This window comes from Neoarius graeffei, chromosome 1 (genome assembly GCF_027579695.1).
Source record: "Neoarius graeffei isolate fNeoGra1 chromosome 1, fNeoGra1.pri, whole genome shotgun sequence".
Taxonomy (NCBI): Eukaryota; Metazoa; Chordata; class Actinopteri; order Siluriformes; family Ariidae; genus Neoarius; species Neoarius graeffei.
Genome location: NC_083569.1, coordinates 85,097,082 through 85,241,260, shown reverse-complemented (window position 1 = coordinate 85,241,260; position 144,179 = coordinate 85,097,082). Strand labels below are relative to the sequence as shown.

General features: G+C 42.1%; 1 protein-coding gene across 1 annotated transcript; it reads left to right on the top strand.

The window, feature by feature from the left end:
- The first annotated feature begins 35,729 nt into the window (after positions 1 to 35,729).
- On the top strand, positions 35,730 to 135,267 carry LOC132900841 (butyrophilin subfamily 1 member A1-like). The gene is made up of 9 exons (XM_060943203.1): positions 35,730 to 35,812; positions 35,930 to 35,983; positions 57,746 to 58,096; positions 61,601 to 61,951; positions 69,068 to 69,346; positions 78,038 to 78,139; positions 87,810 to 87,857; positions 90,911 to 90,943; positions 134,447 to 135,267. Exons 1-9 carry the CDS (start codon positions 35,809 to 35,811, stop codon positions 134,992 to 134,994), a joined length of 1,770 nt encoding a protein of 589 aa, XP_060799186.1. The 5' UTR covers positions 35,730 to 35,808; the 3' UTR covers positions 134,995 to 135,267.
- The last annotated feature ends 8,912 nt before the right edge of the window (positions 135,268 to 144,179 follow it).

Below are 144,179 nucleotides of genomic sequence, written 5' to 3'. Positions count from 1 at the left end.
ACCATCGATATACGTCAAGGGTAAACGACTAGAAGTCGTAGACACATTTGCGTACCTCGGTAGCACATTATCTAGATCCAACACACTTGATGAAGAGATCTCTTATAGACTCTCGAAGGCATGCGATGCATTTGGTAAACTGGAATCAAGGCTCTGGTCACAATCAGACATCAAAGTAGCAACAAAAGTTGATGTGTATCATGCATGTGTGTTAACAACCATGCTGTACGGCTGTGAGACATGGACAACTTACCGCAGGCATATACAATGTCTTGAGCGTTTTCATCAGCGTTGTCTGTGTAATATTCTAAAGATCTCATGGTGATCTCATATGCCTGATACAAGAGTGCTGCAGTTGGCAAATACAACAAATATTGAGTCCATGGTTATGAAACATCAACTTAGATGGTCTGGTCACCTTGTCCGCCTAGAAGACACTCGCATGCCTAAGCAGGTTATGTTTGGTGAGTTAGCACAAGGAAAATGACCGCAGTGCAAGCCCCACAGGCAGTTTAAAGACAATCTCAAAGACACACTCAATAAGACACATATCGATGTAGACACCTGGGAAGACCTTGCATCAGATTGGCAGGTGTGGAGAAATCTCATTGCTACTGGTGTCAAAGATTTCAAGAACAACAGAGTAGAGTATGCACAACAAAAACGTGTAGGCAGATATATGAGAGCAGGGCTCTACACTAACTTTTTTTTTCAGGAGCACACGTGCTCCTAAGTTAAAAATTTTAGGAGCACAGGGAAAAAAATGGGGGCACAAGCACAAGTAGGTTTTCATTTTAAAGGTTTATTGCAGCACAAACCTTAGCCACACCAACACATAAAACGCAAAATTCAATTGAGAATGAATGAACGAATGAATGAATGAATGAACAAATAAATGAATAACGAACAACTGAATGAATGAACAAACAGTAGCTAAACAGAGAGCAGAGCTCAGCAGAGCTAACAACATCATCAAGGACAGCTCCCACCCTGGCTCTGAGTTCTTTGACTTGCTGCCCTCAGGCAGGCGTTACAGGTGCATCAAAGCAAGGACCAACAGACTCAAAAACAGTTTTTTCCCATAGGCCATAACCACCTTGAACAATTAGCCTTTTTCACATTACGTCACTTGCAGGGGAACTCATATCCGTTTTCAGCCTTTTGAATGGAAGAAGAGGTATATGGCGGCAACATATGTTAACAAAACTGTGTCATTCACAGATAAGATTGATAATAATATTGCGCATTGTTGTTTATCATTACGTATTGTTAGCGACCATTCCGGTCACCTATCTGCCTTGTTTTGGAAAGGAAGTGTGGCAGTGGGGGCATGGTCTAGCATCGGTCTGTGACAGGAGGGCGGAGTCAGGTAAGGTAAGTGGCAGAATCACTACACCTGTGGTTAATTAATGTGTTTGTGTGTCTATCCCAGTGACCGCGCCCTATTTAAGGAGAGAGAGCGAGAGCAGAGGGAGCTCTCTCCACAACCAGATGGCTGATGTGTGTGCGTGTGTCTGAGTGTGTGGGAATAGATATAAACGCTGAAAAGCTGAATAAAAGAGAGTTTTGTGAAATCAGTTCTGTCCTGCCGTCCTTCTGTGCTCCACCCACCTACATGAACTGCTACAGTGGTGCCAAAACCCGGGCAAGAGCACAGAAGACAACAGCCCCATGGAGTCCTCCACCTTCGCCGACCTGATCCATGCCCTCGCCACGGCCCAACAGAGCCAGCACCAGGCGCTGCTCGCCCTCCGAAAGGAGCAAGAACAACGGTTCGAGGCCCTGGTGCTGGCGCAACAGGAAGATCGTCGGGCGTTCCGGCACCTCCTCACGTCGGCAGGGTCCACCATCTCCACCGCCGCGGGCCCTTCCCCCTCACCCTCACGAAGATGGGCCCACAGGACAACCCCGAGGCATTCTTCACGCTCTTTGAGCAGGTAGCAGAGACCTCGGGGTGGCCGGTGGAACAGCGCGTGGCGCGCCTCCTCCCCCTGCTAATGGGAGAGGTGCAGCTGGCCGCGCTACAGCTCCCCGCCGACCGCCGGTTGGCCTACGCGGACCTTCGCCGGGCCGTCCTCCAGCGGGTGGGACGCACCCCGGAGCAACAACATCAGCATTTCTGTGCTCTGCGCTTGGAGGAAGTCGGCCGGCCGTTCGCGTTTGGCCAGCAAGATGGAACTCAATACTAAGGCAAATGAAGGCAGTTCTCCAGTGCAATCATCTAAAGCTCTGTGCTGTTCTAGAAAAGGCTGGGCACAGGGAGTTGTCATTCACAGCACAGGAGTGGAATCTGTTGAAGGAGTTGGTGGACATCTTGAAGCCATTTGGAGAAGCAACTGATTTGACATGGGGGAGAAGGTCATCACAATCAGTGCTGTTGTTCCATCCATCTTGTCCCTCAGCCACCACCTTGAGAAGCTGAAGCGTCAAGTCTGTTTCCTGAGCAGCCTGGTCAGAAGTCTCCAGGCATCCCTGAACAGAAGATTTCTTGGAATCTTCATCAACATGAAAATGGCCAGGACACAAGACGGGGTCACTGCTCCCTTTTCAGATCCAATCTACCTCAAAGCAGCTGCCTTGGATCCAGCCTTTTCTCTGTTGTGGGTGGAGCCCCATGTGCTGGTCAATCGTGACGTCAAGGCAGAGGTGGCATGACAAGTTAAAGGTAAATGTTACTGAGTCTAATGTAACTTTTTCCCTCATAATCTGATCTAATTGACTGCAACAATGATTAAGTGTTCTGTAGTATTTCAGTCTAACACACTGCATCACCAACACAAATGGTAATAAGGACTCTATTGTTACTGCTATTGTTTTTACATGTTTTGCCAGAATTGATCCTGCAAGATGCTGCAGAGACTGAGCAACCTGTGCCTTTTGTTGATGAAGAAGAGCAAGAGGACCTCAGAGAAGGAGAAGGGCTGTTTGCTGCATACCATAAGAGGCAGAAGAAGGATGTTGGGACTACTCCATCACTACATCTAAGTCACTACCTTGACATAGCCGAAGGACAGAACGCCCTTTTGTTCTGGGCATTGAACATGAAGACTCTTCCTTCACTGTTCCGAGTGGCCATCAGAGTCTTGGCAGTGCCTGCCTCCAGTGCTCCAGTGGAGCGAGTTTTCAGCCATGGTGGCATCATACTACGTCCCCATCGTGCACAAATGACTGACAGACTTTTGGCCAATTTGGTCTTTTGCAAATGCAATGCAGCATAGGGCTCTGACATATAAAAAGCACAACCCTGTTCATTGTTATGTTCATGTATTTATGTTTCTCACATGTACACACACACACACACACACACAGACAATATGAGATGAGATAAGTACAGGCAGGACAGGACAAACTGCTGTGGAACTAGTTGAAATGCAATATGCCATGGAAATACAATGTTAGCACTTTTGTACAAATAATTACAGTTGCACTTGTTTTTTCAAATGTGTTTATTCTGTAAAGGAGTGGTTTAAAAGGAAGAATATTCTTACAAAATATGAGTTAAATGTTAAAAATGACTGGTTAATAGTGCAATGTCAGCACTATTTTTTTCTGCAATTTCAATTGCACTTGTTTTAATAAATAAATACAGATTTTAAAAGCACACATGATCTGTGTAAATATATTATTACTCTGTGGTTAAAAGGACTCGAAACTCAAACTGCAGGACTTAGGACTTGACTTGAGACTTGTCAGTCTTGACTTTGACTTGGGACTTGCCTGTCTTGACTCGGGACTTGACTCGGGACTTGAGGGCAAAGACTTGAGACTTACTTGTGACTTGCAAAGCAATGACTTGGTCCCACCTCTGCCAGCCACTACACCGTCAACAAACTCGAGTGAGCAAGCGAGTGGGGGACTGACAGCATCCATACATCCCAGTTTACCAAAACACTCTATGTCTGAGGACCCTCCAGATCTACACCTTTACCTCATAAACACCATTAACAAAAGGCTTGACTAAACAGATACCGTATGTTTTCAGCCTAGACTTAAACGCTGAGACTGTGTCTGATTCCCGAACACTAATTGGAAGGATTTTCCATAACTGTGGGGCTTTGTAAGAAAAGGCTCTGCCCCCTGATGTAGCCTTCACTATATGAGGTACCAGCAGATAGCCTGCACCTTTTGATCTAAGTAGGCGTGGTGGGTCATAGAAGACCAGAAGTTCACTCAGGGACTGTGGTGCAAGACCATTCAGTGCTTTAAATGTCAATAGTAGTATTTTATAATCAATACGAAATTCGATTTGGAGCCAATGCAGTATGGATAAGATAGGGGTGATGTGGTCATATTTTCTAGTTCTAGTAAGGACTCTTGCTGCTGCATTTTGAACTAACTGGAGCTTGTTTATGCACTTATTGGAACATCCAGACAGTAAGGCATTACAATAATCCAACCTGGAGGTAACGAAAGCATGAACTAGTTTTTCCGCATCATGTAGTAACATTAAATTTCTTATCTTAACAATATTTCTGAGATGAAAGAAAGCTATCCAGGTGATGTTATCAATGTGAGTTTCAAATGAAAGACTGGGTTCAATAATCACTCCGAGGTCTTTTACTGCTGCACGTGAAGAAACAGAAAGGCCATCCAGAGTTACTGTGTAATCAGAAAACTTACTTCTAGCTGCATGTGGTCCTAGTACAAGTACTTCAGTCGTGTCAGAGTTAAGCAGAAGGAAATTAAAAGCATCCAGTGTCTAATGTCCTTTACACATTCCTCAATTCTATTAAGCTGGTGTCTCTCATCAGGTTTTGCAGAAACGTATGTGTCATCAGCATAACAGTGGAAACCAATACAATGTTTATGAATAATATCACCCAGAGGTAACATATATAAAGAAAAAAGCAGTGGACCCAAGACAGAACCTTGTGGAACACCAAACTTTACCTCAGTACATCTAGAAATATCACCATTTCCAACAACATACTGATAGCGATCAGTTAAATAAGACCTGAGTCAGAAGAGGGCCATTCCCTTAACTCCCACAACATTTTCTAGTCTATCCAGAAGAATGGAATGATCAATGGTATCAAATGCTGCACTAAGGTCAAGCAACACAAGCAGCGAGACACAGCCCTGATCAAACGCCAACAGTAGGTTGTTTACTACTTTAACGAAAGCTGTCTCTGTGCTATGATGAGGTCTAAATCCTGACTGATACATTTCATGGATGTTATTCCTATGTAAATATGAGCATAACTGCTGTGCCACAGCTTATTCAAGGATCTTGGAGATAAAGGGGAGGTTTGATATTGGCCGATAATTGGATAGCTGACAGGGATCAAGGTCAGGTTTTTTTAATCGGGTTTGATAACTGCTAGTTTAAAGGATTTGGGTATATAGCCAATCCTTAGAGAATAATTTATTATTTTTAGAAGCTGTTCAATTACTTGGATGATGGATGGATGGATTCTTAGTTTCATATACTGTAATATTTGACATGCTTATTACCTTGTTATTCTATCATTTGAGTTGTTTACTTACAATAAATGGTAAACCAGTCCATGTTATACAAATAAATGTCTGTTTATCTCCTGATGTGATTTTTTTTTTTTATAATGCTTCTGGATTATGTAGCTTGAAGCGGCTTCTCCTTTGCTGGACGAGTTCTTGGGTTGGTGGAGGTGTCGATGGAGCTATGGTGGCCTTTATACATCTTGGGTCATCTTCACTTATTGTCACTTTTGAAGATAGTTCTGATGCCATGAGCAGCTTCCACATACCCTTTATCATTTCTGGTATATAAGTTTTTTTTTTGGTGTCTTGCATGGCACAGCAATGCCAATGCTGAGCACTCTTTGAATACATTCTGTTCATCCTGGGAAAAAAAAGAACAGTTAGCAGGAAATAATCACATTAGTATGTTTCATGTAATTGCTGACCTGTTTTTATTATATGCTGCATGCTAAATAGATTGTGAAATTATATTGGATAAATCATTTTGTTTACAGCAAAAAAATAAAATGGTCAGATTTGTTCAAGTGATCACTGACTTTCCAGAAATTCATGTACTTTGGGAACTTTCTTTGTGGATTCTTCCAAAATTGTTTTATATGTTTGCAGGAAGTGGAAATAAAATTATACATGTTTCATGTGGTGTCCCCATCTTCAGATTTGCCCAAGAACACACTGCTTCCATCAAGAGCTCTCCAAGATACCACCAAGACTGGAGGAGATATATAGTTCCAAGGTTCATTTGTGTGCCTAAATTTACCAAGTTTCAGCCTGATCGAGTGAGCACAAGCGTGATTTCAGAAGATCTTGAAATTCAAGATGGCTGCCATGACCTTTTTAGTCATACATGAAAACAAATTCACACGCTCCGAAAACTATATAAAACTGGTTTCAGCCTGATTGCTTAAGTGCAATTCCATGTAATATTGTAGTTATAATCATGAGGTTTCAGGTTCGTTAGAACAGTCAGAATGTGAGAAATGCAAGAAAAAAAAGAAAAGAAAATGCAAGATGGTTACTGTGACCCAATTACTTTTTCAAGGATTGTGCAACTCTTGCACCAAATTGAAAGTAACTGGACAAGTGTTTCCAGAGTTATTTCAGCAGTGAACTTATAGTTTGCTCCATAGTGTTGTGCCCTTGACACATAGCCACAAAGAGTCATTAAAAATTGTCACAGGTGCAAGTCATTACAATTTTGAAGTAGATCCCCCCCAATGGTTTTTGAATGGTCACCATTAGAAAGTGTAGCAGGGTAAGGATGCCACATGGAATGACAACACTCCTCTGACCTGAAGGGCCAAGGGAAAAAAGAAAAAAAAAAACAAGATGTCTGCAAGAACCCAGTTTTTTGATTGATTGCTACCACAAGTTAGTCTGCAACCTGGATACCAAATTTGAACACAACTGGACCAACAGTTGCATACATGCATTCACAGCAGCCATCATGGTGGGGACAGAAACCAACTGAAAGCATAAACTTAGCAGTGGCAGAGGTGCCAGTTTGCCTTGGTAAAAAAAATCTGGAAAGCTGTGCATCCTTGAAAAAAAAAACCAAGCAAGACCAGGAATTTTCCTGTATTTTTGGAAGATCTGAATTCTGGAAAACAATAAATGCCTTGTGATAGACTAAAACCTGCACAGTGGTCTTGTTCCAGTGGTACAATATTTTCTTTCTGTAAGCTTTTTCATAGATTTTCATGACCAAGCTTATATTATTAGTAGTATTAGCTTTGACTGTTCCTTCATCTGTTTGTCAATTATTGTACTGTACTGTGTTATACTCAGTATGAATTTTTGCAGGATTACTTCAGAACTGGAAACCTTCCACAACTATTCGTTGATGTATACATCTAAGCAGTTTGCATATGGGTATGCTTTGTGTCTCCATTTTAATTTTTTTCTTTTCAAGTTAACTCATAATTGTCATTTTAGAATAAAGGCTGGCAATTCAGCAAAATATTATCAGAATTATGCTTTCTGTAATGAGTGTTACATATGTCAAACTGAAAATTATTTAAATCTAACACAAGTAAGATTTAGATATTCTTGTACTTGTATCATCTCATCTCATTATCTCTAGCTGCTTTATCCTGTTCTACAGGGTCGCAGGCAAGCTGGAGCCTATCCTAGCTGACTACGGGCGAAAGGCAGGGTACACCCTGGACAAGTCGCCAAGTCATCACAGGGAATGATCATATCAAACGATTTTTATCTGCTGTATTTGTTTATTCTTTTCATATACAGTGGGGCAAAAAAGTACAGTATTTAGTCAGTCACCAATTGTGCAAGTTCTCCCACTTAAAAAGATGAGAGAGGCCTGCAATTTTCATCATAGGTATACCTCAACTACTGTATGAGAGACAAAATGAGAAAAAAAATCCAGAAAATCACATTGTCTGATTTTTAAATAATTTATTTGCAAATTATGGTGGAAAATAAGTATTTGGTCAATAACAAAAGTTCATCTCAATACTTTGTTATATGCCCTTTGTTGGCAATGACAGAGGTAAAACATTTTCTGTAAGTCTTCACAAGGTTTTCACACACTGTTGCTGGTATTTTGGCCCATTCCTCCATGCAGATCTCCTCTAGAGCAGTGATGTTTTGGGGCTGTCACTGGGCAACATGGACTTTCAACTCCCTCCAAAGATTTTCTATGGGGTTGAGATCTGGAGACTGGCTAGGCCACTCCAGGACCTTGAAATGCTTATTACGAAGCCACTCCTTTGTTGCCCAGGCAGTGTGTTTGGGATCATTGTCATGCTGAAAGACCCAGCCACGTTTCATCTTCAATGCCCTTGCTGATGGAAGGAGGTTTTCACTCAAAGTCTCAAGATACATGGCCCCATTCATTCTTTCCTTTACACGGATCAGTCGTCCTGGTCCCTTTGCAGAAAAACAGCCCCAAAGCATGATGTTTCCACCCCCATGCTTCACAGTAGGTATGGTGTTCTTTGGATGCAACTCAGCATTCTTTCTCCTCCAAACACAACAAGTTGAGTTTTTACCAAAAAGTTCTATTTTGGTTTCATCTGACCATATGACATTCTCCCAATCCTCTTCTGGATCATCCAAATGCTCTCTAGCAAACTTCAGACGGGCCTGGAGATGTACTGGCTTAAGCAGGGGGACACGTCTGGCACTACAGGATTTGAGTCCCTGGCGGCATAGTGTGTTACTGATGGTAGCCTTTGTTACTTTGGTCCCAGCTCTCTGCAGGTCATTCACTAGGTCCCTGTGGCAGCGGGGGCGTGGTCAAGCACCGGTCTGTGACAGGAGGGCGGAGTCGGGGAAGGTAAGTGGCAGATTCACTTCACCTGAGAGCAATTAACCTGTGTTTGTGTGTCTTCCCAGGGACCGCGCCCTATTTAGGGAGGGAGAGCGAGAGCAGAGGAGATCTCTCCCGAACCAGACACCTGATGTGTGTGTGTGTCTGCGTTAAACCTATTGTGTTCCCTGAAAAGTGAAACAATAAAACTGTTTGTTGAACCTGATCTCTGTCCTGCCGTCCTCTGTGCTCCACCCACACCTAGGGAAAGCTACAGTGGTGCCGAAACCCGGGAAATGGAGCACCAACCCAGCAGCCCCATGGAATCCTCCCCGTTCACCCACCTGGTCCACGCCCTCGCCACGGCTCAGCAAAGCCAGCACCAGGCGCTCGTCACACTCCGAAAGGAACAAGAGCGGCGCTTCGATGCCCTGGTGCTGGCCCAGCAAGAAGATCGCAAGGCGTTCCGGCGTCTCCTCGCGTCGGCGGGGCCCACCAGCGCTCCGGCCGCGGGCCCGTCTCCCCTCACCCTAACTAAGATGGGCCCGCAGGATGACCCCGAGGCTTTCTTCACGTTATTCGAGCAGGTCGCTGAAGCCTCGGGGTGGCCGATGGAGCAGCGCGCGGCGCGCCTCCTCCCCCTCCTGACGGGAGAGGCGCAGCTGGCTGCACTACAGCTCCCCGCCGATCGCCGGCTGGCCTACGCCGACCTTCGCCGGGCTGTCCTTCAGCGCGTGGGGCGCACGCCGGAGCAGCAGCGCCAGCGCTTCTTATGGACTGCTTTTCAACCACCTGTGATGAATTCAGACTTACTATCAGTCTCAAAAAAACAGTCGTCATGCTGCAACCAGCACCAGGCAAGCCATACACCCCGCCACCTTATTACCCACAGTCAGTGCGTTTACATGCACATAGAGAAAATCGAATTTCTGCTGTTGCTCAACTGAAATCGAAGTTCTAAATGCCATGGAAACACCTTAGCTAGGCTGAAATTGAACCGAACTTGATTTCTCGTAATCGAGCTACACGACCTAGATTATGTGATTTTAGCCGAGCTACTTAGTGCATGTAAACCCTATCGAGCTACGTAGTCGAGCTGCTTACTTCAGCACTGCCCCTTCCGGAAGTGACGAGACCACAAGCGGGAAACACAACAGCCTCGGTCGGCATGACACTTCACCTTAGCCGCCACTTTATTAGGAACACTTGTGTCTGGGCATGTACGCACCAATTTCCAATTAGTTGGTAAATTATTAGCATGTTAGCAGGCTAACAGTTAATATGTTCACCATTACAGATCAACTTCAACTTAGTGGCCATTTTATTAGGAACACTTCTGTTCGTACATACAAACACTCTTCTTGTGAACACGGAACTGATAACTTTGTTTATACTCTTGAATAGCTCTTCTTCATGACGACAACCGGAAGTGTACCAACACGATGGGGCGTGTAGCGCCACTTGTGGCTCGGGTGCACAATGTACCTCACACAATAGCTCGATTTCCTTGTGTGCATGTAGGATTGGATTTCTCTGGCACCCCTGCTGGGACCCTTAGCTCGATTACCGACAGCAGCTCGATTTGGATGTGCATTTAAACGCACTCAGTGAGAGAGATTTGCAGCTCCTTATGGACTGCTTTTCAACCACCTGTGATGAATTCAGACTTACTATCAGTCTCAAAAAACAGTCGTCATGCTGCAACCAGCACCAAGCAAGCCATGCACCCCGCCATCGATATACGTCAAGGGTAAACGACTAGAAGTCGTAGACACATTTGCGTACCTCGGTAGCACATTATCTAGATCCAACACACTTGATGAAGAGATCTCTTATAGACTCTCGAAGGCATGCAATGCATTTGGTAAACTGGAATCAAGGCTCTGGTCACAATCAAACATCAAAGTAGCAACAAAAGTTGATGTGTATCATGCATGTGTGTTAACAACCATGCTGTACGGCTGTGAGACATGGACAACTTACCGCTGGCATATACAATGTCTTGAGCGTTTTCATCAGCGTTGTCTGTGTAATATTCTAAAGATCTCATGGTGATCTCATATGCCTGATACAAGAGTGCTGCTGTACAAAATTCCCTGCCTTCTTCTGTGTAAATTCCTGTTGTTCTATGTAAAATACTTTGCCTTTAAGAAAATGCGGCACTGCCCCTTTAAGGAGCTGCATTATATAAACAGGCACCGACGTTTCTCTTTCATGCCGTCGCATTCTAGGAGTCTCATGTCTCGTTTGAAGGTCTCTCGGTGCTGTTGCGCGTAAATAAACCACAACACAACTTTTGTCACAACACAATGTCAGAACCTTTGACACAGATGTATATATGCACAGAGACAATTAATAAATGACAAGATACAACCTCTAGAACAGCTGCGTTCTTTCTGACCGAAGAATTAGGCCAGCGGGTGTACGACCAGTACTTTCCTCATCATTATATCCTACAAAGTTGGTCCTTCGAGCCGGATTGTACACCAGCTGCGTCATGGCTGCTTCTAGAGACGTCCAGGGTGAAGCACATCAGCCTGATCCTCGCCCCAGTCGGAGAAGACAACCTCCAGCTTATCTAGAGGACTATGTGCTCAGCCACCCTCGCCAGTCATCCCCCTTCAGACCACACATGCGATCAACAGGGCATGCAACACATGCAAGTCAGAGCAACATTTCTTTCCCATCTGAGGGAGCTACCGCTGCTAGATCCTCTGTATTAGATCGACTAGAGGAGAGATGGAGAAGTTTAAGCACTGAAATGGAACAGCTTACTGTGGAAATGGAGAATGCAAAGCGTGCTTCTTATCCATTAAGTACAATGGGCTTTTCTCATGAGCATCCAAGATCAACCTCTCCTTATCAGCAGTATAGTAGCAGTTTGCCACATTCATTTGGCCATGCACCTGTCACTACTACCCACACTGGAGACAGGCCTCCCTCAGATTACATGTTAGCTCCCCAAACATTATGGACCAAATCCCCTAGTCACACTTATGTGCAAGAGTTGAATCCATTCTTGTTTCAGCCACTCATTCAATCCACTTCATCAGTGCTTCAAGGAGCAGCTTCCAGAGTAGGATCCTGGTTAGATATGACAGAACATCATAGGCCTCTGGCCACAATGGTAGGCCTGACCAAGCATGCAGCGAGTGTTCCATCAGATGGCACTTCTACACCAGCATCTTATGGTTCACCAGAGAGGGCATCCATAGGGCACTACCCCACGGCATCTCTGGCGCCCCAGCCAGCGCCTGCACCCGCACTACCTCCTCCAGGCCAGCCAGTGCCCGTGTCACCTCTGCCAGGCCAGCCAGCGCCCGCATCACCTCTGCCAGGCCAGCCAGCGCCCACGTCACCTCTGCCAGGCCAGCCAGCACCCGCGTCACCTCTGCCAGGCCAGCCAGCGCCCGCGTCACCTCTGCCAGGCCAGCCAGCACCCGCGTCACCTCTGCCGTGCCAGCCAGCGCCCGCGCTACCTCTGCTAGGCCAGCCAGCACCTGCACAGCCTCCTCCAGGGCAGCCAGTGCCAATGCAGCCTCCGCCCATTCAACCTTATCCGCCAGTGCAGCTACCTGCTGGGCCTTGGTTTCCACCTTATGGGATACCACTACCACAACCTGGGCATTATCCTTGGTACCCATACCCATACCACGTGCCTCAACCTGCGGCCTACCCTGCAGCCAATACAGGAGCACCTAACTTGATGGAGATGGCCATCGCTTCATCCTATGGGATACCGAAGCCTAAATTGGTTGCATTCTCATCAGGCAAAGAGAGTGACTTTATTCTCCTGAAAAAAGGTCTGGACACAGTCTTAGGGCCTCACTGACATCTGACAGAGGATTATAAGTTTCAAGTTCTCCTTGACCTTGTGAAACTTCCTGCAGCTTATCAGATAGCTAAGAGGCATCTTAACAGTCCACAGCCCTACAGCGCTGCAATGCAGGCTCTGGAGCAACGGTACAGCCAGCCACGATCCCTCATACAGAGTGAGCTGAAGGCCATCCAGCAAGCTCCAGCTGTCTGGATGGGTGATGCCCAAGCAATTGAAGATTTCAGCACAGCAGTTAGCTCACTAGTGGGAATGCTACAGTCGACAAGTGGGCCAGCCAGGTACAAGCTGCAGTGTGGTTCGCATGTTGACATCCTGCTTAGCAAACTTCCTATGAGCTACAGAGATTCCTTTGTAGAACACTGCTTGAAGCGAGGCATCATCGCCAGTGGGTCTGCTACGACTTACACTTTGATTGACCTGGCGTCCTGGCTGGAAATTAAGTCTCAGACCCTACAAATCTCTCGACGAGCTGCTGAAGGCATTCAGGGAGGGCCTGCACGTCGAGACACCAAGTCCTCCAAACAGACAAAAGCGAAGTCATCCACTGTGTTGCTAAACACTGCTGCTACACAGAAGGCAACTGTACCGGAAGCAAGTGCACCTTCCACATCACCAAAACACAAGCATGAGCGATTCAAGCCCTTTTGCCCATATTGCAAGTCCAATGAGCACTACCTGAGTGGATGTTCAGAATTCACCAGCATGAATACATCTCAGAAGTCAGATTGGACAAAGGAACAGAACCGCTGCTGGAGGTGTGGTAGAGGGCATAAACCCGACAAGTGCACTCTGAAGAAGCCTTGCGTTTCCTGTGGAGAGCAGCACCTATTGACTTTGCATGAGGTCGCATCTATGCAACAGCCCGGTGTCCTTACCGTCAGCACTGTATCCACAGTTGTTTACATGGATCAAGCAAGTCACTCATGCCGAGTGATGCTCAAAGTTGTCCCTGTTCACTTGCGCAATGGGAACAAGATCCTGGATACCCATGCCCTGCTTGATGATGGGTCTGAAAGGACGATCATACTTTCTACTGCAGTTGACAAGCTTGGCCTGAAGAGGGAGTGTGAGTTCCTAACTTTGAGAACTGTCCGGCAGGACATAGTGCACCTAAAGGAAGCCTCGGTGACACTTGAAGTATCAACCATGTCGAACTTGGGCATCAGACACAAGCTCAAGCATGTATTCACTGCTTCAGAGCTGAACCTTGCTGAACAGTCCTGCCCAGTTGATGTCCTGAAGAGTAAATACCACTACCTGAGGGATGTTCCAGTTGAGCCTTTCCACAAAGCTAAGCCGATGATCCTCATTGGGTCAGGCAATTCACATTTGATCACTCCCATATGTCCAGTCCGCATGGGCTCACCTGGCTTTCCTGTTGCTGTATGCACAAAGCTGGGATGGGCCATCCAAGGGCCTGCGATGTTCCTGCAACAGCCCTGTCATCAGAGTTCATGCCTACACACCTCCTTCCTGTCGCCTGCTCAAGAGCTACGACACAATGTGGAGAAATTATGGCAACTCGACACTCTGCCTCGTCGCAATGAGAAAGAGATCACATGCTCAAAGCAGGACAGCTCTGCACTTGCTCTGTTGGAAAGTGACACGGTATGGATCAATGTGGATGGCGTGGAGAGATACGCGACACCTCTCCTGTGGAAAGAGGACCATACCTTACTCCAAGTTTCACCCTCTGCTGTGATGCATCTCCTACGAAGGGCTGAGAGACGGCTGTCGCACAACCCTGAGCAGGCCACCATCTACAACAGAGAAATACACAAGCTGGAGAAGGAGGGATACGCCGTGAAGATCACCAGTGAGGAGGCTAACAGTACCGCTGGCTGATGGTATATTCCCCATCACATGGTGTTCCATAATGGGAAGGCAAGAGTAGTGTTTAATTGCTCTTTCACATATCAGGAGCACAACCTCAATGCCAACCTGTTGCCTGGCCCTACCTTAGGCCCTCCTTTACTAGGAATACTGCTCAGATTCAGAGAGCATGCTGTCGCTATCAGTGGTGACATTCGTGCAATGTTTCACCAAGTTAGGCTTTTGTCCTCAGACCAGCCTTTCTTGCGTTTCCTGTGGAGAGACATGGAGCAAGACCGTCCGCCAGACATTTATGAGTGGCGTGTACTACCGTTCGGGACTACGTGCAGCCCCTGTTGCGCCACTTATGCAGTCCAGAGGCACGTCAAGGACCATGTGGAAGGCAATGAAGATGTGATGGAATCAGTCATGACAGCCTTTTATGTGGACAACTGTCTCCAGTCCTTATCATGTCCTAAGCAGGCCGCAGCACTCATTGACAAGTTGAGAGCAGTTCTCGCCAAAGGTGGCTTCGAAATCAGACAGTGGGCCTGTAATGTACCAGAGGTGGTAGCTCATCTTCCTTCTGAGGCCAGATCCGAGGCCTGTGAGCTTTGGCTCTCTGCAGACAAAACGGAGCCCCAAGAATCCACTCTCGGCCTGAAGTGGAACTGCCTATTTGATGTCCTCGGTTACAAGAAGAGATCAGTCTCTACCACCGAAGTGACCATGAGAACGGTGTACCGTGTACTGGCTAGCCAGTACGACCCTTTGGGGTTCATTATCCCATACACCACCAGAGCTAAAGTACTAGTGCAGGCATTGTGGCAGACCGAGCGACAATGGGATGACCCCATTCAGGATGACTTGCTCCCTCTCTGAAAGGCATGGGAATCTGAGCTGACTGACCTCCAGGATGTTACCATTCCTCGACGTTACACCCCATTCAACATCACAACTGAGGACGTGGAGTTACATGTGTTCTGTGATGCATCCGAGAAAGCTTATGGAGCTGGAGGTGTTAGATCCAGCTGGTCAGACCCATGTCTCCTTCATCCTGGCTCGGTCCCGTGTTGCACCCAAGCGCCAGCTTTCAATCCCACACTTGGAATTATGTGCAGCCCTAACTGGAGCACAACTTGCCAAATTACTGAGTACTGAGCTCAGAGTACCCATTACATGCTCCATCATGTGGTCTGATTCCACCACTGTTCTGAAATGGATTCAGTCAGAGTCCCAGCAATACAAAGTGTTCGTAGGAACATGTGTTGCAGAAATCCAAGACCTAGTCGGGACTAGTAACTGGAGGTATATTGATTCGAAGAATAACCCGGCTGATGACATAACCCGAGGTCTAACTTTGTTTCAGCTCTCACAGCCTGGTCACTGGCGTTGTGGTCCTCCCTTCCTACAGTTCTCACCAGAGCACTGGCCTGTCTGTCCCTCCACTGTCCTGGATGATGCAACCGAGCTCCGACATGGCAGTTTCTGTGGCACCGTCTCCACTACAGACATGCCATTACCTGACTTGGTTGCCTGTGAGACCTGGGAGGACCTCCTACTTACCACGCATCAGGCTCTTCACGGGGTGGCTTCCACACCCCCAAGCGCCTCTGAATGCATTGCAGCCGAACTGGCTCTCCTACAGAGAACACAGTTAGAGAGCTTCCCAGAGGAGGTGACAGCTCTCAAAGCTGGAAAGGCCATACCAACCAATAGCCGACTGAGCTCACTCTCACCAATGCTCGACCAACTTGGACTGATAAGAGTTGGTGGGAGGCTTCGCAAGGCTGAGGATCTAGAGGACGACACTCTTCATCCTATTGTACTATCACCTGATCACATGGTCACACGCCTATTGATTAGAGACTATGACAATCGTCTCCTTCATCCTGGACCAGAAAGAGTCTATGCAGAGGTCCGAAGATCGTATTGGATACTGCGTGGACGTCAAGCCATCCGTAAGCATCAGAGGCAGTGTACAGAGTGTTGCAAGTGGCGCAAGAAACCGGGGATTCCCCAAATGGCCAATTTACCCTCTGCATGACTTCGTTTGAATAAGCCTCCTTTCTGGTCCATGGGGGTTGATTGTTTTGGCCCCTATGCAGTCAAAATAGGCAGAAGACAGGAGAAAAGGTGGGGCATCATATTTAAGTGCCTGACTACAAGGTGTGTCCACTTAGACCTCCTTTGCCATATGGACAGTGACTCTTTCCTCCTTGCCCTACGGAGGTTTGTAGCAAGATGGGGAAAGCCATTTGAGATTCTTTGTGACCAGGGCACTAACTTCCGAGGGGGAGACAGAGAACTCAAGGAAGCCTTTGCTCAACTTGAATCTTTCCTGAGGGAGCAGCTCACCAGACAAAGCATCTCCTTCAGATACAATCCACCTCATGCACCTCATTTCGGAGGAGCGTGGGAAAGAGAGATCAAGTCTGTCAAGGCTTCTCTCCAGGTTGTGCTACGCGACCAAATTGTTCCAGAGGAGGTCCTTGCCACCGTGTTGGTGGAGGTGGAAGGGATTCTTAATTCAAAACCTCTGGGCTATGTGTCATCAGACGTGGCGGACCCGGACCCGATCACGCCAAACCTACTCCTTATGGGGCGGCAGGATGCCTCCCTGCCACAGGCCTTGTACAGGCCTGAAGCTCTGCTGGGACGACGACTCTACCGACACAGCCAGGTCATCGCCGACCACTTCTGGAACCAGTTCATCCGGAGATACCTTCTCAACCTTCAACTGCGACAGAAGTGGAAGGGTTCATCAGAAGACCTAAAGGTTGGACAGGTTGTCCTGGTAATGGACAGTCAGCTGCCAAGAGCTATGTGGCCAGTAGGACGGGTCAGTAAGGTCATTACTAGTGATGACGGTAAAGTCCGGACTGCTGCAGTGGACATTAAAGGTAGCACCTACCTACGACCTGTGGCCAAGCTAATTGAGTTACCTGAAATGCCCAGTGATGTAGCTGATTAATGTAATAACTGATGGGCAGTTAATTTATGTTGTTTACAAATTTACTAAGTAAATTTGGGGGCGGCTGTACAAAATTCCCTGCCTTCTTCTGTGTAAATTCCTGTTGTTCTATGTAAAATACTTTGCCTTTAAGAAAATGCGGCACTGCCCCTTTAAGGAGCTGCGTTATATAAACAGGCGACATTTCTCTTTCATGCCGTCGCATTCTAGGAGTCTCATGTCTCGTTTGAAGGTCTCTCGGTGCTGTTGTGCGTAAATAAACCACAACACAACTTTTGTCACAACACAACTTCAGAACCTTTGACACAGATGTATATATGCACAGAGACAATTAATAAATGACAAGATACAACCTCTAGAACAGCTGCGTTCTTTCTGACCGAAGAATTAGGCCAGCGGGTGTACGACCAGTACTTTCCTCATCATTATATCCTACAGCTGCAGTTGGCGAATACAACAAGTATTGAGTCCATGGTTATGAAACATCAACTTAGATGGTCTGGTCACCTTGTCCGCCTAGAAGACACTCGCATGCCTAAGCAGGTTATGTTTAGTGAGTTAGCACAAGGAAAATGACCGCAGTGCAAGCCCCACAAGCAGTTTAAAGACAATCTCAAAGACACACTCAATAAGACACATATCGATGTAGACACCTGGGAAGACCTTGCATCAGATTGGCAGGTGTGGAGAAATCTCATTGCTACTGGTGTCAAAGATTTCAAGAACAACAGAGTAGAGTATGCTACGTGCAGGCAGATATATGAGAGCAGGGCTCTACACTAACTTTTTTTTTCAGGAGCACACGTGCTCCTAAGTTAAAAATTTTAGGAGCACAGGGAAAAAAATGGGGGCACAAGCACAAGTAGGTTTTCATTTTAAAGGTTTATTGCAGCGCAAACTTTAGCCACACCAACACATAAAACGCAAAATTCAATTGAGAATGAATGAACGAATGAATGAATGAACAAACAAATGAATAACGAACAACTGAATGAATGAACAAACAGTAGCTAAACAGAGAGCAGAGCTCAGCAGAGCTAACAACATCATCAAGGACAGCTCCCACCCTGGCTCTGAGTTCTTTGATTTGCTGCCCTCAGGCAGGCGTTACAGGTGCATCAAAGCAAGGACCAACAGACTCAAAAACAGTTTTTTCCCATAGGCCATAACCACCTTGAACAATTAGCCTTTTTCACATTATGTTATTTGTAGGTGAACTCATATCCGTTTTCAGCCTTTTGAATGGAAGAAGAGGTATACGGCGGCAACATATGTTAACAAAACTGTGTCATTCACAGATAAGATTGATAATAATATTGCGCATTGTTGTTTATCATTACGTATTGTTAGCGACCATTCCAGTCACCTATCTGCCTTGTTTTGGAAAGGAAGTTTACTGACTTTCTATGGTTGCTACTTGTTAGCCAGTAGATTAGCATGCCGCCTCTTCTTCCATTCAAAAGGCTGAAAACGGATGTGAGGTTCTTCTGCAAGTGACGTAATGTGAAAAAGGCTAATTACATGCACTGACTGATGCCACTTCTGGCAGGTGCAACAATGCACCAACAAGGACTTAAAAGGACAATATTCTCACACTTACCTGATACAGTGCAATACTTATTACAGTGCAACCTCACAGAGCAACTTTTTAGTTTTTATAGCTTTTGTATATTTTATATTTATATTTCTACACTTTTACATCCATACCCAATACAATGCAATACCAAATACAGTGCAATATCCTGAGTTTTGTAGCTGAACTGAGTTTCTATAACTAACTAGAGACAATAGACCCCTTCGCATGTTTGTAAACAAACCGACCGTTGCTAGGATGCGCGTGCAGCCTGGACTCAGAAACAATGGCACTGCCCATAGACAGGCATTATGAGCTGTCAGATTATGCAAAACAATTGTCGTTACAAGATCGAGAATGCTACATAAATAAGTTAACTCTAACAAGTGGACATTACCTACCGGATCCGTATTTAATTAAAGAGTAGACAGACGATGTTAGTAAGTTTTCCTCTGATACCTGAAGGCAGTCATACTATTTACAAAAAATGTCAAACTCAAAAAAAAAACCTATTTACAAAAGTAGCCTGCCATCAACATTCTGGTTACAGCGAGACTACAACTTGATTAACAATGGGACATTCATATTCATTTTGTTTTAATCAAATTATGCCAGTGATGTGATGGCAATGTGGCTTTAGCTACAACAGCAAATACCAACACTAAACAGCAATTTGCAGGAAGTAATGGCATGAAAGGAATGATAGTGTAAAGAGTGCAGCTAAGAGAAATCAGAGCTGCGTAAAAAGTGAGAGGCAGAGACCAGAAATGAAACTGAACGGGGCGGGAGCTAGGTTAGAGCAGTCAACGTAAGTTGGCATTTAGAGTGAGGGCACACAATTTTACCTTTCCATCCTTGCTTTAAAATTGTGATTTTCGGCATACACAAATAATGATGGCACAAAATCTGGACTGCCTGAGTCAAGCGAGACCTCTCCTATAAACAAAATTGCATGCAAAGCTAAGTTAACATGCTAACAATATTCATTACATTGTGTAACTATGACCCAGCTAATCAGACAAACGTTACCAAAGTATTTTGCTACATCAATAAACGAAGACTAGAAAGAATAAAAAAGAAAGATTTAATAAATAGCCTGATCTTACCTGTGATGAAGTGGGCGCTGCAAACCTGCGCATTTTTGATAGTGCTTTCATCCCAGTCTACACGTTTGATGGCTTGTAGCCATAGACGTCGGCGATTTTTTTGGAATGGGTGAGATCCTGCTGGAATTCTGTACATTTTAACCCCATCACTGCTACGATTCTGACACCCGACAACACAACAACTAGACATTTGCTGAGTCTTTTTTGAGTCCAGGCTGCGCGCGCAATTTCCTCTTACGTATGAATGACGTTTACTGCGAAGGGGTCTATTCCCCTGGGGGAAATTGTGAGAGTGATGCAGTGCGAGTAGCAGTCACAGTTGCAGGAGCTGAGCTGTACTGTGTGAATGTGTGACTTGCCCTGATGCTACAAGCCTGTGTCTCTCTGAGAGGGAGCAGCCCCTCCCTCGTGTGTGTGTGTGTGTGTGTGTGTGTGTGTGTGAGAGCGAGCAGCCCCTCCCCCACCCGTGTGCTCAGAGCAGAGACACAAAGAGGCACACAGAAACAGTGTTGCCAGATACTGCTGATGTTTTCCAGCCCCAAATATGTTCAAAACCTGCCAAAATGTACTTAAAACCACAACAAATCTGGCAACACTGCACAGAAAGTGAAGGATTTTCTCAGAGTGCTCCCTCCAAACAACGGGGATTTACACGAAAACAGAAGGAGATATTCACAAAATTCTTTCACATTGAGCACTACAAGGCTCACCTGAACACAGTGATATAATTTTCTTGTCTCTAGTGTAAAAAATTATATTAGGTCGGCTATCCAGCATTGGATTTACATACTTTGCAGTTTAACGTTTGATAAATTTTAGAATGTTAAACTCATCGCGTCTGTGCTCAGTGCTTTCCTAAATTGTCGGCCGCAAGAAGCCCTCGCACGAATGCGCATTTTTTTTCGTCGTTCGCATGCTGAAAAATTCGCTCGCAAATGCGAGTGAAATGTGCGCACTGCAGAGCCCTGTATGAGAGATGTCAACCTTCTCCCAGAGCGAGGCTCAAAGGAGTCTCTTATGTGTGATCAATGTGGCTGCATCTGCTTCTCAAAAGCAGGTCTTCTCAGCCACAAACAGAGTCATCAGAAGGTCAATTACCAATATGACATCCCCGATGATCATACATGCACAATCTGCCATAAAGTGTGTCGATCAGCCAGCGGACTCAAGTGCCATCATCAAAGTCAACATCCGGAAAGGCAAGCTGCTACAGGAAGATTGACATATCAGCAATGTGGAAAGAACTGCAAGACTCTTGTAGGTCTCAAAAGCCATCGGAGGTATCATCAACAACAAGAAAATAATCTTTAAGATGCTCCAAAAGTTTATGAGTACAAGAAATGGTCTTACTCGGTCACAAGTTGACTTCCACTACATATACTGTATATATATCAGAGACCACAAAATTAGGCTAAGGCCAAACAATACTGAAGTTTAGAAGCTTAGATAATATATATTGAACATATTTAGAATGGGTGACAAATTTGCCATGGCTCTGTGACCTTACGCTGAAATAGATCTGACCCACCATTTTTTTAGTTACATATATGACAGTTACAGACCACTAAGTTTTGCAGCAATGCCAAAAATGGTTTGCAATATCACTGGCCCAGGGTCTCAGTGCACTATTCTGTTTCTGAGCAGCCACTGTGAAGGAAATTTAGTGAATGAACATTCCTATTCTCTGTGTTTCTGTGTGCTGAGCTCAAGTGGCCTAGTGTACTGAGAAAAGTTGTTTTTCCCACATGCTGTAATTGCCTTTCTGTGTCCTTGGCTGGTGATAAGCAGGGTGTCTGGGTTCTCTCTAACCACACATCCGCCTGCACATCCCAGAGCACGCCAGGTGCACGCTTTAACAAAGCTTCATAGAAAATATTGAGCCAATCACGTGAAGACGCGAGCAGTAAGCGAATGTCTTTAGAGTATAATAGATAACAGCCACTAAGACACAACTCAGAGTGCATACTCTCGGCATCACTGAAGTGGTGTCTTCTTCTTCTTCTCTTTCCTTTCCTGTTTTATATCTCTGTTTTATGTGATCTACGATAATAAATAACTGAAAAGACAACTGCTAAGCATTCTGAAGTGTTTATTAGAAGTTTCCATTACAATTTAGCATCCCTGGGTGGGCCCTACGCGTCTGAACCTCGGACGATGGGACACTCCCAAGGCCACAGTGCAGAGTTGAGAACTCGGACGAGAGACCAGACCATCAGGGCTCACCGAACCAGTAAGTGATAACTTTGCATTCTTGTGTAAAGAAATTAGTGGAAACAGTATTTAAAGACTGATGTAAGAGATGGACAGAAATTTGTCCTAGTCAAGGAAGACTGATATAAGAGACGGACAGAAATTTGTCCTAGTCAAGGAGAACTATTAAGCTGTGGTACCATCAACATGTTTGCAGAAATGGATAGAACACAATTTTGAGACAATAAACCGCGAGTAGTTTATTGGGTTGTGTAAGAGAAAAATCCGCCTAAGTGATGACTGGGTAACGGCTCACCTACTTGAGAGAGCGAAGTAAGGGGGCATGTTTCGATGGATTCACGTTCAGCAATTCATAACTGGGAAAGAATTGAATCTTGCTCCCTTTGTTCTGTGTGAACAACTGGCCCGTCGTAGGAACGGGATAGAGAGGTTCGATCACGAAGTCGCCAAGACACACCGGTGTGCATGCAAAATATTGATGAATTAACTCCTCCAAATTCTGAAACAGAGAAATAAATCTTGTACACATGCATGAGTTGTCTTTGAGGTTGTTGTGCTAAATGATACCTACTTTTAGCTTGAGATAAATGTCAGATAAATTGTTACTAATAAGAACATACCTAAAGGATTATTGTGTCGCATTTTTGGACATAGTCCAACCTATTCTTCTTGTGACCCTAGTTAAGAAACTCAGCCATTGTTGTCATAACCTATTGATATAACAGTGTACAATGGGGAACAGAAACGGTAAGTTAGGGAAAGAAAATAAAAAAGCAAGTAAGCCTGAGGCTATACTAAGGCTATACTGAGGCTATAATAAGAATTGGGTGTTCCTATGACAGCCCAAACATCCAGTTTATGAAAACCTCGTATGGCAAGGATTGTTTGGCACAGTTTGACATATGGGTAAAGGACTTAGGATTCCCTGAGAAGGGCAGTTTTAGTCCCAGGCAGATAGAACAGTTAGAAGAAATGTTGAAACAGAAGGAAAAAGAAGAGTCTGCAGATAATGTTAAGTTCTTAGGGGACTGGAGGGCATTTTCTGCATGGAAAGAAGAAACACTTAAGAGAGAGTACAAAAGAGAGAAACGACAGGCAGGGCTCTCACCCTCTTCTCAGTGTTTGAAATTTCAGATGGATTCTGATCTGGCATCTGCCCCACCACCCCAAAATTATAAACAGTCAGGGTGAGGGCCCCTATGCAGTAAAGACCCTAGTGGGATGGGTTGTCAATGGGCCCTTAGGGCATGGCAAGTCTACTGTCAGTAATGACTGTCAATCTACAGCAGCGAATAGGATCTCTGTTGTAAATCTAGAAAAGTTGTTCATCAGCCAGTACAATCATGACTTTAATGAAAAGACTTCAGAGGAAAAGCATGAGCTCTCCATTGAGGATAAAAGGTTCCTTGAAATTGCAAACAATTCCATTTCACTTATAGATGGTCACTATACTCTAAACCTGCCCTTTAGGAGAGATGACATGCAGTTGCTTAATAACCATCATATTGCCATGCAGTGTCTCCAAAGCCTAAAGAGGAAGCTAAAGAGATACGAGTCTTTTCATAACGAGTATACAGCTTTTCTGAGTGATGTCATAGTACAAGGATATGCTGAAGTGGTCCCACAAGAAGAAATGGAAGGAATTGAAGGAAGAGTCTGGTATATTCTGCATCATGGAGTATACCACCCTAAGAAGAACACTCTCAGGGTGGTGTTTGACTGTGGTGCGGTGTACCAGGATAGGTCCCTGAACTTAGAACTTTTGCAGGGCCCTGACCTTACCAACTCACTAATTGGCGTTCTGCTCAGATTCAGACGAGAACCCATAGCTCTCATGGCTGATATTAGATCTATGTTCCATCAAGTCAGGGTGTCCAAGACAGACATGGACTTTCTGCGCTTTTTATGGTGGACAGACGGGAATGTTGAACAAGATCCAATAGACCATCGCATGCTGGTACACTTGTTTGGAGCCGCTTCCTCCCTAAGCTGTGCCAGCTTTGCCCTGCGAAGAACGGCGGAAGATAATCCCCACATGGGACCACAGGTGACAGAAACAATAATGCATCATTTTTATGTGGAAGACTGTTTAACATCTTTGCCCACAGTACAGGATGCAGTGCATTTAACATCAGAACTGGTGGAATTGTGTAGTAAAGGAGGATTCCAGCTTACGAAGTGGGTAAGCAACAACAGAGCTGTGCTGTCAAACATAAAGGAAGATGAAAGGACATCAGATCATTGGATCTTGACAAAGACCAATTGCCAGTTGACCGAGCTCTTGGACTTTAGTGGAGTGTGGAAAATGATGACTTCAGGTTCAACATTGTAGTTCCTGAAAAGCCACATACATGGAGAGGAATTTTGTCAATGGTAAGCTCTGTGTATGACCCATTGGGTATCCTGGCACCTCTTACTCTCCCACCCAAGCAACTGTTACAACAGCTTTGTAAGCAGGGCTATGGATGGGATGAGCCAATTCCCCTGGGACAATCTAAGCAGTGGGCTAATTGGATCAAAGATCTTCTAAAACTGGTCAACTTTAATGTTCCATGCTGTATCAAACCTCCTAACTTTGCAAATCCAGCAATCATCCAACTGCACCATTTTCTGATGCCAGCGAGCTTTGGTATGGGGTAGTGAGTTATTTGAGGATGACTGATGACCTGGGTGGGATCCACATGTGTTTCCTGATGGGAAAAGTGAGGGTTGCCCCCTTAAAGCAACTCACAATCCCAAGACTAGAATTAGCAGCGGTGGTGCTGTCTGTTAAGGTGGACAGGCTGTTGAGGGCTGAATTCCATCTCCCCTTACAAAGCTCCACGTTTTGGGTTGACAGTCAAGCTGTACTGAAGTATATAGCCAGTGACAGAGCAAGGTTCCACACCTTTGTTGCAAATAGAGTTTCCTTTATCAGACAGAACACCAGCATTCAGCAGTGGAAGTTCATTGAAAGCAAGTACAACCCAGCAGATGATGCCTCCAGTGGGCTCAGTGTACAGAAATTCCTGGACAGCAAGAGATGGCTTTGCAGCCCTCAATTTCTCTGGGAACAAAAGCACACCTGGCCCACGGAAACTGTCAACTCAGAGTCTCTGCCACATGATGACCCAGAGGTCAGATGTTCCATTGCATGCAATGCTGTAGTTCAAGATCCATTCAGCCCAACTAATAAGCTTCTCTCTTTCTTCTCAGATTGGATCAGGTTGATGAAAGCTGTCACCTGGTACCAAAAACTCAGGGACAGCCTGTTGGCACTAGTTGCCAAAAGAAAACAACTTTCCACTGAGGTAACCACCCGTTCTCGCCAACAGAATGCAACATCTCTGCTGCACGCCTTCAAGTTGAAGCTTGGTGGACAGTGCATATCCCTAGATGACCTTGAAAGGGTTGAGAGAGGAGTTTTGTCATTTACTCAAAGACAGGCATTCCCTGTTGAATGTGAAAGGTTAGCAACAATGCCACCTTGTGTTCCTAAATGGAGCAAAATTTACAGGCTTGATCCTGTCCTCAAAGACGGGCTGCTCAAAGTAGGTGGATGGTTGTCCAGAGCAGCTATGTCCAAGACGATGAAGCATCCCATCATTCTCCCAAAACAGTCTCACATTTCCAGTCTCTTACTTTACCATATCCATGAAAGGTATGGACACTGCGGCAGAAACTATGTCCTCAGCCAACTGCGAAAGAAGTACTGGATTGTTAGTGCAAACAGTGCAGCAAGAAGGGTCATCTCCAAATGCGTAAACTGCAGGCGCTTAAAAACAAAAACAGCAGAACAAAAAATGGCAAATTTGCCATTTGAAAGAACTAGGCCTAACCTCCCTCCATTCACCAATGTTGGCATGGACTATTTTGGTCTAATAGTGACGAAGAGAGGTAGAAGTCTACTAAAAAGATATGGTGTACTATTTACATGTTTGTCTTGCAGAGCCATCCATCTCAAAATGGCTTACTCTCTTGACATTGATTCCTGCATCCATGCTATAAGATGATTTGTATGCAGACGAGGCCAGGTATGGCATATCTGGTCCGACAATGGCATCAATCTAGTTGGTGCTGAAAAGGAACTGAAACAGGCTATGTCTAGTCTAAACAACGACAAGATCCAAGATACTTTGCTGAAGCGAGGAATAAGCTGGACCTTCAGTCCACCAGGAGCATCTCACCATGGTGGGGTATGGGAGAGACTGATCAGGTCAGTGAGATGAGTCCTGAACATTCTCCTTCACCAACAACCCCTAACTGATGAAGGTCTCCAGACATTGTTTTGTGAAGTTGAGGCCATTCTTAACAACCGCCCAATCACCACAGCATCCTCTGACCCTTTTGATTTGGAACCACTTACCCCAAACCATATCCTTCTACTCAACACTCAACCCGTGCTCCCTCCTGGTGAGTTTTCCAAAACCGACTTGTACACCAGGCGCCGGTGGAAACAAGTACAGTATCTGGCGGATTTGTTTTGGAGACGATGGACACAAGAATACTTGACACCCATGCAAGAAAGACAGAAGTGGTCCAAAGTAAGAGAAAACCTCAAGATTGGAGACATTGTGGTGATAGTTGACCCTACTTCCTCAAGATCTTCATGGCCTCTGGCAAGAATTCTTGAAACAAAGCCTGATACCAGTGGACTGGTCCGGTCAGTCAAACTCAAAACCAAAATGGGTGTTATAGAGAGACCAATTACTAAACTGTGCCTGCTCTTAGAAGATGCACATTAATGGCCAGATCAAAGAACATGCAATGTATAGGAGCCAAAAACTTATTTTCTCTATTCTGTCTTGTGCAAGTCCCCTTCTCTCCTCCCTCTAGTGGCCAAGTGGCCATCTCTGCTTTAAATGCAGGTGATGCTACCTGAGTGGGTGTTGCTGGAGCAGGAAGTAATGGTCTTTGACCAGACAACCAAGAAGAAGCTGAACACAAACAATCTTTAGTTTATCTTGCTAATCCCAAGTTATATTGAAGTTTTATACCTTGTGAGCATGATATACTCTTTTTTGTTTTCAATAAATTCTACAATACTTTTGGACTTTACTTATCTGGATCAGATTTTTAACTTGGACGTTTGAGTCAGACTCTCCAGCTTGGCCACCAGAGTGGTTATCAATAGGACAAAGGAATAACCACTACACATAGCCTTCTGAGAAAATGTAATTAAATAGCTTACATTACATATCAAAATGTTGATGATTCCTTACATCTAAAATCTTTTGATGAATTAATTAAAATAGTTCCATCTGCCTGTCTACTGGCTACAGTTTCATATGTAACCTACCCTTCAAAACCCTGTTTGACTGAGGGTTTTTATTTATTTTTTGTTTTGGGGGGGGGGGTTGTTTTGTTTTTTATTTTGTTTTTCATGTGCAAAAATTGTTTTCTATGCCTGCTGGGTTTTCATTTCTCAAAGGAGATGTCAACAAAACAGCCATAGAGGCAGATAAATTAGGATGTCTATTATGTCTATGTCTATTATGTCTATTTTCAGCCATTCCAAACTCTTTCTCTTTAACTGGATGAGATTTGTGTACAGGTTAGTTGAAGAAAACAGGTTTTTTTTCTTTTGTCATGTCTGTGTAACATATCAGGACCCAAGTCACAATCAGGATATTTCACCATCTAATGTCTACAACTGTGTATTCTTCATCTTTTTGCACTCTTTTTTGCATTTTCTCATGTATTAAGGTTTTCTTAAGGACTTAGGTTTTGTCAAATTGACATGCTAGAGGATGACATAGCAGCGCGCTCTGCATCCCTGACCAAAATGGCAAAAAAAATGTCAGAGAAGCTTGTGTGGTTGCGATGGAAAGACTGAGAAGGCGCACTGGACAATGTCTAGGTGGACGTAGGCAGTTCATCGTAATAGATGAGAGCCATTTCTGACATAAAAGAAAGGTAAGAGCAATAATTATTACATAAGTATTACTATTTAATAACAAATTATTCAATATATTTTATGTATTTAATATTGTACTATGATCTGTGAACATTAATTCAAATATGTGTTCTATGAATGGCTCATTTCCTTTTTCTTATAAATTTTTCACACAGTACAGGTGAGGTAGAGTGGCTGGTGCATGGAAAAGGAAGAAGTGGGTATTCGACATGCTGGGGCTTTTGTACAGTGGAGGCACCTCTCCAAAGCTGGTTCTCCACTTGGTTGAGAGGAGAACAAGAAGAAAACTGGTTCCTCTCATAGCTCACCATGCTAGGAGAGGAGCCATCATCATCAGTGATGAGTGGTGGGCCTACAAACATGCTTTGCCCCAGCTAGGCTACAGGCATTATTCTGTAAATCACAGTGTAGCATTTGTTGATACCCAGACAGGAGCTCACACTCAACACTTAGAGAGGGCCTGGAGAACTTATAAAGAGACTGTGTGGAGGCTCAGGGGTAACCGGACAGAGGAACTACTGGTGGACCACCTTGCAGTGATTGAGTGGCATGGACAGCTGCCAAAAGACCACCGAAATGGACCCCTAGGCTGCTTCATTCATGACATTGCACAACTTCATAGATCAGTGTAACATGTCTGGTGTACTGTAGCATGTTCAGTTAAGCACAAGAAGAAAAAAAAATGTTAAGCTTAGTATGATGTGGCCAGATTGTTGTGTATCATGTTAAGTTTGATTTGAATATGATTTAATTTCCCCTGTTAAAAAGTATAAGAAGTTGAGAGAATTGAAAGGAAAAACCATTTTTACTCTTTGTTTAAGTAAGGTTTTGGGTGGGTGAGAAACCTACCTGTCTACTGACGAATAGCAGTAAGTAATCGTGATCACAACACATTTTTGGTGTAAAACGTGAGAGTAAAACATATTCTTTGCATGGTAAAATGGGACAGAAAGGAATAAAGCAGTCAGAAACTGAAAAAACTCCTGAAACCTATCCCTTTTGTCCAAACATCAAATTTATGATAACCAATTATGGACTGGACTTGTGTAAGCAACTTAAGATGTGGATAGAATGATGCAGATTTCCAGAAGGAGGTAGTTTAAGTCTATTACAGATACAGAATCTTTAGGAGAGGTTGAAATGAGTAAAGGAAGATAATGGAAGAAGAAGAAGAAAGAATGCAGGTTGATTGAGGTGCATTTAGAATGTGGCAAACGGAAGCTGTGGTAAGAGATAAATGGGCAAATTCACATACACACCAGGGTCAGGTAGAATGGCAGGGAACTAATCAGAATTCTAGTGCTTTTACAGCTTTAGCTCCACTCTCCCATGCGCCTGGAGCCTCGCAGAGGAATGCTGCCATTCATCCAAAACTCACCCCGATGCAGGATTCCTTTCCTCCCCCTCTTCCTCCATCTTCTTCTCAGCCTCCAGAAATGGCACCTATGCCAGTAGTTGCTGTGGCCGGGCCAGAAGGCCCAACTATGGTCTCCTGTGCCTGGAGTTCAGAGGAGATTATGCGAATGGCTGCAGAAATAAAGGATCCTAGGCAGTGCCAAGGAACTTGACAGCTTCTGTAAAACATATCTCCCCACCAGCCATGAACTACGCTGAGTGTTTGCAAAGGAACTAGGTTTGGACTTCAGCAAGATTCAGGACAAGTTTCCTGCAGAAGAGAAGCATGCAAACCACCCAGATTGGATGCACACCAGTAACGGGACCTACCGAGAGTTCATTACTGGATTGCAGAATGCTGTCAGAACAAGGTTTCCAGTCCAGATGGACATCACACAAATAACTTGTAAGCCTCGGAAAGAGAAGATGCAGCAAAGACAGAGGGAAAGAGACAACACTCTGCACAAGGCCATGTTTACAATGGTCTTGGAGGTGCAAGTTACGCAAGTAAATCAGCAGCATGGAGTGGGACATGCAAGAGCATGTGGAAGAGATCGTGGGGGAGAAAGAGGTTGACAGTGCCAAGATCCCAACTTTCAGCGCCCCTGGTCCTACAACAAAATTTAGTCAAGGCATCATATTTTAAAGGTAGATGTAAATGTAGTAAAAAGTAACTGCCTGACTATGCAGTACACATCTACAGTGTCTTGCAAAAGTCCCACTTGGTGTTTGGGATGGGGAAAAACATCCCACTTTGTGTTTGTCCTGTTTTGTCACATTACAAGCTGGAATTAATATGGATTTTTTTTTTTTTTTTGGGGGGGGGGGGGGGGGTTAATACCATTTGATTTACACAACATGCCTACCACTCTAAAGGTGCAAATTGTTTTTTATTGTGACACAAACAATAATTAAGTGAAAAAACAGAAATCTGTAGTGTGCATAGATATTCACCCCTAAAGTCAATACTTTGTAGAGCCACCTTTTGTTGGAATTGCAGTTGCAAGTCTCTTGGGGTATGTCTCTATTAGTTTAACACATCTCACCCCTGGGATTTTTGCCCATTCCTCAAGGCAAAACTGCTCCAACTCCTTCAAGTTAGATGGGTTGTGTTGGTGTACAGCAATCTTCAATTTATGCCACAGATTCTCAATTGGATTGAGGTCTGGGCCTTGACTAGGCCGTTCCAAGACATTTAAATGTTTCCCTTTAAACCACTCCAGTGTAGCTTTAGCAGTATGTTTAGGGTCATTGTCCTGCTGACACGTGAACCTTCATCCCAGTCTCAAACCTCTGGCCAACTCAAACAGGTTATCCTCCAGAATTGCCCTGTATTTAGTGCCATCCATCTTTCCTTCAGTCCTGACCATCTTTCCTGTCCCTGCAGATGAAAAACATCCCCACAGCATGATGCTGCCATCACCATGCTTCACTGTAGGATTGGTGTTCTCAGGGTGCTGGGTTTGCGCCACACATGCCATTTCCCATGATGGCTAAAAAGATCAGTTTTAGTCTCATTTGACCAGAGAATCTTCTTCCATGTGTTTGGGGAGTCTGCCACATGCTGTTCAAGAATTCAAGATGTTTATTTGTCATATACACAATAACAGACACAGCGGTTTATTATTGGGTAATGAAATTCTTATTTTGCAACTGCCCGACCAAACTATGCTTACCAATATAAAAAGAAATATATATATAAAATACGAAATATAAAATATAAAGTGCATATGGAATACAAAATATAAAAGTAGAATGAAAAACGAAGATAACATTTAAAAAAAGAGGCAATCAAACAAACAATGTGCAAACATAGAGATAGATATACTGTGCAATGTCTTGTGCAAAATTGCTAATTTAGAGGTAGATGGTGATCATAATCCATGGTTCAAAAGCCTGATGGAAATATAGAAGTAGATGGTGATTATAATCCATGGTTCAAAAGCCTGATGGCCTGGGGGTAAAAACTGTTTGGCAGTCTAGTAGTCCTTGCTTTCACACTCCTGTAGCGTCTGCCAGATGGTAGGAGTGTGAATAGTCTGTGTTGTGGGTGTGTTTGGTCCCTGATGATGCTCTGTGCCCTTTTTGTGACCCGGGTGTTGTAAATGTCCTGTAGTGGGGGGAGGACAGCTCCACAGATGAACTATGCCATTTTAATGGCATGCTGGAGAGCCTTTCTGTCTTGAGTTGTGCAGTTCCCATACCACACAGTGATGGAATTTGTCAGGACACTCTCCACTGTGCACCTGTAGAAGTTGCTGAGGAGTTTGGTGGACAGTCCAAATTTCCTCAGCTTCCTCAGGAAGAAGAGTCTCTGTTGAGCCTTCTTGATGGTCTGCTGTGTGTTGTGTGTCCAGGTGAGATCCTCACTGATGTGAGTTCCAAGGAATTTAAATGTTTTCACCCTCTCCACCTGTGTCCCATTGATGTGCAGCGAGGCATGCTGGTCTCTCCTCCTCTTCCTTGGGTCAATAATCATCTCCTTGGTCTTCTCAGAATTCAAGGAGAGGTTATTTTCCCAGCACCAGGAGACCAGCTGAGCTACCTCCTCCCTGTAGGCTCTTTCATTTCCGCTGGTGATCAGCCCAATGACAGTGGTGTCATCAGCGAACTTGATGATGGAAGTGTTACTCTGGGTGGGGGTGCAGTCGTAGGTCAAGAGGGTGTACAGGAGTGGACTGAGCACACAGCCTTGGGGGGGTCCCTGTGCTCACTGTCTTGGTGCTGGATGTTCTGGTACCGACTCTGACAGCCTGGGGTCTTTTTGTGAGAAAGTCCAGGACCCAGCAGTAGAGGGAGGATATCAGTCCAAGGGTGGAGAGCTTCTCAGTCAGTCTGCTGGGGATGACGGTGTTGAAGGCTGAACTGTAGTCCATGTTGAGCAAACTCCAAACATTTTTTCTTAAGCAATTACTTTTTTTCTGGCTACTCTTCCCTAAAGCCCCACTCTGGGAAGTGTACGGCTTAAAGTGGTCCTATGGACAGATACTCCCATCTCCACTGTGGATCTTTGCAGCTCCTTCAGTGTTATCTTTTGTGTCTTTGTTGAATCTCTGATTAATGCCCTCCTTGCCCGGTCTGTGAGTTTTGGTGGGTGGCCGCCTCTTGTCAGGTTTGTAGTGGTGCCATATTCTTTCCATTTTGCTATAATGGATTTAATGGTGCTCTGTGGGATATTCAAAGTTTGGGATATTTTTTATAACCCAACCCTGATGTATACTTCTCGACAACTTTGTCTCTGACATGTTTGGAGGCTCCTTGGTTTTCATGTTGCTTGCTTAGTAGTGTTTCGGAGTCAGGGACCTTCCAGAACAGGTTGATTTATACAGATATCATGTGACACTTTGATTACACACAGGTGGATCTTAATCAACTAATTATGTGATTTATGAAGTTAATTGGTTGGACCCGCTCTCATTTTAGGGGTTTCATATGAAAAGGGGTGAATACCTATGCACACTCCAGATTTGTGTTTTTTCATCTTAATTATTGTTTGTGTCACAATAAAACAATTTGCACCTTTTAAAGTGGTAATCATGTTGGGTAAATCAAATGGTGCTAACCCTCCAAAAATCCATTTTAATTCCAGTTTGTAATGTGACAAAACCAGACAAACACCGGGGGGATACTTTTGCAAGACACTGTATGTCTACTTTTCAGCTGAGGGGATGTGTGAGGGGAGACAATCTCTTCTCTCTTCCTGCACCTTTCAGAGTCAAACTGTTTATGGACCATTTACGGTATATAAAAACCATTGAAGGTGCTCTTGCACATCTGAGATCAGAATAAGGTTTATTACATTTATCATGTTTGCATCAAAATACCAATGTAATTTGTTTTTCTGTCTAAGTTGACATGAATGTTTTGATATTCTGTCTTTTGACAATACTTTTAATAAAAACAATAATGAGAAGTGAGACAGGTTTGGACAGAAGTTATGTTTATCTTTATGTTGACAGGTAGGGACTTGTATAAGGAATGACTCTAACAGCAGGATCAGTTCTATCTGAGCTGCTGTATGATACAGACTATGTGACTTATTTTATAAGATTCTTCAGCTCAAGTACAGATGCATGAAGATACATGTTCTCATGTGACATCAGTGCATTATATTCTTAAAGTCACAGTAAAACATTACACCCTTCATTTTCTTTGAATTGTGAATTCCCCTCTGGTACGAGTTCTACCTGGTCACCAAACTCAGGAAGTTTCTGGTGATTTTATAATAACATTAATACATAATATGCTGAAGACAGCATTTTATTTATTTGTTCACTTTATCTCACAGTTTTCTGACGCCCAAGAAAAATAAGAAGACTATTGTGGGAAGAGAAAGGTTTTCAGCTGAGACAGAGAACTGACTTGTGAACATGTAGTGAGGATTTGTGTACAGTGATATTCACTCCTCAGACCTCACTAAGCACTTACTCAGATAGTTGCTCAGGAGTTGTGCATGTGCAAATAGTTTCTACATGGCAGATCTTAGTGATGTGTTATTGTGACCCTGACAGTAAACCCATTTACCTTCTGTGATTTCATCTTGAGTGAGGAGCAGCGAGTCCAGTACCGTGTCTGACAGTTTGAATTAATCACAATATATCACTCTGAAATTTACATTTCAGAAGTTATAAAGACACTCAATAAACCTAGGTGATGCCAGTTGAGCCAACATTAGGTATGCAAAGATGACACCATTAATTAATTAAAAATCAAAGTCCCTTTGAAGTCAAGAAAAACTACACAGGGAGATGGCATCAGAAACATCACTTATCACAGAGACTGTATTTTCTCTATAGAAAACTGCAAACAAAACTTAAATTTAACAATCAAGTTAAATATTTATACAATGTATTAAATTTAAGTTTATTAATTTATAAAATTCATTGCTGTGTGAAAGCAGATGAGTGCTTCTCCTTTAAAGTGGGGCTTCACAGCAAACAGGTTCCAGGTTCAAACCTGGCAGTTGACCAAAGGCCTTTCGATGTAGAGTTTGTATGTTCACTTTTGTGCTGACGTGGGTGTCCTCTGGGTGCTCTGGTTTGGCATAGGTGTGAGTGTGAATGGCTGTCTGTCTCCCTGTGTTTGCCCCGTGATAGCCTGGTGACCTGTCCAGGGTGAACCCCACCTCTCACCAGAAGTCAGCTGGGTTTGGCACCAGCTCACCTACAACCTGCACTGGATAAGCAGGATAGAAAATGGATGGATTGACAAATGGATATAACATTTGAGAGAACAGAAAAAGCACTATTTACCAGTCAGTCCTCATTTTGTATTCCCCAATTGTTTTCAGGCTTAAAGGCAAGTTCTTGCCCTGGTGAAAAAAAAAAGTACTTTATTGTGTTTAAAGTATATTCATATTTTCAATAGTATATTGAAAATGTACTTACACAAATTGTACTTTTTGTAAATATATAAAAAGTATACTAACATCACGCTTTCACGCTAACACTTTTAACACACTTTAAAATAATTATACTATATTACACTTTATAGAAATATATTATACTAAAATATACTTTAAGTGAAAGTTATGTGTAATTTCTAAAGTGTACTTATTTGAAATTTGTTTTTACACATTTTTTGATATATTTTAAAATGTATGCTCAAAATTATCATTGTAACATACACTGAAAGCATATTTTAAAAGTACACATTTTTAAAAGTACACGTATATTATAATACAAACAAAGTACACTTTAATTTGACTAATTAAGCATATATTAGTACATATAAAGTCATATACTTAAAGTATACAAAATATACTTTAAGTTGTTCCACTTTAGCACATAAAAGTACACTAAATACACTTCAAGTTGCACTTTTCTACAATTTAATTACAATTAAAATATATTTAGTACAAAATTAGTTGTTCCAAAATAGCATGCCTCAAGTTAACTAATCATAAACACACGAAATATATTGATGATTAGTGTGGCTTCAAGTACACAAAAGTATGCTAAATTTTAGTACACTTAGCACATTTATTTTTCACCAGGGTGTGTTTAATGATGGTGCTCTAGATGCTCGTGGAAAAATATGGGAGGCTATTACAGACGAAATATCTCTCTCTCTCTCTCTTTCACACACACACACACACACACACACACACACACACACACCACCTAGAGGCCTGCATAAATAACAGCCTCATGTAAGAATAAAGGGCGTGGCTTATCAAATCACAAAAACGAAAGTACACAAACTGAAAGCTTGAACGTTGGAACAAAGCGCTTTTCCTTTTAGCGTCTTCTTATTGAGAAAATATTCGTCTTAAAATGAGTGAGTATTTTAATTTTTTGAGAGAAGTGATGTGTTAAATTGCGCTGAAACAAGTGTAATGTGTAAAGTGTTATTTATCTTGTGAAACTGAAGCAGTAATGAGAACCTTTCTTTCAGGGGTTATTTGTGTGACTCTCCTGATTCTCTCCAGCTTTGTGGAATCTCAGTCAGGTATGGAAAAAAAATTGTGTGTGTTCTGAGGTTCTATGTCCTTTCCTAACCACTTTGACCTCGATGGAAAACGCCATAAGCTGAAGGAAAGATGTGAAGGAGAAGTCATATTTAACAAGACAGCAAGGCATCAACGATTTGTATTTGTTTCCAAAATCACCTTTCTGTTAAATTTGGTTCACTATCTTTTTCCCCGGGCGGCACGGTGGTGTTAGACAGGCACGTCTGAGGGGGTGAATTTGCTGAGCGCAGTTGACAACAGGCGGGGGTGGGGCCTCGGTGGTGGTGGTGGTGGGGGTCTGCCCAGGGCCTCGGCATGGGTTAACGCGGCCCTGGGTTAATGTGGGGCAGCCTTGGGCTGAAGTGCCCTTGACCTAACCCCTGACTGCTCTCCGGGTGCTGTAGTATAGCCAGGGCCATAGCCAGCATTTTAAAATCGCCGAGGTCCGTGATGCAAGCACAAAGTGCGCGCCAAAATTTTTTAGACATATTTAAATGAGAGGGGTGAATTACACGTCACATAAGAGATCTATTCCTGAAATTACTTTTAATGGTGTTTGAACTGAATATCATCAGTTTTGAAAAAAAAAAAAATCATGTATGTGGCAAGAGTAAGAATAATTTAAGCTTGTTTAATGGTTTGATCTGGCCCAAGCAATGAGGAAAAAAGATACCCTAACCATGTAGCCTATGTAACTAATGGCCCTTTTCCACTACCCTTTTTCAGCTCACTTCAGCTCGCTTCAGCCCGACACGGCTCGCGTTTCGACTACCAAAAACCAGCACGACTCAGCTCGCTTCAGCCCTGCTTAGCCCCTAAAACTCGCACCGTTTTGGAGTAGGGCTGAAGCGAGCCAAACCGTGCCGAGTGAGGCTGGGGGCGTGAGCAGACACTCCCCTGTGCACTGATTGGTGAGGAGGAGTGTCCTCACATGCCCACACACGCCCCGCGAGCGCGCTGGGATCTGTAAACACCGCAAACCCGGAAGGAGAAGAATTACGAATTACGAGAATTTCTGAAGCCTTATGCGCCTCGCCTCATCTATACGCTCTTGCCAGTATCTGTCCGCGTTGTCGGTGACAACAAGTCACAGCACCAAGAGCAGCAACACTAACGACTCCATGTCCTCCATGTTTATTGTTTACTATCCGGGTCGTGAGACTACCGCTTAAAAGCTCACTGATGTCACTGTTTGCGCTGCTTAATGACATCACCTGACGTCCACCCACTTTCGCTAACTCCACCCAATGTGTCCACCCACTTCCAGCCAGCACGGTTCAGCGCGGTTGTAGTCGAAATGCAACTCCAACAGCCCCACTCAGCCCGACTCAGCACGGCACGGCTCAGCCCAACTCAGCCGCGTTTGTAGTGGAAAAGTGGCATAAGATACATTAACAATCTGGCATCCGTTACACCGACACAAAAAAAAAAAAAAATCTGGGAAAAAAAATCAGTATACGCCACCATGTTTGAATAAAGAGTAGGGGTAACTTTAAAGGACATGGGACATGAAACATAAATGCACGCTATATCAGTTTCTTTCCATTAAAAATATGAATTAACTGCATCAACAAATAGAAAATCTATTAAATTCAGCAAAATCGTTATATTCGTGATGATTATATGGCATTTCTGCTCGAGCTCTGATATGCATATTTTACAACCGGAAGAGCCGCTGTCACGTGATCATACGTCACAAAAACTTTCGGGCACAGCACAAGCGGGTAGATGAATGGAGAAGTGAATGACAAGAAAATTGTTTTTATAGTCTTTGAACATCATGGTGTATTGTGCTGCTCATGGTTGCAATAATTCCAATGGGAAATGCCCTGGAGTAAGTTTTTTTGCATTCCCCAAGGACCCGAAGCTGAGGAAAGTGTGGGCTCACTACTGCCGTAGAAAAAACTTTGCACCTACTGTTTCCCACAAACTGTGTTCGGACCATTTCCCTGAGGATTCTTTCAACATTAATACTCAGGTACTGAGCGATATTAATTGCCAAGCCAAATTTAAGAGGCCGTATAGCCGGGTTCATGGAGGCAGTGATAGCGCCATAATATACAGGGCCTAACATTCCTACAACTGTAGAGACAGTCAAGAAATCCTGTAATATTAATGGACATTTAAATAAATGTTATGTTGGTAAGTTTGTTTAACTTTTCTTAATTTTCATCTCTTTCACCAAATGGCATAGTGTTGTTGGCTGTGTGATGGCATTTCACCATTTTGAATGTTTTCATCTCGGACTCTGGAAGCATTGTATCTCAATCTCGAAAAATATCAGCAAAAAAAACTAACTTGCAACGGACTTTAGCTAGATCTTTGATGAACTTTCAATGTATGATACAAAAATAATACTTCTTTCAACAGATCATTAGGCCAAAAAAAAAAAATAGTGTGTTTCCGGTAACATGAAATACTAAAATAAGGTCGGTAGGTAGGAAAAAGTTTTTTTTTCTTAATTTTTTTTAATTTTGTTCGAAAAAATTAACACAAGTAAACGTCTTACAAAATAGTATTTTGGCACAGAATCCTTTATACCACACATCATAAAATAAAAGTGTTTTAAATCTTTAAATGAATAAAAAAAAATATCGCGAGAGTTCGAGTTATGATCTACGGAAGCGATATTTCATGATATTTTCATGTAATAACGTGAAAACACCTTATCAAGAAATAACGTGAAAATAACGTCCTAGGCTAGGCTACTTCCATTAAAAGCAGACAGCCTAGCCCACTGTAGAACTTGGGTCGAGTAAAAACACCGAGCACAAACATGGCTGAATCCTGAATGACTCCTATTTGTATAAATAGGGGACTACATAGGCGGTAAAATGTAGTGTTTTTCCCTGCCATGGAAGTGCACTTGTATACTGAACAGGAAGCAATTTGCATTACAGCCTTGAATGAGGATTCAAAATGGCGGCTCGGCTTAGTTTTCCCTTCCTCCTTCAGTATACAAGTGCGCTTCCATGTTTATGCAGGAGGGCGGATAGAAGTGGCGAAACATTTTACTTTTTATCGTTTCTTTCACAACTTGAATGCATTGAAACAAAAAATTATGACAAACTAACGCCGCTTACACTAAAAGATCGAGGGAAATTTGTAATAAAAACTTTACGGTCGGCAATTTTGACGCGGAAATTCTCGATCGGTCGGGTTACCGGAAACACACTATGTTTTTTATTTGGCCTTAGCCTTTGAGCAGAATTGTTTTTAACTTACCAGGAAGTGTTATCGAGCCGACCGCTTTCAGTTTCATGGGGATTGAATGAACTCTCACTCTCAGAATCATCTGACCCATCAGAGTAAATACAAGATCCATGTTCATGTGAATTTCCAGCTATCGGTTCGAATTGATAGGGTCTAACTTCACATCTCTGTGAAACATCGGGAATGTCACTGTCGATGGTGTCCATTTCGGTAACCTGTTTACATTAGATTCCCAAGCGCTGGCTCCTTGGAAAGTTTTTGTGATGTCACGGGTCACGTGCCACCTAGCTAATTAACGAATCATTGTTTTACGCTGATGTATAAAAAAGTTGAATAATGTGATGATTTTCACATTTTTGACGCCCTGCAGTGATTTAGATGGCATTTCTTATGTCCTTTATACATAATTATACCCAGAAAAAAATCCATGTCCCATGTCCTTTAAACTTGTTGAACAGTTTGCCTTATCAACTGTGTGTGTGCGTGTGTTTGTCAGATTCCCAGATTCCTGGTTTCTTCAGCTCAGCATACTGAAATGACAAAATAAAAAGAATATTTAGGCAGAAATAAGTGATTATTAGTGCAAATGGCACCACAGGAAATTGGTTTACAAATCTCAACAACAACCTCTTTCATCAAAGGCTAGCTGAATGGCTTATCGAATGATTTATTTTTAAAATCACAAACAAGGTAGGCTACAACTGCGCTGCTTCGAAAGTGTAAATTAATAGCTTCATGAAAGTGCAGGGGCGGCACGGTGGTGTAGTGGTTAGTGCTGTCGCCTCACAGCAAGAAGGTCCGGGTTCGAGCCCTGTGGCCGATGAGGGCCTTTCTGTGCAGAGTTTGCATGTTCTCCCTGTGTCCGCGTGGGTTTCCTCCGGGTGCTCCAGTTTCCCCCACAGTCCAAAGACATGCAGGTTAGGTTAACTGGTGGCTCTAAATTGACCGTAGGTGTGAATGGTTGTCTGTGTCAACCCTGTGATGACCTGGCGACTTGTCCAGGGTGTACCCTGCCTTTCGCCCGTAGTCAGCTGGGATAGGCTCCAGCTTGCCTGTGACCCTGTAGAACAGGATAAAGCAGCTAGAGATGATGAGATGAAAGTGCGCTGATGGTTACCATGAAAAACCTGTGTCTACTGCACTGCGTTCCTCCCCCGAGTCGAGCGCTCATTCGTTTTTGTGTTCTTGGTCTCAGAGCCGTGCGCATGAAACAGACACAGAAGACAGAATCAACGTTTAACATAATTAACAATGCACTTTTTACAGAGACTTTTTAATGTTATTCTTTATTTTTTTATCCAGTTGAATATTTAGCATACAAATGTATTTTCAGCTCTTAAAAATGACCGAGGTCCGGACCTCGGTGGCCTCATAGCTGGCTACGGCCATGAGTATGGCTGCCCGCTGCTCTGGATGTGTTAAATGCAGAGGATGAATCTCACTGTGCTTGAAGTGTGCATGTGACAAAGGCTTCTTCTGCTTCTTCTTCTTCTTCTTAAGTAGAAAGGGATCTAGATCTTCTGTAAAGGTCTGATAAAATTCTGCAAAGGCGCCATCAACTCCAGGAGATTTGTTAGTTTTGAGATGTTCGATCGCATCGATGACTTCCTGTAAAGTTATAGTTTCATTGCACATTTCTCCGTCATCTTCAGTGATTTGAGCGACATTGTTCAAAGAGTTCAAGAATGTAGTTGTTGAACGATGACAATGTTTGGTTTTGTACAAATTGCTATAGAAATTGGAGCAGAATTCTGCTATTCTATCTGGATCATCAGTAACAGTGCCATTAATACCGAGTCGCTGGATTAAATTGAGCTTCCTGTGATGTCTTTCTAGGTTGAAAAAAATAGGCTGAATTCTGTTCACCTTCTTCAATCCATTTCTTCCTTGACCTTGCAAAGGCACCTTTAGCCTTGTTTAAGTAAATTTTGTTTAATTTGTTTTGAAATCAAATCTAGTCTTTCCTCTTCTGACATATCAGCAGGATTCTTCTGGGACAATACAATTATTTTAGAGACCACCCTCTCTTCTTCCAATCTACGACTTTTGGTTAAGGTACTGCCATAATTTCTCAAGTACTGACCAGCTTTAAATTTAAAAAGTTCCCAATTGCTACCAAAAGCATCCTCAGACTTTGCTTTGTTCCAAAATTCCATTATTATCCTCTTTATGCCTGATTTTACTTTCTCATGTTGTAGTAGCAAGCTGTTTAGTTGCCAGTACAGGGCTCGACATTAGCACTTGCCCAATGGCCCGGCGGTGTTTATGTCTTTCGCGCCAGTTCGGGCCACTAAATTTGGCCAAACAGTGGCCCGGTTGGGCCAGTACGTTTTCAATACAAATTAACAATTTTATTAATCATATTTTACCCAGAATTGTGAAGAAATTGTTCGTAAAATGCACCTTTTCAATATGAGGTCCGCCATCTTTGTTTTTGTCACCCTCCGCTCCGCGGCAGGAGTGTGTCGTCTTCGTGCATCTTCGAAGATGTTCAGCGCTGTTCGGAAGCGTGTTTGAGCTTGTCACGGCATTTTAATCAACCCAGAGCATTGACAAACTTACTATCTTGAGTCCGCAAGCATGGATGATCGCCATTCTCCTGTCTTCAAGCAGAAAAAAAGGCAAGTTTGAGCTAAAATAAACTTCTCATTGTCCGATTGTCGCCATCTTTATACCACTTTCTGCCTCTTCCGCTAGAGAGTTCAGTGGTGTCATTCATTCAAAAATACGATCGTGCATAAATTAACTATTGGGTGTTAACGAACGGCTTCATTTTGAACTCGGCAGCCAATCAGAGCGCGCGACGTCACGCTCGGTTTACAACTCGCCAAATCGTAAAACAGCATTTCAACACACGCGCTTTAGCTTCAGATGGTGTAAAATCGTTCAGACTTTGTATATTAATATCAAAATTTCAGGATACACTGCCAAGAAATATGGCTACACGTGTATCAACTTTTAGTGATTAAAGAATGAAGTATAAATGTTGGTTGCTATGACTGAAATAGAAGAACAGATAAAATAATGTGGTAAACTAGATCTGATCCCATATATTATATCATGGTTTTCCCCAAAGCGTTTTAGTGTATCGGGCCCAATACGCTTGCTCTGCCTGCTGATATGCTTAGTCGCTTGAATTAAAATCTGATACGCTTAGATTTATACCGATACGTTAAAATTTCCTACCCACAAGTAACTAGATACATAGGAGAGCAAATAACAGATCCATTTACATACTGATTGATATTTGTGTTAAACAAGCGGTCTTTTTTCCCCAATGTTCGTGTTGATTCTATCAAAGTAGTATGTGCGCGTGGTATGATGTAAACAAACTAATCTGTTGGCTACGTCAAGATCACGTGTTCAAACCGTCCAATAAAAATATCGAAAGAAAATGTCAGACATCCTGGAAGTTTCCGATTCATTATAAACAATCTCATTGGCTGCCGATGTTGTCCCCCACCAGACGGACAAAGCCGACTGACTTTAATAAGCTAGGAGAAGACTCGCTGGACAATTTGATCCACATCAGCATGGATGACAGTGAGCTGGACTATGAGAGGGTTGCCCAACATTGGGCCAAGCAAAAGCCGAGGAGAATTAATCTGCTTTAAAGGAGCAGAAAACTTAATTCATTAGTTTGGGTTTGCAGAAAGATTATGTACTTATAAACACTCTCACCAAGTGAAGTTGTCCAAATGTGTCAAATATAGCATAATTTCAAATAATCATCATAAACATTTTTGGCAGTGTGATGTCACTGGGATCCATTTAACAAAAGAAGGCTCCGGATTATTCTTTTGTAAAAGGCTCACAGTGACATCACACTGCCAAATATGCTGATCATTATTATTCAAAATTATGCTACATTTGACACTTATTAACAAATTCCCTTCATGAATGTTTTTATAAATACATAATCTTTCTGCACCACCCACAGAGGTAGCAGTAGGGGACTGGTGCAATGTGGATTGGGTGGCAGTCGAAGGCAGGGGCCTCGACGACCTGATCCCCGGACACAGCGGCTGGCTGTTGGGACATGGAATGTCACTTCGCTGGGGGGGAAAGAGCCTGAGCTTGTGCGAGAAGTTGAGAGGTACCGGCTAGAGATAGTCGGGCTCACCTCCACGCACAGCTTGGGCTCTGGAACCCAGCTCCTCGAGAGGGGCTGGACTCTCCACTTCTCTGGAGTCGCCCGTGGTGAGCGGCGGCGGGCTGGTGTGGGCTTGCTTATAGCTCCCCAGCTCAGCCGCCATGTGTTGGAGTTTACCCCAGTGAACGAGAGGGTCGCCTCTCTGCGCCTTCGGATTGGGGAGAGGGCTCTTGCTGTTGTTTGTGCCTACGGCCCAAATAGCAGTATAGAGTATCCAGCCTTCTTGGAGTCCCTGGGAGAGGTACTGAGGAGTGCTCAGACTGGGGACTCCATTGTGTTACTGGGGGACTTCAATGCTCACGTGGGAGATGACAGTGACACCTGGAGGGGCGTGGCTGGGAGGAACGGCCTCCCCAATCTGAACCCGAGTGGTGTTTTGTTATTGGACTTCTGTGCTAGTCACGGTTTGTCCATAACGAACACCATGTTCGAGCATAGGGGTGTCCATAAGTGCACGTGGCACCAGGACACCTTAGGTCGGAGGTCAATGATAGACTTTGTAGTCGTTTCATCTGATCTCCGGCCCTATGTCTTGGACACTCTGGTGAAGAGAGGGGCTGAGCTGTCAACTGATCACCACCTGGTGGTGAGTTGGATCCGCTGGCGGAGGAGGAAGCTGGACAGACCTGGCAGGCCCAAACGTATGGTGAGGGTCTGCTGGAAACGTCTGGCCGAGCACTCTGTTGGGGAGGTCTTTAACTCCCACCTCCGGGAGAGCTTTTCCCAGCTTCTGAGGGAGGCGGGGGACATTGAGTCTGAGTGGACCATGTTCTCTACCTCCATTGTGGACGCAGCTGTTCGGAGCTGTGGCCGCAAGGTCTCCGGTGCCTGTCGTGGCGGCAATCCCCGAACCCGGTGGTGGACACCAGAAGTAAGGGATGCCGTCAAGCTGAAGGAGGAGTCCTATCGGGCCATGTTAACCTCCAGGACTCCCGAGGCAGCTGACGGGTATCGGCAGGCCAGGCGTGCTGCAGCTCGGGCAGTTGCGGAGGCAAAAACTCGGAACTGGGAGGAGTTCGGGGAGGCCATGGAGAAGGACTATCGGTCGGCCTCGAAGAAATTCTGGCAAACCGTCCGGCGCCTCAGGAGGGGGAAGCAGTACTCTGCCAACACTGTTTACAGTGCGGGTGGGGAGCTGTTGACCTCAACTGGGGACATTGTCAGGCGGTGGAAGGAATACTTTGAGGATCTCCTCAATCCCACCGTCATGTCTTCCACTGAGGAGACTGAGGCTGATGACTCAGAGGTGGACTCGTCCATTACCCAAGCCGAAGTCACTGAGGTGGTTTGCAAGCTCCTCGGTGGCAAGGCACCGGGGGTGGATGAGACCTGCCCTGAGTATCTCAAATATCTGGATGTTGTGGGGCTGTCTTGGTTGACACACCTCTGCAACATCGCGTGGCGGTCAGGGACAGTGCCTCTGGAGTGGCAGACTGGGGTGGTGGTCCCTCTTTTTAAGAAAGGGGACTGGAGAGTGTGCCCCAATTATAGGGGAATCACACTTCTCAGCCTCCCAGGGAAGGTTTACTCCAGGGTACTGGAGAGGAGAATTCGACCAATAGTCGAACCTCGGATCCAGGAGGAACAATGCGGTTTTCGTCCTGGTCGCAGAACACTGGACCAGCTCTATACCCTTCATAGGGTGCTCGAGGGTTCATGGGAGTTTGCCCAACCAGTCCACATGTGCTTTGTGGATCTGGAGAAGGCATTCGACCGTGTCCCCCGTAGTATTCTGTGGGGGGTGCTTTGGGAGTATGGGGTTCGGGGCTCTTTGCTAAGGGCTGTCCGGTCCCTGTACGAACAGAGCAGGAGTCTGGTTCGCATTGCCGGCAGTAAGTCAGACCTGTTCCCAGTGCATGTTGGACTCCGGCAGGGCTGCCCTTTGTCACCGGTTCTGTTCATAATTTTTATGGACAGAATTTCTAGGCGCAGCCAGGGGCCAGAAGGAATCCTGTTTGGGAACCACAGGATTTCATCTCTGCTTTTTGCGGATGATGTTGTCCTGTTGGCTTCTTCAAACCAGGACCTTCAGCATGCACTGGGGCGGTTTGCAGTCGAGTGTGAAGCGGCTGGGATGAGAATCAGCACCTCCAAGTCCGAGGCCATGGTTCTCGACCGGAAAAGGGTGGCTTGCCCTCTCCAGGTTGGTGGAGAAGTTCTGCCTCAAGTGGAGGAGTTTAAGTATCTCGGGATCTTGTTCACGAGTGAGGGAAGGATGGAGTGTGAGATCGACAGGCGGATCGGTGCAGCCTCCGCAGTGATGCGGTCGCTTTACCGGTCCGTTGTGGTGAAGGAGCTGAGCCAAAAGGCGAAGCTCTCAATTTACCGGTCGATCTACGTTCCGACTCTCACCTATGGTCATGAGCTTTGGGTAATGACCGAAAGGACAAGATCGCGGATACAAGCGGCCGAAATGAGTTTCCTTCGCAGGGTGGCTGGGCGCTCCCTTAGAGATAGGGTGAGAAGCACAGTCACTCGGGAGGAGCTCGGAGTAGAGCCGCTGCTGCTCCACATCGAGAGGAATCAGCTGAGGTGGCTCGGGCATCTTTTTCGGATGCCTCCTGGACGCCTCCCTGGGGAGGTGTTCCAGGCATGTCCCCCCGGGAGGAGGCTCCGGGGAAGACCCAGGACACGCTGGAGGGACTATGTCTCTTGGCTGGCCTGGGAACGCCTCGGTGTTCTTCCCGAGGAGCTGGCCGAGGTGTCTGGGGAAAGGGAAGTTTGGGCTTCCCTGCTTAGACTGCTGCCTCCGCGACCCGGTCCCAGATAAAGCGGAAGACGACGAGACGAGACGAGATGCTACATTTGACACTTATTAACAAATTCCCTTCATGAATGTTTTTATAAATACATAATCTTTCTGCAAACTTAAATGTATGAATTAATTTTTCTCTTCCTTTAAATATGTTTTAATCTGAATCTAGTCCATTTAATAAAGTGCCAAAATTTAAACTTTATAATATGCAGTTGCCTTACTTTTCTTTTCAGTGCATCTTAGTTCTACATATATTATGGTAATTGCATCAGAAACATTCTAAATCATTACAGTTATAGTAATACAGCAACTTATTTTAAGGTGGCAGTTCTTAGGTTCAGATCCCTTTGTGATCAACAGGAGGTCATGATGATCGATTCTCTTCATTGGATTGCATAAGATGGGGCAAACCACTGTTCATATTTTCATGCACATTTTTGTTGCAACACTACTTGATCATAGATAATTAAGTGCAAATTTTTTTTTTTAATGTTATCTTCATTTTTCACTCTACCTTTATATTTTGCATTCCATATGCACTTTATATTTTATATTTCATATATATATTTCTTTTTATATTGGTAAGCGTAGTTTGGTTGGGCAGTAACACCTGGGCGACCAGGTGTTGACGCTGTCCCCAGACAGCATGAGGAGAGCTCTCAGGATGACAAATGCACGAAAAGCCCTGGGTCCTGATAACATTCCTGGTCGTGTCTGGAGAGACTGTGCCGAGGAGCTCACAGATGTCTTTACAGACATCTTCAACATCTCGTTGAGCCAGGCTGTTGTCCCCACATGCCTCAAAACCACACCATCATCCCGGTCCCGAAGAAGCCGTCTCCCTCCTGCTTCAATGACTACCACCCTGTCGCACTCACTCCCATCGTCATGAAGTGCTTCATGCGGCTAGTCATGAGGCATATCAAGTCTGCCCTCCCCCCCACCCTGGATCCTTTCCAGTTTGCATATCAGTCCAACCGTTCAACCGATGACGCCATCTCCACTGCCCTCCACTCAGCCCTCACCCACCTGGAGACAAAAGACTCGTATGTCAGAATGCTGTTCATAGACTTTAGCTCAGCATTCAACACAATCATTCCTCAGCAGCTCATTCACAAACTGGACCAGCTGGGACTCAACACCTCCCTGTGCAACTGGATGCTGGACTTCCTGACGGGGAGACAACAGACTGTACGGGTCGGCAGCAACTCCTCCAGCACCATCACACTGAACACGGGGGCTCCCCAAGGATGTGTGCTAAGCCCCCTCCTCTTCACTCTGCTGACCCACAACTGCACACCAACATCCAGCTCAAATCTCTTCATTAAGTTTGTGGATGACATGACTGTGGTGGGTCTCATCAACAATGGCGATGAGACAATCTACAGGAGTGAGGTGAGCCACTTGGCCATGTGGTGCTAGGACAACAATCTCTGTCTGAACGTGGAGAAGATGAAGGAGATGGTTGTGGACTTCAGGAGAGAGCACACCCAGCATGCTCCACTATCTATCAACGGTGCTGCAGTGGAGAGGGTGAGCAGCACCAAGTTTCTGGGTGTGCACATTTCTGAAGACCTGTCCTGGAGCAATAACACCGCATCACTGGCCAAAAAAGCCCAACAGCATCTGTACTTCCTCTGCAAACTGAGGAGAGCAAGAGCCTCGGCCCCCATCATGCACACTTTCTACAGAGGCACCATCGAGAACATCCTGACCAGCTGCATCACCGTGTGGTACGGTGCCTGCACCGTGTCCTGCTGCAAGACTCTGCAGCGCATCGTGAGAGCAGCTGAGAGGATCATTGGTGTCTCTCTTCCTTCTCTAATGGATATTTATAATTCCCGCCTCACCCGCAAAGCCATCAGGATTGCAGGTGACCCCACCCACCCATCTCACAGCCTCTTCAGCCTGCTGCCGTCGGGGAGGAGACTGCGGAGTCTCCGGGCCAAAACCAGCAGGCTCAAGAACAGTTTCTTTCACCAGGCAGTCAGGAGGCTCAACTCCCTCCCTGTTCTGCCCCTCCTCCCCCCTCTGCCCCCTGCCACAGATTCTGCTCGCACACCCCCCTTCAGCATCTGACATGTCATCCTCACAGTTCCCCCCCAACACACACACACACACACACACACACACACACACACACACACACACACACACACACACACATCTCATTGTTCATTAACACACTGAACTCAGGGACCGCACATCTCACTTTACCTCGCTCATTTGCACTATTCTGCACTACCTCATCTTAACAGCTGCTAGTTTGTTTATTCTGCTTATTTCATGTTTCATTTTTACCTGCTATACCTCAAGTGCCCTTGACTGTTTGGTTATTTGAACCAATTTGTGTGTGTGTGTATATGAATGTTTAGTCTACGTCTAGTTCACATCTAGAGTGTTTACTGTTTATATTGTCTGAGTGTTTAGTCTGTGTGTAGTTCTTATCAAGTGTTTACACTGTTTATATTGTCTATGTCTTGTTCTTATCTAGTGTTTATACTGTTTATTTATACTGTTTATATTGTTTGAGGGGCGGCACGGTGGTGTAGTGGTTAGCGCTGTCGCCTCACAGCAAGAAGGTCCAGGTTTGAGCCCCGTGGCCGGCGAGGGCCTTTCTGTGTGGAGTTTGCATGTTCTCCCCGTGTCCACGTGGGTTTCCTCCGGGTGCTCCGGTTTCCCCCACAGTCCAAAGACATGCAGGTTAGGTTAACTGGTGACTCTAAATTGACCGTAGGTGTGAATGGTTGTCTGTGTCTATGTGTCAGCCCTGTGATGACCTGGCGACTTGTCCAGGGTGTACCCCGCCTTTCGCCCGTAGTCAGCTGGGATAGGCTCCAGCTTGCCTGTGACCCTGTAGAAGGATAAAGCGGCTAGAGATAATGAGATGAGATGAGATATTGTTTGAGTGTTTAGTCCATGTCTAGTTCCTATCTAGAGTGTTTATACTGTTTATATTGTTTGTTTTTTCAATTATTCTATTTTTATTTATTGCATTGCCTGTTTGCACCGTGGGTCAGACAGAACTGATATTTCATCTGTGCTGTATGTCAAGCATGTATAGCATATTTGACAATAAAGTTGACTTGACTTGACTTCATGGGCAGCTGCCCAGGGCCTCGGCCACTAGGGGGCCTCGGAGGTAGCGAGATCGGAAAATATGAAACGATATTATCAGAAGTTTTGATCATATTGATAACATTTTTGATGCATTTCGCCACCCGTAAGGAAGCCCACCTTGTCCTGTCGCATAAATCACCCGTCACTGTCAATATGATCACTGTCCACCATGTCTTCACATGCTACGCCAGCTTGAGTTCAGTGATTTAATTAATGACTTCGCTTTCCAGAAAAGTAGGAACGTGCCCTTGTAAGTTGACCCATGGCTGTCAAACTGAATGCGCAAAGCTGTGTGCCACTGCTGTTTGGGACATTACGTGTGTGAAAGGATGAAATGTTTCACATAGCCTAACATTTTGAGATTTATTTCTGAGAAGCAAGATATTTTTCTTTCTTTGTTATCGCTCTTTGTTTTCACAAGTTAAAAGTCGCCTGGATTCCAAAATGAAAATGAACGGTTATATACCAAATGAATGTTCTTGTTCTGAATACTAAAGAAACTGTTGTAGGCCTAGGTTATGTTCTTGACATGTTGTTCATTGACTCACTCATTCAAAGGCTTCTTGAGGCTAAACTTTAGTTAACCAGACTTGTTAACCGTGATGTCTGATGGATTTTTTCACCATGCAATTGCCTATTTCACCATTGCTTTTTCTCGATTAAATAGGTGTTGATGGATATAAAGTTTTATTGTTCAATAGTATTTCTAATTGTGCCACTGTCATTATTTAAGTTTCTGTGTCTAGTTAGACAGGCACGTCTGAGGGGGTGAACTTGCTGAGCGCAGTTGACAACAGGTGGGGGTGGGGCCTCGGGGGGGTGTCTGCCCAGGGCCTCGGCAAGGGTTAACACGGCCCTGGGTTAATGTGGGGCAGCCTTGGGCTGAAGTGCCCTTGACCTAACCCCTGACTTCTCTCCGGGTGCTGTAGTATGGCCAGGGCCATAGCCAGCATTTTAAAATCGCCGAGGTCCGTGATGTGCGCGCCAAAAAATTTGACATATTTAAATGAGAGGGGTGAATTACACGTCACATAAAAGATCTATTCCTGAAATTACTTTTAATGGTGTTTGAACTGAATATCATCAGTTTTGAAAAAAAAAATCATGTATGTGGCAAGAGTAAGAATAATTTAAGCTTGTTTAATGGTTTGATCTGGCCCAAGCAATGAGGAAAAAATATACCCTAACCATGTGGCCTATGTAACTAAGATACAGTAACAATCTGGCATCCGTTACACCGACACAAAAAAAAAATTCTGGGAAAAAAAAAATCAGTATACACCACCATGTTTGAATAAAGAGTAGGGGTAACTTTAAACTTGTTGAACAGTTTGCCTTATCAACTGTGTGTGTGTCAGATTCCCAGATTCCTGGTTTCTTCAGCTCAGCATACTGAAATGAATATTTAGGCAGAAATAAGTGATTATTAGTGCAAATGGCACCACAGAAAATTGGTTTACAAATCTCAACAACAACCTCTTTCATCAAAGGCTAGCTGAATGGCTTATCGAATTATTTATTTTTAAAATCACAAGGTAGGCTACAACTGCGCTGCTTCGAAAGTGTAAATTTAACAGCTTCATGAAAGTGCAGGGGCGGCACGGTGGTGTAGTGGTTAGTGCTGTTGCCTCACAGCAAGAAGGTCCGGGTTTGAGCCCCGTGGCCGATGAGGGCCTTTCTGATGCAATTAGGGTATTAGGCAGAAAAAGAAATTTACCAGTCAAAAATAATATTTTATATAATCCTGATAAGCGCCGCAGGTGCGAAGTCCCTCTAGGGGGGTCTGGGGGCATGCCCCCCCAGAAAATTTTTGAAATTTAGACTTCATTTCCTGCATTCTAGGACATTTTCAGGGTGAAATGGCGTGTAATTTTTGATCAGAAATATTGCATATTTTTACTTTGTATTTTTTTCAGTTTCACTCCTGAATGTATCAGATGTATGTATGGTGTTTGATTTGGTAACAAAAGTGAAAAGAAAATAAACAACAATGAATTGTATATAATCTTTTGATCTAGTTACAGTATTTAATAAAAAAAAAAAAACCAACAGTATTCTATTTTACCATACCCCAATGAACCCCCCTTGTTAATCAATGTATCACACATACCTTTTCTGTCTTTTTGTGGAAAAACGAATCAGTTTTTGTCACATTCAATTTGGGGCGTTTGTTGGGATTCATCTTGATCCAGAAGAGTGAGTCAGCAAAAAAAAATGCGGTTCTCCCGCCAAGAAAGAGGAAACTACAACGCAGGGTGTTTGGCAATTTTCGACCAATCAGAATTCGCGATTTATTCAGTCCGCATGTTACAAGATTCAGTGCGGGCCAAAATGGCGGAAACGATGAAATATTCTGATTTTTCATTTCAAGTTTTCAGTATTTTTTGTATTAAACTGTGTTTCTTACGATTTGTAAATGATGGCGGAACCACACACGGACTGGCCATCGGGAGTAGCGGGAGTTTTCCCAGTGGGCCGGTGGTTCAGTGTGGGCCAGCGGAGAAAAAAAAAAAAAAAAAAAAAACAGTTGCGCGCTGGCCTTTAATATGATAAGCAATGTTAACAGTTTCTTTAACAAACTGTTAACATTGCTTATCATATTAAAGGCCAGCGCGCAACTGTAATAAGCAATGTTAACAGTTTGTTAAAGAAACTGTTAACATTGCTTATCATATTAAAGGCCAGCGCGCAACTGTTTTTTTTTTTTTTTCTCCGCCGGCCCACGCTGAACCACCAGCCCACCGGGAAAACTCCCGCTACTCCCGATGGCCAGTCCGTGTGTGGGCGGAACATAACTGGATTTATCGGATGACATGTGGGAGTATTCATGTGCGAAAATTTTCGGCATTATCGTCCGTTTCAGTATCCGTCTGTGTGTATACTTGCCCGTTGAAATCGGCAATTGCCCGTCAAATTTACGGGTGGACGGGTCTCTGCCTAATACCTTAGATGCAATTACATCCCTGGACGGCATGCACCTGAGTGCAACCTCCAAAGTCTGGTTATCCCGATCTGCCTGTCTGTTGGTTTGTGGGTGGAAGCCTGAGGAGAGACTACAGGTGGCCCCGATGAGTTTGCAGAAGGCTCTCCAGAACTGTGCAGTGAACTGAGGACCCCAGTCAGAAACTATGTCGGTAGGCAGACCATGTAGGTGGAAAACATAGTGGATGAGTAGTTCTGTGGTCTCTTTGGCTGGGGGGAGCTTGGGCAGAGGAATGAAATGGACGGTCTTAGAAAAACAGTCAAATGACTGAGAGGATGCATGTATTGTCACCGGAGTTGGGGAGTCCTGTGATGAAGTCTAGGGCGATGTGAGACCAAGGTCAACGTGGAGTAGGGAGGTCTTAGTAAGCCAGCAGGGGGTCGATTGGCTGTCTTGTTCTGGGAGCATGTGTCGCAAGCTGCCATGAACTCCTGGATGTCCTCCTTGATGGATGGCCACCAAAAGCGCTGCTGGATGAGAGCCAAGGTTCAGGTGGCTCCCGGATGACAGGCCAGCTTGGAACCGTGACCCCACTACAGCACCTGAGTTCGCACATGACAGGGAACAAACAGATGGTTGCGAGGAATATTGTTGGAGTTACCTTCACTGGGGTCCTGCTCCAGGGCCTTCTGCATGAGCATCTCAACCTCTAGAATAGCATCTCCCACCAGGCAGCATGTAGGAAGGATGGTCTTGGGTGGCTTGGACTCCTCTTGGTGGGAAGAGAACATCTTGGACAGGGTGTTGGGTTTGCTGTTCTTAGAGCCCAGGTGGTAGGAGAGTGTGAATTTGAATCGGGAGAAGAGACCAATGGGCTTGACGGGAGTTGAGACGTTTGGCAGACTTGAGGTACTCCAGACTTGAGGTACTCCAGGTTTTTATGGTTGGTCCAGACTAGGAATGGAAGGTCAGATCCCTCGAACCAGTGCCTCCACTTCTCCAAGGCTAGTTTCACGGCCAGTAGTTCTTGGTCGCCGATGTAGTTTCGTTCAGCTGGGGATAGCCGGCGGGAGAAGGAGCATGGGTGGACCTTGTTGTCGTTGGCCCTCTGGGATAGGATGTAAATTAAAGACCATTGTTACTCTCCCCAGGACTGGTCGACCAACAAAGATCACTCCAAGAGCAAGGCGTGTAATACCCAGTGAGGTCACAAAGGACCCCAGGGTAACTTCTAAGCAACTGAAGGCTTGCTCACATATGTTAATGTTCATGAGTCCACCATCAGGAAAACACTGAACAACAATGGTGTGCATGGCAGGGTTGCAAGGAGAAAGCCACTGCTCTCCAAAAAGAACATTGCTGCTCATCTGCAGTTTGCTAAAGATCATGTGGACAAGCCAGAAGGCTATTGGAAAAATGCTTTGTGGACAGATGAGACCAAAATAGAACTTCTTGGTTTAAATGAGAAGCGTTATGTTTGGAAAAAGGAAAATGCTGCATTCCAGCATAAGAACCTTATCCCATCTGTGAAACATGGTGGTGGTAGTATCATGGTTTGGGCCTGTTTTGCTTCATCTGGGCCAGGATGACTTGCCATCATTGATGGAACAATGAATTCTGAATTATACCAGTGAATTCTAAAGGAAAATGTCAGGACATCTGTCTATGAACTGAATCTCAAGAGAAGGTGGGTCATGCAGAAAGACAACGACCCAAAGCACACAAGTCATTCTACCAAAGAATGTTAAATAAGAATAAAGTTAATGTTTTGGAATGGCCAAGTCAAAGTCCTGACCTTAATCCAATCGAAATGTTGTGGAAGGACCTGAAGTGAGCAGTTCATGTGAGGAAACCCACCAACATCCCAGAGTTGAAGCTGTTCTGTACGGGGGAATGGGCTAAAATTCCTCCAAGCCGGTGTGCAGGACTGATCAACAGTTACCAGAAACGTTTAGCTGCAGTTATTGCTGCACAACGGGGTCACACCAGATACTGAAAGCAAAGGTTCACATCCTTTTGCCACTCACAGATATGTGATATTGGATCATTTTCCTCAATCAATAAATGACCAGGTATAATATTTTTGTCTCATTTGTTTAACTGGGTTCTCTTTATCTACTTTTAGGACTTGTGTGAAAATCTGATGTTTTAGGTCATATTCATGCAGAAATATAGAAAATTCAAAAGGGTTCACAAACTTTCAAGCACCACTGTATATGGAAAAACTGGAAAAAACACACCTCAGAGACATAAAACATCTGTGCTAGCGGGTGGTTGACAGTTTGTACCCAAACATGGAGGCCATGTTTGCTTCCTTAAAATCCGAAGATTTAAAGAGACAGACGCACTGAACACCCGAAAGGCTACCAAAACTTCACTGGATATTCTTCACGCATATTTACAAGAGAAAAACTGGAAGAGAGAGCAATAGCGGAAATATTGTCAAAGTTCTACTTGGAGGTGAGGAAAAGTGACGGAGACTTTTACAAGAGGACTTCACTCGTGGACTTCATTCAGTGAAGCCCTTTTGTTTTGATCAACTGCAATGTAACAATTAACTCCTACCAAAAGTAACTGTGAACTTGAACTTTCTACCTGGATATAGCTCGTATATAAGTTGGGTTGTTGTTCAGGATTTTTGGACTTGTTCCATTTTTATTGTTAGAACTTTGACTTTGTACATTGAAGTTGACAGAACATTGAATTATATTCGATCAAAATCAGCATTCAGTATTGGTAAGCCGCCCCCCGCTCTTAACTTTTTGTAAAATCTATAACTGTTCCAACGAATGTGTATTATTATTATTATTATTAATAGCTGCCTTTTTTGTGGTATATCAGATATATTCCATTCAGCTACTCGTCTTCGACGCGTTCAAAATCATGCTAGCTGAACTGACTAAGAAAAGACAAAAAAAGATTATTATAGTACAACATTCAAAATCCCAGATCACATCCCATCTCACAAGACTATGAGCATATAAATATGTCTTCCAAGTTTCTCTCAGCCGCACACACACACCATTTTCTCCAATGCATCCCAGTTGACTGCAGCAGCTCATTTGTGGTGCCTGGACAACACAAATTTATGTTGACAGTAATATTGCATGGCAAAAAAATAAATAAAAACCGACCCCCCCCCCCCCCCCCCACCCTGTTTTATCCCTATATGCAGGGGTTAAATTGGGCCGGGGCTGTCCGGGGCTGAGCCCCGGCACATAAGCTCGGAGCGGATGGCATATGATCACGCACACATCAAAAGCAACAAACCCTTTTCACGATTTTCAGTTCTGAATAATTAAATATCATTTTATTAATCAATAAACCCATGACTTTTATGAGATAGATCATAGTTTTCCTGATAACAAGACGACCTGTCAAAGCTATTTAGAACAGAACTTGCGATCAGAGATTCTGGTTTCTGGAACACTGCGTGGGTTGCCAATTCCGCTTTTTATAAGCGACTTTGGGGTTTCTTTTTTTGTGAGCTCGCTTTAAAAAAAAATCAGAAGTCGTGGTTTGCTGGTTTTTGGGCTTGTGTTTCAGCGTTGTGACTTGTTTATAATTTTCTCCGTACACCATCTCCCTTTTTACCTGCATACGATCCTAATCCATCAGAGGTGCTTGAACGAACTGTCTGTGCATTTGGCGAGTTCAATTTCCAGGGGAAAAAATACTGATCTAAATATGTTGTGTTTTTATTTTTAGACAGTATGTGTTTAGCAAAACACATACTGTCTAAAAATAAAAACACAACATATTTAGATCAGTATTATTTTTCCCCTCTTCAGTATTATTTGATATTTTGTTTTTAATAATAAAAAATATGATAATGATTATGTTCACTGTATTGTTAATATTATTATTTTATTGTTTATTGTTAATATTTAATTTAATGTTAATTTATTGTTAATATTATTAGTGTATTATTAGTGTAATTATTATTGTTATTATTATGTATTCAATTATTTATTTGGCATGTGGTGCTTTTTGTATTGTCTAGAACATACATAAGATGAGCATATTATAGCAGCAAAATAGAAGCACAATCATTTGAATGCAGCAAAACTTTTGCTGCATTCAAATGATTGTGCTTCTATTTTGCTGCTATAATATGCTCATCTTATGTATGTTCTAGACAATACAAAAAGCACCACATGCCAAATAAATAATTGAATACATAATAACAATAATAATAAATGCTTCCAATGTTATAGTGTTGTTTGTATTTGGTTGCATTCACTGCATGAATATATTTGATTGACAATTTGACTGACAGTGTTTTGGCATATTTAACATTTATCCTCCAAAATAAATCAACTGTTTTGGTTTAAGATTGTGCAAGCCTTCAAATTTTCTCACTGAACATTTCTCCTTCACATTTTTCACCTGTAGGCATGTGACAAGATTTAACATGATATTGCTCAACCTACCTCTGTAAAGTCAGCTAACAACTTATTAAAATGCACCAGAATTCAGCAAATAACATGTATGATAATAAAAAACTTCTGGGGGAGGACCCCCAGACCCCCCACTAATCATTTCCTTCAAACCAATGTACAACAACCTGTACAATCTGTTACATTGGCCAACCAATCTACATTCAAACTGCCATAATGTGTAGGGGGGCACTACAAGACACACATAGGCCTACAACACACAGATAAGGTGTATATCTCTGTGCAATATGATATGGTTATCAAATTAGAGGGTTATTTTCCAAAAAGTATATTGGGGCAGGGCGGCGGGGGCAGGGGCGGGTACGAGGCAGAGCCCCCCCACATAACCAATCCCAATTTAACCCCTGCCTATATGTGATGAATATGCCAAAGGCTGGCTATGGTATGGTAGCCTGGCTGGTGCTACATGTAGCATTAAAACATGATTGAATTATGTCAGGGCAACTATTGGTGTCTGCATGAACACACATTGTTGTTGTTGACCTGTTAAATAAACTTAGTCAGAGCAAACAGACCACCACTGTAGATATTCATTAAACCACTCAAACTTTAGAGCTCGCCTGGCTCACTAATCCCTACACTGTAAATTCAACATAACCCGGCTACACGGAGCAGTTTCTGTGCATCAACGTAATTCGATAGATTACATTGTTGATACATTCTATATTTACACCCACCGTTGATGACTTACCATCTGTTTTCATCTTGAGCAATTTGACAATAGTGGATTTTTTTAAGTCATCTTCCAATAAGTTCTTAACGTTCTTCTTCTGTTGGTGGTTACCAACATTTTGAATGTGCACTGTGCAGCACTCAATAATGTGTCATGCCCCCAATCTTCAGACGCCTCAAAACAAGTTCTGGATCTGTTTCAGTCAGTTTTCTATTAATCTCTCACTTTTTTTTGAGGGCGAAAAAAATCCAGGGCTAGGATCAAAATACCTGGGGCTATAGCCCCAAGTAATAGAGCTTAACGATGCCACTGTGATTCTCCATGTCCCAGATGTAGTTCTTATGAAAAAATGAATGGCATATTTCCCAGTAAAACACTCGTGTCCACATATATATGTATATATAATGAGAGAAAGATTGATATCCAATATATAATTGTATTTGTTTCTTTTTGGAAAAAAAAAGTGGGATTACAGGTGGTTGGTCCAGAAGCTCCTCTTGTTGCTGTAGCTGGTGAAGATCTGGTTCTGCCCTGTTTTCTCAAACCCAACACCAGCGCTGTGGACATGACAGTGGAATGGATGAGAGTAGAGGAAGGAGCTTCATTAGTGCATCTCTATCAGGATCATGAAGACAGAAATGAAGATCAGTCTCAGCCCTACAGAGGAAGAACATCATTATTTAAAGAGGAGCTACAGAAGGGCAACGCTTCACTCAAACTCTCACCTCTCCGACTCTCCGATGAAGGAAGCTATAAGTGTCTCATTGACGACAAATCCTGGTTTGATGACATTACTTTTCACATCACTGTCGAGGGTAAGATCCATTTCTGCACTGAAGCTTTATGTAGTGAAATGTGTTAATTAGCTGATTAGATCACTTGATTTAACTCAGGAAGGGCTGTTAATTAGCTGATTAGATGAATCGGGTGTGCTGGGAGAAGGGAAACACTAAAATATACAGGACAGAGTATTTCAGGACCAGGGATGTGAACCTGTGGTCTACATGATCCCCAGCACAGGAGTCACTCAGGTGGGGTTTACATTAGACCGTATCAGCGGATCATCAGATTAATGTTTTTAAAATGATTCGCGTGCACACAGCAACGCCAATACACGATTCGCGTGCACACAGCAACGCCAATACACGGATACGCTCGGCTCCGCAGGCATCCTGCGCTCCAAATCACTCCGCCCTGAACAGCGAGTGCCCTCTGGAGGGTGTGCACTCCGGCCCTGCGCAGCTCACAGAGCGCGCGAGTGAAGCACACGAGCAGTGATTCGGGACTGAGCCGCTGTGTGTGTGATCCCAGCGCATATCACTTACCACTTGCAAGTGGAAGGATGGCAAGCCTAAAGACAATCATAACTACACAATGGGCAGTATTTGCATCAGTATTTGCAGTATTTTCATACTTTTATACTCTTTAATGAAAGGTGATACAAGGCGGAAGTCCGCGCCGTTTTTCAGCAGTCGCGTCACATGACCAACGCCAGCGAATCAGGAAGGTGGATGTCACAGTGATGTTGTCCAATGACGACGCCAGCTAGAGCTCAGCACAGCGTATCCGCGTATTCTCAATGTTTACACAGCACCGGACCAGACACGATCTGGATTGAATACGTGGACCCTGGCGGATTCCCGTTTCCCGGCGTTTCCAGGCGTTTTAATGTAAACGGACAGTGCATCCGCGAAGAAAACGAGACAGATACGGTCTAATGTAAACTTGGCCTCAGACATGCACTCACTAGGTGGTGGTGTGCAGCTCAAACATCTGAATTTTTTTGGGGTTTTTTATTAGCCAAGTGTGCCTGAGTATATAAGAAATCTGTTTCCGGTTTATCAAGATCCTACAGTACACATTTACACACACACACACACACACACACACTATGCAACAGAGCCTGACAGAAATAAAAAACAGAATGGCAGCTATCACATGACAGTTTACAGTGCAAACATCATCACACACACAGACCAGTTCATACATTGGCACATAACCATGACATCATAGGAGTAAATAAATATATTTCACATGGTATTGATTGTATGTGTGTAAGATATTGCACCAAAAAAGTTTAGGGTAAATGTTAAATCTCAGTCGTGCATTGAGGTTCAGTAGTGAATGGAGGTTTCTGGGAGGGTGTTTATAGTCTTTATGGCTGACAGGAAAAAACTATTCTCGTGTCTGTAAGTTTTTGTCCTGATTTGTCTGTAACACTTTCCAGAAGGAAGGAGTCTGAACAGGCTCTCTCTCTGTGTGTATGGGCAGCAACAGACGGCGGCTGCAGGCAATTAAACTTGTGGACTGGAATGAGGACATTATACAGATGGCACAAAATCAGGACTACTGGAGTCCAATGACATCTCGCCTGTAAAACACATTTGTTTTGCCTAGCAAGCTAATGGGCAAATCTAATAAAACTTTAGCTGCATAGCAAGCTAGCAGCTAGTGCTACTAGCCAAAGCTAACGTCAGTTTATCCAACAACTTAAGCTGCGTTTGATGATTATTCTACACCATGCAGGTAATCACTAATGTAAACAAGGCTTCCAGTAAAATCAGTAGATAAATAACCTTACCTGATATAGCCACAGCCGCCGTCTGTTGCTCTGAAATGGGTGTGATCCTTTAGGAATCCTATAAAACTTTAGTCCGCCGGTGGAATAGCGATTCGTACAACCGTATATGCAACAACCAGACGTGTTGATGCTGAGAACAGTATATATATCCATGTTTAAATGATTGATAAGTAGGCTAATCTGTCCCAGAATCAATTGGGAAGCTTACTGCTTCCGTTGCCAGGCTGCGTGCGCAACTGTTTGATCACGTGACGCTGAAAAAGGGTCTATAGCAGACCTGGGCATTTTACGGCCCGCGGGCCACATCCGGCCCTTTGGTTCATTCTGACCGGCCCGCGTAAGGTTAATTAGAAATTACAAAATAAACGTATTTTCTAATTTTACCTCATGCATGGACTGAATAGCGATTCGTACAACCGGCATCTTCTTTTTTTTCTTTTCTGAATGTGCATTGCTTTTATTTTGAAGTTGTGTTCAACAAAAACGCAATGCGTGCGACATGAACATGACATGAAATCCCACTTAATGTTCGCAAAAAGAAGAAAGGTAGATGCTGAATGCAGGGCTTTCAACAAAAGATGGACTGCTAAATATTTATTTACTGAAGTCAGAGATAAAGCCGTGTGTTTAGTTTGCGGACAGCAGTTCCGAAAAACTGAAAAACACCAAATGAGGTGATTAAACTACAAATGTGGGCATCATTATTATAATATGATGTATATTGCTTGATATTTGGAGTAGAAAGACAATATTGTGATGTCTTTATTGTGTTTTGGGGTGAATGTGACTGAAAAAAAAATGGTACAAACGTTCACATTTTGTTAACCATTGTTTTGGGAAATTTGATTGAATAAATGACATTTTCTGTAAGGCAACCTCGTTTTTTCCATACTCTTACCAGTCTTAGCAGCTTGTAAAAACAATGTTATTTATTGCTTTATATAAAGAAATACAATTAATATTATGCAGAATTTAGTTCAGCCTTTTGGTCCGGCCCTCCACAAAATTTTCTGTTTCTCATGTGGCCCCATGGAAAAATGAATTGCCCACCCCTGGTCTATAGCCTGGACATTCATTTTGTCATTTTTTCACTGCGGTCTGCACTGCATGCTATCTGGACATTTCAAGGCTAATAAGCAGGAACTGTTTATGGTGATTTGTGAATTGCAGTGGACAAATTTAATAACAATTGTATTTCATTTTCTCAGGTGAATTGTGAATGTGGAAAGATAAAGTTTCCTTTTCTTTTTTTTAAATGATTAACTGGAATATATTCTGGTAAAAAGTGAATCATTAAGACAAAAGTAAGGGGGGGAATTAAACTAAAATAGGCCTAAAATTAGAAAAATAGAACTTAAATCCTAAAAGAGGATAAAATAACCTTTAGTTTGATTACTAACAACTGAAACCTGAATACTTGAACAAAACCTATAGGGAAAAGGGGGAATATAAAACAAGATCAAATATTTGATAAGTTTTATTTTATTTTTGATGTTATCTGCAATTGATGTTTGCATTTCATGGCATAATCACATATCTTGGTGTACCGATTTCATACAATTTTCTCGATAAAAGTACGCTGGCAGTTAAAACTTATCTCACGGTCTGTGGTCTCTTTATTACATACTTAATTACTGCTCTTATCGAACCTACACACTGGTCCTGAGCACATTGCATATCACAGGTGCTACATACTGATATACTGTTGTTGTTGTTGTTGTTGTTTTTTTTAACACAGAGAGATTCCAGATGGTTGGTCCAGAAGCTCCTCTTGTTGCTGTAGCTGGTGAAGATCTGGTTCTGCCCTGTTTTCTCAAACCCAGCACCAGCGCTGTGGACATGACAGTGGAATGGATGAGACTAGAGGAAGTGGCTTCATTAGTACATCTCTATAAGGATCATAAAGACAGAAATGAAAAGCAGGCTCAGCCCTACAGAGGAAGAACATCACTATTTAAAGAGGAGCTACAGAAAGGCAACGCTTCACTCAAACTCTCACCTCTCCGAGTCTCTGATGAAGGAGAATATAAGTGTCTCATTGAGGACAAATCCTGGTATGATGACATCACTGTTCACATCGTTGTCGAGGGTAAGATCCATTTCTGCACTGAAGCTTTATGCAGTGAAATGTGTTTTTGCTGTTCTAACTCACCTGATTTAACTCAGGAAGGGCTGTTAATTAGCTGAAGGGGAAACACTAAAACATGCAGGACGGGTCCAAGCCTGAATGTACAAGGAATTTGTTGTCAGTTTATAGCGATCCTACAGTGCACATTTACCACAGTGGCCCTGAAGGGCAAATCACAGCAGCAAATAAAGAATCAAAACAACAAATAAAAAAACACAATGAGAAATCGGTAATCACAACGGCAAATAACAAAACACAACAGCAAAATCAAAAATACAACAACATTAACTTCTCTCAGAAATTGTAGGGACTTGTTATTGATAAGGATCGTCGCTGATTGTCAGAACGCACTGTCTGTCTTTTTAAGTGGAGGGAAATGCGTCACACACGTCATTTGGTCCCAGGCCTCGCAAACAGTAACGCAACCAGGCCACAGGAAGAAGGAATATTGACAGAGAATACACTGAAGTACATCTCAATATCAAAGAGTATCCTATGATGACTTTCTCAATATTCCTGCTTCCTCAGCTGGGGGAGAAAGTACATCCTCTGCTCTGCTTTCTTAGTGATGACAGTATTGTTCCTTTCCCTCTTCAAGTCCTTGCAGATGGTCGTGCTGGACACGGTGCTCTCTATTTATTCTCTCCTGATGTGTCGAAATCATCACTCCAGCTCTGTGTTGCATCTTCTCTGTTTTTAAGATGAAGAAATCAGTTCCATCACAAAAATTTGACAATTTTCATTTAATTATCTCATGATCATTTTGGCCATTTGAAACCTTTCCTAAAAATACATGCTTTGTGTCTGACTACAGCTGTTTTATCAACTTCTGACTCATTAGAACTTTTCTTGAACTCTCATGAATTTGAGCACAATCAGGAATTAAGAATCTTAATCACTTCTTTTAAAGAAATGAACCAAAATGTAATCTCTCTCAGAATTATTTTGACTGATTTCATACTCAGAGGTTTTATTAGGCCCAGATTGTGGAAGGTGTATCTACAGAACAGGAAAAGCAGTGAATTGCGTGAAGCTCTGAGCACTCAAAGACTTATCATTTAAGTCCATGAAAATGTCCAGATGCTTGAGCCTCCTGAAAAATCTTAAATGTTCAATTTACATGTCAGGAAGCTCCTTCACTGTCTAAACAGGCAGCACCTCATCAGGATGTGCAAGTTTGTTTAAATGAATGAGTGTGGTACTGTCTAAACAGAGAGTAATTCTCTATCAGCAGGTTAAAAGTTAACAACAACCAGTTTAATTGATATAGCACCTTTCACCCATCTAAGGATGCTTTACAGAGTAATGACACAACAGAAAGAGAAACAAATCAACCAAAAGAAAACACAGATAGGAGACACAGAAAAGGAAAACACAAAATGACAATTTACATGAGCATAAAGATAACAGATTTGTTCGAAGCATTGAAAAAGATAGAACAGTTAGTGCTCAGGAGAGGAGGAACAGCAGAGAGAGAAGAGAGAAGATTTGGAAAGAGATGTACAATCCCAAAGACACTGAGGGAGAGAATTCCACAGCTTGGGGGCTGCAACCCTAAATGCCCTGGAACCCATGGTGGATAATTTAAATGTGGGGACAAACAACAGACCAGAAGATGAAGACCTGAGACTGTGAAGGGGAGAGTCGGGTTGAAATAATTCCATAAGATATTGATGAGCATGGCCAGGGAGTGCTTTAAATGTAAACAGAAGAATTTTGTACTGAATGTGAGATAGAAGAGCGAGTGGAGCTTCTGGAGGATGGGGTGATGTGGGCCAAGTGTTTAGTATATATGTGTGTGTGTGTGTGTGTGTGTGTATTCTGGCTGCAGAGTTTTAAATACAGGTAGTCGTCGACTTACGACTGCGTTTGGTTATGACTGACCAGTCGTAAACCGATCTGGTCGTAAGTCGGCCTATGTTAAATGAACATAAGTATATTCATCTCATCATCTGTAGCCGCTTTATCCTGTTCTACAGGGTCGCAGGCAAGCTGGAGCCTATCCCAGCTGACTACGGGCGAAAGGCGGGGTACACCCTGGACAAGTCGCCAGGTCATCACAGGGCTGACACATAGACACAGACAACCATTCACACTCACATTCACACCTACGGTCAATTTAGAGTCACCAGTTAACCTAACCTGCATGTCTTTGGACTGTGGGGGAAACCGGAGCACCTGGAGGAAACCCACGCGGACACGGGGAGAACATGCAAACTCCACACAGAAAGGCCCTCGTCAGCCATGGGGCTCGAACCCGGACCTTCTTGCTGTGAGGCGACAGCGCTAACCACTACACCACCATGCTGCCGTGATGTGTAATGATATTGTAATCATCTTAAAGTCTTATTTTATCAACATTTTCTTATTTCATTACCGTGGCTCATTATTTGGTTTAAGTCAAACACTGCATACTACACTGCATACAGTACAATTCGTTTAATATGTGCAAAACAAAAAAAATATGAAATACAGGTGTGAAAAATAGAAAACATTTTAGTTTGAAACATACCAAAATACAAATGTAAAACATAGCAAAATACAAAACTTAGTGACTGCTGACATCACTGGTGCTTGGCTGTGGGTCGTCTACGTCATCATCAGCTGTTGCAGCGCTCGGGCTGGCGGGCGGATTTGCTCGTTTCATAAACCAGGAGCTGGGGCGGAAACTGTCGTACGCGGTGAGAGGCTGGATGCTGGGCGCTGCCGGGAGCTGGGGCGGAAACTGTCATACGTTCAGCTAGCTCAGCTGGGAAACACTTGCCAGTCATAACCAGACGGTCATAAAGTTGATCGGTCGTAAGTTGCATAGGTCGTAAGTCGACGACTACCTGTATATTGAAGCCGAGCAATGGATTTAGCTGGAAGACCAATGAACAGAGCATTACCACAACTACATTACTGTGCATTAAAAGCACGGATGAGTGTTTCAGCATCCTTGGTGCTAAGTGCAGGACAGAGAAGTGCAATGTTGTGAAGGTGGAAAAAAGGCCATTTTAGACAGGGACTTTATATATTTTTCAAAAGAGAGGGCATAATCAAAGATAACACCAAGGTTATGTACAGTGGGGTGAAGGTTTAATGACAGTGCTATCAATGACCAGATTAAGACTACTGTTGGAGAAGGTTACTGATTTGGAACCAATCAGAAGATGGTTAGTTTTATCAGTATTAAGTTTTAAAAGCTTTAGGTCATGGATGCGTTCAGAAAGGGAGGGGGCAGGGCAGATGTAGAAGGCCTACAGCTGATGTAAATCTGCATAGCAATGAAAATTCAAACCATGACAGCAGATAATTAACCAGGATTTTACCAACAAGCATTTTAACCAGGAAAAGGCAGAACCAGAAATACCAAAAGCAAAGAGATAAGAGAGAAGCAATTCATGACGAACAATGCCAAAGCACAGCTAAGGTCCAAAAGAAGGAGTATATTAAGTTGACAGCAGCCAAAGTTTACCAAAATCCCATCCCAGTTTACCAAAACACTTTATGCCCATGAACCCGCCAGATCTGCTCCTAATAAATACCTATTAACAAAACACTTGACTAAACAAATGTTTTTAGCATAGACTTCAAAACAGAGACTGTCTGGGTCCTGAACACTCATTGGAAGGCTTTTCCATAAATGTGGGGATTTTGTATAAATAGGCTCTTCCCCCTGCTGAAGTCTTCATGATTTGAGGCAGCAACAAATATCCTGCACCTTTTGATCGAAGTAGTTATGGCAGAACATAAAAGACCAGAAGTAGCTCAGGTACTGTGGTGCACGACTGTTTAGTTCTTTGTAGGTCAAGAGTAGTATTTGATAATCACTGAGAAATTTGATTGTGAGACAATGCAGTGTGGATAAGACAGGGGTGATTTGGTCATGTCTTGTAAAGACTCTCACTGCTGCATTCTGTACTAATTGGACCTTGTTTATGCACCTACTGGAACATCCAGACAGTAAGGCTTTACTATAATCCAACCTAAAGGTAACAAAAGCATGAACTAGTGTTTCTGCATCATGTAGGGACATTGTATTTATTATCTTAGCAATATTTCTGAGATGAAAGAAGGCTATCCTTGGAATATTATCTACATGAGCTTCAAATGAGAGTCTGGAGTCAATAATCACAACAAGGTCTTTTACTGCTGCACATGATGAAACAGAAAGGCCATCCAGAGTTATGATGTAATCAGAAAGCGTACTTCTAGCTGCATGTGGTTCTAGAACAACGACTTCTATCTTGTCAGATTTAAGTACGGGGAAGTTAATAAGCATCCAGTGTCTAATGTCCTTTACATATTCCTCAACCTCATTAAGCTGTGGTCTCCATGGTTTTCCCCAAAGCGTTTTAGCGTATCGGGCCCGATACGCTTGCTCTGCCTACCGATAACGCTTAGTCACTTTAGTTAAAATCCAATACGCTTAGATTTATACCGATACGTTAAAATTTCCTACCCATAAGTAACTCGATACATAGGAGAGCAAATAACAGATCCATTTACATACTGATTGATATTTGTGTTAAACAAGCGGTCTTTTTTCCCAATGTTTGTGTTGATTCTGTCAAAGTATGTCCGCGTGGTATGATGTAAACAAACTGTAATCTGTTGGCTACGTCAAGATCAAGTGTTCAAACCGTCCAATAAAAATATCAAAAGAAAACGTCAGACATCCCGGAAGTTTCCAATTCATTATAAGCGATCTCATTGGCTGCCGATGTTGTTCGCCACCAGACGGACAAAGCCGACTGACTTTAATAAGCTAGGAGAAGACTCGCTGGACAATTTGATCCACATCAGCATGGATGACAGCGAGATGGACTATGAGAGGGTCGCCCAACATTGGGCCAAGCAAAAGCCGAGGAGAATTAATCTGCTTTAAAGGAGTAGAAAACTTAATTCATTAGTTTGGGTTTGCAGAAAGATTATGTACTTATAAACACTCTCATGAAGTGAAGTTGTCCAAATGTGTCAAATATAGCATCATTTCAAATAATCATCATAAGCATTTTTGGCAGTGTGATGTCCCTGGGATCCATTTAACAAAAGAAGGCTCCGGATTATTCTTTTGTTAAAGGCTCACAGTGACATCACACTGCCAAATATGCTGATCATTATTATTCGAAATTATGCTACATTTGACACTTATAAACACAATCTCTTCATGAATGTTTTTATAAATACATAATCTTTCTGCAAACTTAACTATATGAATTAAGTTTTCTTTTCCTTTAAATTTGTTTTAATCTTAATCTAGTCCATTTAATAAAGTGCCAAAATTTAAACTTTATAATATGCAGTTGCCTTACTTTTCTTTTCAGTGTATCTTAGTTACAGTATACATATATTACGGTAATTGCATCAGAAATATTCTAAATCATTAGTTATAGTAATACAGCAACTTATTTTAAGGTGGCAGTTCTGAGGTTCAGATCCCTTTGTGATCAACAGGAAGTCATGATGATCGATTCTCTTCATTGGATTGCATAAGATGGAGCAAACCGCTGTTCATATTTTCATGCACATTTTTGTTACGACACTACTTGATCATAGATAATTAAGTGCAAGGGATCCCCGTAGATTTTCAAATCTATCGTATACCTAAGTAATCTATAACAAAACAGTTTAACTTGCATGTTGAACTTTAAGGTGAAATTTCAAATGTGGGCGGCACGGTGGTGTAGTGGTTAGCGCTGTCGCCTCACAGCAAGAAGGTCCTGGGTTCGAGCCCCGGGGCCGGCGAGGGCCTTTCTGTGCGGAGTTTGCATGTTCTCCCCGTGTCCGCGTGGGTTTCCTCCGGGTGCTCCGGTTTCCCCCACAGTCCAAAGACATGCAGGTTAGGTTAACTGGTGACTCTAAATTGACCGTAGGTGTGAATGTGAGTGTGAATGGTTGTCTGTGTCTATGTGTCAGCCCTGTGATGACCTGGCGACTTGTCCAGGGTGTACCCCGCCTTTCGCCCGTAGTCAGCTGGGATAGGCTCCAGCTTGCCTGCGACCCTGTAGAAGGATAAAGCGGCTAGAGATAATGTGATGTGATGTGATTTCAAATGTGTATACATTTAATACTATTTAGGTCAGTAATCATTGAAACACTGGTAAAATCTATCCTATAATCATGGATCTAAAACCTCTCAGAGACCCTGAAAATGCACCTGAGAGCATCTATTTTTAAAAAATTTTCCGGGGGGGGGGCATGCCCCTGGACCCCCCTAGTTTCACTTTGCGCTGTTGGCGCTCAATTGTCTGTGTATTATCATGCCAGAATTTAGGGCTTTAATTTTTTTCTGGGGAAAAAACACTGGGTCTCTCATCTGGCTTTGGTTAAACTTGGTATTAGTTTAATGTGTAGTTTCCTGTGTGTCATCAGCATAACAGTGGAAACTAATACCATGTTTATGAATAATTTCATAATAAAAGTCTGGGCCTAAAACAGAACCTTGTGGAAGATCACATTTTACCTTAGTATGTGTAGAGAAGTTTCCATTTACATCTACAAACTGATAACAATCAGTCAAATAGGACCTGAGCCAGGAGAGGGCCATTTCCTGAACAACATTTTCTAGTTACCACTTTAACTAGTGTCTCATTACTTAGACCTCATAATGAGGTCTAAATCCTGACTGATACGTTTCATGAATTTTATTCCTGTGAGCATAACTGCTGTGTCACAGCCTTTTCTAGGATCTTGGAGATAACTTAGAGATTTGATATAGTTGAACAGCAGACAGGGGTTGAGTCAGGATTTTAAATCAGGGGTTTGATAACTGCTAGTTGAAAGGATTTAAGTACATAGCCAGTGCTGAAGGAAGAACAGATTATTTTTAGAAGAGGTTTGACTGCTCCTGGTATTATCGGTTTGAAAAACATATAGGTATGGGATCTGGTATGCAAGTTGGTGATTTTGATGAGGAAATTCGTGAAATTAGTAAAGTTTTATCTTTAGTGTCACATTTCATAGTATTCTCTTTGACCATGTTAAGAACAGTCTTTAAACTGAAAATGAGCATAAAATAATCACCTCTATGGGGGTTAACAGTTGAACATGATTTCAATATATTTAAAGCAATACTTTGTTGATTGCCTGTAGCTCAGGGAAGCCACCCAGTGATCATGATGGAGAGTTATGATCACTCAGGAGGGATTAATCTAGTGTGTGAGTCCAGAGGCTGGAAACCTGAACCTGAGGTTGTGTGGCTGGACAGAGAAGGAGTCGCTCTGCCTGCTGAAGATACACAGGTACACCGAGACAACGAGACCTTCAGTGTGAAAAGTCGCACCACTGTTTATGATTATAGCGACTCCAACAGATATTATTGCAGACTTCTACAAGAACATCACATGATGGAGACAGAGGTCATCATTAATCGTAAGTGTCTATGATTAAAAACTCTTATATTTATACTGTAAGATTCTACTGTCATCATCACAGATGAGGTGATTAAAGATGAAGCATGAGCATGATGAACACACGATTTTTGCATTATTTTTATTCCTGTATATCCATTGGATATTTTGTTACAATTCTGTCAGTAAGTCAGGGGCGCAGATAGGATTTTTGAACTGGGGGGGACTGAGCTGTCAGCAAATGATTCCATTTTGTGTGTATATATATATATATATATATATATATATATATATATATATATATACACACACACTACCGTTCAAAAGTTTGGGGTCACTTTGAAATGTCCTTATTTTTGAAAGAAAAGCACTGTTCTTTTCAATGAAGATCACTTTAAACTAATCAGAAATCCACTCTATACATTGCTAATGTGGTAAATGACTATTCTAGCTGCAAATGTCTGGTTTTTGGTGCAATATTTCCATAGATGTATAGAGGCCCATTTCCAGCAACTATCACTCCAGTGTCCTAATGGTACAATGTGTTTGCTCATTGCCTCAGAAGGCTAATGGATGATTAGAAAACCCTTGTACAATCATGTTAGCACAGCTGAAAACAGTTGAGCTCTTTAGAGAAGCTATAAAACTGACCTTCCTTTGAGCAGATTGAGTTTCTGGAGCATCACATTTGTGGGGTCGATTAAATGCTCAAAATGGCCAGAAAAATGTCTTGACTATATTTTCTATTCATTTTACAACTTATGGTGGTAAATAAAAGTGTGACTTTTCATGGAAAACACAAAATTGTCTGGGTGACCCCAAACTTTTGAACGGTAGTGTGTATACATGTTATTTCACCTCCCTCACTGCCATCACCAGGAACTACCTGCAGGCCAGGACAATGATAACATTTTAACATAGCCTATGGAAATCCAAAGTTTACACATTATCATCACGCACAGCAACTGCAAAACTAGTTTTAAAACTGCTAAATTCCAACTGTTAAACATAGCGAGAGGCTGGGCTACGAGTGTGTGTGTAAAGTGTAAACCAGCGCATCCTGACTTTCTAACTATGCCTGTGTGTTGCGTGAGTGGCAGTCAGTCAACAACTCTTCGCAAAGTTTCCTTATGAAACAATATGCTCGCTGAAATTATGGCAGGGAACGCCAGATTAAACATTGAAACTGCCTTCTGAGCACTGTATCTACAGGCTACCACCGAAAGATGGAGGCTACCAGAAAAGCATCTCTACTCCGTACGATTTTACTTTCACTACGACATTACTTTGAACAGACTATCAAAAAATTGCAAGGTGATATGATAAAGTAAGGCACAGTTTACTTACAGTCGTTGTTTTTTGAAAAAACGATGCAATCGTTTTCTGCCTTTTGGCACCCTTCATCATGCCGTGTTGGGGTCCTGAACTAGGAGGAGCTGTCCCCGATATGCCTGTCAAACTTGTTGTGGGTAACCATAGCAACCAAGCTCGAGCTCGCAACCTGTGCAGTCTGCGCAGTTGCAACTATGTATGTACTGCTGTGCACCAGGGCCGTGCAAAGACCTTTGGAGGGGCAGGGGCTCAACATTCAAAAAAGGGCACTTGGAAAAAATTTTTCACACAAGTTAACTTTATTCAAAACTAAATTTCAATTGCAAATGAACATTCTGTGTGTGTGTGAGTGAGATCCATCTAAATGCTGCAGTATTCTTCAAAGCAGCAGTCTTCGGTTTGCCATGTTCTTGAAAATGTCTATGACAACACTGTATTCAATATGGATATCTTTCTCAATTGCCAGCAGAAGAAAGTCTGACAGCCTTTCTTCATGACAAAGGCTGCGGAGTTTTGTCTTCACTAGCTTTAACTTTGAAAAGGAACGCTCTACCGTTGCAGTTGACACAGGTAGTTTTCTTTCTGACCCAACTGGACAGAGATCCACTGCCTTTTGCTGCCTCCCGCAGCTCCTTCTCTTTCTGCTTCTTTATCCTCTCTTTCCTTGGCATCTTTGCATAATGCAGGCTTTCACTTATTTAAAAAACGTTTTAACTCAACTAACCTAAGCTACTATAGGCAAGGCAAGGCAAGTTTATTTATATAGCACATTTCATACACAATGGCAGTTCAATGTGCTTTACAGAAGTAAAAACAAAAACAGTAAACAATAGAGAAATAAAATTACATAAAATAATTTTATCTTTATTCTAAAATAATTAATTAAAAGAATTAAAAGAAAATAAGAATTAAACAATAGTAGAAATAAAATATTAAAATGCCAAAAAGAAAAAGGAGAAAGAGAAAGAGGAAAAAAAAAAACCTAGCAGAATAAAATAGAATAAAGTTAAAATAAATTTAAAACATGCAGAGAAAAAGATTATAAAAAAATGTAAAATATTAATTATTTAACAGAAAGCATCTGAAAACAGCTTGGTCTTTAACCTAGATTTGAAGCTGCCAACAGCAGGAGCATTTTTGATGTCCTCTGGCAGTTGGTTCCATAGCTGTACTGCATAGTAGCTAAAAGCTGCTTCACCACACTTTGTTTTAACAACTGGTTTTAATAGTAAATTTTGCTGCTGCGATCTGGTAGATCTGATTGGGTTAGGCCGCTGCAACATATCAGAGAGGTAATTGGGCCCTGTACCATTTAGAGATTTGTACACCAGCAGCAATGCTTTAAAGTCAATTCTGTAGCTTACTGGAAGCCAGTGAAGGGACCTTAGAATTGGAGTAATGTGCTCTGTTCTTTTTGTTCGTGTGAGAACCCTCGCCGCTGCATTTTGAACCAGCTGAAGTCGTTTAATGGTCTTTTTTGGCAGGCCTGTGAAAAGGCCATTGCAGTAATCAACCCTACTAGAGATGAAGGCATGTATTAGTTTTTCCAAATCATGTTTTGACATAAGTCCTCTTAGTTTGGAAATGTTTTTTAGGTGATAAAATGCCGTTTTAGTGATTGCTTTCATGTGACTGTCAAAGTTTAGCTCACTGTCAATGAAAACACCAAGATTTTTAACCATTTCTTTAGTTTTAATCCCTTTTGTGTCAAGAATAGTGGTAATCCTGAGTCTTTCATCTTTTTTTCCAAATAGAATTATTTCTGTTTTATCTGTGTTCAGCTGAAGAAAATTTTGTGACATCCAGCTATTGATTTGATCGATACACTGGTAGAGACATTCAAGGGGGGCATAATCATTTGGTGATAGAGCAAAATAAATTTGGGTATCATCTGCATAGCAGTGATACAAAATTGAATTTTTATTGATAATTTGCCCAAGTGGGAGCATATAAAGGTTGAAAAGTAATGGTCCAAGAATCGACCCCTGGGGGACACCACAGGTCAAGGGCATTGACGTTGAGGAACAATTTCCCAGGGTAACAAAGAAGCTTCTATCTTTTAAGTATGATTTTAACCAATTGATAACTTTACCAGTCAATCCAACCCAGTGTTCAAGTCGATATAGCAGTATGTTGTGATCAACAGTATCAAAAGCTGCACTGAGGTCCAGTAATATCAGGACCGATGTTTTGCCTGCATCAGTATTAAGATGTATGTCATTTATAACTTTAATCAGCGCTGTTTCAGTGCTATGATTGGCACGAAATCCTGACTGAAAATTATCAAAACGGCTGTTTGATATCAAGAAGGCAGTTAATTGATTGAAGACAATTTTTTCCAGGATTTTCCCGATAAATGGTAGATTTGATATTGGCCTGTAATTATTTAACACTGAAGGATCCAGATTATTTTTTTTAAGAAGGGGCTTTACAACAGCTTTTTTTAGGGACACAGGAACAACACCAGTCTCCAAGGATGTATTTATAATTTGAAGCACATCTGTAATTATAAGATGAAGAACAGACTTAAAAAAGTTGGTGGGCAGAATGTCCAATTCAGATGTTGAAGAACTGAGATTTTGTACAGTTTTTTCAAGAGTCTCATAATCAATTAAACAAAATTCTGACATTGTGTTAAAGTTATCTATCTGTGTCATTGGTGATTGCAGTTTTTCAATTTTTTGCATCTGAGATATATTATGAGAAATATTCTGCCGTATTTTATCAATTTTACCTTTGAAGAAGGATGCAAACTCATTGCATTTATTAACTGAGAGAAGTTCAGGTGCTAATTGTGGTGGGGGATTAGTTAGCTTCTCTACTGTTGAAAATAGCACACGGGCATTGTTCATATTCCTGCTGATGATGTTGGAGAAGAAAGACTGTCTTGCTTTACGAATTTCATAATTATAATTACAAAGCATCTCTTTATGGATTTGATAATGGATGTGAAGTTTAGATTTGCGCCATTTTCTTTCAGTCTTTCTACATTCTCTCTTTAGCAGTTTAACAGCCGGGTACTGCTTCCATGGTGCTTTCTGCTTATCATTGATTCTTTTGATTTTGAATGGAGCAATATCATCCATAATTTGGGTCATATTTAAATTAAAAAATTCCAGTAAATCATCTACAGAGTCAGACATTTTGGTTGAGTTCTGAGAGAGAGCTTGCTTAAAAAGAGCACGTGTTGTCGTTTATGACTCTCCTGCCTATAGTCGTTGAGCTATTCTGAATGTGAGGAGACATAGAAACTTCAAAGAAAACACAGAAATGGTCAGATAAGGCCAGGTCAACAACAGTATAAGAAACAGTAAGACCCTTTGTGATGACGAGGTCAAGAGTATGACCACGAGAGTGGGTCGGTCCCTGTACATGTTGCACTAGGTTAAAGTTATCAATAATTGCAAATAGTTCTTTGGCATAAATGTTATCAGTATTATCTACATGTAAGTTAAAATCCCCAGATATAATAAGACAATCAAACTCTAAGCAAATGACTGATAACAATTCACCAAACTCTTCAAGAAAGACTTTGGCTGAATGTCTCGGAGGCCTATAAATAGTTAATAATAATATGTTAGGAGAGCATGTAACAAGTGCACATAAGTGTTCAAAGGACATAAAATCACCAAGTGAGGATTGTTTACATTGAAAAGAGACTTTGAAAATATTTGCGATCCCTCCACCTTTCCCTTGTCGGGTAACATTCAAAAAATTAAAATTTGGGGGAGCTGCTTCGATAAGGGTGGTAGCACTATTTGCTTGATCCAGCCAGGTTTCAGTTAGAAGCAAAAAATCAAGATTGTGTTTACAAATAAGATCATTAATTAAAAATGACTTGTTTAACCCTTACATACTGTTCATATTCCATGCCTTCATGGTATGGTCTGGGTCAATTTTGACCCAGGCAAAGAATACCCTACTAATAAGAGTCCACACCCAATTTTGAGCTCCATATCTTTTTAAAACATATAAATGACCAATCTGACATTAATAAATGGTTGATTAATCCTTAATCAATGTTTCAGAAAGCAGAGAGAGTGTATTTTTTATATATTTACACTACCCGATTTTGGATAGAAACATCTTTCACACATTCTTTTTTACCTAAGACATGAAAACATAATAGTCATAATGATGTTAATATATTTTATTGAAAGTACAGTTTGCAAAAACATTTATAACTCTTTATAACATTTATAACATTTATTAACTCTTTATATAGGTCTATAGATTTTGTTACATTTCTGGTGCAAGTGCAGATCTCACGCCTGTTTCAAGGCACCCTCTGACCTCATATGACCTCTGTTCCTATGTTTACTATGTATGATCACTGTGCAACTGTTTTTTTCACTGTTTCGAGATTCCCCATGACTCTTCAAAAACTAACAGGTACATGTTCCTATGGAAACCATATTTTCTGTGAGAAAATATGGTGGGAACATGTAAAGTTCCCGAGACAGGTTCAAGTCCCCCCTTGAACACTGTCATAACTGTCCCATAAGTGATATACAAGAACATGGCATGTACTGTCCCTCCCCTCCCACCCTTTACCATGATTTAACACACTCTGGGAAGTTTAAAAGACATTCAAATGAATATGGGTCAAATTTGCCCCAGAACAGCCTAAGTGTACAAAAAATTGTAACCCCCCTGTAAAATTATACCAGTTTAAAATATTTTCAGTTTTGTGTATTTTGGATCACTTTAGGAAAAGTCATACGATATCAGGCCAAAAAAATGACATTTAGGGTATTTTTATTGCTGTCAAATGTTAAAATGGGTCAAATTTGACCCAAACAGTATGTAAGGGTTAAAAGTGATCTAATATTCAAAAGGGCTAGTTTTACAGTAATATTTGATTGTGCACTCTGATGCTGTTTTAAAACAGGAAGGAGATTAGATTGGTTCACCCCCAGGGTTAAATGTGCTCTATGTTTTCTGTTTCTTATCAACACAGGAATAGTGTCAACATCGGATCCCTGCTTTTTTCTACATCCATTTGCAGGGACCCAGAGTACATCAAACAAGACTTTCTAAATGTTCCATTTGGTTTGAGGGTGAAAGGACTGGAGATGACATGTATCTTTTGGATGGTGAAAAAGATTTGTAGCCAGCTGAAAGTCCTGGACGAACACAATTTTGATGAACTGGGTACACTGCTTGTCGCGACAAATTTGGACTAGAAAAAGAGAGCGTAGCCATAGGAAACAGTTTTTTCATGCTATTTGGGAAATCCATCCGAGGAGAAGTGGAGTCGTCTGTCCTTGAATGTTGGGAGGCCTGCAAGTCAGATGTTTGTGTGTCCTTGATGACGACTTGCAAAGATGATTGTTTAGGCTTTGTAACTATGTCAGTCTGCGACATCTTATCAACTGTTTTCCTCGGTGCTGGCTGAGAAAAGATTGCAAGTTTGTAGTGGTCTGCTAAGACTTTGGCTCCAATCCAGCTGAGTTCAGTGCTATTTGGCTTGTAGAATTCTTTGCGATTCCAAAAAAGATTAAAATTGTCTATGAAATTCATACCAAATGAAGAACAAGTTTTTCCAAGCCAGGTGTTAAGACTGAAGAGTCGAGAAAAAGCAAAACTTCCTCTCGCTGGGAGTGGGCCACTGATAAAAGATTGAATTCCAGTCTTGTAGAGCTCAGAAAAAAGTTTTCTGAAATCATCTTGGACAAACAGCTGTTCTCTGAAAACATCGTTTGCTCCCACATGTACAACGATACGCTTAATCGTTTTATGCTCGGACATGAGTTTCAAAATGCTGTCTTTGGTGTCAGAGATGGATGCATTTGGAAGACAACAAATAATCATCTCATAACCTTTTAATTGTCTTACAGTGGAATCACCAAGAACAAGGGTTGTGGGATCAGGTGGTGTTACGAGCTGCTTTTTGCCTCTTCTCACAGCTCTTCGATCTTGGTGCGATCTCTTTTTACTATGTGTTTGTCCACTTGACAAATCCTCTTCCACATCCCTGAGGCATTCAAATTTGTTCTGAAGCTTTATGGGCTGTGGATTTTCCATAGGATTGTAGATCCTATTGTAATTTGTAGAACGAGCTGGTGTTGAAGTAATTACTCTTCTGTTTTTGTTTTTAGGCTTAGCACCCATCATTTGCCAGTTTTCAGTACTCACATTTTGCACAGCTTGAGTTATGAATTCTTCCACTTGGTCTGCAATGTCCTCAGTCTGTCGGAGCGCAATCTCTGCATTCTCAGCCACTGTTTCTGTACTCCTTTCCTGAGATATCGCTTTTAATTCGTCCGTTTTTGGCAGAGCATTAATCTTTGATTCCAGAATAGAAATCCTCTGTTCTAATTCCATGCATTTTCTGCAGGATTTTTTGCTTCCTGACATTTAAAAAAAAAAAAGTGGAAATTAAAATTAAATTTAAAAGCTTATAAAGATGAAGAAGAGAGAGAGAAAAAAAAAGTGGAAATTCAATGAGAAAGTAAGGTATAGAAATAAAGATTAAGAAAACAGGAGCAAAGCAAAGAAGCGTCCTACTCGCTTGAGTAGGAGGAGCAAAAAGGGCTATAACATAATAGTCTTGATAGAATATGTTGTGGACGGCGTCATTCAGCCTTAAGTTTTCGAAGCTGCTAGAATGTTACTAACGCCGTCGTTCAAACTAAAGTTTCCGAATCTGCCACGTTAATGAAATGGATGGAGCAAACGGTTTAAATATAGCCTAGGCGGCTTCATTAAATGATAAACAACCCTACGCATTTACTGTTGTGTTCTAAGCTGCACAATATTGCATGTTCAGATAAGAAATGAAAGGAGACTTTCAGTGTGACCTTACCATGCCGTTCCTCGCACCGTCTCCCACTGTCAACCGCTTGCATGCGCTTTCTGCATGGAGGTTCACTGAATGCATGACGTCACGGATTGATGCCCGCATTTACATAGAAAAACGTTATTTTATAAATCTATAATTTCATATATTATTGTCAAATTGTAGAGAATATTGATGTTGGAGCTAACTTATCTTTTACAAATATAAAAAAACAACAACAAAACAGTCCCTATGAAAAGGCACTTTGGACAGCAAACAGAAAAGGGGCAGGGGCTAGAGCACCTGTAGCACCGGTTCATTGCACGTGGGTGCTGTGCACCTCAATAAACCGAATGGTAATTAGTCTTTTGATTTTTCCGTGAGGTTTGCCTTATGCAAAGAAAGACAGCATAGACGTTTTTTCCTCCCTATAAGTGGGGGGGACCGAACGAGGTGAATTTAAATCTGGGTGGGACGAATCCCCCCCGTCCCCCCCTCTATCTGCGCCCGTGCAGTAAGTGTGTGTTTAGTAGTTATCAAATTCTTCACAAATTCTTGCACGGTTTCTTAAAAATATCTCTATTCTTGCTCTCATTTTAGGTAAAGTCTTTGATGCTTGGAGGTGGGTTGTCGGTGTTTCAGTTTCAGCATGTCTTATTGCTGTCGGATCGATAGTAACTGCAGTTATCTGTTACAAGAAAGGTAATATTTCAATCATTTTCCATTGTAATGTCTTCAGCTTCAATCAGTTTATCCCGGAGCTTAAGTCCACAGATTCCCAGCCCTGGTCCTGGAGAAGCCCCTGTCCTACACATTTCAGTGCTTTTCCTGCTCTAACACACTCACTTTAACTCAGGAAGATCTGTTAATGAGCTGATCGTCTGGATCAGGTGTGTAAGATCACAGAGAACACTAATATGTGTCGGACAGTGGGTTCTCCAGGACCAGGATAAAGAACCTGTGCTTTAGTCAGCAGTCCACAGGAGTCCAGTTGGCCGTGCTCTCTGTGAAGAGGATGATTTAATTCAGTCCTGTCTCAAACTCTCACCTCTATTTCTTTATCTATTCACTTCAATTACCACAAACCCTTTCTGCAAAAGTGAAAAGTAAAAGGACAAGGAGGTTTACAGCACATTTCACTTGAAAAAGTTATGTAGTTATACCTTAAATTTTGAAGTTAAAACAAAAACTCTTAATTTAAAATGTCATCAGTGTTGTTTAACTTTAACTGAACTTTGGTGAATTTAAAAAAAAAAAAACTTGGCACTTCTAAGGTAAAGTCAAACTCTCAGCTTATTGGTTTAAACATTGATGACCAGATCTGTTTTGATAAGACCAAGGTAGCAGAGAAATTCAATAACTTCTTTTCAACCACTGCATCACCTCTGCAACTGCAGTTACCATCCGGATGTGGAAAATATGGCCCTAATCATGTGTATAAGTGCTATGAACAGGTGCGTCTCTCTGGCTGTCAGTTCTTATTTGAACCAATCTCTGAGGAATTCATCCAAAAGACTCTCCTCAATCTAAATCCGAATAACTGGAATGGATCAGATTCCCATACATCTTTTAAAAGATGGAGCTGAGTTCATAACCTCTCCACTCACTCATCTTCTAAATCTGTCCCTTTCTACTGGTAAGATCCCTTCTGACATTAAGTCTGCTAAAATTTCCCCGATCTGTAAGAAACATAGCAAAACTGAAGCTGGCAACTATCGTCTGGTCTCAATCCTCAGTATTGTAAGTAAGGTTTTGGAAAAAGCTGTATCTGTACAACTTATTAATTATCTCACAGATCACAGGCTCAACAATTTGTCTCTGCACCTTGGCAAGACAGAATCCATACAGTACTTTTTGGCTCCAAACACAGACTTAATAGTAACGAATCTCTGGACATCACATGTAATATTCAAAAAATTACCAGTAAATCCTGTGTTAAATACTCAGGCATTGATTTAGACCAGTCTCTTAGTGGTAACCATATAGCTGAAAATATTATACGCAAGGCCAACGCCAAACTCAAGTTTCTATATAGGCAGGCCAGGAACCCCGATAAGGTGTGTGTATATCAAATATACTCTGTGTGTGTGTATCTCCAACCAAAAGTGGCTGCAGTGATTTAAAAAAAAATATACAGGGGTCACCAAACACACACTGTTTGTCCATGAGCTAATATACGAGTGTACTAGTGAACTTCAGCTTACATTCAGCAAAATCCCCAGTGTTGAATTAACACCCAGAGTGTTTATATATGTCCAACTGGTCACAAATTAACTCTGAAAGTGATAATTCAACACTGGGGAGCAGTAGGAGCTGGAAGAACTGTAAGTCGAGAGCATGTTGCTGTGTCTGTCAGCACTGCATGCTACTGCTGCTGATCCTCCACATCGCCGAGCCACTGCCACAGTGGGCAGCTCTGAAGTTTCTCAGCACAGCAGTCACAGTGTTGCTGCCCAGTGCTTCTGTGGCTGACTACATTATAGACGCAGTACTGTAGACTTATTAAAGAGCTGCAGACAGAGAAATCCAGAAAACAGGATTTAAAGAGAATATGATCTTCAAAAACCATAAACTGATGGATAAACACAAAACAGTAGAACAGATGATTTATCAGTAAATCCACAACTGAATTCACAGAGAATTTCAGCAAGGCTTCAGATCACTCACGGTATATGATATTATTTATTCTGGAATTAATTGACTAATGTTTGTTTCTTTGTTTGTTAAAATAATGGACCTGTTTTCTCCTCAGAGCTTCAGAAGCAGAAAGCAGGGAAGAGTGAGCTTTTTGTCCTTTTAAAATCACACTGATTAATTAATTGAAAGAAACTTAAAGGTGTTGACTGCAAAGTCATCTGAAATTTTCAGGGTTTTTTTTTTAATCGTGCATGGCATTTTCCTGTGTCTTGCGAGAACAAGATCACGTGGATGAGATGTGATCATTCTGATGCGCTAAGGCGCTGTTTACACATACCCGGGTATTTTTAAAAACGCATATTTTCTTAACTCCGTTTTCCAAAATAACTTCTTGCACACAGCTGCGTTTTTTTTTAAAATTACGTTTATATTGATCCGCATAAATACGCTGTCAAGAGCTGTTAAACTACGCGAGTGTGTGTGTGTGAGTGAGTGAGTGAGTGAGAGAGTGGGGGGGGGGGGGAGTGTGTGCGTGTGTGTGTGTGGGAGAAAGAGTATGTGTGCGTGTGTGAGAGAGATGTGTGTGTGTGTGTGTGTGTGTGGGCGCCGCTAGAAATCTTGGGCCCTATGAAAGATTACAATTTAGGCCCCCCCCCGGTAAAATTTTCAAGCTCAAGCAACTGAATTTGAAGTCTGTTTTTGGCTGGCACTTCTACTTTACTATGCATGTGATCAGCTACCTATCAAGTTTAGGTGATACAATTATTTGGTATATGAACATTTTAAATGCAGAACTGTCAGAATTAGACTGAATAGACTGTTGCCTTAAAATGAAAATTCCATGATACATATGGAAGATATATATATTTTCCTTTTATGAGCAACTATTATTAGGCCACTCAGTAGCCTGTGGAGTTCATTCAATCCAAATGTTTGTGTTGAGAGAAATTGCATGCATCACTGTATCAGTATGGATTTATAACATTCTGTATGCACATTATGGATACTCCAGAGCCCTCCAGCAATCATCATCAATAATCAGGATTACAAAATGTATTCCTTTGTTTCCTCCATTTATTGACTTATTGTATGTGATCAAATGTACGCCTTGACGAATAACTACACTAGTTTTTTGATACAATTACATAGTGCACTGCAAGAAATCCACTAAGTGTTTTTGGTTTCTTTTAGGCATCACACATTTATTAGAAAACACAGCAAATGTTCAAATATTCAAGTTAAATACAACAGTAGCAACAGTATCAATAAATCCACGCATGAACAATAGCAATGATATCTATGACCACAGCTAATGTGCAAAATGTTAAAGTTAAATACTTAACAATATCAACAAATCCACACATGAACAATGGCAAAACACCTAGACTTAATTATACAATAAAGATACCTATGAAAAAAGATGATTTTTTTTTCACACACAGTGTGATATCCGGACTTCATAATTTATCACACCTGCTGCTGCTTCGCAACTTCTAGAATGTTCACCTCTGTTGCGCACGTAGAAAAACTGCCAGCTGCTGTGAGTTGCGCTAATAGCGGCGCTGTGCACACACGGAGCTACACATTTCACGCGTCCCGCTCCCAGAATCAGACTGTACCATTAGTAAAAAAGGTGGAGGGGTGAAATGACAATATCATAAATAATTCAAGAAAAATGTTATAGCAAATCATAACCATGTATAATTTGCATATTTTAACAGATGAAATGAAATATTTTATTTCAAAAACTTACACAAGGCAATACTATTAAAATAATATTAATATCCCTCACAGGGCCCCCTGTCAGTGCCAGGCCCTTAGAATCGTCCTAACTTTCCCCCCCTAGCGGCGCCCCTGTGTGTGAGAGAGAGAGAGTGTGTGCGTGTGGGAGAGAGAGAGAGAGAGAGAGAGTGTGCGTGTGGGAGAGAGAGAGAGAGAGAGAGTGTGCTGTGTGTGTGTGTGTGTGAGAGAGAGAGAGAGCGAGAGAGAGAGAGGTGTGTGCGTGAGACGCTGGCGGCGGTACGGTCCAGCGGCGCGGGAAGACATTGTCGGCAGGGGGTGCTGTGACGTGACCTGGAACATTTTTTTGAAGGGGGGTCTGGGGGTCCTCCCCCAGAAAATTTTGTATTTCTTAGATGCAATTTCCTGCATTTTAACCAATCAGGCGTCCGAAATCCTTTTAAGCTTGCAATTGCAATATTTCGTTAAACTGCCTACTACTTATAGGCCTAATCCGTAAAAACGATTTTTTTTTTTTTTTGAGTGATGACGGAAGAATCTGAAGCCTGTCTGTCAATGACAATTCTCAGTTAACACGATTACGAAGGACAGGTTATTTTAGAAGCAGAAGCGCACAGCTGTGGTTTAACAGTCGCAGGTTTTACATCTGCTCTAGATAAACTGAAGGAGACGCGGATTCCACCCGATTACAGCCTTACATACCCAGATCCAGTCAAGCGAGTGTGCATTTCAAATACAGTAGTTAGTCGCACGCACACACACACATGAAACAGAACAACACTCTCGCTGGAACAACACAAACACCATGGTTCTCTCAATCAACAGACCGAAATCCATGAACCCACTTATCCTACTACTATGGGTTAGTGACACTAACTTAGTGTTCTATTGCAAAAATCACTCATAAAAGTGATGCAGCGGTATTTCACACTCTCCATTAAGAAAAGTAAAAGTAAAACATGATGAGCATGGACACACCGTTTTAAACGAACATTTTTAAGACTGTAGTTACATCTGAGTCAACTTCAAAGCACGATGCTAGCAACACCTGCACTTGTTCAAGGCATACCAAATAGGCTCAAGTGAACACGACACAGCGGGCAAAATTAATAACCAAATGGCCTTACCTTGCGCTGTCTTGATCATATGACTAACTAACTAACTAACTCTTACTCTTCTCTACAGACGGTCGACTCGTACTCGCTTCCTGTTGTAATTTCGCGCGCTGAAAAGCTGAACGTCAACGTCACGACAAAAAAAATTCTGATGATCCACTAGGCTACATATTAAGTTATAAGTTTTAATTAAATCCTTTTTTAAATAACTAAAATGTAGCCCTCATCATCCTACATCTAAAACATGACATATAAAATCAGCAGAGCCAAATGAAAACAAATAAATAAACAAATATATTTTCACGTAAGTTTTGTTTTATGTTCATGTCAGTTTTGAGGGTCCACCACCGGTGGTACGGTCGGGCTCTTTTGGTCACCAGAAGCTCCGCAATTGCTGCCCTCCGAGCCCTAATGCGTCTCTGCTGGTCAATGAGCTTTATTCTCAAAAGCAAACAGGCGAATATAGCTCTTAATGACAGACATGCTGCTACTCTGAGTGTTTCCATGCTTGTCATATGTACAATGGTCGCTCTTTTGTGGCGCGAAGATTGCCTAAAACTCCGTTTTGGTCTCTTTACACACAAACGCAAAATGGAGTTTTCAAAAAATCTCCACTTTTGCCGGGGTTTTCAGAAAGAATCGTTTTCAGAGGAAAAAACTCCGTTTGTGTATAAACGAAAGGCACAAATGAAGGCAAAGGTCTGCGTTTTTGGAACTGTTTTCCTACTTCTTGAGGTAAACAGTACGGCCCCACGGAAACAGACGAATGTGAGGAGCTGTTTAATTAGCATAACTATGGAACTGCGTCACACCAAGATCACACAGAAAACACTGAGGCTACATCCACATGACAATGGCAACGAGATTTAAAAAAAAAAAATATCGTGTCCACATGGGCAACGGATCAGTAAAATATCAGGTACATATGGCAACGCTTGCTGAAAACGATGCAATACACATGCCACACCTCTACGTGCGCTGTAAGACGGTCCAATCGGAGACACCAGAACAATAGAAGAAGTACGGCGCATGCACATAAACCCCTTCTTCTACCCGGCGTCATAGACATATAAACACAGACGCCGCATTGAGCTGGTGGCCCGTTGCTGGGATACGTCAGAGTGTCCGCCATATTGGATGTGGCAAATCTTCCCTGTAAACCAATGCAAGTAAATGGACTGAACTTCATAAAGCCCCTTTCTATAATAATGTTTACCTCGATGCCTTTTATTCACCCATTAAGACACACACGTATATATTTGGGAAACAAACAGGCATCAAAACAACATATATAACTTTTAATGTGATGGTTATAAATAGTGTGCGAAATACCCGTCAATATTCCGTGGGAGGTGTGACCTAAATTTCCTCAACATGCAGCAGGCCTATACCGGAATCAAGCTATCGGAAACTTGTTTTTTTTTTTAATTCTGCTGCTACTATCGTAGGCTACTAATGATATCTACACATCAAGGCATGTTTTGGAGCTCAGCAGGGATCGTGTAGAATAATGTGCTGTGCTTACGCTGCTGAAGCCGTGCCGTGCCGTCTCCGCATCACTTTCATTAAATGCCGTGCAGATAGGCTATAAAATGTCTCCAAAAACAATTTTTGCAATATACAGTATATGGAAAAAATTCAATTAAACCATATTACAATGGGATTGCTCCATGTGATTGCTTCACAGTCTGACATGCTTCCAATCTCTTCTATTTTTGAGTGTGCCATCACCATCTGACAGCTGGTGGTGAAATTGGTTGGGTGGGCTATGAAATAAATTATAAATTTATTTATAAATTATAAATTGTTTGGAGACAGGTTTCACCGAGCGGCTATTATGCGCGAGACTTCATATTAGCCGCAAAGTCAGAAAAATCTGTTCGTAAAATTACGTTATAATGACCAAATACAATGAAAAGTATTTTTCCAGTCTCACCTGTGAAAGGTAATCCCATGTGATCTCGTTTGGACGGTAAACCTGTTGGTACAGTTAAACGCAGCACATGAATGAGGCATCTTTATTCTCCGCTTTGCCCCATCCAATATGGCGGCGAGGATGACGTATGATTCTACGCGGAAGGCGGCGTCTATGTTTATATGTCTATGCCCGGCGTGAAGCACTCACAGTCATGTGGTTGTGACGTCATCGTAAACAAATCTGTTCTACTCATCCAGACGACTTCGCAACGGCACCGTTGCCAGATCTTTCCACTCTGGAACCCGTTCTCAAAAGATTTCGTTTTGGGGCACCCAAAACGCCGGTGCCGTGTGGACGCCAGGCCGAAACGATAAACAATTTATCAGATTCACCTGAATCTGTTGCCGTGTGGACAGGGCCTCAGTCTACATCGACCTCAGAGAATTTTGAGTCACAGGGATGTAATTTGTGGTTGAATAGAAGCTATTCGCGAATGTCAGTCACATGACATTTGCTTGTGAGTTTACTTCGGGGTGAATGAAGTGGTGGTCAGACAAACCAATTTGGCTGCCATTTTGTAAAGAGCTAGTGAAGCCATCTCTGATTATTTTTGCAGTTTAGAGGCCAATATACGGTCAAGATACCTTCAGAAAGTTGCTGTTTGCAATGGGATAGATCCTAACTCGCTAGTAAAGAAGGATTTTTCCTCTGAGTTGGAAAATTATCCATCCATTGAGTTCCTCAACATCTCAAACACCCTGGTGCTGCAGACATCATTCTACACAGACAAACAGATGAAAACCTGGAAGAGCATGGAGGAGAACAACTTTTTATATGTTGTTGGGTTAAGGATCTGGGGATCAGGACACTACAGTATAAATCCTGTATCATTTATGCCCGGGTAAGGAGGAATTTTGTGGCTTTTTGTACCCATCTTTGCGATGGTTGCTAGGACGCTACAAGTTTTAGTATGGGGTGTAAACAACCACAGCCACTTGATTCTCAATCCTCCCTGCTCTCCTCTTCCAGCAAACAATAATTTTTTTTTTTATTAAAACAGAGAAAGTGCAATGAGAATAAATAAATGCTGCATATTGTCAAGATTGTGAGGACATCCTGATAAATAAAGTGAAAACATATGTATTAGTTTACAATATGGAGACCACGATCAAACAGTAACCAAAAACACACCTGAGGACTGAAGCATCTCCTCAACTTCAGAACACCAAGAAATAACAGAAAATGGTGAGAAGAGTCATTTGCTAATCCAAACAAAATAAATCAGAGGAATTTACCAACCTTTCCCAAAGTGATCACTGCAAACTGGAGCGTTCTTCGACTCTGTTCCCATCGATTGCAATGAAACATTAAAGAGCCGCCTCTCTCATCGTCTTTTGATAGAATCCTTTGCTCTTTCACCCTTTATCACTTCACGGGGAACCCAGAAGAAATTTATCAGTTGCATGGTTTGTTCGATTTGAGCAGCCCAAAACAATGCAAGTGTCGGGCATTTTAACGACTCGCAAGGTGCCCCAGTGATAGTAACGCTTTGTAAACAGTGAGCTTCGCTGACCACCACTTCATGTCTTGCATATCTAATGAGGCGGATGTGATGTCGGATGCAAGCAACCTATAGATCCGTGAAACAAAAGAGGAATCTCTCTTTTCTCTGTTACTGTTTTCCTCATTTCTTTCTCTGTAAGACCAAAACATTAGGTGTATAACTCCATACTCGCTACCATGGAGTCGAGCCCACTCATTCTAAGGCTAAGATAGCTAAGCGCTAGCTAGAATAATTTAGTTATCTGTCCAGAAAAATGATGTCATCTAATCTTGCTCTATCTTGCAGTTGCACTCACTAGGCAGAATTTCCTTTTCTTTTCCGCTGGCTTTTAGCTGGAGGGAGAGTCGAGTCCGCCATGTTTGCCCACACTGACTTGTTTTGGTTAAAAGTGGGTCAGACACACCCCACAGTGGTCACGTGGTATGTTGCTCACTTGCGTTGGCAGTCTCTGGAATCGTAAAATGCAGGACACTTTTTATCTCGGCAAAACATTTACATACAGGATACACGGCGTGTGCAGCAGCGAAACATCTCCAAACTCCAACAGCAGCAGAAATAAAACATTTTAGCCAGAATTCAACTTTGTAGTCAGAACCTTGAACAGACCACATTATCCTGATCAAATATAATCACAAAGGTAACTGGGAGGTTGTTACACTGTTTGGGCCTCTGACTTAGAGACACAGTTTAACATGGTGAAGGTTCATGAGAAGGTGCAGATCAGAGCAGAGAGCAGAAATTACAGCTCCTTCTCATGATTAATGAAATGAATGCTACCAGATTATGGGCAGCTCAGGTCATGTATCCAGATTTGGACAACAGGAAGTAAACAGGAAGCAAACAGGAAGGAGGTTTATGGAGTGAAATCAGCGTTAGCAGAACCCGATATTATACTACATCATTTTATTACGACCTGAATTCTTGAAACCAGAATTTCTGAAACCTTGAATTTCGTAACCTAAATTTTCAGTGTCAGAATTTCAGATCGTTTAATTTATGACAAATATATTCAAATATCTTAAGATTCACACTCTCAGTTTTCAATCATCACGTTTACACATTTCTTTTCAAGCATTACAAATTCAGGTTGAGTTTCTACTGACTCTGATTTCACTCCATCGAGGGTTCTGTAAGAAGAGCAGAGACACAAACACATCACTCACAATACATTAAATGACTTATTTTCTACCGGAGTCATAACTGACCTGTAACATCATGTTCCACTGTGTGAAGTGTGCTTCATCATTTAACAAATATAGAACATCAGAGGACACTTACATTTCATAACCGCAATCTGATGTGTTGTTCATTTACTTTATCATTATATTACACTGCTTCATCGATTTATACTGAATTTATACAGAATACTCAAAACTATTTTCTCTGTTTCAGCCTCAGAGCTTCAAAAGGAGAAGCAAAATGCAGGTGAGAATAAACTGTGTGTGTGTGTGTGTGTGGGGCCGGAAAGGAATTTCAGTAAATACACAAATTACTGATATGAATGATCATTTTAACAAACAACATTAGCTCTGCTGTACACTACATGGCCAAAAGTATGTGGACACCCCTCCTAATTCAGCTGTTTCAGCCGCACTCGTTACTAACAGATGAATAAACTCAAGCCCATAGCTGTACAATCTCCACAGACAAACACTGGCAGTAGAATGGGTCGGACTAAAGAGCTCAGTGACTTTAAACACGGCTCTGTCAGAGGATGCCGCTTTTACCACAAGCCAGTTTGTGAGATTTCTGCTCTGCTAGATTTGCGTCAGTCAGCTGGAAAGATATGTTCACACTCACGAGCAACAAAGCAACAGGCAGCCATTCATGTTCTCTATACATACATGACACAGAGCTGCGATTTCAGCGACAGTGACAACGCAACAAGCAACATGCGAGTTTACATTTTCTCAACTTTATGCAAATTAGGTATAACGTGGTAAATCCAAACAACTGGCTCAAACGATTCCTCAGACTAATCGTTTGGGACACGTAGTACAATATTTTTTTCTTTCCTGCCTCATTTTATTTCCGACCTGCAATTAGTTCCTATGTACTGCTTAACTAAACTAAAATGGGGGGGGGGGGACCTCTTCACAGTGGATTCAGTTTAACCTGTCCTTTAGGATTTCTCATTAAACCTGTATCGAGACAACACACACACATCACACACACACACACACACACACACACACACACACACACACACACACTGTATATGGCACTGCCCAACAGCGGTGCTCCCGATTAGTGTAAAATATGATTGTAGAGTTATTTTTTCAAAATCAAATTAAAAATAAGCACTGGGAGGAAAAATCTGTCTTATGTAAATAAAGATACAAATCTCGTTGTCTGGTGGTCAAGTGTTCATGAGATATGTTCATACGGACATTGTACGGTCAAAAGCCATCAGAAATCAGGTCGATGCATTCCCATATTCTCTTCAGTATGGAGCTCTGTTCCACTAATACAAAAATGCATGTTATACAGCATACAACAAACAATTCTCACTTTTTCCACTTTGATAAAATTTTACAATTAAAAGTATATTTTCAATACAAGTAAATCATATCTTGGAGTAAATTGTGTGCTGGAGGCGACATTTTGTTCAGGACTCCTCCTCATTGGAGCTGAATGGACGATACACACCCACCGGCGACAACAGTCGTGCTCGCTCCATGCCCACAAGAGACAAACTACAAGCGACATGAGTGACTTGTGGCATCATGGGCCATAGGGCTAGTGTTATTATTGTGAATCGTCAAGGAGCAACAACAGTTCAAGCATGAAGTGACAGTCCACACAAACTCCCAGAGCAGGGCCGCTGAGTGCTGAAGCACGTAGTGCAGAAAAACCCTCTGCTGCATCACTCACTACAGAGATCCAAACTGCCTCTGGAAGCAACATCAGCACAAGAAATGTGCATCAGGAGCTTCATGAAATAGGTTTCCATGGCCAACAGCTGTACACAGGCTTCAGATCACTATGCGCAATGCCAACTCCATATTAACACCCATGTTTTGGAATGGGACGTCCAACAAGCTCATATACAGGAGGTGTGATGGCCAGGGGTCCACATACTTTTGTCCATATAGTGTATATAATATTATCCATATGAACCCATTCATGTGTTCAACACCACATTTTTGCTCTCTATAAAATGTATAATCATGAAGTAGAAATCTCAAGTTCAGTCAAGTGAAATCTGGTTTTATTCAATACGTACAACTAACACCATGGGAAATAATAAAGGCTAAAGTCCTTTCCCGCACCATATGGCGCATAGGGCGGCGCCGATCTCCGTTTCTGTAGCCCTCGGCCTCTTGCCTGTTACATAGCTAGGGTTACAGTGGGGGGCTAGTCCTCTGGTAACTGCGAGAGTTTGGGGAAATAATAACAGTGTATTAAACAGGATCCTACAAGTGTGTCTTGTCTCTAATTTGAACTTTTGGTTTGTAGTGTAAATATTATTCACATGGTACACTACACACATTTTTGTTATTGAATCTAATTGTATTTGTTGAAAATAATTGCTGCCAGCTGAAACATATTAATGACATCAGTAAGTATCCAATCAAAGGCTCTTAAGCATTTACTAATTTAAATCCAAACTGTGACTTTTTTTTGTCCTGGTAGTGTATTTGATGATTTTCTATCATATTGTGCAGCAGTAAGGCACTGTGTGATATTAAATGTGGTAGTGATTGTGCTGAACTCGCACTAACACTGACTCAGTAGTGTTTTATCAACCCCTTCCCCTCAGTACCCAGGACTTATAGAGACACAATTTAACATGGTGAAGGTTCATGAGAAGGTGCAGATCGGGGCAGAGGGCAGAAATTACAGCTCCTTCTCATGATTAATGAAATGAATGCTACCAGATTATGGGCAGCTCAGGTCATGTATCCAGATTTGGACAACAGGAAGTAAACAGGAAGCAAACAGGAAGGAGGTTTATGGAGTGAAATCAGAGTCAGCAGAACCCGATATTATACTACATCATTTTATTACGACCTGAATTCTTGAAACCAGAATTTCTGAAACCGTGAATTTCGTAACCTAAATTTTAAGTATCAGAATTTCAGATCGTTTAATTTAGGACAAATATATTCAAATATCTTAAGATTCACACTCTCAGTTTTCAATCATCACATTTACACATTTCTTTTCAAGCATTACAAATTCAGGTTGAGTTTCTACTGACTCTGATTTCACTCCATCGATGGTTCTGTAAGAAGAGCAGAGACACAAACACATCACTCACAATACATGAAATGACTTGTTTTCTATCGGAGTCATAACTGACCTGTAACATCATGTTCCACTGTGTGAAGTGTGCTTCATCATTTAACAAATATAGAACATCAGAGGACACTTACATTTCATAACTGTAATCTGATGTGTTGTTCATTTACTTTATCACTATATTACACTGCTTCATCTATTTATACTTTAATATAGAATTTACACAGAATACTCAACTATTTTCTCTGTTTCAGACTCAGAGCTTCGAAAGGAGAAGCGAAATGCAGGTGAGAATAAGGGTCATTCCACGAAATCGGTATCTTTTCAACTTTGAAAAATTTAAATATAAAATCTCTTTTTTCTCAATTTTTAAAATACCTATGGAAAGAAAACATCTTAAAGTGACAATAAATTATATGGTGCCATCTCAGGCTATTTATTTTATTCATTTTATGACGTTATGTACTTCCTGATACAATTTATCTGTCAACCCTGTTATGGACAAAATGGTTACTATATAAAATATTTAGAATTAGAATTGTGTAATAGTTTACACGTGTATGAGCAGCACATCAGTCCCTCTTTTCACTAGGATTATTGCAGACTATGAATATAATTCTAAATATTATATTTTATCTTTCAAATGACCAAGAAAGTCTAAATTGAAAAAGTAGACCACATATAAATTAAGATATATAAGTATTTTTATGAGAGAGGTATTGAATCAAATGTATTTTCTAAAATGGTTTACAGTCTTAATTGGAATGATAATACCTGGCTGGCCCTTCTAATTGTCATTTTTACATTTTTATCAAATTAATGACAACAGGACTGACCTATGAAGTAACAGGACTGACAAGAGTAACAGGGATGATGAGACACAATCTTCAGCACATTGTACATATTTGTATCTTTTAAAAACATGACTGCATGTATAATAATAATAATAATAATAATAATAATAATAATTATTATTATTATTATTATTATTATTATGCTTTATAAGTAACAGTATCTTTGAAATAGTATTTGCATGGAATTTGAATATTTATAATAGTGAAGCACATTGAATTCTAAGAAATGTAATGTTTTGAGGGATTTGTAGTTGGAATCATGACTTCTAGACAAAGTTCTTTTAGCTGATATTTGGTTTCATTTTCTTTAACAGATAGAGGGTGAGGTTCTGTGTGTCATTGCATTTACACATCATTAACAAGAGTTTTAGAAAAATATTACTTTAATTGAAACTGATCTTCAGTAAAACCAGACCATAAAGACCGATCACACATCACAAATCTCTGAAGTATCAAAATTCACATTGAGTTGGGTAAAAACTCCATCAAATCAAAATTCACATTGAGTCGGGTAAAAACTCCACCAAATTGGTTAACATGGTGAACATGCAACATCACCAGACCGTTAACACTTATCACAAGTTACATGCCTCATTGAAGATGTGTGAAACACTGAGAACAGCAATAGCAATCAGCACATATGAAAGTGTATCATCTTCACATCAAAACTGAAAACATATACTTTAAGGGTAGAATGAAAGTAAATGCATAAAAATCTGAGAATGTATGGCAACTGTATTGTGTAGCAGTTTAGAGACTAACAGCTGTACAAACATAGTATTAGAAATGAAAACTTTCCTGCCATTGAGGGAGGTAGCACCATAGGAAAATGAGATTTAAAACTCAGAATGTAACCATACTATAATGTTAATAAGAAATGGAGCTCAGAGAAATGCAATGAATTATTCATAGATAACAATTTCTATGGTGCAGCAATATAGAATGAAATGCTGTCGGAGCCATCGTGGATTTTACAACGACATCGAACGTGATTCAACCAATCACAATCAAGGACCGGAACTATCAGTTTTAGAAATACACATATATAATGTACTTGTTCTGTGTCTGTTCTTGAATGCATTCTTCCATGCAGAATTGCACTGCTTCTAACACACTTTATCTGTGTATATGTATACCTGCATGTACACCTGGCTTATAGTGACTTATTTTTTTATTGTTCTGACCTTGAAGGACCAGCTTCTTCTTGATTTGCCTGTTCTGGGCTCACTGGAGGAGTTGCTACACTACTGAGTGCAACTGAAACTGCCTTTTTTGCTGCTGTGCTCTTTGCCTGGGCTTGTCTCCATTTTCTCCACTATAACCTCTGCTTTCTCTGACTGCACTCATGTATGGATTTCTTCTTTCCCTGTTCTCTGTCTCTCTTCCATTTCTTCCTCTCCCACTCAAGGTACTTGGCCCTTCTCTCAGGATCTTGGTCTCGGCGAGCGCGATAGCGCCTTTGCTTTTCTGCTGCACTTAATGGCATACTAGTAGCATCTGTAAAAGTGTATCAAAGCATAAATATAAACAAATAATCAAAATAACAATATTACATTATCTTTAGCTAGCAAATAAGACAGCAACCTCAGTAAGTCATTAAATATTAGGCACTACTAGCAAATGTTACCAAGACTGTAATAAACGCTCATAAGCAGCCACACTGCATAATATGGGTATCATCTCAATGATACTTGAATGAAATTTTTAAAAATACACAATGAAACTTTTTAAAAATGATAGCAATTTAACTAAATAAACTTTTAAAAAACTGTGTGACTAGAGTGAAGCCTAATCAATGTCACTCCTGTTACTTAGGCCCAATCCCAATTCTAATTTCTACCCCTACCCCTCCGCCTTCCCCTCCGCCTTCCCCTTGGCCCTTCCCCTTGAAACTGAGCTACAAGGGATAGGGCTTGAAATTCAACCCTTACGTATTGGGATAGCCCTTCAACGATCGCATACGTCATCGCGTACCTCCGTCAGCGTTTACGTTAGCAAAACGCGACCAAATGCGTCATTGGCTGCGACCAGCCGCTACAGTCAGAGCCAGAAATCTCTGCTGGCAGGGTGTGATTTGTTAACTAACACCACTGAATGGGATATCTTTGGCGCTTCGTGCACCACATCCGACAGAATGAGGTGTCAGAACACTCATGTAAACAATAAAGGCGAGAATAACAGAACAAAACGTACGCAGTAAAGCAACCGAAAACAATACTCACTCCCAAAGCTTTTTAGCAGCAGCTTGGATTTCAGAAATCGCTGCTCATTCTCAGCTCGAAAGCGAATCAAGCGGCGTGTTTCCTCTGGATAACAACTTAAAACACGTAAATAATGGAGAAAATACATTTATGACAATCTTTCGCCGCGGGAACCGCCATCTTTCTGAAATCCGCATGAAATCTCGCTGAAATCCGCATGGCATTGTGGGAAATCACTCAAACCCCTTCGTTCGGAGTCAGCTCCAGGAAAATCTCCGTTTGGAGGGGTACAGAAGCCCTCCGCCTTCCCCTACCCCTCCGCGTTAACTGGGATTGGGACACCCCTACCCCTTCACGTGAACGCGCAAAATGGAGGGGAAGGGCTAAGGGGTACGTCCAAGGGGTGAAATGGGATTCGGCCTTAGATGTCAAACCTGTTACTCTGGGGAGAGTAACAGGACTGACAGTAACAGGATTGATGATTTTAAGCTAATTTGCCCCTAGCTAGCTAATGTTCAAGGTCACAAGAGCAGATGTCATACAGTTTGAAAGGAGATTACTTGTAGATATGGTAAACATCAAGATATGAAAATTATAATTTTAATTAATATGTAAAAAATTGGTAACAGTAATGATGCTGTATGATGTCCTCACCCCCAACAATCTCATAAAACAGTAAAATTTTACATTATAGAAGAGAGAAACTTATTTGTGTTTCAAAGATTGTTAATCCTCTTCTTGTAAATGATGTAACTTCTTGTGAATGATGTCACTGCTGGAATGTGCCATTATTTTACAGGGGTGTTTTTGTGTCAGTAACAGTGTTGACTTGAAATCAGGGGACACTGATAAAATAGGGTGACCAGACGTCCCGGTTTTACCGGGACAGTCCCGATTTGGGGTTGTGTGTCCCGAGTCCCGACAAAAGTCTGTCGGGACACGGATATGTCCCGGTTTTCGCCACTCGCGACATTTGCGACTGAACAGCGTGGGAATCATTAGCGGAGAAATGTCTGCATTTACTATTTTGATGAATTGACAGGAATTGCAAACTTTCCTTGTTACTGCCCCCTGGCCCTGTGGCATGGGTGTTTATTTAGCCACATTATTCCAGACAACAGATCGTGTTGCCATGCAACAATAAAATAAACATTAACTGGCACGAATGTTCTTTGTCTAGCAGCTAGCAGCAGTAATGCAGCAGTAATTATGCTGAAAAGAAAATGTACCTTTTCCAAAGATTAACAGGGCACCTACCCCTTCCTCCGAGAGGTGCAGAACAATGCGCACGAAGCCTACTGCACACACTGTAAGTGTTCCTTCTCCGTTGCCCACGGTGGTAACGCCGATATACAGGATCACATTAAAACACTTCTTGTAAATATACGTAGGCTAATGCATTTTGTTTAGGGTGGGTGGATTGACAGTCGCCTTAGCTTTGTTCCTGTGCTTTGTTCTTGTACTGAGTTGGGTAGCCTATGTTGCAAATGCTGTGCGCTCCTGTGGGGGCTTTCCTCGGGCTGTCGTCCCTCTCTTCCTTTATTGCTGTTTTGTTTGAGTGTATATTCTCAAATCACTTGTCTCTTTTTTGTTTCTGTTTAACATACCATTCAGACAGTTTGGCCATATTGCTGTGTTGAACAGCTTGTTGCACCTTCCATTAAAGTGTTCACTTTTGTACAGTGTTCACTTCTTGCTTTATTCATTCAGTTGTGGGGAATGGTTAGTAAGGTTGATTCTGACCTAGGCTATGTTGAGGTCACATATCTACTTTTTAAGTTCATGCTATAGTGCATGCAATTTTAGAGATATAGCCTACATGTGCATATGCATTCTTCTTGGTGTTCTCACAAACAGGTGAAATAAATCAGTTTAAATTTGGCCTATGGACATAGCCTGGCCTATTCTCAGCCATTCCAAAATCTGTTGTCTGACCATAATTTAACTGATCTGTATACCACTATGCTACTAGATAACAAAATGCCTGTTTGTTTTATTTCATGTGAAATGTTGATAAATGAGCTTCAGCAAAATGATAAGAGCACCTCTCTGAGTGTCACGTTTACGTAAAAAAAAAAAAGGTGTGCGTGCACGAGCATGGTCGCGCACAAAAGTGTCCCGGTTTCAGACTAGGGAAATCTGGTCACCCTACTTTAGCCACATGTGAATTGTTTGAGTACAAATTTAAAACTGTGGAGTTCAGGGGCAAATCAAACATCTGCCTTTATCCCAAACATTATGGAGGGAACTGTATATATTTAGTAAGAGGAACAGAGATTTATATTTCTCTCCTTTCTTTACATTCAGTGTTTTTAGAGAAAATCTACTGATGGCAATAAACTTTTTTTTGTACATTGTTTTGTACTTTTGGTCTGTAGTGTAAATATTATTCACGTTATTTTTGTTGAATCTAATTGTATTTGGATAAATTAATACAAAATAATATTGTTTTGTATTTCAGAGTTTATAAAGAAATCGTTGTGTGCAGGTAAGAACAATTTGAACTTTTTATCTTCAGGACAGTTAAATCACAGACTCTACTGTGTGTGTGTGTGTGTGTGTGTGTGTGTGAGAGAGAGAGAGAGAGAGAGAGAGAGAGAGAGAGAGAGAGAGATCCTTAAGAAAATAACACGGACATGATTTTGTTTTGAAACAAAAGTGCTGAGGGGAAAAAGACATTAATTTTGAATTCCAAAATTTTTAAACTTTTGTCTGGAAAACTTCAGTGTAACCTTTGTTTAAATCCACAGTTCATTAATCATGGAGTAACAATAGTTGTTATTGGGTTGCTGTGGTTTCCATCACCTACACTGGGAGTTTACTGGGAGTCTGTTAGAAGAAAGAGAAAGTAAAGTCTGATCCTACAGGATTAAACTCACCATTATACTGAACTACAGCTTCACACTTTAGCTCTATAATAGATTTATATGAACACAGTCTCATGATGATAGTCTTCTGTAAATAAGAAAACAATAAGAGATTTGTGTAAAATCTCTGGAGAGATTGCAGCTCTCGGCTGGCCCGGGAATGGCTCGGTATTCCCCCGGAAGAGCTGGTGGAGGTGGCCGGGGAGAGGGAAGTCTGGGCTGCTCTGCTTCTGCCGCTACCCCCATGACCCGGATCCAGATAAGTGGTCTAAGATGGGTGGATGTTTGTGATTTTTTTTTAAACTTGCAGTCAGACAGAAAAACACACAGAATGATATAAAGCGCGAGTCTGTGGGTGAACTGTAACGAGCCCAGTGCTGTAGTCAGGGAGACGCTCTGCTGTAGAGTCATGCAGCCAATCAGCGGCAACTGAATCATGTGGGCTACAGTGTGACACGCCCCTCGAGTTTTGAGCTCCAATGGGTGAATATATTCTAACCCATTTTGGTGACATTTCCGTATTACGTCACCAGTGGGCGTGTTCCAGACTCAGTCTCAGGTGAACTGAACATGAATGAAGTGGATTATTCAGTCCATCATTATTTTTCCTTTCAAAGATGTTTGGAGGAGAAACTGAAAGTTGATGGACTGAGCACACATTTTCTAAACAAAGTATAAATTACACAAAAGGACAGATGACAAAACCGTAAGTTTGTTTGTTTTTAACAAAAGGATGAAAACTTTTCTGTGTACCGTGTTTGTTATTCAGATGAAACACAGTTCAGATTCAAAAGACAAAAAAGCTTTTATATAAACTTTTTAATTATATATTAGTGATGTATGTTATTTACTGTGGCCCCCAAATAATTTACCACCAGCCACCATCAAGACTCTTATTCAAGTACATTTATGATTTAAAAATGTATTTATACTCCATTACATCAGACTACACACTTCTCACTACTTTTATTTAATTTATTAAATTGCTTTGCAGGCATCAGATTTTTCCGGTTTTTAGACATCTATACGGGTCATTCATGAGATCAGTGTAAATTTGATGAAAAAAGCTGGGGGGTGTTGGTTCAGGTCTGCGATTCGGTCCTCAGTATTACTGTTCAGTCCTGTACGCTTTGAGACTGGCTGTGATTTTTAGCGGTTCCCGGCTCACAGAGTGTTTAAAGTGTTAACTTTTGGTCAGTTGGGATATCTTTGACGAATCCTGGTTCGCGATGTATATTCTGTCAACTACGCGGCCTGCACAAAAATGGAGACGTCATCGGTGCTCGTGATACTGGGGCGCGATTAAAGAGTTGGATTCTTCCATAAAAAATACATTTACGGGGTTGTGGTTAGAATAGGGTGACCAGACGTCCCGGTTTTACCGGGACAGTCCCGATTTGGGGTTGTGTGTCCCGAGTCCCGACAAAAGTCTGTCGGGACATGGATATGTCCCGGTTTTCGCCACTCGCGACATTTGCAACTGAGCAGCGTGGGAATCATTAGCGGAGAAATGTCTGCATTTACTATTTTGATGAATTGACCAGTGTGGCAGCGGGGGCGTGGTCAAGCGTTGGTCTGTGACCAGAGGGCGGAGTCAGGGAAGGTAAGTGGCAGAATCACTACACCTGATGTGAATTAATGTGTTTGTGTGTCTTCCCCAGTGACCGCGCCCTATATTGAGGTATTTCACCTGACGTCACAGGGTCACGTGACGCCCCGGTGTCCGCCATTTTGAACGTCAAGCTAGCTAATGTCAACAACAGTAGCTGGTATGTTACTGTAGCAATGTTTACATTCAGTCATTTGGATGACTGTTAAAACCTTTCAGTCTCAAGTTTTTCCTTTACTGGATTTACTAGTTTACTGAGCTAGCGCGCCGGCCACCGGCAGGCTAGCGCGCGCTAGCTCCCAGCTTGCCCGAGCGCGCTAGCTCAGTAAACTAGTAAATCCAGTAAAGGAAAAACTTGAGACTGAAAGGTTTTAACAGTCATCCAAATGACTGAACGTAAACATTGCTACAGTAACATACCAGCTATGATGTTGTTGACATTAGCTAGTGCTAACAGCTAGTTGCTAATACACCGCTACAACTACACCGACCCTAATAATACAGTTCTTGGTCATTGCCTGGTAACAGCAAATTTATAACGGGCCATGTCTCAACAGACTAAGAAGTTATTTCAATGACATTTAATAACATTTTGTTTATCCTGAGGACTGAAAGTAAATGAAAATGTGAACAAACCTTAGCTGTAATAAGATGGCGACCACCGGCTCCAGGGACGACCCGCTGATGTAGGCATGTTACCCAGCCTGACACAAAATATTTGTAGGTATCCAAACTCTTATACGCTTTCAGATCAATACCTGTGTATGGCGATGGGTTTTTAACGACATAGGTATACAGATCATGTGGGCCGAAGTCAGGTAAAGATGAGGGCTTTGTGTACTTCCGTACGTCAGTGAACAATCCTGGGGGAAGCAGGTAAACGTCGTTCTCTAAGCCTGCTAACCTCAATTTTTGCAAATACCTCTCCCTCTGCTCGCCCTGTAAATGCCCTACGTCGCTGGATAGTGAAGGTGTTTTCTGCATCTCGCTCCTTTTTCTTTTATGTTTTTCGTTTGTCGCCTTCCTCGCATTCAAACTGATTCGAGCCGTGCTGTCCAAAATGGCAGCATCACATGACTTGGTCACATGGGTGAAATACCTCAATAAGGAGAGAGAGAGAGAGAGCTCTCACCCCAACCAGACGACTGGAGTGTGTGAGTTGGCTGGGAGAGTTAAAAGTTTGCTGAAAAGTGAAAAAAAAAAAAGAGTTTTGTGAACTCAGTTCTGACCTGCCGTCCTTCTGTGCTCCACCCACCCATACAGACTGTCACAGTGGTGCTGAAACCCGGGACCGAGCACAGAAGGATGGCAGGTCAGAACTGAGTTCACAAAACTTTTTATTTTCACTTTTCAGCAAACTTTTAACTCTCCCAGCCAACGCACACACTCCAGTCGTCTGGTTGGGGAGAGAGCTCTCTCTCTCTCCTTATATAGGGTGCGGTCACTGGGGAAGACACACAAACACATTAATTCACATCAGGTGTAGTGATTCTGCCACTTACCTTCCCTGACTCCGCTCTCCGGTCACAGACCGATGCTTGACCACGCCCTCGCTGCCACAACAGGAATCGCAAACTTTCCTGGTTACTGCCCCCTGGCCCTGTGGCATGGGTGTTTATTTAGCCACATTATTCCAGACAACAGAACGTGTTGCCATGCAACAATAAAATAAACATTAACTGGCGTGAATGTTCTTTGTCTAGCAGCTAGCAGCAGTAGTGCCGCAGCAATTATGCCGAAAAGAAAATGTACCTTTTCCAAAGATTTACAGGGCACCTACCCCTTCCTCCGAGAGGTGCAGAACAATGCACACGAAGCCTACTGCACACCTAGGGCTAATTTTGGGTAGGGACGCTAGGGACGTGTCCCTACCAATATTCAGCCGCTACTGTGTAATCACGATCAATAAACCGATGTCCTAACCTGAACAATGATTATATGGCACACAAAGGGTTAAATGTATGACACTGCTAATAATCCCCCCTCTAACGTAGATATACATTCTCTGATTAGCTACCTGTTTCTCGCTAACTTACATGGTTGGCTATCCCAGCTGTCACTCCATCTGCTGTAAAAGCAGCACACTTCCCACAGCAGCCGTGACTACCCGCCCATCAACCCCCTGTATCTCACACGTACACACCTGACCTACCGCACGCACCCCCCACTCTCCGTTAGCCTACAAATTGAGCTGGACTTCGATGTCCATGCATGCTTGCCCTACGACTCGCATGCTGACTTGAGTATCATGGATGACGGCCCCCCTCCCAAGAAATGAGACATTCGTTCATTCTTCTTCAAAGTCAAGAATGCAAGTGCAGGGTTTCCGTCGAGCTTTAAAAACTCAACAAAATCCTTTTGACGTATGGAAACCCTTCATAAAAGTATTGCTGCGGCTCCTTAGGCAGGTTTAGCAACGTGACAGGACGCATCAGAGCTAGGCTACTGCATAGCTGCAGAGAAAAGGAATGCTGGAGCAATGTAACTTGGTGTTAGATAATATCCTCGATGAATGAATGTTAAACTTATAGACCTAATGGTTTTACAGAATGTAAGTAGTCAGATGTAGGCTACTGCATGGCCATGCAGATGTGCGACTTGCATTTCAGAATCAACAGCGTGACAGCCGCTGTTGATTAGGGATCCAAAGACCAACTCCCTAACCATTAGGCCACGGCTGCCCTTGTTAACATATAAGATCTGCATGACATGAAATTATGATTGCTAATAGAAAAAAAAACACCTTTCGGAAGCTCTGCCTTGGATCACTTTTGTGTCCCCACCAATGTCAAAATCAAAGTTACTCCCTTGCTGCACACACTAAGTGATTTGTTCTTGTACTGAGTTGGGTAGCCTATGTTGCAAATGCTGTGCGCTCCTGTGGGGGCTTTCCTCGGGCTGTCGCCCCTCTCCTCCTTTATTGCTGTTTTGTTTGAGTGTATATTCTCAAATCACTTGTCTCTTTTTTGTTTCTGTTTAACATACCATTCAGACAGTTTGGCCATATTGCTGTGTTGAACAGCTTGTTGCACCTTCCATTAAAGTGTTCACTTTTGTACACATCATCTTGCTTTATTCATTCAGTTGTGGGGAATGGTTAGTAAGGTTGATTCTGACCGAGGCTATGTTGAGGTCACATATCTACTTTTTAAGTTCATGCTATAGTGCATGCAATTTTAGAGATATAGCCTACATGTGCATATGCATTCTTCTTGGTGTTCTCACAAACAGGTGAAATAAATCAGTTTAAATTTGGCCTATGGACATAGCCTGGCCTATTCTCAGCCATTCCAAAATCTGTTGTCTGACCATAATTTAACTGATCTGTATACCACTATGCTACTAGATAACAAAATGCCTGTTTGTTTTATTTCATGTGAGATGTTCATAAATGTGAGCTTCAACAAAATGATAAGAGCACCTCTCTGAGTGTCACGTTTACGTAAAAAAAAGGTGTGCTTGCACGAGCATGGTCACGCGCAAAAGTGTCCCAGTTTCAGACTAGGGAAATCTGGTCACCCTAGGTTAGAAGAAGAAATAAAGTGGCAGCTACAGTTATCAACAGTCCATAATTATTGACACCTTTTCAGATTTACCAATAAAAAACAATTTTACAAAGGTGAGTTTCAGTTCCAACAGTTATTATTGGTTAATTAATCAACCGGAAGACCCGCCTCACCCTTTGAGCTTGTCATCTGATGATGAGCTCGTTACCTGAGATGGAATTTTTTAGCACGATCAGCAATTTGAGGAAACCCCGGATGTTATCATCGCAGGTAAGCATGGTGGAAAGATCATGGACATGTTTTTACTGATCAAATTCACTGATATTTCATGATCTCCTTGTCAAAACCTACTTGGTTTCTTACTCTTTCATTTGACAGCCACCATTTTGTATCTAAACCCATGTTTGAGAAGTCACATGAAGTGTCGATAATAGTGATCACTTTCACCGGTGTCCACCATTATCGACACCCTGTGGAATTAAGGGACATTTACAACTGTTATGGATCGATCTTTGTGTAACATTTGTTGAAGTACATGAAGTACTTTTTTAAAAATATAAGTGCTATGATTTATAATAATTATTTTCTGATTCATAACAGAGTGGAATGTTTATAGAGTATTTGGAATCCAATTGCAATAAATAGAATTAGAACAGAATTAAAGTCCTAACATATAGAAAATTACATGCTTGAAATCGTCAGATTTAATTTCATTCAGAATTTTTTTTTTTTGCAGTTTGTTGTAAATATCGACCACATATTACAATATCAGTAGACATTTTATATTTTTAGATCTAAATTTAAAATCTCAATGAAAAAAAAAATCAGTTGCTTGAAAATACTGAAGGTTCACCAACCTGAGCATTGTTTGAATTATTGGTAAACTACAAAACTAGAAATTAATACAAACAACAATGAATGATTAACAAAATGTGATCTACGAAAAATACTTAGAAAGTGGAGCAAAAAGATTTTCTGACAGGTTAAACATTATCAGTTCATTTGTTTACAAACATTAGTACGGTGGCCGGGAAGTGCAAAACAGAATTACTCAGTGTGAAACACTTTTACATTTTATAAAACAAAATTACATTGCCAAAACATTTACCAAGGACAAAACAATTTTACATCTTTAGAAAACAAACCGATAAGATGCAAAACACTTTTACAAGCGCTGAGACAAATCTACAAGTGGCAGAACACTTTTACGAGTCCCAAAACAAATTTACAAACAAAAATCTTGACAGAAGGGGAATGTACCAAATGCCGCAAGCGACCCGGAAGTACGGTGGCCGGGAAGCGATGGAGTGAGCGGTCAATTCGTGTCGTCTTCTATGGAGTTTATGTTGAAAGAACTTCAGCTATGACTGAATGATGTTTTGCCCCTTTTGTGGAAAACACATGAACCACTTAACACTGCTTTGCTTTTCGTGTGCACGGTCTCTAGAGTTTATAAAAGGACACGGACCAGACAGAAGGACCAGATATGCCTTGCCATTATGTACAATATTTGAATGAGGGCCACTCGTATGATGTAATCATGGATATGATGTCAAGTTCACACAGTGTAAACATCAGCTTGAGGACTTTTAAAAGTAGTCAATGAAGCCGGGTTGTACCGCAGAAAGGATTATTCCTCTGCAAACGCTATAATTAACGCCATCAGATTGGAACTTTGTGGACCTGGACAACTGTTTGGCTGCTGCACGATGTGGCAGGTACTCGAACAAAAGTACAATCTTCGAATGAGGAGAGATGATGTGATGAATTTGCTCTGGGACCTTAATCCTTGAGGGTGTGAGAGGAGAGCACACAGAAGGTTCTTATAAGAAGAACCTACCACTCAGTGGAACCGAACTACATGTGGCACGCTGATGGTTATGTTGTTGGGTTTTCTTCCTGCATTTTTTTTAAATGTATGCCAAGAGATGACCATGTTGTAATTTGGTGCTCTATAAGTAAAATTTTCTAGCCTGAGAATCATGTACATTTGAAAATGCACTTTTGTTGTTTTAAAATGGATTGAGAATCTCATGACCAGTCTATCACAGAAATAATTAAAAGGCGATATCTGAATTTTTGTTTATTAACGTAACATTTGGTGAAGAGGTATCCGAATCAGTTGGAAACATCACAGGGAAAAGTGAAAATGCATCTTGACAAACTATGAAACCAGACCGTGGTGAGCCCCGTCATCTGATTTGGAGTGTAACATTGCTGTCTATGCCTGAACGCTAAGTGTCTGAATCTGTCACCCACAGCTGGACAGTGGTGTACATTGTACAGTGAAAAACTGGAATGTTACAGGTAATAGCTGTTAGTTTACATTGCTGTGTGTTTTGTAAATTTTTTCACACTGAATGCAGCCAGCTCCTCGTCCTCTTCCTCAACATCTGGTGCGTACAGGTCTGTGTATTTACTGTTGGGAAATTACCATTTTCATGTTAAAACATCTTACAAACACTAATTTCTTTCCCATGGAATCCATGAAATAAATTGAGTTCTTATTTTTTTTTTTTTTTACTTCCCTGTAGCAAGAAGTCTTGTCTGGATTTGTTTTAGGTTGATCCAGATCCTCAGTATCATATCTTACTATCTGAAAAACAATTTAAAATGTATGAAACAACACTGAAAGCAAGAAACATCAGGCTGCCACAGTCTGCCTTAATACCTGCTCAACTGTCTTAGGTCTTTTTTTTTTGTCGTATCTTCCGTTTTATGATGCACTAAATGTTTTCTATGGGTGAAAGATCTGGACTGCAGGCTGGCCAGTTCAGTACCTGGACCCTTCTTCTACGCAGCCATGATGCTGTAATTGATGCAGTATGTGGTTTGGCATTGTCATGTTGGAAAATGCAAGGTCTTCCCTGAAAGAGACGTCGTCTGAATGGGAGCATATGTTGCTCTAGAACCTGGATATACCTTTCAGCATTGATGGTGTCTTTCCAGATGTGTAAGCTGCCCGTGCCACACGCATTAATGCAACCCCATACCATCAGAGATGCAGGCTTCTGAACTGAGCGCTGATAACAACTCGGGCCGTCCTTCTCCTCTTTAGTCCGAATGACACGGCGTCCCTGATTTCCATAAAGAACTTCAAATTTTGATTCGTCTGACCACAGAACAGTTTTCCACTTTGCCACAGTCCATTTTAAATGAGCCTTGGCCCAGAGAAGACGTCTGCGCTTCTGGATCATGTTTTGATACGGCTGCTTCTTTGAACTATAGAGTTTTAGCTGGCAACGGCGGATGGCACGGTGAATTGTGTTCACAGATAATGTTCTCTGGAAATATTCCTGAGCCCATTTTGTGATTTCCAATACAGAAGAGTGCCTGTATGTGATGCAGTGCTGTCTAAGGGCCCGAAGATCACGAGCACCCAGTATGGTTTTCCGGCCTTGACCCTTACGCACAGAGATTCTTCCAGATTCTCTGAATCTTTTGATGATATGCACTGTAGATGATGATGATGATGATATGTTCAAACTCTTTGCAATTTTACACTGTCAAACTCCTTTCTGATATTGCTCCACTATTTGTCGGTGCAGAATTAGGGGGATTGGTGATCCTCTTCCCATCTTTACTTCTGAGAGCCGCTGCCACTCCAAGATGCTCTTTTTATACCCAGTCATGTTAATGACCTATTGCCAATTGACCTAATGAGTTGCAATTTGGTCCTCCAGCTGTTCCTTTTTTGTACCTTTTACTTTTCCAGGCTCTTATTGCCCCTGTCCCAACTTTTTTGAGATGTGTTGCTGTCATGAAATTTCAAATGAGCAAATATTTGGCATGAAATTTCAAAATGTCTCACTTTCGACATTTGATATGTTGTCTATGTTCTATTGTGAATACAATATCAGTTTTTGAGATTTGTAAATTATTGCATTCCGTTTTTATTTACAATTTGTACTTTGTCCCAACTTTTTTGGAATCGGGGTTGTAATAGAAAGATAAAATTAATTTCATATATCATACACAGATAAAATATGATATACAGTTTTGCAATGCTATGTATAGAACAGCCAATACAGCTTACCTGGACATGTTTCCTTCCTTGTTTTGGCCGATATCTTCTTTTCAGCCCACAGTTACAGGACTGTCGTTCTTCTGTCTTTGAGCTTCTGTACTCCAGGAACTGTTTATATGATGGACACGGTTATTCTGCTGGAATGGACAGAGTTCCATTTTGTGGTTCATGTGTTTTCCACAAAAGGGGCAAAACATCGTTCAGTCACAGTTGAAGTTCTTTCACCATAAACTCCATAGAAGACGACACAGATTGACCGCTCACTCAATCACTTCCTGGCTATCGTACTTCCAAGTCGCTTGCGGCATTTGGTACATTCCCCTTCTGTCAAGATTTTCATTTGTAAATTTGTTCCGGGACTCGTAAAAGTGTTCTGCCACTTGTAGATTTGTCTCAGCGCTCGTAAAAGTGTTTCACATCTTGTCAGTTTGTTTTCTAAGATGTAAATTTGTTTTGTCCTTGGTAAAAGTGTTTTGGCAATGTAATTTTGTTTTAATAAATGTAAAAGTGTTTTACAGCTTGTAATTTTGTTTTGCACTTCCCGGCCACTGTACATTAGAATTATTTCCTCATTTACGTAAGCACCGACATTGATATATTTATATAAAAGATATTTTGTACTAAATATAAGTCTATGTAAAACTAATTTTTAATAAAAAACTGTTTTGTTTTCACTTAATACCACATACCGGTTGTTTATTTATTTCAAAAAATATCATCTGCGTGTCGATAATTGTGGAAGTGTCATGTGATCTGATACTCAGGGGTGTCAAACATACGGCCCGCTAGATGGTTTAATCCAGCCCCAGACTTGTAGAGAAAAAAATTCTAAGGATGTCAAAAAAAAAGTAAATCTCTAGCCCATTCCTGTGACGACTTATGAATTTTTAAAGAAATAACCGAAATGCTCAATTCAGCCGCTAGGGGCAGCCAAAAACAGCAGCACTGACATAAGAGATCAGGAAATAAACAGCACATTTTAGCAACGTGCCCAGATATGCTGTCTGATTCCATGAATGGCAGTCTTGCCTCACCACTATTAAGTTGCTATCAAAATTATCAAGAGTGATACTCCCATTACCAAAATGTCTTTGTCAAAAAGAAGAAAAGTTGATGTAGAGTGCAGAGTTTTCCAGGAAAAATGGACTGAGTATTTATCAGAGGCGGGCAGTAACGAAGTACATTTACTTAAGTACTGTACTTAAGTACAGTTTTTGAGTATTTGTACTTCACTTGAGTTTATTTTTTTTTTAAATACTTTGACTTTCACTTCACTACATCTGAATGACAAATACCATACTTTTAACTTCACTACATTTCTGTTAAGGCTCTCGTTACTCGTTACTTTCTCTGTCCGCCCCCCCCCCGGTGAGAGCCTATCACTAATCAGGGCTGCATCACGTCTATGCGTGGGCCATAAAAACAAGTTCAAAGTCGTTTCCATCTCTTTTCCTACTGCGAGATGGACGAAGATAGAGATGATGGCGGATGCTCAGATGAGCAAGCACATCCATGGCCATACCTTACATGTACAGCTGAGGGTGTGACCATGTTAACAGCTTATTCTGCTGTATGTAGCCTGTCTCTTAAATTGAACACAGCCCTGCCTGCCTCTGCAGCTTGTGAGAGGCTTTTTAGTGCAGCTGGCTTGATCTTCAGGCCAAAGCGGGCAGCCATCAGCTCCCGCAACTTTGAGAATCAGCTTCTGCTTAAGTTGAATAAGGACTTTTACAACTTCGACTGACTTGACAATTGAGATTTGATGCATCTGACTCTATAATGTAAACACTAGCCATGTGTGTTCTGTTTACTTAAATGGCTACCTGTTGAGTAGATTGTCACTGTTGGACATGTGATAAATTGTTTGTTGCATTAACAGCTGTCTGTTTAAATGTCAAACCAGTTTAAATGTACATTGATTTATACAGCCAGTACACAAATGTATATCTGCTAGAGACCCTTGAAAAGGTCACATTTTTCCTGTCTTCAAGCAGAGTTGATGGAGATGGCAGGATTTTTTTTGTTTGTCATTAGTTGGCACTTGTTTTTTTGTTTTACTTAATCCGTTTAATCCCAAAAAAAATCAAAAACAGATCTTACTCTTAGACCTTGCCAATAAACAAACAATATGCCTTTTTAATTTTTTATGTTGGTTAAGTTGGTGAAATTTCAAGTTTTATAGTCGGTGACTGCTGGGATAATAGTGTCAGTTTTCAGGCTGAAAGTGGTGTTCTCCATAGGGATGCATTTCAGCCTTTGTGTACACAATAGGTATATGCATAACAAATTCAAATATGACCCATGATTCTGTGCCTAATGGGCAATGTTATCACCATTTTCATTTTAAATGAGCAGTATTGATGGAAAATAAACATTTTCTATTTCATTTGGATTGCTTCATTCTGTAACATTCTATTGTTCCTTATTCTGCAGCTTCTACAAGCTAGTCAGGCATACCTCTTAAGTATAAGAAACAAATGCAATTTCAAATTGTACTTTAATACTTAAGTATTTTTTAAAGCAAGTACTTCAGTACTTTCACTTAAGTAGAGTTTTGAACATGCAACTTTCACTTGTAGCGGAGTAACATTTGACCAGTAGTATCTGTACTTTCACTTAAGTACTGAAGTTGAGTACTTCGCCCACCTCTGGTATTTATTCACAGAGGTGAATACAAAACCAGTGTGCTTGGTATGTAATCAACAGGTTGCAGTGCTCAGAGAATATAATATTTGGCGCCACTATGAGACTCATCATAAAGAAAAATTTCACAATTTGTATGGACAATTAAGAAAAGAGAAGATAAACGAATTGTTAGCTGGTTTGAAGAAACAGCAGTCTGCATTTACTCGCAGCCATGAGGTCAGTGATGGAGCAGTGAAAGCTAGCTACCTTATTGCAAACGAGTTGGTGCAAGCATCCAAGCCATTTTCTGATGGTGAACTCGTGAAAAAATGCATGCTGAAGGCTGCGGAAGTCGTGTGCCCTGAAAAGCAACCTGTCTTTGCCAACATTAGTCTATCGAGGAACACTATTGCAGATAGGGTTGAAGATCTCTCACGAGACTTGGGCAGCCAAATGAATGACAAAATCAAGTCATTTATTGCATTTTCGGTTGCAATTGATGAGAGCACTGATGTCACAGATGTTGTACAACTGTGCATATTTATTCGTGGTGTTGATGAGACTTTGACCGTCACTGAGGAGTTCCTTGAGTTGGTGCCTATGAAGGACACTACAACAGCGAATGACATATTCAGCTCTCTCATTAGAGCGCTGGACAAGGTCGGAGTGGACTGGTCCCGTGCTGTCAGTTTGGCTACAGATGGCGCCCCATCAATGGTCGGGAGAAAGGCAGGCGTTGTGACAAAATTCAGAGAGAAAGTGCAGGCCGCAAACGGAGGACAAGATGTTTGGGCATTTCATTGTATTTTGCACCAGGCGGTGTTGTGCTGTAAAACACTAAAAATGGATCATGTTATGAGTGTGGTTGTGCAAACTGTAAATTTCATCAGAGCGCGAGGTCTGAATCACCGTCCGTTTGACTGTTTTCTCAGTGATAATTACATTCCGGCTGGCTTACCATACCACACTGAAGTACGGTGGTTAAGCCGAGGTGCCGTACTCAAGCGTTTCTTTGAACTACGAGAGGAAATTGGACAGTTCATGGAGAAAAAGGGCAGACCAGTAGAGGCATTTAAATGCCCGGAATGGGTGCGGGATCTGGCCTTTATGGTGGATATTACACAGCACCTGAATAATCTTAACAAATGTTGCAAGGCTGCAGAAAAGTTGTCACTCAGTTTTACGATAGCGTACGCGCATTCAAGTTGAAACTGTCACTCTGGGAGACACAGCGATCTAATGGTGACACCTCTCATTTCCCATTGCTCACAGCTATGCGTGCGACCGAACATAATGCTGATTTGGATCAATACAAAGACAAGATAACAGAATTGCTGCAGGAGTTCGAGTGGAGATTTCAGGTTTTCAGTGAACTTGAGGATGAATTTGCCTTTTTTCGCTCGCCATTTACAATCAATGCTTCTGATATGCCCGCTGACATCCAACTCGAGATAATTGACTTGCAATGTGATTCTGATATGAAGCAGAAATTTGCGTCGGTGGGCTTAGACACGTTTTATCAATATCTCTTGCCAGGGCACCCCAAATTAACATCCCTGGCTGCAAAGGTTTTATCCATGTTTGGGACTACCTCTCTTTGTGAACAGGTGTTCTGTGTTATGAACCTCAACAAAACAAAGCACCGCTCAAGGTTATCAAATGCACACTTGAATGACATTGTGAAATGTGCTGCTACTCAGGATTTGAAACCTGAGATTGATGCCCTCTTGAAGGCTAAAAGATGCCAAGTGTCAGGAGCCAGCAGCAGCCGATAGACTTGGTGAGAGAAAGCGGGGAGGGAGGTTAATCAGCATTAAGGCCTGGGCCTAATTCTTGTAATGTTCACAAATGTTTGCAGTCTGAAGAATGCAGTTCTTTGAAAATAAGATTATTCTGGTTTCACTTTAAAAGACAATGAATATTGTGCAGTGTATCATTCTCAGCTTCAGTAGGCCTAGCCTACAAAATAGTTTGATCTGATGTAGCCTAATCGTATTGCTCATGCGCTGCTATAACTTTTTGTTTGTTAATTTAATTTTATTTTTCATAAATTTGCACATTTACATTTTTAGGCAGGATGTTTAGGCTACTTTCTTCATAGCTCCCACTTGAGTTTAGTGTGGGGAGTTGGTTCAGGTTGTCAGATGTAAAAATGTATTCACTCAACTGTATAAAAATAAACCAGTTGTTTGAGAGTGAAATGCATTTTATTTCAAATTCATTGGCCTCTCTGTGAATAAATGCGTAATAATCTCGATCCCTTGTGATCAGTGATTATGTCGGCTACAAATGTAGGCTGAAGCATAAAGCATAGCCTACTGAAAAAACAATGCTAAAGATTTGGAGTTGACAAAGGTTATTTTGCAATTATTTGACTGGTCCGGCCCACTTGAGATCAGACGGGTTGTATGTGGCCCCTGAACCAAAATGAGTTTGACACCCCTGCTCTAAGTAATCAGGAATCAACATTTTTTTCCCAGTGGAAGTTTGAGTAATTAGGCACAATTTACTTATAATTGCAGCCGCTGCTCTATTTAAAATACTGCTCCATGTTAAAGTGGAAAAAAAAAAAAAAGACGTTCGCAGAGTAAAGAATATTCCCGAGGAAACATTCCCGGGATATTTAAATTAATTTAATATTAATTTAAGAATATTCCTGGGATTTTCATGGTCCCCCCCTAATGTAAATTAAGCCATTTGTCAATGAGTGTGCACTGATCACTGTGGTAGTGGAAGGGCGAGGCCTTGGGTTTTTAGTTTGGGGGGGAGGGGTGTTAATAATTACAGACCTCGTATCCTAGCCGTTTTAGCCATTGCTAGGACATTAATAATATACATGTTTAATCAGCACGTAGACTAACTAGATCCACTGGGAAAGGGCCAGGCATAGGATCATTAAAAATATTTTGTAAAGGGGGTATTTTTAATTTTTTATAATTATAAAAATGTATGTAAAATTGTATAATGACCTCACTGAGCAGTCTTGTACAATAGTGTAACCTGTGCAGAAAATACTTGAAAATGCTGAACCAGGATAATGTTTGTGTTCACATTTAGTAGTGCATGTTGTGCCATCTTGATTACTCGAGGCAGTTGTGAATAAAAACGTGGAGATGTTTTTGTTATTACTGTGATACGTTACAATGATCTGTTCGTTTTAAAGTTTCATTGCAGTTAATGCTGCTGTTAGTGTTAAATTTAGTGGCAACCTGTTAGTCATTGTAAAAGCGAGACGGCCTTTCGATTTCATAAAACTGGTGTGTGGCAGCGGGGGCGTGGTCAAGCGCCGGTCTGTGACAGGGGGGCGGAGTTGGGGAAGGTAAGTGGCAGAATCGCTTCACCTGAGTGTGATTAACCTATGTTTTGTGTGTGTTCTCCCCAGTAAACCGCGCCCTATTTAAGGAGGGAGAGTGAGAGCAGAGGGGAGCTCATCCCCGGACGAGACGCTGGTGTGTGTGTGTGTGTGTGTCTCTACTTTGGGAAAAATATTGTTAGACTGAAAAGTGTGGCAATAAAGCCTATGAACAAACCTGATCTCTGTCCTGCCGTCCTCTGTGCTCCACCCACTCGTAAGGAACTGCCACAGTGGTGCTGAAACCCGGGAAGGTGGAGCACCTGTCCTGCAGCCCCATGGAATCCTCCCCGTTCGCGGACTTGGTCCACGCCCTCGCCACGGCTCAGCAGAGCCAGCACCAGGCACTCGTCACACTCCGGAAGGAGCAGGAGCGCCGCTTCGAAGCCCTGGTGCTGGCTCAACAGGAAGACCGAGAGGCGTTCCGGCGCCTCCTCGCGTCGGCGGGGTCCACCAGCGCCCCGGCCGCGGGCCCATCTCCCATCACCTTGACTAAGATGGGCCCGCAGGACGACCCCGAGGCGTTCATCGCGTTGTTTGAACAGGTCGCCGAAGCCTCGGGGTGGCCGATGGAGCAGCGCGCGGCACGCCTCCTCCCCCTCCTGACGGGAGAGGCGCAGTTAGCCGCACTACAGCTCCCCGCCGACCACTGGCTGGCCTACGCCGACCTTCGCCAGGCTGTCCTCCAGGGCGTGGGGCGCACGCCGGAGCAGCAGCGCCAGCGCTTCCGCGCGCTGCGAATGGAGGAAGTCGGCAGCCCATTCGCGTTCGGCCAGCAGCTCCGGGACGCCTGCTGGCGGTGGCTGAGGGCCGAAGATCGCGACGCCGAGGGGATCATCGACCAGGTGGCGCTGGAACAGTTCATCGCCCGCCTACCCGCCGGAACCGCGGAGTGGGTCCAGTGCCACCGCCCGGCGTTGCTGGATCAGGCCGTAGGACTGGCGGAGGATCATCTGGCGGCTGTCCCGGCGGCAGGACAACAGATGACATCATCTTCTCTCTCCTCTTCTCTCTCTCTCTTCCCCCTCCTCCCGTGTCCCGTCCTCGCCCCATTCCCCCACCACGGAGGCGGGGGCCGGCTCCACCCCAGCTGGCCCGCCGCACCCGTGGTGCCCTCCCGTTTCTCCCTTCTGTGTCTGTCTCTCCCCCCCCTCAGGTGAGTGACCCTCAAACCACAGCTGCAGAGGGGAGGCCCGGGCCGGTTTGCTGGCGCTGCGGGGAACCGGGCCACCTGCAGCAACAGTGTGCCGCGATGGAGGTGGGGGCGGTGGTGCGGATCCCCGATGCGCCAGAGGCTGCCCTCGATCAGGCCGGAGCGTATCGCATACCGGTAAGTGTACAAGGGGCGACATATCAGGCGTTGGTGGATTCGGGTTGCAACCAGACCTCGATTCGCCAAAGCCTGGTGCAAGACGAGGCATTGGGGGGAGCACAAGGGGTGAAGGTGTTGTGTGTGCACGGGGATGTTCACTGCTACCCGTTGGTGTCGGTCCACATACATTTCAGAGGGGACAAATCCATAGTAAAGGTGGCGGTTAATCCTCGCCTTACCCACTCTTTGATCTTGGGGACTGATTGGCCGGGATTTCAGGGGTTGATGGCACACCTGGTAAAGAATGGGTCCTGCCGGTTAGCAGGGGGGGTCCCGGTGTCGTTTTGGCTGGAGCTGCGGTCGCAGAGCCGTCTACGTCATCTCCGTGACAGAGTGAGGAGCCCCCGGCCCCTCCTCTTTCTATTGGGGAATCCCTCGCGGATTTCCCACTGGAACAATCGCGAGACGAAACTCTGCGACACGCATTTGACCAAGTGAGAGTAATCGATGGTCAAACGCTCCAGCCGAACGCCACCCCGACCTTCCCCTATTTTTCCATTTTAAAGGATAGGTTATACCGAGTGACGCAGGACACTCAGACGAAGGAGCGTGTCACCCAGTTGTTAATTCCAAAGAGCCGCCGGGAATTGGTATTCCAGGCGGCTCACTTTAATTCCATGGCGGGACACCTCGGGCAGGATAAAACACTCGCCCGGATAATGGCCCGATTCTATTGGCCGGGGATTCGCGGCGACGTCCGTAAGTGGTGTATGGCGTGCCGCGAATGCCAGTTAGTAAATCCAGCGGCCATTCCAAAAGTGCCCTTGCGCCCCCTACCATTAATCGAGACCCCGTTTGAAAGAATTGGGATGGATCTCGTCGGGCCATTAGATCGGTCAACACGAGGGTACCGCTTTATATTGGTTCTGGTGGACTATGCAACACAATACCCGGAAGCGGTGCCTCTTCGCAATATCTCCACACGTAGTATTGCAGAGGCCCTCTTCCACGTCATCTCCCGGGTCGGAATCCCGAAAGAGATTCTGACTGACCAAGGCACCTCGTTTATGTCACGAACACTGGCCGAACTGTATGGGCTACTGGGTATTAAGCCGATCCGCACCAGCGTGTATCACCCACAGACGGACGGTTTAGTCGAACGGTTCAACCGCACCCTCAAGAATATTATCAAAAAATTCGTAAGTGAGGATGCACGTAACTGGGATAAGTGGCTCGAACCCTTGTTGTTTGCAGTGCGAGAGGTTCCCCAAGCCTCCACGGGGTTCTCCCCGTTTGAATTACTGTATGGGCGTAAGCCGCGCGGCATCTTAGATGTACTGCGGGAAAATTGGGAGGAGGGACCTTCGCAGAGCAAAAATGAAATTCAATACATTATGGATCTGCGCGCAAAACTCCACATGCGCACCCACTTAACTCAGGAGAATTTGCGGCAGGCCCAGGAACAGCAAACCCGCCTGTACAACAAGGGCACGCGCCTTAGAGAGTTCACTCCGGGAGATAAGGTACTCGTCCTGTTGCCCACGTCGAGCTCCAAATTAATCGCCAAGTGGCAAGGGCCCTTTGAGGTCACACGGCGAGTCGGGGACGTCGACTATGAGGTTAGGTGAACGGACAGGGAGGGGGCGCTACAGATCTACCACCTCAATCTGCTGAAGCTCTGGAACGAGGAGGTCCCCGTGGCATTGGTGTCGGTAGTTCCGGAGAAGGCGGAGCTGGGGCCGGAGGTCCAAAAAGGGTCATTGGCATCTCGCACCTCTCCGGTCCCCTGTGGAAACCACCTCTCCCCGACCCAACTCACGGAGGTTGCCCAGTTGCAGGCCGAGTTTTCGGATGTGTTCTCACCCCTGCCCGGTCACACCAACCTCATAGAACACCACATAGAGACGCCCCCGGGGGTGGTAGTGCGTAGCCGTCCTTATAGATTACCCGAACACAAAAAAAGGTGGTTCGGGAAGAACTTCAGGCCATGCTCGAAATGGGCATCGTCGAGGAGTCCCACAGTGACTGGAGCAGCCCGGTGGTCTTGGTTCCCAAGGCCGACGGCTCGGTCCGGTTCTGTGTGGACTATAGAAAAGTCAACGCGGTGTCTAAATTCGATGCGTATCCAATGCCTCGTATTGATGAGCTGCTCAATCGACTAGGCACGGCTCGCTTTTACTCGACACTGGATTTGACAAAGGGATATTGGCAGATCCCCTTGACTCCATTATCCCGGGAAAAAACGGCCTTTTCCACACCGTTCGGCTTACACCAGTTCGTCACACTTCCGTTTGGGCTGTTTGGGGCGCCCGCTACGTTTCAGCGGCTGATGGACCGGATCCTCCGGCCCCATGCCACCTATGCGGCCGCTTACTTAGATGACATCATCATTTATAGTAATGACTGGCAGCGGCACCTGCAACACCTGAGGGCCGTCCTTAGGTCGCTGAGGCGGGCGGGGCTCACAGCTAACCCGAAGAAGTGTGCGATTGGGCGGGTGGAAGTACGGTATCTGGGCTTCCACTTGGGTAACGGGCAGGTGCGTCCCCAAATTAATAAGACAGCAGCGATTGCGGCCTGCCCGAGGCCCAAGACCAAAAAGGGGGTGAGGCAGTTCCTGGGGCTGGCTGGCTATTATCGTAGGTTTATACCTAATTATTCGGACATCACCAGCCCGCTGACTGACCTCACTAAAAAGGGGGCACCAGATCCGGTCCAGTGGACGGAGCAGTGCCAGCGGGCTTTCTCTGAGGTAAAGGCTGCACTGTGTGGGGGTCCACTTTTGCACTCCCCTGACTTCTCTCTCCCTTTTTTGTTACAGACGGATGCGTCGGACAGAGGGCTGGGGGCCGTTTTGTCCCAGCGGGTGGGGGGAGAGGATCGCCCAGTACTATACATCAGCCGAAAGCTGTCGGTGCGTGAGGAGCGCTACAGCACCATCGAGAAAGCGTGTCTGGCGATCAAGTGGGCGGTCCTCACCCTCCGTTACTACCTGCTGGGGCGCTCTTTCACCCTCTGTTCGGACCACGCGCCCCTCCAGTGGCTCCACCGCATGAAGGATGCCAACGCGCGGATCACCCGTTGGTATCTAGCGCTCCAACCTTTCCACTTCAAGGTGGTCCACAGGCCGGGGGCGCAGATGGTCGTGGCGGACTTCCTCTCCCGTCAAGGGGGGGGGGGGGGGGGGGGGGGAGTCGGCTGCGGGCCGGACGGGCGCCTGGCCTGAGTCGGGCGGTGGGGGTATGTGGCAGCAGGGGCGCGGTCAAGCGCCGGTCTGTGACAGGGGGGCGGAGTTGGGGAAGGTAAGTGGCAGAATCGCTTCACCTGAGTGTGATTAACCTATGTTTTGTGTGTGTTCTCCCCAGTAAACCGCGCCCTATTTAAGGAGGGAGAGTGAGAGCAGAGGGGAGCTCATCCCCGGACGAGACGCTGGTGTGTGTGTGTCTCTACTTTGGGAAAAATATTGTTAGACTGAAAAGTGTGGCAATAAAGCCTATGAACAAACCTGATCTCTGTCCTGCCGTCCTCTGTGCTCCACCCACTCGTAAGGAACTGCCACATGGTGAAATTTACTTCCCTCTGAAAATTGGTGATTGTGATACGTTTATTTCTGGAATATCTCAAACAAACAAACAGGCCAGTCTGTGGCTGGGAAGTGATATAATTTGAGGGGATTTCCGAGCAAATAATGGCCATGAAATCATTCGCTATTTAAAAAATGTATATCGTGAATCAAATTGTCAATTGAGTGAATCATTACCTGCCTAATAATTATTGCAGCATTAATAGCTGTTAAAACCCTGGCAATGGGTAATTCCTAAATTATTATTTAAAAATAACCACTTGATAAATCTTCGAAATAATCGAGATAATCCCAGCTAGCAAGTATCTCTGATAAAAGCGGTGTGATTCTCTGAAGGCTAGTCTAGTTAGCTAACAGTTCACCTCACACAGTGAAACCACAGCAGAAAATCAGACTTTCATTCAGTTCTTTGACTCATGAGTGCATGGATTAAAGTTTTCCGTCGCTACGACGGATTTCCGTCAACTGGGAGTGCTAAAGGTCAATAATGAGAGTGATGCAGATCCGAGGAAAAAAAAGGGGGGGTAGGCCCATAGGTCTGACACCGATGTGATTTAGAACTTCACCAAGCTGCTGTGATTGCCTGTTGTTGAACCCTTTCTTGTGCTATGTTTGAGTATATGTAAAGGAATAAGTTGTTGCGCTAGATAGGCCTAAATAAATAAATACAGCCTACGCTACTGTCTAGTCCCGGGGAGGCTTGGCGTAGGCAGCGAGCCGCGGTGCTCGGCTTGAGTTTCGTTTCTATCGGCTGCTCCAGCCCGACTTTGCACGCTCGTAACTCGGCCAGGGGAGGTCCCAGCCTCCCCAAACTTGGCAGCCAGCGACCTCTGCCCTCTCCCCAACAAACCAGCGCTGCCAGGGCGGGCCAGCCCTGTGCCTCGGGACGCGATTCACCCCGAGGCGAGCCGCGGCGCTCCGCATCAGTTTCCTTTTAACGGCGGCTCCACTGATGAAACAATCTGGCTGTCCTACTACTAGGCAACTACTTGCCTACTACTAATACTAGGCCTATTGTAGTAGTAGTAGTAGTACTACTACTACTACTACTACTACTACTACTAATAATAATATTTGCCTATCGAAAGGTGATCAGGTGAAAAATCTAAACAGCCCTGTTGAAGCCGCAGCAAGATCTATGCTATAGACCCCTTGCACTGACGTCACCCGAAACCGGAAGTAAAAAAACCCTGCGCCATATTGGAAGACCAACAAACTCGTGATTAGGGGGAAATAACGGCAGCGCGCGGTATGTGAACCCACGAGGCACTTGGTTCATCAAAAACCTACAATGGTAAACTTTTGTGCTGTGTTAGGGTGTTCGAACAAAGCTGATGGGAAAGGTGAAAAGAAGTCTTTCTTCAGAATACCAGCTGTGATTGAGACACAAGGGGAGCAAACCAAGGAGCTTTCTGCCAGGAGACAGAGGGTATTTAGCTGCTTTATGCAGAGGGGATCTGAATACTTCAAGTCTACAACAGTACAGAATATGTTCAGACCATTTTGTTACTGGTAAGTCACTAGGCTAGAGTGTTGTAGAACATTTTTTTAAATGTTTACTGAATAAAAACATCCTTAATTTTATCACATTTATGTTATATATTTCATTTCTTTCTTTTGTTTTAATTTTCCTTCCTCCATCCCTCTTTGGATTTTAAATATAGTTTTTCCCCATGTCCAAATAATTCAAAGATATATAAATAAAAACAGATAAGTAGTAAATTAAAAATAAATTATGAAATAAAAAAATCCATAACAGCATGAATACAGATTGCAATAGTGGTCAAGTGCTATAATTTTTTTAACATGATAGTGGAGAATTTCATTTAATCTGCACTGATTATTATATGAATGTTTACAATGTCTGGGTAGCAAACAGATGGCAGAATTGGTGTCAGGTCCTCCTTATGTTTCCATTCTCCCTTGCCCCGAGTCTTATCATATGGGTCAAACCCATCAATCACAGCCAGTTTCTCCACATACCGTGCCCTTTCTGCAGCTGGTAATATACTCACATAATCAGACTTTTCAGCCATCGTGTCACTTCACTCTCGCTCGTAGTTTGTTTTATATTGTATGTATATATGTATGTACTTGGTCTTCCAATATGGCGCCCTAACAAAATCTCGCGGTACGGTGACGTCACGCGGTAGCCCTCTATTAAGCCTTTTGTAGGTTAAACAGGCTTCGGCAGACAATGTTCTGGAAAGGCTGTGTTTTTCTTTGGTTTGATTAGCCTACGATTTAATCTTTAAACATTATGGTTTCAGCAGTTCGCTTAAACATTGGAGGCTGCAGAGTCAGGCTGCAAGATTTCCCGACACTTGTTTAAGATGCCAAACTTCATAGTAAGGAGAAAATAATTCCACAGTATTTACTGCCTTGTCAGTCTCAAAAATTAATAGTGAAGGAACAACGCAAATTAAGTGCCAAAAAAAACATCTCGTAGGCCTATATTTTACATTTTCAAAAAAGTCCGGAATTGGAAGTCGGTCAGTGGAGTGTAATGAAGTGTCTCATTCACTAAGCACAAAAGGTCAGAAAACAGTGGAGAAAACAGCTATTGCTTAAATAGGCTACTAATGTTTGACATTAGTAATTTAATGTATGTGACAAATTCATTGATTAAATAGATAAAGAAGCGAATACTCCAAAGCTCAAAATTCAGGAAAGTGGCTCTGGTGTCGCAAGTGCACAAGAACAGTTATTTGAAAGTTAACCTAATGAATTTATGCGTGCGCGTGCGATTTCATGAAGAACCGGGACAATTGGCATTCGGTGAAAGATTCACACCTATGACTCATTATATTCGCGCATGCCCTCTCGCCCACTGTTGCTTCGTTTTCCCGATTTACACGAGTGTCTGAAGATGGAGTTTTCAGAAATCTCCACTCTGCCCAGAGTTTGCAAAAGTAGCTGTTTTCAGTGACTGAAACCTCCGTATAGGTGTGAATGAGAGGTGCAACCGAATAAATAAATATGCGTCTTTTTTATCCGGCTACATGTAGGCTATCACTGCGCAAAGCCTCTAATGTTGAAATGGTAGTAATATTTGTTAAAATAATGGTAGGCTAATTTCCACATTAATTGGTAAAATGGCACAAGGGATGTGATGGGGGGATGGCCGTTTTATAAGGGGGATGATTTGAGATTTTTATTTCAGAAGGGGGATGCCCCCACATCCCCCCCCCCCAAACTCGAGTACTGCGTATAAGGCCATATTTCACCGGACATAGGCCCTTCGATTTCCATCACTAGAGTGCATCAAATTACTTTCGGTTTTGCCAGCATGGATGCGCTTCTTTTAAATGAAGGCACAGATCTGTCAGACATCGACAAAACGGTAAAGAATAAGTGGAGATGGGCTTGGCTAAATGAAATGGGCGATAATGGCAAGCTCCTGCTGCTTTGCCAAGGAAAAAGAAACAAAAACAGGCATCAGGTGTTGCCAAACTAGATGCCTTTGGCTTCACTGCGAAGAAGCAGAAAAAGTGAATTTTCACTTTACTTTTCTTGTTTCCTGGCTTTATTTCAACAGATTTTCTTATTTTTATTTGTTCCACCCTTTTGAAAGCATGGTTCAAGTTCGACTGCACTTGCACTTTTCTCTTAACCACTGCTGTGCATTACTAAAGTATTGTTGAAATAAATTTGCACTTTGTGCTGAAAACTTGATGTTTCATCATGAATAGCCAGTAATGACAATGGTCAAGTCTTGCCTTAGCTTTAGTCATTGTTAAAATTATGTAAATGTACTATAAGTAGGGGCCGAGGGGATAATGGACAACACGGCGTTTAAAATTTGACGCATCGCTGACATGGTAGGGGCCAACGACATAGAGCTTTCTTTTTCAGTCAGATTTTTTTTTTTTTGCTTTAATCCATGTGAGTGTCAGCGCCATTACAGTAACGTACCTCCTGTTGGGAAGAGGCTTTTCTCTTTTTCTTACACCAACAAGTTAAAGCTGTCGGTTGGTCTTTTGTTGCTCCTCTTTGCATTTTGTATGACGGCTCGCTCCCGCTCGCACCGGCTACTGCTTGTGAGAAGATGCGAGAAGAGGAGGATGGGTTCCACAAACACGTCTTACACAGGGACGGGGGGCTGAAAGAAATGTCATTCTTTACTTCCTAATTACATCTAATCGAGAAAACCGACCACTTTATCATGTTTTATAACAGTTAATATTTTTCATTCATCATGACGGTATGATTATTTGGGGCGTTGTATTGGCTGCTTTTGATTATTGGGGGGTTAAAACCCAAACCCCCTCTAATTTACACCCAGGAGTGAAATATATACAGTTGCAAACCTCATGTCTGTATTTATTAATTCTGAATTAACATCCTTGAAATTCAAGTTATCGTTTTTCAGTGTTCAGAAATTCATGTTTTAAAATTCAGATTAAAAAAATCAAGTATGTTTTTTCAAATATATTTTTTCAGTGTTCACAAATTCAGACAGAATAATTGAGTTTTCAGATCTTCAGAAATCTGGATTCAGGTCGCTAATTTCAGTGTCGGATTCACCCAGTCAGATTCAGGCTGCAAAATTCAACACCACAAATATTCCAGTTGAACATCCGGGTTACTCTGGGCGAGGCAAAGGCCATCGAGTCTGGAGCGTGTCATACCGTTTCACATCTCCTGCCATTAAACGTCTCCCCTCTCACGAGTGTGCACCTGTATCACTATAGCAACAGAACACGGTGAAGGTCATCATGGATTTGAATCAGATCCATAAAGAAATGTGTTTTATAACTCTCAGGTTATTTCTTTCTCCGGAGTCTGCAGCAGGAGTGTGGGGGAGTTAGTGAGTTATAATGGAGCACCTGAGACCTGTTTGTACTTTTCATTCATTCATAGGAGAGAAACACAGATTAACATCAACTTTGGACATCGTTATAGATCATACAAACTATTTATCCACTGGTAGATCAGACTGGAAGGGGTTGAGTCCAAATCCCCAGACTCTGAGTAAACCACTGTTCTTTAGCCTTCACTGTTCAGCTTTATGATTTGATTGAATTCAGCTTCACTTGTAAAAATGAAAGATTATAAATGTGAGTAAAACATTGTGTGGAAAAAAACATTATTCTGAAAGAATGATTTGTTCCACCATGTGTGTGGAAAAGTGCATACATGTCAACCTATACGGAATGTCCGTATTTTATATGGATTTGATTCAATAAACGTAGTATACGGGCGTATAAATAAAGTTATACGGATTCTTTAAAAAAACTTCAATATTTATTTAGAGCTATAATCAATTCCCACGACAGCCAGTAAAGAGTCTTATGAAATTGCGCATTATCTTGTGGTAGCAAGACTTTGTTCCACTTTTGATCATGCGCACACCGCATTGCGAGAATCCCGCCAACCCGGAAGTCATAGACATAAACATAGACGCCACCTTCCGCGTAGAATCATACGTCATCCTCGCCGCCATATTGGATGTGGCAAAGTGGAGATTCTGAGAATAAAGATGCCTCATTCATGTGCTGCATTTAACTGTACCAACAGGTTTGCCGTCCAAACGAGATCACATGGGATTACCTTTCACAGGTGAGACTGGAAAAATGCTTTTCATTGTATTTGGTCATTATAACGTAATTTTACAAACAGATTTTTCTGACTTTGTGGCTAATATGAAGTCTCGCGCATAATAGCCGCTCGGTGAAACCTGTCTCCAAACAACGAAGTATTTCCTTCATAACTACGCTGATAACACTTTTTGTGTTTTTGTCAAACATTGGAGCTTTGTATTCATTCTGAAGGTTTATTGTTATTAATATTGAATAAAAAGTAACTGGGATATATCATTGTTAATTATCATTCAAATTTTAGGTAAACTATTTTAATTTGCATCTTATACGGATTTTATAAGGGAAATACGGATTTTGGAGGTTGGTTATACAGGTTTGATTGACCAAAGGTTGACATGTATGAAAGTGATGAGTATAAAACTCTTTACCTTTCAGAGGTGAATGTTGTTGTGCTGGACGAAGAAGTCAAAGAGTTTTATAATCATGCAGTTAAAGCTTCTGACTGCAAAGTTGAATTCTGGGTAAAATGTTTTATTTCTGTTGGAGTTTGGAGATGTTTCGCTGCTGCACACACCGTGTATCCTGTGTGTAAATGTTTTGCCGAGAAAAAAACCGTCCCGCATTTTACAATTCTGGAGATTGCCGAAGCAAGTGAGCAACAATATCACGTGACCACCTACTTCAGATAAAAAACTGTTCAATATCACATGTCTGACCTACTTTTAACCGAAACACATCGGCGTGGGCAAACATGGCGGACTCGACTCTCCCTCCAGCGGAAAAGAAAAGGAAAACCTGACTAGTGAGTGCAGCTGGAAGATAGAGCAAGATTAGATGACATCATTTTTCTGGACAGATTGTTCAAATTGTTCTACCTAGCACTTAGCGATCTTAGCCTGAGAACGCATGAGCTCGACTCCACAGTAGTGAGTATGGAGTTATACACCTAATGTTTTGATCTTACAGAGAAAGAAACGAGAACACAAAAGCAGTAACAGAGAAAAGAGAGATTCCTCTTTTCTTTTGTTTTCTGACGGCTCGCTCAGTTTCCCACAGAGGTTTAAACACCGACAGGCTAATAGATCGTCTCTTCAGCCGCATTTTCAGATAAAAATTAAGCCCATCACCCCACTGTAAGTGGTTTAACTGTTCAATTCAACCTTTAGTTCTGATTACAAAACGGCTCAATAATTGTAAATTCCATCAATTTTTACATAAACAGAAGCTTAGATGGTCATATATATAGGCGTGAGCTCAAATAATCTGATGTGAACCTGCACCTCGTGAGTTTATTAGCTCGAGTCTCCTCACTGCCGACATCGACTCTGCGATAGAAATGTGGCGGATCCGGCGCACGTGGAATATCAACAAGTGACACAAACACTCAAAGAAGTTGATGTTTCCTCTCAAATATACAAAGAATTGTGTCAGTCATCGCTTTCTAAAACCATATTATTTCCCCGACATGAATCTTGGAGCTTAAATTTGCATGGATATTATGGAATCACTGCTGACGTTTCTGCGCGTCTCTGAGGCTGATTCCTGTTTTAAAATCCTGATCTACAGTAAATAAATGTCAGGAGTCGCGACCGCCAGCGGGCGATAAGAGAAGTTATTAGTAAACATCACATGTTAAACATGCTGCTTTACCAAGCTGGAAAAATATTAATCTCTCTCTGCATGAATGATTACAGCCAACAAAAATAAATTATATTTCTGACCACAACAGCAGCTTTCATGAAACATAATGAAATAATGAAATATTATTGTAGCTCCCTCACTCAATTCCTATTCTTTAACACACCCTTGTGAGTACACACACTACCCTTTAAACACCTTTTAGCATGGGAGAGGAATAGGTGATGGCTACAAATATAAAACTGGGAATTGTGCACAACCCCGATTCCAAAAAAGTTGGGACAAAGTACAAATTGTAAATAAAAACGGAATGCAATAATTTACAAATCTCAAAAACTGATATTGTATTCACAATAGAACATAGACAACATATCAAATGTTGAAAGTGAGACATTTTGAAATTTCATGTCAAATATTGGCTCATTTTAAATTTCATGACAGCAACACATCTCAAAAAAGTTGGGACAGGGGCAATAAGAGGCTGGAAAAGTTAAAGGTACAAAAAAGGAACAGCTGGAGGACCAAATTGCAACTCATTAGGTCAATTGGCAATAGGTCATTAACATGACTGGGTATAAAAAGAGCATCTTGGAGTGGCAGTGGCTCTCAGAAGTAAAGATGGGAAGAGGATCACCAATCCCCCTAATTCTGCACCGACAAATAGTGGAGCAATATCAGAAAGGAGTTCGACAGTGTAAAATTGCAAAGAGTTTGAACATATCATCATCTGCAGTGCATAATATCATCAAAAGATTCAGAGAATCTGGAAGAATCTCTGTGCGTAAGGGTCAAGGCCGGAAAACCATACTGGGTGCCCGTGATCTTCGGGCCCTTAGACGGCACTGCATCACATACAGGCATGCTTCTGTATTGGAAATCACAAAATGGGCTCAGGAATATTTCCAGAGAACATTATTTGTGAACACAATTCACCGTGCCATCCGCCGTTGCCAGCTAAAACTCTATAGTTCAAAGAAGAAGCCGTATCTAAACATGATCCAGAAGCGCAGACGTCTTCTCTGGGCCAAGGCTCGTTTAAAATGGACTGTGGCAAAGTGGAAAACTGTTCTGTGGTCAGACAAATCAAAATTTGAAGTTCTTTATGGAAATCAGGGACGCCGTGTCATTCGGACTAAAGAGGAGAAGGACGACCCAAGTTGTTATCAGCGCTCAGTTCAGAAGCCTGCATCTCTGATGGTATGGGGTTGCATTAGTGCGTGTGGCATGGGCAGCTTACACATCTGGAAAGACACCATCAATGCTGAAAGGTATATCCAGCTTCTAGAGCAACATGTGCTCCCATCCAGACGACGTCTCTTTCAGGGAAGACCTTGCATTTTCCAACATGACAATGCCAAACCACATACTGCATCAATTACAGCATCATGGCTGCGTAGAAGAAGGGTCCGGGTACTGAACTGGCCAGCCTGCAGTCCAGATCTTTCACCCATAGAAAACATTTGGCGCATCATAAAACGGAAGATACGACAAAAAAGACCTAAGACAGTTGAGCAACTAGAATCCTACATTAGACAAGAATGGGTTAACATTCCTATTCCTAAACTTGAGCAACTTGTCTCCTCAGTCCCCAGACGTTTACAGACTGTTGTAAAGAGAAAAGGGGATGTCTCACAGTGGTAAACATGGCCTTGTCCCAACTTTTTTGAGATGTGCTGTTGTCATGAAATTTAAAATCACCTAATTTTTCTCTTTAAATGATACATTTTCTCAGTTTAAACATTTGATGTGTCATCTATGTTCTATTCTGAATAAAATATGGAATTTTGAAACTTCCACATCATTGCATTCCGTTTTTATTTACAATTTGTACTTTGTCCCAACTTTTTTTGGACTCGGGGTTGTACAAAAAAAATATGATTCAAATCAAGGTCCAAAGAGGCCCAGTTAGCTTATAATTTAGCTATACTGTATGTGTGAGCTTTAACTCCCATGCTTCGTACTTACTCAGATATGGCCCTTTAATGTTCCACATAAATCAGATCTTGCAATGAAATGGCTTACATCACTATTTAACATGAATCACTCTCGTACACACACAGTGATTGCAAAAATATCACAGTATTTATTTCAACCCCCCCCCCCAAACAAATAAAATAAACAAATGAAAATAATAATATTACCTGGGATTTTCTAACTCAGTCTATGGTACCATGTTCGTTGCTGCGCTGTTGGAGCTCATATGTAACCCTCAGCTGGAGAAGAGTTAGTACTCTCAGTCCCTTGGAAACTCAGAAAGATGGTAGTAACAGTCCGTTCAAACCTTCCACACACAGCGAGCAGGAGGAAGAAGAAAAACTCGGTCCACGTGCAGAAAGTCCCTGGCAGCTGCAAGTCCTGAGCACCTCTATTGCAGCAGCATGAGTGGCAATGTCCGAAGCACACTAACATTGAAAGTCAAAATCTCAAATGAATACACTGATGAACGACCATGTGCATAATTTTAGCATCCACAATACCTATACTCACTCAGAAACTTGTAAATAATCCCAGGCTTCCTACATGCAGCCCAACGCAGGTCTCCTTCGCTCCTGTGAAGGTGCACGCTAGTCAGCTAACTCCATTTACATGCTAACAGTAGTAGCTTAGCAACTAACGGTAAGAACGAGCTCAGTCACCATACTCACTAAAACAGGGGTGGGCAATTATTTTTTCCATGGGGCCACATGAGAAACAGAAAATTTTGTGGAGGGCCGGACTAAAAGGCTGAACTAAATTCTGCATAATATTAATTGTAATTCTTTATATAAAGCAATAAATAGCATTGTTTTTACAAGCTGCTAAGACTGGTAAGAGTATGGAAAAAACGAGGTTGCCTTACAAAAAAATGTCATTTATTCAATCAAATTTCCCAAAACAATGGTTAACAAAATGTGAACGTTTGTACCATTTTTTTCAGTCACATTCATCCCAAAACACAATAAAGACATCACAATATTGTCTTTCTACTCCAAATATCAAGCAAGATACATCAGATTATAATAATGATGCCCACATTTGTAGTCTAATCACCTCATTTGGTGTTTTTCAGTTTATTTGTTCAGTGAGAGAAATCTAGTCTCTGTTGATCTTTAACGAGTGCATCAGAGTCAGGTTGAATGTCTGAGGTGGAGATGCGAAGCACAGCTGACAGATGATCATCAGTCGATTCGGTGTAGGAATCAGATCTTTTTTTTATTAAATTCAAACATAAACAGAATTATTTTATATTACAACATGACTAAAACGTCTCCCAACGCAGCCCTCACTCCGCTGGTTAGAGTTACACAAAGTCGCAATCCCACTGGGTTTTTAATTCTTCCAAAAAAAAGTATTTCCAAAGAATAAATTGAACTTAAAACAGGCATTATCCTCTTTTTCTCTCCTCGCTCCGTATCGTCGTGTCTGAACTAAGTCCCGCCCCTCACAAAATCTGATAGGGCAAAAGTCTATCCCAACTTGTTTGATTGACACCTGTCTATCCCCCGCAGAAAACAGACATGAGAAGTTCAAGGTCTGCTCTAAACGTGGGGTATTTGAACACTTCAACAAAAATACACAGTTTCATCTTTTAATGCATAAAATAAATCACATAAGTAATAAATGAGGTGATATTTTATAAACCAGGGCAACCCTACATTGCAGATAACAACAAAAAAAAAAATACAAAAGGATGAATTAAAATTAGTAGGGGGCTACATTATGATCCCAAAATACCACATTTATAACTTTATACATTTAAAATGATGTGGGCCGAGGGACATTAAAGGGCGTATTATGAATAATTTGAACACATTGTACACACATTACAGATATGCAGATATTGACGCTGCTTCTTTACTGACTTTATTGATCATAGAATTGTTTTAATACGAATTAACACTTCATTAGTAAGGTCACATGACCATATAAATACATGTACATATTCATTTGAAAGATAAAGGACTTACCCAGTGAATCTGTGAGCAGTAACTAGTGAATGGTGATGTCAAAGCAATAAGATTTCATTAACTTACTTATTCACCAATATTTTTTAGATTTCATCATTTAATGATTTTCACTAAGCTGCTGTTCAGTAAAATTGTAAATTCTAAAAAGGGAATGTTTTCAGCTCTATAGCAGTTCAAACCTGATGTTAATAGCAACAATATTCAGAAAATTATGGCAGATTTACCTTCGAAAATCAACAAATCTGTCGACTCGGCCGTTTTGACAATTAAGGAGAAAACGTTGGACACAGGGATGCAAACACAACCATGGTCAAAAAAGAGTGAGGTAGCGCGGTGACGCGGACCCCACCACACACACACACACACACACAAAAAAAAAAAATATCAGTCAGACTTCATTACGGTCCATCCCGACACAAACAAATTTCGCTTCGCTCTCATTGACTTTGAAAGGAGGCGAAATTCGCCAATGTTTTTGCTTAATTTAGACAGCCTAAGTGACTGTAATGTTGTGGCTACCATAGGGCTGCACGATTATGGAAAAAATGATAATCACGATTATCTTGATCAAAATTGTAATCACAATTATTAATCACAATTATTCTTGATGTTAGGGAAATCACTTAAATTTTATTTCACTATATTCAAACAAACAATATGAACAGCTTTCAGTGCAGAATGAAATTTAAAAGAGAAATTCTGATTTCCAAATGACAAATAAATGAAATTTATCCAAGAAATTACCAAAGGATGAAGGAACTGAAAACTCAGTTGCAACAATTACATAGCATTATACTGAGGCCTACAAGTTTTTAGCTAGAAAGACCAGCCTATCAACATGCTCTGGCTTTAAACATGAGCGAAGGCAGGTCACAGCATTGCCTCCAGTGCTAAATAGTCTGTTGTTCCGACATATGGCCCTTTTCCACTACCCTTTTTCAGCTCACTTCAGCTCGCTTCAGCTCACTTCAGCCCGACACGGCTCGCGTTTCGACTACCAAAAACCAGCACGACTCAGCTCGCTTCAGCCCTGCTTAGCCCCTAAAACTCGCACCATTTTGGAGTAGGGCTGAAGCGAGCCAAACCGTGCCGAGTGAGGCTGGGGGCGTGAGCAGACACTCCCCTGTGCACTGATTGGTGAGGAGGAGTGTCCTCACATGCCCACACACGCCCCGCGAGCGCGCTGGGATCTGTAAACACCGCAAACCCGGAAGGAGAAGAATTACGAATTACGAGAATTTCTGAAGCCTTATGCGCCTCGCCTCATCTATACGCTCTTGCCAGTATCTGTCTGCGTTGTCGGTGACAACAAGTCACAGCACCAAGAGCAGCAACACTAACGACTCCATGTCCTCCATGTTTATTGTTTACTATCCGGGTCGTGAGACTACCGCTTAAAAGCTCACTGATGTCACTGTTTGCGCTGCTTAACGACATCACCTGACGTCCACCCACTTTCGCTAACTCCACCCAATGTGTCCACCCACTTCCAGCCAGCACGGTTCAGCGCGGTTGTAGTCAAAATGCAACTCCAACAGCCCCGCTCAGCCCGACTCAGCACGGCACGGCTCAGCCCGACTCAGCCACGTTTGTAGTGGAAAAGTGGCAATAGTTAGCTTTTCTCTTTCACCTCAATCTGTTACCTACTCTCACGCCATTAGGGGGCGAACCGACGCATGTAAGGTTTCATTACTGTGACTTGGCTTGCTTGCTTGCTTATTTAGGCGGAGTAATGAAACCTTACATGCGTCGGTTCGCCCCCTAATGGTTTGGCGGAGTACTGGTCAAAAAGTGCTTGATCAGATATGCAGCAGAGCTCGCATTTTAAATGGAAATAAATCGCGATTTTCATTTAATTTAATCGTGGCAGCCAAAATCATGATTTTCGATTAAATTCGATTAATTGTGCAGCCCTAGGCTACCACGGATGGATGTATGCACCACGAACTCATATAACACACACATGGGTTACACATTACCATTTGATCACTCGATGTTCTAAAATAGCAGCTAGTCGGGTGCTAACGGTTAGCATTTAACTAAGCCAGACAGCCACAAGCTTTAATAAGACCAATTCTTGCACGTATAGAACGGTATTACGGCACTTAAATATTATCTAGGAACAAAAAACAAAAGTCATTAACCCATGTAGACACTACGTTGAGAACATATACAGTCATCATGCAACTCCTCAAATAACATTACGTTTTTCAGGCGTTTTTTACCCCAAGGATAGGTCATGGCTAATATGGTTAGATGAAGGAGGCTAGGTTACGAGAGACAAAGTTAAAATATATATATGCACAATTATTTTAACACTTACGCTTTGATTGTAGACGAGTAAATGACTTCCACTTCAACGCTGATCGTTTACTCCCAGTCACCGAGGCTCCAAAGAAATACACACTAGTAGATGAAATTCAGCAAGTTGATAAATGAACACACCGATCTGAGGAAAAGCCCGGGAGTCACGTTCCTTAGCAACCAGATTGCCCAGCCATCGGTTCCATCCACTGACAGTGTAGCAGCTAGCAGTTTGTAACGGAACGCTGTTGAATATTATAATAGCAGCCAGCAGCTACACTGTCAATCTTACTGTCAATGGTTCCATATATCCACCAGGGGGAACCAAACGTTGTATGGTCTACACAGTACTCGGGTCTATCATTACTACCAGAGTGGATTACCGGAGAGCAACCCCCCCCCAAAAAAAAACCTCTTCGGATCTGCACGAATTACACAAGTCGCCCAAAGGAAGGTCAGTTTTATAGCTTCTCTAAACTGTTTTCAGCTGTGCTAACATGATTGTACAAGGGTTTTCTTTTTTAAGATTTTTTTGGGGGGCTTTTTGCACCTTTATTGGATAGGACAGTGTAGAGACAGGAAATGAGCGGGAGAGAGAGACAGGGAGGGATCGGGAAATGACCTTGGGCCGGAATCGAACCTGGGTCCCCGGATTTATGGTATGGCGCCTTATCCACCTGAGCCACAACGCCCCATACAAGGGTTTTCTAATCATCCATTAGCCTTCTGAGGTAATGAGCAAACACATTGTACCATTAGAACACTGGAGTGAGAGTTGCTGGAAATGGGCCTCTATACACCTATGTAGATATTGCACCAAAAACCAGACATTTGCAGCTAGAATAGTCATTTACCACATTAGCAATGTATAGAGTGTATTTCTGATTAGTTTAAAGTGATCTTCATTGAAAAGAACAGTGCTTTTCTTTCAAAAATAAGGAAATTTCAAAGTGACCCCAAACTTTTGAACGATAGATAGATAGATAGATAGAGCGGCGGCTACAATTATCGACACCTTAACGATCTTTTGGCCGTTGCAAAAGTAGAAAAGACTTTCAGTATGTAAATTGTGCATGAATAATGACTCAGACTTCCACTGGGAAAAAAAAAAAAGTTGATTCCTGATTACTGAGCATATCAGATCACGTGACACTGTTCCACAATTATCGACATCCAGATGATTATTTACATTAAAAAATAGTCAGTATGTGGTATTAAGTTAACAAAACAGTTTTTATTTCAAATTAGTTTTACATAGACTTTTATATTTAGTACAAAATCTCTTTTATATAAATATATGGATGTGGGTGTTTACGTAAATGAGGAAGTAATTCTAATGTTTGTAAGCAAATGAACTGATAATGTTGAACCTGTCAGAAAATCTTTTTGTTCCACTTTCTAAGTATTCTCATCGATCACATTTTGTTCATCATTCATTGTTGTTTGTATTAATTTCTAGTTTTGTAGTTTACCAATAAATCTCAACAGGCAACTGACCACGGCCGGCCCAAGGCATAAGTGAATTAAGCGCCCGCTTAGGGCCCCATAGACCACCAGGGGGCCCCCAAGAACAGTTGGAATGCCCACCTGCGAAAATATTTTTAATTAAAAAAACGTAATATCAATGACATGATATAGCAGAAACAAAAGACACAAAAATAAGACACAAAATAACGTTTTTTGTATCTTTTTCATAGTCGGTACATTAGGTTAACTAATCCTTGCTGCTGGTTGCTGCCACTGCGCTCCTGCACAACCAGACGCACGTGACGTGACAGGAGTTCTTCACTTCGGAAGATAGGTGGACTAGATGGCTAAGCCATGTCTCAAAAAAGAAATTATCCATCTGGGGCAGAGAAGGGAAATGATCAAGCACTGATGATGACAGGAAAAAGGACAAGTGCTGTCTTTCCGAACAGTGAGTTATTTTAGGCGAGTTTTCATATTTTCTCCTATAAATAGTTTTAAGTGCAACATAATAGGTTGTTGCTGTGTTATTGTTGATGTTATTATGCTGCAAATTTCTCTGTTCATTTTGTGAATTTATTTAAGATTTCTTTTAAGATGTAAGGTTTATTCCAGATTTTAAGATTTATTTATTTGTTTGTTATTTAATAACGGTTACAAGTACATGTACTAAGTACTGTTTGTAAGAACTGTGTATGTTAGGTTTTGTTTTGCACATTAGTGCAAAATAAACTGGTTAACATGTTTACATATACAATGTCTTGTCTACTGATTTGTTGTTTTACTTACAAATATGCCACACATCACTCTGAATATTTTATATTGCAATAGCCACAAGTTGCAGTATAATGTAAACCAACTAAAAACGCAGATTATGGTGGGTGGCTAGACTAACTAGACTAACTGTGTAGCCTAAGAAATAATAAGGCAGCTAGCAGTGTAGTTTTGGTGGTGTGGGGGGCCCCCAAATCAAATTCTGCTTAGGGCCCCTTAAAGGCTTGGGCCAGCCCTGCAATTGACATTGTAACCACATGGACATCCAGGTCAAAGGTTGCATGTCATTCCTCGAACCAAAATATAAAATGTCTACTGATATTGTAATATGTGGTCGATATTTACAACAAACTGCAAAAAAAAAATTTCTGAATGGAATAAAAAAATCTGAATATTTCAAGCATGTAATTTTTTTATATGTTAGGAATTTAATTCTGCTCTAATTCTATTTCTTGCAACTGGATTCCAAATACTCGATAAACATTCCATTCTGTTATCAATCAGAAAAAAATTATTACAAATCACAGCAGTTTTATTTTTTTAAGTCCTTCATCGACTTCAACAATGTTACACAAAGATTGACCCATAACAGTTGTAAATGTCCCTTAATTCCACAGGGTGTCGATAATGGTGGACACCGGTGAAAGTGATCACTATTATCGACACCTCACGTGACTCTCAAACGCACGTTTAGATACAAAATGGCAACTGTCAAATGAAAGAGTCAGAAACAAAGTAGGTTTCGACAAGGAGATCATGAAATATCGGTGAATTTGATCAGTAAAAACATGTCCATAATCTTTCCACCATGCTTACCTGCGATGATAATGTCCGGGTTTTCCTCAAATTGCTAATCATGCTAAAAAAAATTCCATCTCAGGTAACGAGCTGTGTCATCAGACGGCAAGATCAAAGGGTGAGGCGGGTCTTCCGGTTGATTAACCAATAATAACTGTTATAACTGAAACTCACCTTTGTAAAATTGTTTTTTATTGGTAAATCTGAAAAGGTGTCGATAATTATGGACTGCCGATAATTGTAGCCGCTGCTCTCGATAGATAGAAAGGAAGAAGAAATATACGAAAGAGAAAGATCCACTGTATAAGAGAAACTGAAATAATCTCCATAAAAATAATTATAGGAGTAAAAAAGCCATTCAAAAAAAAGATCAGAGACTGAACTGGAAAAGGGAAAAACCAATAACAATGACGCGGAGTGCGATAAAGATCTGTAAGGAATGGGGGGATAAAGTGGAGAAAATAAGAGGAGGGAATGAAAGGGGAAAAAGTCAGGAGATACTTTTCTTGGGGCAAATTTGATCGGATACGACACTTTAACACATAAACCAAATACACGCGATGTGAGCGGTAAGATGGCAGCCAGGTGGCTTCACTCGTCTCTACAGTAGGGGATGGGCTCTGAGCCCTCCAGATTTTACACAGAGCTCAGTGGCACACACACACACACACACGATTCCACTTTCGCTTTTATCCAATAATGTTACTTGAACCCCAAACTGATGACGTCATCAACTAAATGCCTCCAGATAATAAAATCTCTCACAATGCTGTGTGTAAATAGTTTATTTTGGGAATATTATACACACTCGCCTACGAGCTAATGAAGGTGTGTCTCTCTCCTTCTCTCTCCCAGTGCGCTTTTAAACTTACACACACAGGGAACCTGAAAACTGATCAATTACCGTACAATAGTAAAATAATGAGCTCAGTGACCTTACTGAAGTCAAAGGCCGAAGAAATTGTGGAATCTTATCAGTAAACTCTGACAACAAAACTGTCTGGAGAAAAGCAGGTGAAAAAGATCCGGCTAAAAAATCCCTCTCAAAATGACGGTGTTGTATTTCACAGGAAAAATCTATTGAGTGTGGAATTCACCCAGCAGAGAGTTTAGACCATGATGCTTTTCAGATCTACAGCAACATGCTGTCTACAGGTTCGACAGTCAGCATTTGTTCATTATTCAGTAAAAATGCTGTGAAAACGACAGACATTTGGAACAGTGTGGACAAGTTTTCTCTTTTTACAAGAGATCATTTAAAAATGTTGAATTATTTAATCTTCTACAAATCCTCTCATAAATCCGAATGAATCTGAGCCACTGGATGATGATTTAATCTTTTTTACCTGCAAACTCACATCACACACTGTGTGTTTCTCTCAGTGGATGTGACTCTGGATCCTGATACAGCTCATCCTGAACTCATCCTGTCTGCTGATGGAAAACAAGTGAGATGTGGAGACGAGCGGCAGAAACTCACTGATACACCACAGAGGTTTAAATATTATGGCTGTGTTGTGGGAAAGCAGAGTTTCTCCTCAGGGAGATTTTATTATGAGGTGCAGGTTGGAGGGAAAACTAAGTGGACATTAGGAGTTGTGAGAGAGAACATTAACAGGAAGGAGTGGATTACACTGAAACCTCAGAATGGATTCTGGACTGTGAGACTGTGGAATGAGAATCAGTACTGGGCTAATGCTGATCCCTCTGTCCGCCTCCCACTGAGAGAGAAGGTGGAGATGGTGGGGGTGTTTGTGGATTATGAGGAGGGTCTGGTCTCCTTTTATGATGTGAAGTCCAGATCTCATATCTACTCTTTCACTGCTCAGTCTTTCACTGAGAAACTCTATCCATTCTTCGATACTTGGGGAAATGATGGAGGTAAAAATGCAGCCCCACTGATCATCTCTCCTGTATTTAAACCTGAATGAATTTTCACCTCACAGATTTAATCATCTATTAAATGGTGACAATCAAAAGAAATATTTTACTTTTTCTGGTGAATGTTAGAAAGACATTTCCCCTTTTAAAGTGCTGTACAGTTTATTTTAATGCCTGGGGTTTGTTTTCTCATCAATAAATAATTTGAATCCTACAGTTTTTACACATTGACTGTGGAAGTTTGTCGTTATGAATCAAATCTGAATAAAGCTGATTTACAGTTCACACTGAGATTTACTGCAGAATTGAATCTGATCAATAAAATGGACGAAGTTCAGCTGCTGATGTCTGTGTAGATAAAACCCAACACCACTGTGTTTCTCCTTCACACTTCATCACACACAAACACCATCAACCTCAGCTTTTATTTACAAACACTGCATTCTCCTCTTTACATAAATAAATAAACTACACGAATAAATATTTTTGTGATCACTTAGCGCACTCACATTAGCATTTAAGACCGTTTTTGTTAAATGCTAGCACGCTACTGCTAGTGTTTGAAAGCATTTCTGTTAACAGTTAGCACACTAATGCTAGTTTGACAGTGTTTTTGTTAAGTTAGCATGCTAACACTAGTGATTGAAAGCATTTTTCTAACGGTGTGCTAACGCTAGTGTTTGAAAGCGTTTTTGTTAACAGTTAGCGTGCTCACACTAGAGTTTGACAGCATTTTGTGAACAGTTAACGCACTATCATGTTTGACAGTGTTTTTGTTAAGTTAGCACACTCACATTAAAGTTTCACAGCATTTTTGTTCACAGTTAGAGCGCTAATTGTTTTTGAAACCGTTTTTGTTAAGTTAGCGCACTAACGTTCGTGTTTGAAAGCGTTTTTGTTAAGTTAGCACACTAACGCTAGAGATTGACAACATTTTTGTTAAGTAAGCATGCTAACGTGAGTTTGATAGTGTTTTTGTGAAGATGCTCATTTCTGTTCAGTTAGCGCACTGATGCTCATTTTTGTTCACCGCGTGCTAACGTTAGTTTGACAGCGTTTTTGTTTACAGTTAGCATGCTGATGCTCGTTTTTTGAAAGGTGTTTTTATTCACAGTTAGCACACTAATGCTAGAGTTTGACAACATTTTTGTTAAACGTTAGCATGCTAATGGTCGAGTTTGACAGCGTTTTAACAGTTAGCGTTCTAATGTTAAAGTTTGACAGCGTTTTTGTTAAACGTTAGTGCACTAATATTATTGTTTGACAGTTTTTGTTAAGTTAGTGTGCTGACACTTGTATTTGACTTTTTTAACATTTAGCAGACTAATGCTAGAGTTTGACAGCGTTTTTGTTAAGTTTGTGCATTAACGTTAAAGTTTGACAGCATTTTTATTTACAGTTAGCGTGCTGATGCTTGTTTTTGAAAGCATTTTTGTTAATAGCATGCTAACACTCATGCTTGACAGCGTTTTTGTTAACAGTTAGCCCGCTGATGCTCATTTTTGAAAGTGAGTTTGTTAAGTTAGCATGCTAAGGCTAGAGTTTGAAAGTCTTTGTGAAGTTAGCACACTAACACTGGAGTTTGACAGCATTTTTGTTAAGTTAGTGCGTTAACAGAGTTTGTGAATGTTTTTGTTCAACGTTAGCGCACTAATGCTAATGTTTGATGGTTTTTGTTAACTTAGTGCACTTTAGCAAACATTAAAGTGTGACAGTGTTTTTGTTAACGTTAAGCCCGCTGATGCTCGTTTTTGAAAGCGTTTTTTATGAATAGTTACCATGCTAATGTTAGTTTGTGAATGTTTTTGTTCGTGTTTGGTGGTTTTTGTTAAGTTAGTGTGCTGACGCTCGTTTCTGACCGCGTTTTTTTAACAGTTACTGTGTTGACGCTAGAGTTTGACAGCATTTTTGTTAACACGCTGATGCTCGTTTTTGAAAGCGTTTTTTGTTAATTTAGCACGCTAACATTAGAATTTGACACTATTTTTGTTAAGTTAGTGCGGTAATGCTCATTTGTGACAAATTAGCACGCTAACGTTAGAGTTTGACAGCATTTTTGTTAAGTTAGTGTGCTAACATTCATTTTTGACAGGTTTGTTAAACTAGCATGCTAATGCTAGAGTTTGACAGCATTTTTGTTAACACGCTGATGCTCGTTTTTGAAAGCGTTTTTGTTAAAAGTTAGCGTCCTAATGCTTATTTTTCACAGGGTTTTTGTTAACAGTTAGCGTGCTAACACTAGAGTTTGAGTGTTTTTGTTAAACATTAGCACACTAATGCTAGTGTTTGACAGCATTTTTGTTAACAGTTAATGTGCAAACATTAGTGTTTGAGTGTTTTTGTTAAATGTTAGCACGCTAATGCTAGTCTTTGACAGTTTTTAAGTTAGCATGCTGACGCTCATTTTTGACAGCATTTTTAAATTAGTGCTAACGCTAAGGTTTGACAGCGTTTTACAGTTAACACGCAAACACTTGTATTTGACTTTTTTTTTAACAGTTAGTGTGCTAATGCTAGAGTTTGACAGCGTTTTTGTTCATGCACTAATGCTCATTTTTTAAAGCGTTTTTTGTTAATTTAGCACGCTAACGTTAGAGTTTGACACTATTTTCCATAAGTTAGCACGGTAATGCTCATTTGTGACAAATTAGCACAATAATGTTAGAGTTTGACAGCGTTTTTGTTAAGTTAGTGCACTAACACTCATTTTTGACAGGTTTGTTAAACTAGCATGCTAACGCTCGTTTTTGAAAGCGTTTTTGTTAACAGTTAGGGTCACTGGAGGCCGGGTGTGAATGGTGTTAGCAGCCTAGAGGCTCGTTAGGGTGATCTGTGGGTCGTTGCGCCCCTCACAAAATAATACTATGCCAGTCACTTCAGAGAATCCATAATGTCAACTGGCGCCTCTCAGTGCATGGTATATTCGATTACTAGTCTATGCTTAGAGCGGCATGGTGGTGTAGTGGTTAGCACTGTCGCCTCACAACAAGAAGGTCCTGGGTTCGAGCCCAGCGACTGGCGGGGGCCTTTCTGTGCGGAGTTTGCATGTTGTCTGTGTGGGTTTCCTCCGGGTGCTCCAGTTTCCCCCACAGTCCAAAGACATGCAGGTTAGGCTAATTGGTGGCTCTAAAGTAGTGACCAGATCTTCTGGTCACTACTCCCATCATATTAACTCTTTCACTGCAAAGAAGTTCTCTCGATGTTATTTAATAAATGACATTACCACCTCTATTTCCACTGCACATCAGCACCTCTCCAGTCCAGAGGAGTTCATGCTCCTTTTCAATACCTCCTGTGTTGCCATCTTAGACACTGTGGCTCCTCTTAAATTCAGACGTCCCAATTTTAAATCCCAACAGTGGCTTGATGAGTCTACCCGCCTCCTCAGGCAGGTCTGTCGTAGAGCCGAGCGGAAATGGAAGAAGGACCACCTCATGGTGTCCCTAGAAATGTTCCGAACTTCTCTGTCAAATTTCCAGGCTGCTGCTAAGAAAGCTAGAGCCTCGCCGGGTTACACGCACATCCTTGCCGGGTTACGCGCACGTTCATGTCCCGGATGTGTTTGTGTGCTTTTGCATCTCTAATATTTTTATGGCTTTTAACGTAATTTTCCTACTTATGGCTAGCAAATTTGTTTCATGTCCAAGACAAACTTCAGATACAACACCCAGGAACGTTATTGTCGCATCAAATTTTCGCTGCTTGTCATTTAATGCTCAGAGTCTTCGCAGCCTAAATAAGTCATCTGATGGGACTCAAATCAGCAATCTGAAAGCCTTTCAAGATCTGGTTTATGCAGAAGAGCTGGACATCATTGCCATCACTGAATCATGGCTTAACGACAGTATCTCTGACATTGAAATCATTCCAACTGGATATAACATAATTCGAAAAGATCACCCGGCTGATAAGCGAGGAGGAGGTGTACTTTTAGCCCTAAAGGATACCTTAATTCTCAATAGAATCGTTTTAGGGGACTGATCTAACCATTTGGAGATCATTGCTATTGAACTTGAATGTTTTAAATCTAAAAACTGTCTTCTCTGCGTTTGCTACCGGCCTCCGAATTGTGATCTTAATGAATGGCTGTCACTGTTTACTTTGCTACTCAAACTCACTTCAAAGTGCGATAAAATACTGATTACTGGTGACTTTAATTTTCCTGACTTAACTTGGAACTCTGATTTTATTTCAACATCTATTGGGAGGAATATCTCTTCTGGTTCTTTGGATTTTCATGAACTGACTTTTGACTTTTTTTTACAGCAATTAAATATGCATCCAACAAGACAAGATAACATTTTAGATCTCATTTTTGTCAACTCCCCAGAGATGGTTTCAAACATAACATGCATTGAACCTGGAACAATGGGTATCTTCACTGATCATTCCCTATTGTTCTTCGACCTCACAACACGCGACTATGGGTGGTAAAAGAGAGCAACTGGACTTGCTTGAAGATTTTTGAAGACGTTTCACCTCTCATCCGAAAGGCTTCTTCAGTTCTGTCTGACTGGTAGGGAGTATCAGGTATTTATCCTCTCATGGGTGAAAAGCTCATCTAAGGTGTCGTTGAGTCATCCTGTTGGTGTGGGTCACTGGGGGCTGAATGTGAATGGCCTCGAGAGTCGTTAGGGTGATCAATGGATTGACCGTTAAGGTGATTGATCACCCTAACGACTCTCGAGGCCATTCACATTCAGCCCCCAGTGACCCACACCAACAGGATGACTCAACGACACCTTAGATGAGCTTTTCACCCATGAGAGGATAAATACCTGATACTCCCTACCAGTCAGACAGAACTGAAGAAGCCTTTCGGATGAGAGGTGAAACGTCCTCAAAAATCTTCAAGCAAGTCCAGTTGCTCTCTTTTACCACCCATAGTTACTATGACCTGGATGACTGAGAATATTCACAGACAAAACATGCGACTATTTCTTCACGCAATTCAAGAACTGTTTTTGACTATAAAAACGTTGACTGGGACAGTCTCTTTGCTTCTTTAACATTCGCTGATCTTTCGCCATCACCGACATCTAATATCGACATTGACTCAGATTGGCAATGCTGGAGTGATATCTTTTTAGCTGCTGCTTCAGAATACATTCCATCGAAGACGATCAAAAGGTGCTGCTCTCCCCCGTGGATCGACAGTGAAGTCAATTATCTATTAAAGAAAAAAAAGAGACTGCTGGGGAAAAGCTAAAACTACTTCAACTAATCTACGTGAAAGATTTTGCACACTACGTCAACAATCTAAGGCACTTATCAACCTTAAGCGTAAGGAACTCTTTGAAACTCTACCAACTCTGTTAAAATCAAGCACTAAGAAGTTCTGGTCTATCTTTAAATCAACATCTAAACAGTCAAGCGTACCTTGCAAAATGGTCTTGAAAAGCGATGACGGAACAATCAAAGAAGCTGCTAATAATCCTATCGAAGTGGCTAATTTGTTAAACAACTACTTCTGTTCTACACTCAAGCCTCCGCTGAATCCTGAAGATTATCAAAGCCATACACCATCTGAAGCTGTAAAAACTCCTTTGGTTGACACTATAGATGATCTACAACTTTCTTCAAATGATGTAAAAGACGCCCTACTATCGCTAAATGTAACAAAAGCTACTGGTCCTGACAAGATACCAGCTCGATTGTTGAGGAGTTGTGCACTATACATATGTACATCACTATGTTCCCTCTTCAATAAATGTCTAACATTAGGCAAGTTACCAGCCGAATGGAAACTTTCGAACATCGTCCCGATATTAAAGAATGGTCCAGCTAATGAAGTCTCTAACTACAGGCCAATTTCCTTACTACCACTTGTCTCAAAGGTAATGGAACACTGTGTTTATAACAAAATCATTGATCATATCTCTTTTAAGCTACATCAACTCCAACATGGATTCTTAAAGTGGAAATCCACGACAACTCAGCTTCTCTCAGTTCTGCATGAAATTGGCAAATTGCTTGACAAAAGAGTGCAGACTGATGCCATCTATCTTGACTTTGCCAAGGCCTTCGACAGGGTAGACCACCATCTACTTCTCTGGAAACTCCAACATTTTGGGATCTGTGGTAATCTTCTGAAGTGGTTTGAGAACTATCTCTCAGATCATTACCAAAGGGTTACAGTTCTTGGTGTTACATCTCCACCACTTAAGGTTGCATCTGGAGTTCCTCAAGGCTCAATACTTGGGCCTCTCCTCTTCCACGTTAATGACCTTCCTCAAGTTGTCTCCTCAACATCTGTTGCATTGTTTGCTGACGACACCAAGTGCTATCGGGCCATTAAGACCTTAGAACATGAAGTGATCCTTCAGCGGGACCTCGATTGTATATGTGAGTGGTGCAAACAGTGGCGTATGGATTTAAATATCTCTAAGAGTTGCCTTCTTTCCATTACAAGGAACACTGAGCCTGTCAATTCATCTCATCATCTAAATGATGATCAGGTAAAATCTATAAATGCTCATAAGGACCTTGGGATCCTTGTGTCATCTGACCTCAAGTGGACAACCCATGTACGCACAGTAACTGCCAAAGCAAATAAAATGCTCGGGTTTGTAAGAAGATCATCAATTGGTATCCACGACTCTTTTGTTAGTTTTATCCTGTACACCACTCTGATCCGGAGCATATTTGCTTATTGTTCTCAAGTCTGGGCCCCTCAAACTGTCTCGCTCATCACCACCATGGAAAGAGTTCAATGACGGGCAACCAAATACATCCTATGGAGCACTTGCATGTGACGTCACATCCGCTCCAGATTGTAGACAAACGCCATCTTGGCGGTCAAGCGCCATATTTCCGCCGCCTTTCTGACGCTGACTTTCATTTTTTTTTTCCGAAATATTCAAAAATTACCGTGCCACAATGCCGGATACTTGCATGGCATATAAATGCCACAACAGGAGAGGTCAGAAAACAGGAAGAAAGTTTCATAGGCTGCCACGGGACCCTGACAGGCGCGCAAAATGGATTGCTGCTATCAGCCGGGCTGATCCAAACAACAAGAACAAGGCATGGGTACCGACTGGAAGGAGCGATCACTGGCGCCTGTGCAGTGACCATTTCATCTCAGGTTCGTCATGTATTTATTTCAGTATATCCATGTGGTTATTTGCAGCATAAGTTTATGACTTGCTCTAATAAAAAAATTCCGGGAAGTGGGAGCCTGAGAAAAGAGGGTTGGGGCGGGGGGTGGATTGGGTCTTTAGCGGTGTGGTACGAAAAAAAACAGTAAAGAACTTATAAGAATTTACCACTGTCTTAGTAGTAAATCCTTATAAATATAAGGATCAATCCTTATAAGGACTTATAAATAAATATATATGCCCACACATCTTTAATTCTAAGAATTATGATTTATCAGTATTGCTAATTAAGGTAAAAACTAAGGAAATTAAACTGGACAAATACGTTTTTATTTCATTAAGCAGGTTTTCCATATATACAGTAATAGTGATAGACTACTGATACTTGATCTAACTGATAATATAAAATATTCAACCATAATCGGCTGGTCAGTGCTATGCTAGATACTACTGATATATCTAGCATCAGTTAAGTGACTTACCCGGCCAATGACGATAGTTTTTTTCTTCTTTACAAGATGCCACATCTTAGGGGGGCTGACAAATCCTGAATTTCTGTAGAGATAACTCTCCAGAGATTTATAAGCACGCAGTGCTTCACCACTGAACAGCGAAGGAAAGTTGATTAGGTAATTATACACGTCTGGGTATTCCACCTCCGGCAGTTCAAGATCCACTGACACGGTCATGAAAACTCCGTCCGGTAAGCCATAAGAGTCACAAATCTGTAGACCGTTTATTTTAGACATATATCTAATTATCTGTGCATTAGAAAAATGAGCCGTGTAGTCCGTCGGTTGAAAGTGATCCATTCTGTACACGAGTGCAGCAGTATTCAGCTGTGTTGTTGCCCGACAAGATGGCGTCTGTGTACTTTCCGGTCACGTGACTGCAAGATCTCTATCCCTGCCTTTCAGAACGGAGGTCAGCTATAAAGATCGACTCCTCAAGCTTGGACTACTTCCAATAACTTATTGGCTCGAGTATTTGGATCTAGTTTATCTTTTCAAACGTCTCGCAGTTGATAGTGACCCTAACATCTCCATTAACATCTCTAGAAGGACAACAAGGAATACTGTCAAAGGACCTTTGTTAAAGGTTCCTACATCACGAACTGTAACGTTTCAAAACAGTTACTACATCAGAGTTGCAAGAGTATGGAACATCTTACCTGCACATATTAGAACTATAATCAAACTAAGCCAGTTCAAGAAGGAACTATACGAGTACTATATGAATATTACTCAACAATTTTACAATGTAAACGTCCCTCAGACCTTTAAATCTATATGTATTAAGTGTCACACGTGTCGTCAAATTAGTGATCACCTTTGTTGTTAATTATTACTATTACTATTGTCTTTGTTGTTAATTAATATTACTGTCGTCTTTGTTGTTAATTACTATTATTACTATCGTTTTTGTTGTTAATTATTAGTATTACTATTGCCTTGTTGTAATTATTATTATTTTCTTACTTTTGTTGTAAATTTTCTATTATTATTATCATCATTGATGTCAATTACTATTATCATTATTTTTATTTTTTTTAGATTGGGTCCCCGTAGTGGAGCTATGCTCTGTGGGGTCGCCCTGCCTTTGTGGCGAAGCTTATAAATAAATAAATAAATAAATAAATAAGCAAGCATTACTCTGACATCATAGAAAAACATTCCCACCGGCCAAAGATTTTATTAAGTTGCATCAACTCAATTATTAACCCTCAAGTGTCCCCAGAGGCCGAGGCATCCACCGACCACTGTGAGAAATTCCTGAAGTTTTTCATTGAGAAAATTGACCACATTAGGGCACAGTTTTCTCCTGTTGTATCTGAAACACCCCCCCCCCCCCCCCCCCCATACCTCCCCAGTGCCACAGCTACCTTTGACCACTTTCAGGCAGTTTCATACACTGAGCTGTGGGACACTGTAAAACACATGAAAACTTCAACAGCCCCTGAGTCACGACCCTATCCCTTCCCTGATTATTAAAGATGTATTTGATGTTATTGGTCCAAGCATTCAAATTCCTGCCTTGCCACCGGTAGTGTTCCCACCTGTTTTAAGCACGCAGTAGTCAAGCCTCTCCTTAAAAAGCTCCTTGATCCAAAATCTCATCTCATCTCATTATCTCTA

Excerpts from the sequence above, each read along its gene's own strand:
- LOC132900841 (XM_060943203.1), top strand. Across the intron at positions 35,984-57,745 it reads CTTTGTGGAATCTCAGTCAG|TGGGATTACAGGTGGTTGGT; the intron begins GTATGGAAAAAA and ends GGAAAAAAAAAG. Across the intron at positions 58,097-61,600 it reads TTTTCACATCACTGTCGAGG|AGAGATTCCAGATGGTTGGT; the intron begins GTAAGATCCATT and ends TTTTTAACACAG.